Source organism: Pyrgilauda ruficollis, unplaced genomic scaffold (genome assembly GCF_017590135.1).
Source record: "Pyrgilauda ruficollis isolate IOZ18807 unplaced genomic scaffold, ASM1759013v1 scaffold29, whole genome shotgun sequence".
NCBI lineage: Eukaryota > Metazoa > Chordata > Aves > Passeriformes > Passeridae > Pyrgilauda > Pyrgilauda ruficollis.
The window spans coordinates 14,733,195-14,867,290 of record NW_024524266.1 but is presented as its reverse complement, the minus strand read 5'-3'; the positions used below and the strand labels follow the sequence as shown (position 1 = coordinate 14,867,290).

The 134,096-nt window shown below is 41.9% G+C and overlaps 1 protein-coding gene, 1 long non-coding RNA gene and 1 pseudogene across 8 annotated transcripts; 2 read left to right on the top strand and 1 right to left on the bottom strand.

Annotated features, from left to right (window-relative positions):
* Positions 1 to 64,798: 64,798 nt before the first annotated feature.
* On the bottom strand, positions 64,799 to 66,057 carry LOC121356154. Its single transcript, XR_005955516.1, has 2 exons — positions 65,907 to 66,057; positions 64,799 to 65,243 (listed from the first exon to the last, which is right to left on the bottom strand). It is a non-coding gene; the product is annotated as an uncharacterized LOC121356154 (long non-coding RNA).
* Positions 66,058 to 66,121: 64 nt separating this feature from the next.
* TAB3 (TGF-beta activated kinase 1 (MAP3K7) binding protein 3) lies at positions 66,122 to 109,527 on the top strand. 7 transcript variants are annotated; one of them, XM_041472270.1, is made up of 9 exons: positions 66,122 to 66,421; positions 91,196 to 91,384; positions 93,724 to 93,780; positions 94,298 to 95,429; positions 95,670 to 95,747; positions 98,774 to 98,934; positions 101,107 to 101,200; positions 102,708 to 102,791; positions 104,950 to 109,527. In XM_041472270.1, the coding sequence occupies exons 2-9, from the start codon at positions 91,283 to 91,285 to the stop codon at positions 105,096 to 105,098; spliced, it is 1,857 nt and encodes a 618-aa protein (XP_041328204.1). In that variant the 5' UTR covers positions 66,122 to 66,421; positions 91,196 to 91,282; the 3' UTR covers positions 105,099 to 109,527. The 7 variants fall into 7 exon arrangements, 6 of the variants coding, with proteins under 6 accessions (XP_041328204.1, XP_041328203.1, XP_041328202.1 ...); XM_041472269.1 differs by having other exon boundaries at positions 95,610 to 95,747; XM_041472268.1 differs by having other exon boundaries at positions 95,574 to 95,747.
* Positions 109,528 to 122,823: 13,296 nt separating this feature from the next.
* Positions 122,824 to 124,707, top strand: LOC121356166 (annotated as a pseudogene).
* The last annotated feature ends 9,389 nt before the right edge of the window (positions 124,708 to 134,096 follow it).

Below are 134,096 nucleotides of genomic sequence, written 5' to 3'. Positions count from 1 at the left end.
TTCCAGTGCAATTCATTTGCTTAACACTCCGTGTTGCCTTTCCTCCTGCTGAGGTTTTTATTCCCCTCCACTAATTTCCCTACTGAGTCTCATTTTTTCGTGCTTCATTAACATTTTCCTTTCTGCCACTTCTAATACATAGCTTTACTTACAGAGCAGCTCTGCCCCTCCGGTCCCCATCTCCCATTCCTGCTGGGCTCTCCCCTTGCCCTCTCTACACTTAGGAACATGTCAGCCTGGGGTGCCATTCCTCCCTCATAACCTTGGGCTTGATTTTCTGTCTTATCTTACTCTCAATGTCTCTAGCACTGAAGACTTCCAGTGAGAGATTCCTTCTTTTTTTAATGTGCTGATGCAGGTGACAACAGTCTCTGTAGGAAGGTATGCTGGTTTTCCTTTGATTGGATAGGTGGATTTTTTCCTTGTCTTGTGTCTTTGAGGAGTTTGGGAGGATTTTTTGTTGGTTGTTTTTTGGGGTTTTGGTTTTTTTGGTTTTTTTTTGGTTTTTTTTTTTTTGGTTTTTTGGGTTTTTTTTGTTTTTGTTTTTGTTTTTTGGGGTTTTTTTGGGTTTGTTTTTTTTTTTTGTGGGTTTTTTTATTGGGTTGTTTTTTTTTTTTTTAGACAGGGGTTGTCACCTTGCTTGCTTCTGGAATTTGTGTTGGCCCACATGACCAGTGAGGCTTCATAACCCCCTGTGAGCCGTGACTGCCAAAGGCAGCCCAAAGGACTCTGCTTCCAAAGGGGGCTGCAAACTGCACAGCTCGTGTCCTGTGCAGGCAATTCACTCAAATGGCCTATTTTATTTTTATTTTTAAGAGATAAACACACAAAGTCATTATCCACAGTGCTTGTGGATAGCTGCACCTCACAGAACAGCTTCCTGCAGACCTAGCAGCCAAACCCGAAGTATGTTACTGAGGAAATCAGGCACTAAACACATTTTGCTGCTTGCCCACACCCACCCCCAGCACTGAGGGGCTCAGGGAGGTGTGATCCCGGCAGGCAAAGCCCGTGGTGACAAGCCCAGCTGGGTAAATGTCAGGCAGCAGCAGCTCCCACGTGCTCAGGGTACCGGGGATGGCACTGGCTCTTGCTACGGGCACCAGAGCAGGGAATGATCATAATGCCAAGGCAGACTGAGGGGGAAAGGGCAACGCAGGATATCTCCATCTCACTTTGAATATGGCTCCAAATTAACTGCAGGGAGTAATTACCTGTGAAAAAGTAATAGTGATGGTTTCATAATTTAGGGGAAAACTCCTTTAGCAGTGGGCTGCAAGAGGCACTTCTGATTTCTCCTGCCATAAAAGGGCATTTTTTTGCTTTTGTATGAGAAAAGAAATCACAGCCATGAAGAAGCTCACATCAGTTATTGCTAAGGCAGCTGTTTCATTATTGCATGCACTACTGGGTATTGTATTTTCCAGACTGTTGACTGTTGTGCTCGGGTGGCCTTCCCACCCATTCCCCCCAACCCCAATGGAAGGATTCCATTTCCATGGAAAAGGTGACATTTTCTCAGCTCCCGTGCACAGAGTTTTTCTCCAGCTAGGCTCTGTGTATGATTCCAGAATTTTGATCCTTGCCTAGCACCTGCAGAATAACTTTTCTAACTTCCATCCCATTTATACAAATTATTTGACCTTTTTCCCTTTGCCTTCAGTCACAAAGCACTAAACTGCCAAGGAGAGCCAGCTGAGTGTGGCACAGCCTTCCAGCATCCCAAGAAGGAGCAGAGCATTGGGATGCCTGTTGAGGCAGGGTTTTCATTAACAAAGACACGCATTGTCCCCCAGCTTCCTGGCTGCCCAGGCCAGGTGACAGCATTGCTGGCTGGGATCCTGCCTTTAGTTCCCTTTCCTACAGCTTCTTTTCTGCCTGGGAGTCACCACGGTGACCTGGCTGCAGCTGCCACTCCCAGTGAGGGCCATACCCGTGCTTCATCCCTTGGGAATGTTACACCAGAGCAGCCTTTTGGAGGGGCCAGGGATGGTCAGGAGCCACCTTCTTCTCCCTCACCCTCTTCACACTGATTTATTTAAGAAGAGAACAGCACAGAACTGAGTCATCCCAAAAGATCCTGTGGACCAGGGGAGGCTCAGTGGAAAGGCCCTCACTTCCTTCCCATGCCACATTCCAGAGCCAAGACTTTCCATGTGCCTGGGGCTCTTCTGCCCTTCCCCACGACACTTTAAAGGATAGTCTGTGTGGGGTGATGGGGGGACCTTTAGCCTCTGTGCATTGTGAGGCTTCTGGCATTGAGAAACCTTGTCTCTTCTTTCTGGGGCAGGACTTTTGACCTAAGTTAATGATGCCACCTAAATTTGGCATTTCCAAAGTCTGGGCACCTCATAGTCTCACCAACAAAAGGAAAAGTATTGAAGTTAATGCTCCTGGTCTTACTCCTTTCCCTTTCCCCTCCCTCTCCATGATGTCTCCTTCACTCTGGAGCTGTGGGAACAGTGCCCCTGAGCTGGCAGCAGCAGCAGCACCCATGCCCCTGACCCCACCCTGGCTTTCTTGGTGCTGTCACAAGTGTTGTGTGACACCAGATCAGCTCAGCTCCATACTATTTCTTCTGTGAGGCACAAAGTGCCACCATGACCAAGCTGTGCCTCTGCCAGGTCACAGATGATGTCCCCAAGCACACAGGCAGACACCGCTCCAGTGCAGAGCAGAGCAGAGCAGTGGTGTCTGTCCATCTGTCCTGGTGACCTGCAGCTCCCATTTGTGATTGCACATGGCTCTGCTGAGCTCTTTAATGGGCTGTGTGGGTACAACAAGCACCGAGGGCAGTGCTCAGTGCTGTGAGCTGGATGGTCACTTAAAAAGCTGTCAGATCTAGAGACACAGAGAGCTGCATGCATTTTTTTGTGTCATTACTGCATAAGATACTGAGAAATCCTGCGGGTTGGACCCATTATGTGCAGCACATTATCCTGTGACATGGAGGAGAGACACGGGATCATTCCCAAAATATCCTTCCCCACTGATAAATTGCAGCAAGCAGGTTGGAAGCTGCACAGCGTGAAGGATAACCTACTTAGAGGAGCACGTGCATGATGCTATCAGAAATATTGATGCAGTTACAGCCCTCAGGACAGCTTTGGGGAAGGGGTTGTATCAAATCACAGTTTGCAGAAGTGCAAGGGAGACAGCAGCCTCGAAGCAAAGCCACCCCACATTTCCCCCACGCTGGGCTTTTCCCTCAGCAGCAGGATATTTGCTCACTGCAGTCTCCATCCTCCCATGCAGTGTGGATATAAGGGTAGGAAAGAGAAAACAGGTGAATACCATTGTGTTCCAGTGGATGCTGGGGGGGTGTGCCTGTGTGCCAGCACACATTTAACTTCAGGGAGCCCCCTGCAGAGGTGCCTCCAAATTATCAGGGACACCTCAGGGAGATGGCACAGAAGGGCTGGGGCCACTTCCTGAGAGGGATGAGAATTTGGGAATCCCTGGAGGCAGACCAGGCATTTGCACAGAGGAATCTAAATCCATTCTCCCTGATGGTGGAAGTGGAGGATAAGGAGGACACACAGGGGAAGCAAAGTGGCAAGAGGGCCACTCATTGGTTGAGCAGTTTTGGTTTACACATGGCTCCAGATGTTTCAGAAGATAATTTCGAGGTGGCACAGGCTGTGGGACACCTTGTTCAGCAGTATCCTTGCAGCAGAGGCCCTTTTAAGACAGAAATAGTTTAATTTATGAAAGGCTCACATGGACTTTTCCTGGCTGAGGCAGGAGCACAAGGCAACTAATGTTTTCCAAGGCAGTCATCCATTAACAGGCGATTTCCCCATCCTTCCCTGAACTCTACACCCTCTGCTAAGCTCTGCTGCACATCATTTCTGTAAGCACAAACCAGCATTTTAATTTTAAGCACTTGACAGTGTCATGGGTTTCACTTCAGTTGTTCTTACATGCAGAGGACCCCAGGTTTTATGCTGCACTCCAGTAAAGGCAGCAAATAGCAACACAAGGAGCAAATTACTTGGAGCTTGACATTTCTCTGGTAATTTAAAGGAAAGAAAGAGAAAAAGGGGGTGGGGAGTGGAGGGGGGCAAGGGGGGAGAGAGAGGGGGAAGAAGAGAAGCTCTAAAACTGTAGGAGCTAACAAAATAGCCATAAAATATTTCTGCTTCCCCCAGTTAATATTTAATATGATGTGTAGGTAGGATGCTGTACACCAGTCTGAAGTATGAGTCCCTGACTGAGCACACAAAATGCAACTGTACATGACTAAATGCAGCTATACATGGCAATCAAACCTGCCTGCACACAGGGAATATTCTCTTCAGTCACAGCTAAGCAAACAACAAATCTTTTCTCTTCAGCAGCCAGCCCCAGTGCCTCTGCTACCCTTTGGTGATTGCACTGCAGTGTGAAAAGCAGCTGGGGGCACAGATGTGTCTGCAAGCAGCAGGGGTTATATAGAAAGACATATATCTAATCAAACTTTTATTAACCCATGGCCTTCCAGCTCAAAAAAGGCACGGTCAAAGCAGCCATGATTTGTAATGGCTTCAGTCTCCTGACTGAGTGGAAAATCATTTGCAAACTACTTCTGCTTTTCTGTGAAGGGTTTCATTATGTTCCAGCATTTGCCAGGGGCCCTTGGGTGGCTCTGAGGCTGCTCATGGTTTGCTGACCCGCGGGGCTGCCCAGCAGTGGCACTGGGACCGGGTGCCCAGGGCTGTGCAGCACCTTCACTGCCCATACATGGGACCCTGCAGCAGGGCAGGAGAGTGTCTCTCACAGACAGGTGACACGAGGATGCTTCAGCTGGGAAGTCCTCAGTTTGGGTTGCTTGTGTGGCTTTTTGTTCCATTTCAGCTCAGTGAGGTGCCCAGCCATGGGGAGGGCAGCCCCTGACACCTTGCAGCCTGTGGCACCCTCACACCAGCTTGGAATGGGAGTGCCCTCTGGAGTTAGGGCTTATTGCTCCTGCTGCCAGGCTGGAATGCTGGATCCAACATCCCAGTGGGGAAAGCACACATGGAGAAGCCTTTTATTTCTTAAACAAGCAAGTAGTGAGGAGCTCTTTGCCCCAAATATTAGCCAGCTGTGCAAAAAATCCTGATATTCTCAGATTTCCAAAAAGTTTCTGTTCTTTATTCTTTACTAGTTCCTATAGGATCCCCTTAAGCTGTTCCAACTAATTTTCAAATGATCCCTCATTCACCCCATCCCAGCCCATTCCCTCCTGCTCCAGGGACTGCTTCTTATTCACCCCCCAGCTCCCCCTCTCTGTCCTGGGAGCTCTGGGGGTGTCCTCACTCCAGAACTTCTTTCCCCTCTGCCAGCACCACAAGGTGCCATTGGGGTGCCACAGGGACCTCCTCAGCCTCTCCTGAGGGGCATGGCACAGCAGCTCTGCTGCCAAAGGAATGGTGACTTCCCTGGGGACTGCAGGGACAGGGGCAGACATGAGCCACCGTGGCCACTGCAGCAGGGGATGAAGGAGCTGAGGACCAAAAGGGCCACAGGAAGGTTTATTCCAGTGGGGCAGAAGTGGAGGGAAGGGTGGAGCATCTGCAGGCAGGAAGACATTCTCAGCCATCCTGCTCAAAGCAGCAACAAGAGTCCTGTCTGTGAGGCAGCAAAACCGGGATGAAGGGGAAAGAGAAAATGAGAGCTTAATTCAATTTCAGCCCTGCATAGAGATGAGCTTGTGGCAGCTTGTGGCACGCTATTCCCTCAAAAGTGGTGGCCCACAGAGGAGCAGAAACCTTTCTGCTACAGTTTTCACTTCAGCTTCAGCCTGGCACTCCCGATCACCGCTGCTTGCCGCCCTTGGTGCCGTGCTCCTCCTTGGCTGCCTGCCTTCTCCAGAAGCTTTTACCCTGCTCTCCCCCTCTGGGTGCCCTATCCCCTCTCCATTTTCATAGCAAGTCTTCTGTTTCTTTGTCTTCCTAAAGGTTCTGGAGGCTCTGCCCCCTCCCCTGCCTCCTCCTGCTGTCCCCCAGGCCTTTCCTTTCGCTGGCACACACCGTACCTGGAGAGAGGAATCCACCCAGGCAGCCCTGCCAGCTCTCAGCCCCTCTGTCCCCAACACCCACAGCTGTCAAGCCCATGGGACAGCAGCTCCTGTTCTGCTTTCCACCCCGGAAACTCACCACGATGAGACCTGTCCTGCCGACCCAGTGGGCAGTGATGAGACACCACTGGCACAGCAGGAAGGGGTGGTGGGAAGCGGGAGGGGATGGTGGGAAGCAGGAAGGGATGGTGGGAAGCAGGAGGAGATGGTGGGAAGCAGGAGGGGATGGTGGGAAGCAGGAAGGGATGGTGGGAAGCAGGAGGAGATGGTGGGAAGCAGGAAGGGATGGTGGGAAGCAGGACTCTGTGCTGTTGGCACTGGCCTTGGGCTTTGAGGGCAGCGTAAGGTCCCACTGGCTCACAGGCCCTGGTGCAGCTCGTGCACCACCCAAATTTCCCAGCAAGCGGTCCCTCTAGACACACACAGGGTTGGATGAGCTGGTTCCAGCCTCTGCAGCTCAAAAAAGGAGGGGGCAGAAATGCCAGCCAGCGTTTGCCTTCTTCAGGCAGGCAGGCAGGCAGAGCACAGGTTGTTGGTGCTCAGCGGGGGGATGTATCAAACACAAACGTTGTTCTATTACCGCTGGGGGAAGGCAAGCACAAACAATCAGATGTCCTTTCCTATTTTCTGTGTCTCCCTCTGCGATGCTGATAGAGGGACTCCAAATGTTTCCAAGCAGGCAGTGCCTATCTGCAGCAGGCAGACAATTTCCAAATGTATTAGCGGCACAGAGTCAATAGAGAAATAGCAGTCCAGCATATCATCCAATTTTCAAATGTAAATAACTAGACCACTGTTAATTTGAGGGACTGCAGCAGGGAATAAAACGAGCCCTGGAAAACACACACAGCAATGACCGCTGGTCGTAATCCATTACCTTCAGGCGTGCCTGTTGTTTTCCCTGCTGGCTGCTGTGCCGCAGGGCAGAGGAGAGCCAGTGGTCTGGCATGTGAAGAGTGGGATGAGCCCCAAGAGCCCCACCAGGAGACAGGAAGGGCAGGCACGGAGCACCCTGCACAGGATGCAGCCCTGCCTCCCCTCTCCTGCTCTGGCACAGCGGGCAGGGACAGGACACCGGAGAGGGGCACTGGCAGTGGGTCGCCAGCAGCGAGGCTTGGCTGCGCTCTGGACACCCTGCTCCTCCCCTCCTCTGGCCTCAAGAGCAGCTGCAGTGGTACTTCAATGTCCCTTCTCAAAACCAGCACTGATAAGGCATTCTCTGGCAGAATTAAGGCATGAGATGAAGCATCTGCCTCCCTCCACAGAGACTGTGGGGAGAAGGGAAAGAGCGAGAAATCTTGAGGGGATCTTGGGAAGGAGGGAGGAGAGGGTGAGGAGGATGCTTTTAGCAAAAAGCCTCTTGGGGTTTGCCAGTGTAACTGAGAGTAAAACTGTCCCCTTGTCTACACCACTATTACACGACTGTTAAAGGGAGGCCCCTTAAATCCCATCTCTGAGGGCACACACCAGCTTGCAGAGAGCCCCCAGAGGAAGGAATGTGCTGCAAGTGCAGCCAGGATGCAGCGGAGGGGTGGCTGGTGAAGCTGGCCTTGCCTTTGCTGGTGAAGCTGTCCTTGCCCTTGCTGGAATGCTGGGGGCCAAGAAAATGGCTCTGACACAAAGAGAGCAGAGACAAAATCGGTCTGTTCAAAGGAGGAGACCAATCAGGCAGATGGTGCCTTGTGTCAATTTGCTGGTCTCCACTGAACACAGCAGGAATGGGCAGGTTTAGCTCAGTCCAGGGAGTTCAGCCCAGGGCTCCCTGTCCTACTTTGTGCTTTCCTCACTCCTTTTCTGAAGCACCAGTGGGTGTTTGTATGGTGCCCACAACGAGGGGTGCACTGGAGGTGCTAAACCTAAGGTAGCCAGATTGGAAATGTCACCATCGCACCTCTCACCATTAATAGGAAAACACTCTGAAAATGAAAGATGAACATCTGCTTCCAATGCCAACACTTTCCAGGCTCAGCAGATAGCAGGGGGGGTGGGATATTGCTGGGGAGGAGGTGCTGGTTTGGCAGGCCAGTGACAATGCCAGGAAGGCTGGCTGAGACCCTCCCAACATGAATGTCTGCAGCTGGGCTGGGTTTGCTTCTCTGCAAGAGCTGTGTCACAGCAGGTTGCACAGAGCAAGGCACGGCCCAGGGCTCACAGGGAAATGCAGAATCCTGCAGTGGTGAGACAACCTGTGGTGTGACAAGAGTGATGTAGCCAGGGTGATTCTAGCATGTGAGTGGATCAAGATTTGCAATCTCTCTCATTACAGCAGCTGATCTAGTTGGGGAAAAAAACAAAACAAACAAACAAAAAACCAAAACAAAAACAGAGAAGTATTCAGGCACACAGGACTTTTAGACTTGTTTGTCTAAAAGCTAGTCTATGCCTATTGCCACTGTTCATATTTTCCCCAAATCCATGAAAAATACACAGGAGGCAAAAAGTGAATAAGACAGAAATAATGGCTGCCCAGAGATTTCCCATTTCCCGGTGCTCGTGTGGAAGGGAGGTCCCATGTGCTTATGAGAAGTTTGATGCTGAGCCCTCAGATGCTGTTTCAGCCCCTCCAGGGCCCTTCAGCAGCCTCAGGTGCTGCAGTGGTGCAAAAGCATCATGAAGATGCAGACCTGGCACAGAATGGCAGGAAAGCTGGGGATGGGGATGGACCCCAGCCTGTGCACACTCATAAGATCTTTCTTGAGGGAAAAAAAAATTAAAACAAAGCAAAACAACACAAAACAGAGCAAAAAGAAGAGCTGTGGCCAGAACTGGGAGCTGTAAAGGGACTGCTTTTTTCCCAGATTTTAATCTCCAGTCTGGATCAGCCGGCGTTTGGCCCCGTGCGTCTCGACGTGAGTCACGATGCTCTTTGCTGAGGGCCGGCCAGGACTGGCTGCTTTCTACAGTGCTGCACTACCTTGAAGCTACTGATTCACTGCAGTAGAAATGATAGATTGTTTTACAGGAGGAAGAGAAAGGAGAAAAAACATTATGAAACCCACCGGTACTTAAAACAGTGGATGTGCTCCACCTACTGTCCATTGCAAACGGAGTGAACCGGGATAAGAGGCGGCTTCCTCACCGAGAGCTTCATGCTGCCGTCCTCTCAATTTTTACATTTGGAAAGGAGCCAGGGGAAAGAAGAAAGGAAAAATGGATGTGAAGAAGAAAGGAGAGTGAGAGAAGATCAGGGCTGTATGGGAGGCAAAAAAGAAATAAAAGCAGATAGAGCTCTTTCAATTTAAAAAAGAGATGCTTCAAGCATATGTAAGCTTGCAGCAAGCTTGGCCATGTAAAGTCATTTTGATTTATTTCAAAGCTCCCAAAAGAGGACAGTTCTGTGAATGCTACATGCTATCTCTGATTGATGACAATGGGGTTTGTACCTAAGACAACCAAGGTCAGATTCCCTTTGGCTGCTGACACCTTCATCTCCAAGGTTTTGGGCAGGGCAGAGGGACAAACTTCCCAGGGATCTTGCTTCCCCCTGTGTCCCCTGCACCCCCTCTCCCAATAACCAGAGCTGCTCCTGTCACTGCAGGCCCCCAGCCAGGTAATAATTAGCATTGACTCCATTATTCTCAAAAGGCTGATCAGTCACTTTATTGTACTACACTTATTAAGAAACCCATTGCCCTTCCAGGCAGTCATGATACAGGTGGGCCCATTGGTCCTTCAATCTAAAAACAATCACCACTGGCCAATTAATAAAGGGTTTACCACCCTTTGGTAAACAAATCTCCATAACACATTCCACAAGTTCACAACAACAGGTGCAGCAAGTGAAGGTAAGAATTATTTCTCATTCTTTTCTCTGATCTTCTCACAGCCTTCCCTAGGACAATGCCTGGGAAAGTTGTGCCTTGCTCTCTGTGGCCAGAGAGCTGCTGCCACAGCTCCTACTGCCACTGCAATGTGGAATGGACAGACGTGTGCCTCTTGCTCCTGGGCTTTTATAGACAACTAAACCTTGCTTCTATTAATCTCCTTCCCCAGCTTAGGACTCTTTTTCCATTCAGATCAGTGAAGCCTGTGAGCAGCTGTTGTCTACACAGGATGTATCTCACCTCATGGGATCTTCAGTCCCGACAATGTCTCCTGTGAAAGAGAGGAGGCTGGGACACAAAGCAAACTGAAGGTAACATGCTCAGGAGCACTCAGTGTCAGAGTCACCATGACAGCTTAACAGTAGATATGTAGACATTTAAGTCTCATTACGCTGATTGAAAATCCAATTCTCAGTATGATCTTCTGGGGATTTTTTCAATGTGAGAGCTGGGTCTGGTGTTTTGTCACATCCATGGTGGAGCTGCTGCTCAGAGAGGGACAGGAAAGCAAGACGCTGCTTGTGCCTCCATCAGCCAAAGGGTTTGTGCACAGGACACAGCCAGGGGAATAGAGAAAAGGTAAACTGCAAATATCACTCAAAATCCAAAAGGAAAAAACTATTAGCAAAATAGAACTTATGGAATGCTCTGAGGTGTGAAAGGGATAATTTACTCAGGGCTTGTTTCCTCATAAGAAAAAAACAAAACACACTGAACCTTTAAAAGATCTGTCCTGAAGAAGAATATTTTTGTGTGTGTCGAAATTTATACATCTTTATATGTAATAGTACATATATGCATGCATACACTGGTATATATGTACACACATATTTATTTATATTGTTTTTGTACACACTGATGCCCTCACACAGGGGTCAGGGAGATCACTTCTGCCCAGATCTATTTTTTAGGGTGTTTAAGCACACGGCTGTGATGCACATAGTCAGGTATGCCTGCCCTTACACATTGCACATTCCCTGTGCTACAGTGTCATGCTAATGAGAATACATGGCTCTGGGCTTTCTCTTTCTCTGCCCAAACAACTTTGAGCATGGCTGGAGTGAGCACAGGTCCATCTGTATCCAGCCATATAGGCCTGTCTGAAGCTGTGCAGATCCGTGCTGTCCTTGAAAGTCTTGTGCAATGCAATTGCCCAAGACAGTGCAGGGTGTTTGTGACAGAGCAGTAACTAGCCATAGGTTCATGCAATAACACTATCATTTAATATCTCACAGGACATCACCTGAGTATATTTCAGACCTGTCCTGAATACAGATATTGCCAGTGGGTTGTAATTTGTCTGTGCCTTTGTCTGCAGCTGCTTCTCTCTATTATTCTGGGAAAAATTGCAGAAATTCATAAAAGCCACAGAAGAGTAGTAGGCTTATGAAGTGTGCTCCTGTTACCATTTCCTTGTCCTCATTATTAATGCACTCTACTTTTTCATCATTCTGTATCAGGTCTGAATCCTACTGAAAAGAAGATGCTTCCTTTTTCACTTTGCAGTGATATGAGCCTTTAATCCAACCCTGTCTGCTGGCTTTGACAGAGATGCACTAATTTGTAATCAGATTGAGGCTATGCCACTGTTCAAGTGCACACAAAATATGAAGGATAAAGGAGAAAGAAGAAGGGAAGAGAGGAAGAGTGAGAGAAAGGGAAAGACTGTGTGTGTAAAGTCGCTATTTCTGATATGACATTCAGCTCCGTGCACAGAGGGGCCCAGGGAAAGAGACTTGCTTGGGAAGACACCAAACTTCCAGCCAAAAAACTGCTCTGCTATACCTCAGCCTGTTACCAAAAAAGGAGGTAGGGAGGATAAAGGGATGACAAGGTCAGCCAGGGAATGACAGGAGAGGTACCAGGGACCAAGGGCACAGCTGAGGGCAGAGAGACAATGAAGAGGCAAGTGACAAAGCAAGGGAGGGATGTAAAACAATGAGGTGGGGGAAAGAATGAAAACTTCAAGGCAATAAAAGGTATGGGAAGAAAAGAGCAAGAGTAGCACAGAGAGAGGAAGAGAAGGTGTCCTGAGACCTTGTGGCACACCTGTGACAAGCAGGCAGGCAGGAGCAAGTGGCCAGAATGACTCAGTCAGTGCCTGACCAAGCGTGTGTGGGGTCAGGAGCTATTGAAAATGAAGCTGCCACAGTCCAAATTCATCTTTCCTCCTGTAATCCGAGTAAAATTAGATACAGTTTCTGCTTTTCCTCTGGCACACTGTTCAGTTATAGCCTTCCTATCCTTCTTTATGGGGACCGGGGATAACCCATTCCCTGCCCTCCCCCAGGAGTCAGGCAGGTAGGAAGCCTAATAAAAGGTAGCTATCCCAACCATTTCCAACATGCCTTTTACTTCAGAGGGATTATTTCAAGTGCATTTAGGTTTATTTTCTCCTCACTTTATTGAAGGTGCACACTCTGGTGGCCTTTCTGCGTGACCAATCTCCTGGGCTCCAGGATATCTATTTCCTTTCAACTCCTTTGAGGAGAAATACCTCCCTGCTCTGCCATCCATATGGAATGGCTGGTTACATGTGAGTTACTACACCCAGCAACCTCACATGCTGTATTAAAATTGTAGTCCAAGGGCACAGACATTGACTATTATGAACTATTCATGAGTCTTTCTCAAGGCTTTGGTCCAAAATTGTGATCTTAGTTATTTGTCACAAAAAAGGACCTGGGCAGAAATAGAATTCAAAGCTATTGATTGCAAACACTTTTATCTACAAAGTCAATACAAAACACTGAGAAACAGTGGCCTGACTTGTGTTACAGCTTCTTCTCTTTTTATTCCTTTCTGAAGAGGCTTCCCTAGGGATTACACCTTTATGGTGCAGAACTATGTTTTCCAGGTGAGCTGAAGCAGGAGGGATTTGAAGTTCGACAGTCTGTATCAAAGTCTTCCTCCAGTTTAGACAGCACGAGCAGAGCTTTGAAGGCTGTCAGCATCAGCCCAGCTCTGCTCCCATCCCACCAGCAGATGCTCAGAGGGGACAGTCACAGCACTGCGCAGGGTCTGTGCAGCCCGGACCCACGCGGGGCTGCTGAGTGCCCTGGATCCAGCTGAGTGCTGCAGGCAGGCACGTGTGGGCATGTACAGACACACATGAGACCTCAGGGGACCTCCAGGCCCTGCATTCTGCCCAGTCCTTGGCTTGAGCCTCGTGCTCCCTCCATGGGGCAGATCCCCGTGTCTCTCCCTGCTGCCCAGAGCACTTGATTTACTCTCTGGGCAGCCCAGCCTGATGCTCACTGGTGGCACAGGCTGACACACACACACACACACCTACACACGCGCCTCTGGGTCCCACTCCAGCTGCTGCCACTGAGAGCCACCCACCCACCCACGCACAAATAGGCAGAAATGTTTTTTAATGAGAAAACAAGGACAGACAGCACTGGCCAGGTGCAGAGCAGGCCCGGATAAGCACAGTGACCAGCAGCTTATGTACACAACCATCTTCTTTTAACCTTTATTCCTTATGTTTTCCATTCTTGTTCCTCCCAAAAATGTCTTGAAATGCCTTTTCCATTTTGTGTTCCTTCCCCATCCTGAAACATCCTGCAAGTCACACACAGTTCCAAGATGCTCTGCCCTGCACCCCATAAAGTCCCATCCCCATGTGTTGGGGGGCAAGTCAAAGGCATCCAAGTGCCTTTTGCTGGTCCCAGTACAAAGTCCCCTGTGGCTGGTCACCTGCAGTGTCAGTCCTGGGAGGGGCAGGAGCAGGGCCATGTCCCGCTCCCCCAGCCTTGTGTCCCTGTTCCCCTTCCATGCATGAGAACACCAGTCCTTCCAGCACTACCACACTCCTGCCCTTCATCCTACACAACTCAACATGCCCAGTTGCTCTGAAGTTCATACGAGATTTTGGAAATGCCATCAGCAGCAAACGTAATGGTGCTCTAATGGAAGGGGGTGACATGTTGAGGTGAAGTGCCATCGCCTTCAGCAGCTGCCATCGCCTGCCACCAGCGTGTCCTGCAGGCAGGCACTCACACATACCTGCTTTAGATTTCTAAAGCACAAGAGGGGGGATGAAAGGGGAGTGAGGAGAGAGAATATAAGGCAGAGACAAGCTGGGAAGCAGGCTGGCCTCGATCTGCTGCTTGCAGAAAGGAGGCAGAGGATGAGGACAGGGCACAGAAGGGATAGTGAAACACTGCAGGAGCAGAACAAATCTTCTGACAAGGAGAACAACGTGGTCTGCAAGGCTAATTTTTCATCAGCAAATACATGGACACACGCAGTGAAGGAGAGTGTGGAAAATAAGAAAATGGAAAAAGAAATACATTTTAAATGAGCCGGTGCATTCAAATGTGAAAATGAGCCAGTGCAGAACTGAGAGGACCTGTGTCAAATAATCTGATTACACCAAAGTAAATTTTCCAGGATTTCAGAGACAGCTAGAAATGTACCTAAAGAGGCATAACTTATGAAAACCTCAGTGTGACTCTGCTTTGCTGAGTGTGAAGTGAAAAGTAACCTTTTTCTGTAAATCATCGTCTTGGTTCCAGCCATGACAGGGTAATATTGGCAGTAGGCAGGAGGGAGGTGGCTGGGACCCAGAGGTTATTCTATACCACCTGATGTAATTGTAGGGAGCAGGGAAAGGGAATGTCTTCTAGGAAGAAGGGGTTCCTTCTCCTAGAGTAAATGTGGTGGGGGCAGCTGTCAGGTAATGCCAGTTCTGAGCAATCACATGTGAATCATTTCTCTATCTCATGCGCTTTGTTATTAATATGGCTTCTGTTACTTTTCTCTTGCTTAACCCATCACTATTTTCATTAAATTGCTCTTACCTCAACCTGCTATTTTCACCATTTGTGCCTCCAGTTCTCTCTAGCCTGCCACAAAAGGAGGAGGGGAACTGAGGGAGCAGCACAAGGTTTGGAGAGTCTCAGTGGAAACATTAAACTGGGGCGTACCATTCCTAAACCACAACAGTCATGTAGGCAGAAAATTTTCTGCAAGAGGTTCAATATTATATCCACACTGCAGGGTTTCCTAGAAATAGCTGTAGAAATGCTTAAGGTTGTGCAGCCTGGAGCTCTGCCACCAGTGAGCAGGGCAAGGTACCCTCCCCTGGCTCTGCTCCTCCTGCAAAACAGGGACTGGTACAGGAAGGGGGCAGGTGGCTGGGAGGCTCCTGGGCCAGCCTGTGCCCTGCCTGCCTCTGCCACGGCACCATCACTGAGGCACTGAGATCATTTTAATTACCAACATGAAATACTTGCACGAGAATCCTGTAATTGTGGAGTCGCAGGATCTTTGGGTCAGAAAGGACCTTCAAATACCAGCTAGTTCCAGCCCCTCTGCCAGGAACAGGGATATCTTCAACATGAGGTTGCTCAAAGCCCCATCCAACCCGGCCTCAAACACTTCTGGGGATGGAGCATTGCTCTTTGTGCTCTGAAACTTCACTTGGTTACCCACTTTAATCTTTGGCAGCTATTAAAATGAAGAGCTGGTAATTAACCATTCTCTGCACTTCATAGCCTGGGTTCTAGCACTTAGGCTTTTCAATCAGTAACAGAAATTTTTTAGCTCTTTGCTTTTATTTTCATTCTTCCAGCTGTACTCTTGAAAATAATTCTCTCTCATCCTTCAGAGCTCACTAAAAAAAGGAGAGAAGCTCAACTTATGACTGAGTAATTTTCATAACAGACTTTGAGAGGTAAAAAGAAAAGCATGATAGACTAGGAGATGATACTCCTGCTGAGACAGAATTTAAGAGACCTATTAGAGAAATACTAACAGTTTTGTTACAAGAATACTACATTTTTAGGATAGACATTAAGAAGAGAAATAGATGCTAAAAGATCTGAGTTAGAAATTTAGTGAAGTGAGTGGAAAAGAGATTACACTCATAGAGAGAGATATCACTAATTAGAAGACTGATTTGTGTTAATTTCACCCCTGGAAGTTCAGAAAAAAAAAGTAAAAATTAGATGCTAGTGCTTATAGGCTGCAAAAAGTGTCTGCGACTAGGTAAAACTGTCTGAAGCCACTAAGATTACACTGAAGGCTAATGGAAGGATAACATTTTTTTTAAAGTAAGCAAAGAACGACAGTGCAATTCATCCTTAAAACACTTCAGGAAATGCTGCCATAATGGTTTCAATTCCCACACTTCATTTCTCCTGGGGAGCTGTTTGGAGCCACAGTCCCACTCAGTGTGATTTAAAGCCTCTCTCTGCACCATGTGTACACAGCTCTGCCTGTGCCTGGCTCCTGGCACCACGATTCCTCCACAAGCATGCCACCATTCCTCTAATCCATACATTTACCTGCTTTTTTTCTGGCACCTTTGGAATGTTTCCAGTGGCTTTAGGTCTTTTTCTTTGACTGGCTTTGTCATAAAACCTGTTTTTGAACTTGCCCTGGCATCAGCCCATCAGTTCATCTGCAGTCTGAAGCAAGCATTGTCTTTTTGTCTTTGGCAATTGCCACCTCAATGGCCTGACACAACTGGCTGCTTTGGGTGCTTCTGGGAGCTTTAGAAATCACTGATGTATTTTGCCTCAATAATATCCCAGAAGTAAGTCCAGAGCTGTTGAGAATGAATGAAGGATTTTGAGAAGGATCATGGTGACCACCTTCATGGTTCCAGATATGCAGGTACAGAAATGCCTTTGGTAATAGAGCAAAAACAAGAGAGACAGATGGGGTAACACTGGAAGGGCGTTAAGAGGTCTGGAGGAATAAAGCAGTTTATGGAAGAAGTGAGGTTCAGAATTAAACTGGAGAGGCTTTTGAAATAAAAATGGTGCTTGAGGAGAGGTTAGGACTTACTGGAGAAGATTTCTGAGTGGAGCATATAGCAGAATAATTAGCAGGATCAAGTGAAGGGGAACATAATGAGATTGGATGGTGAGAAGTGCTGTTTCATTGCTGTGACTGAAGGAGTTACAGGAGGCTTTTGGCTATGGAAAAACCAGTCTCATAGATAAATTATGCTCCCCCTCCCCAGCACAGACATGCTAATATGATTTTGTGGCTCAACAGTGTTCTCATATGGGCTGTAAAGCAATTGGTTCATAAATTCAGAAACTGCAATTCATGTACACTTTTCAACATCCTCTGAAGGCAGGTGTCACGGGAGCTTGATTTGGCTGTTTTGAACTGTATGTCCTCAAGCATCCTGAGCAGCTACGACTTCCACTGCCCCAACAGCACTTTTTTTCCCATCCAAAAATGTTAAAAAGACTTCTTGGGGCAGTCATTGATGATTTCAGGGTATCTGAGGACTCACCTGAGGCAGTGGCTCTGTCCGGGGGCCCCACAGATGCCGAGCCAGTGTTGGCATGCTGGGCAGCAAAGGTGCAGTGACTCCTGTGTGCTAAGCATCAGGTTGGGCTCTGTGTGCTCAGCAGCATTTCAGGATGCTCAGCAAAGCCCTGGGTGTCCAGAACACACTGGATTTTACTGTGCATGCACTGCATAAGTATATACACAGAAGTTTTCCAGGATTTCCCTGTGGAAATATGGAAATCCTTCTGCTGAAAGTAATTTTTCTTGCACAAGCTGTTCAGACTCTGGTTTTCTGTACATTAATTACATTTTAAGTGCATTTGCTGAAGTCTTGTTTTGCTGGGCATACAAAGTTATTGCCAGGAAGATGCTTTTTACAGGCAATGGAATGAAAAAATTATTGGAGTCCAGAATATGGTTTTGTTCATTCTTAGGCTATGTATTGGCTAGATAATACAAAACCCCAGGGTTTAAGCAATTGCAGAGCTAATATTTCTCAGGAATAGCACAATCTCTTTGTGAAACTGCTGCAGATGTGGAACTGTGCCGTTTGCCTTTGCTACTTATGTAGTACCTTCAGAGCACAGACACCATTTTCTGATTTCCCTGGTGTGCTTGGCTGATCCCCACCTGGGATGGAGCTCATATGGTGGCTAGGAGCAGATCCTTAGCCCCTGCCAGAGCTGCAATGACTCGAGTGCTGTGATCCAGGCCACCCCCTGCCATCTGCTCTGCGTTCTCTGGTTAACGCCCAGCCATGGGAAAATGGCACTGCTGGAGAAGGTTGGAGGTACAGAGCTCCTTTTCAGACCTTGCCCACATCAGCTCATGAAACACAGACAGAAATAAGTGGAGCCCTCTTACTGGGACCTGTCATGGTAAAGACTAACAGTGGCTAATTCTGTTTCTAGTACTTTCTTGATGTACGTCAGATGGAGAGACAGAGATTGGTATCATGCATTTGCTTGGAGAAAAATAATACATGGCACTCAAACAACATCAGTGCATTTGCACTTCCCAGTTCCCACAACTCAAGCTCACTGTTTCCTTCCACCATCACAACATAAGAGACTGATTTGCTACACACCCCTTCCACAGAACATGGGCACAGCAGGTGTCTGCAGGTTCCCAGGCATGTAGGTTAAGATCCAGCAAGCTGAACTCAGAAAGGAAAAAGAATGTTCATTCTGCCACACGTTTCTACATGTCTTTGTAACCTGTTACCCACGTACATATAAATTTTGGTGATGCCTGGTAGCTCTCAGTGTTTCCTAAGCAAGAACAGACAGTGCCATTTGCTACTGGCAAATAAGACCTAATGCTAATATGGCAAGTGATACTGGAACAGGATTTGACTGCACACTGCTCACTGGAAACTTTTGCTCAACAGAGGAAAAACTTATCACAGGTTCAGACATACAAGAGGCAAACATTTACTCTGTAATGATACCAGTTTGGCTTTTTCCTTAAGCCTTTGCTTTCTGTTGGCATCTCTGATTGGGACCAAATGCCACTTACCCAAAATTGTAGAATACTGCTCTGCTGACCTGTTATGCATGTTGCAATCTCACCACCTGTCCATTTGCATTGCCCTTGTTAAACTTCTAAAATGATAATTTAATAGAAGAAGGTGATATGAATCATCAAGGAATAATTTGAATTATCATCTGTAGATAATTCATTATGCACACATTTCTTGTGAGATCCTTAAATCAGCAGGGTTTCTTAATCAGACTTAAAAATTTTGTCTGTAACAGCTAGAGATTTGACCCATAAATCAGCAGCCAGGCCAACAGGTCCAATTCATGCTTCACATATTTTTCCCTGTGAGAAAGAGACACTTAATTACCACCAAGGTCAGAAAAAGGGGAAAAACCCTGTAACACAGAGTTGGTTTTGACAGCTCCAGTGCTGGCAGCATTTTCTGAAAGCAGAGTGATTTGCAAGCAGAAGAAATCATGGCCAGCAACACTGCTGCAGTACTGCCATCCTGACAGGGTGCTCCAAACGAGTGCTGGTGCCAGCAGAGTTAGCACAATTCATCTTCCTCTGTCAGTGGGAGACAATATTTGCTCAAGAGAGACAGTCACACTCTTTGTCTGATTTTATTAGCAAAAATAATTAGTGATTGTGATACAGCCTCCTTTTCTATTTTTCAGTGAAGAAAGCACATGGTTTGCATCCTTCCCTTTGTGGGAGAGAAAGTGTTTATGTAATTTATGGAGGGATCAGGTCATGGCTTGACCACGGCACCCAGCTGTGGCGCAGAGTGCCCCGGTATGGTTGTGTTCGAGGGTGCCAGGTTGAGGGAAGAGATGAGGATCTTGACTCTATGTTTCAGAAGGCTGATTTATTACATTATGATATATATTATATTAAAATGCTATACTAAAACTATACTAAAAAGAATAGACAGAAAAGGATCCATCAGAAGGCTAGAAAGGACAGGAAGGGAACGGTAACAAAATCTCGTGACTCTCAGAGCCTCGACGCAGGTGGCTGTGATCGGTCATCAAGTGAAAACAATCCACATGGACCTATCACAGATGCACCTGTTGGTAAACAATGTCCAGACCACATTCCACAGCCATCAGATAGTTATTGTTTGCATTTCTTTTCTGAGGCTTCTCAGCTAGAATGGGAGAAAAATCCTAGCAAAGGATTTTTCATAAAATATCATGGCTACACCCTGGGCCTGGGGAGGAGGGCTGCAGGGACATGCTGCACCCAGCCAGCACTGCTGCTGAGGAGGGAGGGAGGAAGATCTCAGTAAGACCCACAACCCTTCCTAAAATTAATTCACAAAGGAGTGAAGCCATCACCAGCAGGTCCATACACCTCTGTGAGTGATGTCTTCTTCTGCCCCACTGAGATAGATGGGCTGCATAAAGGGGGACCAGGACTGGCACAGCCAGGAGAAAAAGTGCTGAGCACAGCTCTCTGAAATACATTAGCCTATCTTATGATTTCATTCTTATATTTTCATGAAATGGCATTGATTTAGCAAGCATAAAAACCACTCCAAATTTGAAAAGGAAGTCTAGGTTTATAAATCCACACTTATCCAGCCAAGTAAATGCCCCTAATCTCAGAAGTGTCAAGTCACTGCCAGATTCTCCTGAGGTGAACAGCACTGAATATCTGGTGCCTCTGAAAGCCAGGTGATAAATTTCAGAGTTTTGCAAACTCTGGGCCAAGAGTTTTGCTAATCAATAGTCATTGTTCACACATAATGACCTGTCTAAGAGCAGCTGGTCTGGATGATGGATGCTTGTCTGATCCTGAAACATGTTTACTGGACTGGATTCAGCAAATCAAACCCAACTAATTACTTCTATTAATACTTATTTGACCAGATTTAGGGTTTTGGGCAGGGTTGCTTTTCACTTGCTTTTCTGTTTTTTTTTCATTCTGGCAGTGCAGATCATAAAGTTTATTGGGGTTGAGAAGTGCCTGAATTCTGGTCCAACTTTTGTTAACCAGTGCCTGAGCAAAGCAGACCCTCAAGGAGAGAGACGGAAATCAGCTCTGCACTCCAGGAAAAGGGGATTTCTATGAAGAGTGACTCCACTGAGATATCTTGGCAGCCATTCTATGCACTATCTCTGTGTCCAAAATTTTCAAGAGTTGAGCAGATTTGAGTGCTCTAGAACTGGAGGAGATGGTATTTCCTTTTATGTTTTATACAATAAAGAAAATATTTTTGTTTTTCCATGAGTAACAATTATTATTACTTGTATTTATAAGGATCATAAAATAAGTTCAGCTTGGAAATATGGCTGGCTTTTAAGCATGATCAGTTAAATATATTTTCTCCAGTGGCAAAGCTGTCTTTAAAACATTTGGCCTGCAGCATGTACGTAAAATCAACCTTTCCATGTAATTGATTCCTCTTTTCTACAGCTTGGGAGTCCATTACAGGTGGTTTTCCAAGGTACCCTTGGATAACATCTTTTTTATCAGAGAAAGGGTGCAGCAGAGAAAAGGAGACTGCAAGTGGGCTGTGCTCCACCACCAGAATGAAACAGCACCATGTTGCTATTTTAGCTTTTTCTTGGTTGCTATATGGTAATTCGATTGTGTTACTTTATTCCAGCATGTGATTCTGTCTATTCTTCCCAAACTCCAACACGGAGACATAAAGAGGTGAGAGATTTATTTCAGGACTCAGTCAGTTTTGATCGTGATGAATTCGGCAAATGAGCATATTCTTGGCCAGAATGCAGCAACCACGTCAGGAAGTAAGATTCGTCTCACTGTCAGATGACGGACAGAAGGTGTTTGATGTTTTGTAACACAGGGACAAGTGGCTCCAGCATTCACAGTGACAGAAGAAGGCATAAAGTTGTCAAGTTATCTTCCTTGCTGCTCTGGCTGCGGTCAGCAAGAAGCTGCCTGTCCAGAAGCGAGGGTTTGAAAGATTACATGCAGCACTGCAAACTGATGATGCCTGAATCTGAGCTCTTCCAGCTGAAGTAGCTACTTTGTACTAGCAAAGATGCATTTCCTGAAGACACTGCTGTATTTTCTTTCCTTAGCTGGCAGACCATGTCAAATGCGCCATGGAGTGTCTTGCATTAGGTAAAACAGTAAATTATTTTTTCTCTGCAAGTATGATCACAGAACCATAGAATGGCTTGAGTTGGAAGGGACACTAAAGATCATCTAATTCCAACCAGGTTGCTCAAAGCCCCGTCCAACCTGGCTCTGAACACTCCCAGGGATTATCCACATTGTAATATGTGATATAGGTAATTTGTGCTTATGTAGAATATGATATGAATATATGTTATGTTTAAAAGAAATATTCAAAAGTGTTTTCAAATCAACATGTGGGAGCTGAGGAATTGCCTCATACCACAAGACCGCTGCATGCCATTGCGAAACTGCCGACAGCAGCTAGGAGAGGCCTAATTTGCAAATGAAAGAGCCTAGCTCTGGAAGGAGATGGATCGTTACTCAAAGGCTATCTGGATGATGAACACTCGTCAAGCTCTGAGATCAAGATAGCAGAAGCTATCAGGGAACTTGCATCCCAATGCCAGGTTCCTGTAACCCCTGCCATCTACACTCATCGCTTGCCAGGAACCACATTGTCCAGGCCATCTCAGAGAAAGGGCACGACATGAATATGTTTAACTATGAAAAGAACAAGAGAGACTCTGCCTAGGGCAACAAAAAGAGTATAAAACATGACTGTACCAGATTGCCTTGGTGAACAGAGCAAGTCCAATGCAATAGAGGTCGGATCGCGGTTCACCCAGTGTCGATCCCAGGGTCGACGCTGTCCCTTTGATTGTGGCTGTCGAGACTGTATATCGGTCGCACAATAAATTCTATTTTTTTAATTATTATTATTAAATTGGCTCGATCAATTTTTATCTATGACAATTAAGTTGATTAAAGGAGTGGTTTCTAGGTATGTTTGAAAGGTAAAACCAGGTTGTGTTTGTTTGTGTTATTACTACAGATATGCGTTTCCCTTCAGGCAAGATGCTGGAAGTAAGGACATCCTTACCTGGAAGCTGTGGTACAAGAGCAGCATTGAAGCCCACGAAGCCCCGGTGTGAGACAGACAGGCTTTGCCTGAAGCATTGTGCGTCCCTCACTCACCCTTGCGAGGAGGGTGATAATCGGCTACAGGGAACATTTTCCATGCTACTCCGTCTTCGGCCTTTTGCAGTAAATCTGTACATTTTCCGGTCTTGGCATCTGTGAACACTTCCCCTAAACAGCCCCGGGGCATCTGCGAGCCCTGCGAGCCCAGAAAGAGACAAACTCCAGTGGCTTTGCTTATTTCACCTCATTTCAGGCTGTCTTCAGTCCCAGAGAGGTGTAATGATAAGCAGACCACAAAGTCAGCTATTTTTTGTAGGCAGCTTTTCAAACTAACATTTGAAGAAAAAGCAACACAAAATGCAATTTTAAAGGTAGAAATCAGCCGCTTTTCTGATTGCTTAACTTATCTGAACCAGAGGACTGTGAAATGAACAGCCTTGGGCACGTTTGACCAAGAGGGCTCGGGAGCAGGAATGGGACCGTGTGACTGATTCCAGGAGAGAGGGGCTCCCTCTCCCCTGCTGCCTTGTGTAAACCTGGCACTATTCCTTCTGCTCACTAAAGAACTGCCTTTCTGGAGCAAATAGCATTTGTCATTACCAGGAAGGGATGCTGACACTCCTTTTTCTTAAGGCTGGCATCATTCATGTATATGCAGTCAGGCTATCAGACCGAGCAGGCAGGCTGGCTTACAGAAGTAGAATCAGCATATTTGACTCAATAAAATTTTTTATCATTAAATAAATAAGTCTGCTAAAAATTCCCACTTCAGCCATCAGCAAAATATTTTACCTACTAACAAACAACCACATCCCACTGCTGTGCAGCATTCAGAAAGCATTAAGTCGGGCTATTAGAATTCATTAAATTGACTCAAAAAGCACAATGGGCATATTATCACACAGGCACACGCACTTACACATGCACATTGTTCTCTGTCCAGGGAACACTCCCTGTCACCTTTTTCAGCAGTCACGCACACCAGGAACTCCTTTGATTTTAATGAACTCAAGATTTTCCCGTAACTACCCGTCTCCAGGGCTCTGAGAAAACAAACACTCAGGAACGCGGCTCATTTGGCTGCATTGTCACAACTTGTATCGGCTATTTCAGTCTCTTACAATGCGCACTTGGCGTTGGAGAGCCTCGTTGCTATGTCGTGCACAGATCAAAAGAAGTCCAAAAGCCTTCCACGAGTTTCGAGGCTTAGTCCTGCTGGTAATAACATCAATGATGAAATTGCAATTGTATTTGATGCGAGCAACAGCAGGCACCTTGGGTCTCATCCTGGGAAGTACTGAGCTGCTGCAGCCCTCAGTAAATCCAAGGAGAATAGTTGAGCAAAAGCACATCTTATTTACTATCAATATATTTACCAGGTAGTCCAATTAAACTTGACAACCTGTTTATAGAGGCTTTCTGCCCAGTAGCAGCTGTACAGGTATCAGCCAACCAACTGTAACACAGCAGCAAACTGAGCAAAAGGTGCTGGTGCTGGTCTCTTCATCATTTGAGCTGTACATTGTTCATAAACATTGATATGAGTCAAATAAAGGTCACAGCACATCTATATCTAGCTTTAGGTGAAAGAACACCAAAGCCTTTTAATGCTGACAATGCTTCCCAAAATTTATTGTGACCTTCAAGAACCTGAAAATATTCTGCACCGTTATCATCTCAGGGTCAGCAGACATTCATTATTCATTAGAAAAAAGAACTGCTGGGGTGACAGAAATCTGGTGGTATAGATTAGCTGCTGAGATTTTTGATTTCCCAAATCATCCAACAGGAAAGCAGCCAGGGGAGAGGAGAGGAGGGAGCAGAGAGCTTTGGCAATTATCTTGTCTGAGTTAGTTATGCTTTAGCTTGCAATACACATATGGCCATGGGTACTTCAATAACCAGTTAGTTCTCATTTGATCTATTCCCTCCTCCCCAGCACCTCGTCTTTGAGATCACGACCTGATCAGACAAACTTCTCTGTCTTATCTCCTTGGATCATTCATTACTTCATTTAAACCTTCAGTCCTGATGCCTCTTTGACACCAGAAATTCCCCTGATGGGGTTTGTACCTGGCAAGGTGCTGAGTGACTCTGGCATGGTGCTTAGCAAAGAGAGAAACAAGGTTCCCCATGTACAGAGTTCCCCATCACCTTGCAGAAATGTGACCCAAAGCATGACAGTTTCAAAATGTTCCTTTCTAATCAGTTTTTTTGTGCCTTCACCCAGTAAACAGTACTAAGTTCCTCTTTCCATCACTTTCCTCCCTGTCATTTCCCCAGCAAGTTTTATGCCTAGCCATTTGATTTTTAAAGTCAGAGTAACTTCCCAATTACAGTGTCTGCTTGGGAAAACACAGATCTTGCCTGCTTCATTGTTTCACCAAAGCTAGGGTCCTGACAATGAATGTTAATTATACCAAAGGCAGTTGTTCATATTAACCTACAATGCTCTTAGCTGCTTGACTGGAGGTGGGGCTGTTTTTACTGTACATTTAGAAAACATGCTTATGCTAAGACTATTTAAATCAAGCAGATCCTGAGGTGAGACAAATATAGAAGGTTCTGGGCTGAACCAGAGTGATCAGGGATTGTGGTGCTTCTGGAATGGCACAAAACCACACCTGGAATGTCCTGTTCAGTATATTCCTTGTGCAATGTTTTTTGTAGTACTCAGTTCTTTTTAGTTTGTGCCTTTGTACTGGAGAATTAGTTAAATGCATCTCTCACTAGAGCTTTTTGATTGCAAGCCCAGTAAAGCCTATCTGCTTATTATCACATTGTGGATAATAAACATAACAAGGGTGTACAGTGGGTATAAACACTTAAATCACATCACTGGAAAGGTACACTGAGACATACAGAAAAGAGAGGAGTGAGAAGAGTGTAGCAGCATATTTTAAGAGAGGTAGCATGTAGCTAGGAAATTAATGAACTCCAATTATATTCCCTTTACTTTCTCTGCTATATATTTTCTTGTTTAGGTCATTGCATGGCTCATTCTGCACTGCTGTTTTTTTAATGATTTGAGTGCCTTTTCAAAACATTTTTTTCAGTAAATTTGCTTTCTGGAGTAATTACTTAGCTGTCTGTTATTGTTCATGAATTCTGATGTTACTTTGTCTTTTAGAATCAGTAAAATATAAAAAGAATTTACACTGCTGGAATAAGCAGGTTAAGGGGAAAAAAGTAACCTTTTTATGTATTCCACAATGTAGAAATGAGTTCTTGAAATATCAAACTAATTTAACTCATAAAAACTGCAGAATGAAGTTTCATTAGAACTGAGTTCATTGTAAGCATAGTTTTAAGAGCATTCTCCTGTTCCAGACTCAGTTTCCAGAAGTCTCTGGATGCAATTTATACAGCTCAGCGCTGTAATCAGTCCCTCAGCAGAAACCAGGAACTGCAGGTGAAAGCCTTAAGACATTGCATGGAGCCTGATTTAAGTGCCCTGGAGGCAGACATTGCAGGATGGACCTGCCAGGTCTCAGACTCCAGTGGCCTCTCCTACCTTCCCCAGGGAAAGCCTGAATCTCCTCTTGCTGCCTCTGGCCGATCCCCACTCTTGTGCCTGGCCACAGGTGACAGGTGACAGGCCCTGTCCTGCTTCCCATGCCAGGAGCATGGTCCTGCTGGGTGAAATGGACCTGGTAAAAGTGAATTCAGCCATCCTCTGCATCACCATTTGTTTGCAGCTGGATTATCAAATATGCTGAGGAAAAGCCAGTAAGGAAAAGTAAATGCCTAACAAACTGAATAATGCCTAACAAATAAATGAGCTGCTTGCACATGTTTTAAGGGACTAATGAATCAGGGACTAATGAATCAGGTATCTGAAGTCCATGAGAGGGCTGACAAACAGGAGCACTCTGGTGCTGTGTGGTGCAGACACAGCCTGGCACTTTCCAAAGGGGGAACTCCAGGCAGAGCAGTGTCCCCAGCCAAGAGCACACCCTGCACAGGGCTGACATACACAGACAGCCTCAGCTTGTGCAACAGGACACCAGGCTGCTGGATCCCAAATGTGCCACCACCTCCTGCTCCTGCTTATGAAGAGGTGTCTCCAGCAGAAAGCCAGGCTCTGTGCCCAAGGCTAAACTAAATGGACTTGGGCTGTAAAGTGCTGGGATGAGACAAACCAGAGCTGTTGGGTGCAGCCAGCGGTGAGTACCCTCATCCTGCAGTGCCAGTGCTGGGCCAGGGTCTCCTGACTACCCAGAATGGCTACTGCTGTCTGTCACTGCTACACCAGCACCCACTGATGTGAGTGCAGCCATTGGGAGAGCCAAGTCCTGGAAGAGGGCACCAAGACAACCTGCCCTCAGAAAAATGGAATTTAAATGGAATTTCGGCTCAAAAATGCTCAAACTTACCTGGGTCCAGCTTTTTCTAGTGGTCCTTTGAAGATTCATGAATTCAAAGCAATAAGCAAAGCAGCCAATGAACATTCTGGACATGGTTTTGACTTTACCCACGCTATTTTCTATCCCAGTATATTTCTAACTCATATTATATTAAAACTGTTTAGTGCTACGTTCATTATAGCGTCTTGCATTAGAATTTCTCTCTTGGGTATGAAGACATAAGCCACATGAATATTTTTTCCCATTATGAGCCACATTATTAAGTCCATTATTGTATTTTAATTGATGTTATTATAGCACATTAAGTACTTTGACATGGGTTAGCGATAGTTTGTTAATAACACTATTACTAAAATACTAAAAACTATGTTTCTATTCTGGTTGAAGTTGAAGCTTTCAAATTGCACTCATTCTGTCACTTAACTTGGGAACACAAATCCAGCATTATCCTACTGTCTTTTATAGTGCTTCTAACTTCCCTAATAATCTGCTGTTTCAACAATGCCCCTACATATCATTGAACCAGTGGTGACACAGAGCAATATATCACATCTGGTTACAGCCATTGGCTGTGTCAAACAAAGTTTTGTCCTATCTAAAAAGTCTGAATTACTTCAGCTTTGCTATTTACATGAATAATGACAGAATAACTGTCAGGATACTTCTAGAATTTACTCTTGGCAAATTTTGGGGCTTACTTACAGTCTGTTGTATTTTTTCCAGTATTTGTTTCAGATGTCTTTGTGCCTCACCCTCAGCAGAACTCCAAACAATTTTATCACAGCCACATCCTTTCTAGCAACCCCCTGCATGACTTAACAGACTGAATTTGTCAGCTACACTATCTCTGTTTCTATTCATCATGGACAAATTTACAGTCTTCTCTGCCATGTTCCAGGTTAAACAGAATTAAAGAATAGCAAAAAGCACAGGTGTCATGGATTGACTCTGGCACAGTGCCAGTGCCCCCATGAAAGGTGTATTGCTTACAGTAAAACAGAGTAAATGGGAAGCTTCTGATTAACATGTGGGCTGAGCTTTCTTTTAGGATAAGGCCTTACTTCAAAAGACTGTGAGGAAACATCTAGTAAGAATTTCCACTGGTATGAAGCTAAAAAAGGTAACCAATTAAGCCTGTATTCAATATTTATGCTTGGGTCTCAAGCAGAGATTATATCATTACTATTTGACACCATAAGACATTCCTGGGTATTGCATTTGAGCAGGAAGGCTTTTAAAATATGACAAAGGCCTCTGGGACAATTTTGGCCTTGGGTAACTCGTACTCTCCATACTCCATATCCTCACGACACATCTTGCATGTGACTACTCTGTTTGGGAGGCCAAGAAAGTCCAACAGTGTGGGTGTAGACCCTTCTGTCAAAGGACTTTGGTTCTCTGCACACTGAATTTACTCACAGAGACGTAGCCAGCTAGTCCCATTGAAATGATGGTCGTTTTTGCCTATAATTCCCTTAATGTTTTCTGCAGAAGCTCAGAGACAGCCTATTTTCTAGCCAGAATGTGGAAAGACCATTCCCATCAGCTTCAGTGAGAGACGAATCTGATCTTCTAGGCAGAAAACTGTGGACAAGTAAAGCAATGAGGAAAACCAGTCTTTTTTCTCTATGATACTACCAATCCAAGAGTTCTATTCATGAAACTCACACAGATCACGTAACCTTCTGAACATTTGGAGAGGGCTGTCTGAATTGGATTCCAGCCCTCACCCAAAATGCTGCAAACCAGAGTGATTCCCACCTCTGGAGTCACAGTCAAGCCAAAGGCAGCCCCTACACCCAGGGACTGCTTGGTGTAGGGGCTTGGGACTACTGGTGGGGCAGGGTGGACACTGGGACTGCCCTTGTCTTGGGAGAAAGCAAGCCAGTGGTGAAGGTTCATTTCAGCATGTTTTCCTGGAGTTCTGCTAAAAGCTTAACCCTTTCCCAGACAAGAGAGAAGTCTAATTCACACAGTGCTGGGAGCTTTCCTTCACTGCTTAAGGCACATAGTGTATTTTCACAGCTCCTTGCCACACGGCAAACTTGATATGCAATGACCATAGTGTATGTAAGCCCTTAATTGTCTGAAATAGATTAATTAAAGTTGTCATTTGTAGATAAAGCACGTCAACAGCTACCTGGTTGCAGTTTTATGAACTCTCTGTCACACAATTTGTACAGGCATAGGTATTTAAATCTTTAAGGGAAACATTACTCTCTCAGGCTTTGTTGGTTTTTTTGATTTTTTTTTTTCAGATGAATGTTTCTCCTGTTTTCCTGTATGATTTTTTCCCTTTTTCTTGGACTATTTACTCCTCCCAGGGAAGCCCGAAGGGTATGAGGGCAGCAGCCACTGTGAGTACTGATGCCAGTGCTGTCTGGGTTGGTTTGATTGCTTGGTTGTTTTTTTAACAAAAATAAAAATGATGGAAAACAACTCTCAAAAATCTTTTCTTGGCAATATGGTGTACAGTAGTCTACAGTCTACAACTGCATCAATGTGACCCACATGCATTTATGGCAAGCAAGAAGCAGTCTTCCCTTCTTTACCCAGGTTTCATATTTTTATGTGTGGAGGACAACTCCTTTTGACTTCTGGATAGACTGCATTTTGTATGCAGGTATTTTGCTAATCCAGCTGCTTTCACTTCCCTGCAGAGAATTTTTTTTTTTTTTTTTTTTTGGAACATCATGATGACCTTCTCAACACCTTCAGAGCTCTTTTTTCCTACATTGCAGCACTGGACTCCAAAAGCTTCTCAGTTTTAATTCTTGTTCTGCTAGAGGGGTCTTCTTTACTATCAGGAGGTCAATTAATACTCCAATGCTCCACTTCCCCACAAACATCAAGGGATATTGTGGTAATAACTGGAAGTTTTTGACAGAGCTCTCATTAGCAGCAGTTTCATTAAAATGTTATTTAAAAAAAAAAAAAGACTGCGCTGATATTAGCAAAAAGTATTTTATGCAGAGGAGACAACAATTCTGAAAGAAAAAAGTCCAAACGTGCTAGGTGCAATTTCCACTCTCCTCTAGACATAAAAGGCTGTTCTCTCTGTTTCAGTGTTCTGCTGACTTCCAAAAACCTTTTGTGCAACCCCAGAAAGCACCTGCTACATTGGTGTAACAAAGTCATTGAGTTCTCTCTTTTTGTGCGAAAGATATTTACATATATAAAAACCCCAGCCTCTGTTGCAATATGCATCCCTCCTCTCCTTTATCCACAGAGGGTGAGAAGCTATTACACACCCCCTCCAGGACCTATGGGACAGCTGCTGTGCTGGGAGAGACACGTGTGAAACACAGGGATCTCTGCTTCTTGAGCAGCAGCCCAACACCAGACTCTCAGTGGATCTAACACAGGACACAGGAGCTAGGGGGACAGATTGCTAATGTCCCCTGCAGCATGCACTGACTGCAAAACAGATTCAGCAGTTGCAGAAAGCTGAAAGGAACTGAGGAAGGAAGGAATTGAAATTAGAAGAACTGTGCTTTTTCCAGTCTTTTCCATGTACTTGAGTTGTGCTATGTATAACAATAGTACATAGCAAATCCCTGAGCAGAAATTAAAATGGCTGATGGAATCCTTGTCACGTCCGTGATGATCTTTAATACCCAAATTAATAGCTGGGAAGCATATCTTGGTAGACAGATACTTAAAAGCTGTCTCTCCCCAAAGAGGCATCCAGCCTCCTCGATGAGCTAATCCATTCCTGCTAATAGATTTGGCAAATGAGCCTTTATTTGCACCCCAAAAGGGCACTTTCATGGTCCTTCTAAAGACCCTGAAACTTGGTGCAGCTTGCACTTACTCACTTTCATTCCAAGTTTTTGGGACTAAGATCCCCACATCAGACACACAGTGTGAAAAGAGGCTGGCTTAAGGCAACATGGGCCAAGGAATATGTTAACAACAAACTGCTGCTCGTGTTGCTTTTGTTTGTGTTTCCTAAGGATCACAGATGGGTTTTGTTTATTTGTTAATAACACTCCTGATGGTGGAGCTCTGATGCATTTATACATCTAATGTGATTTGAGGGGGTTCCATCCCAGTGTGCCTGAAGCTGCAATGCAATATCCTCTCACTTTCACCTTCAAGGACTGCAGCATTGGTTTATGACCTCATCAGCTTCAGGTTCATCATCCTCTTGAGAAAAGCAAAGGGCAATTCTATCACAAAGAATCACTGCAAGAAGCAAGAGGAACAGCGTGGGGCTGACTGCACCCTGGGCTGTACAGTGAGAGCTTTCAGATATGGCTGGGAGCTGGACAGGGGAAGATTGCAGAGAGACCTCACAGCAGCCTTCCAGTACTTGAAAGGGCTTGTAAAAAAGATGGAGAGTGACTTTTTACATGGGTAGATAGTGATAGGACAAGGGGGAATGGTTTTAACTAAGGGCGGAGAGATTTAGATTAGATGTTTGGAAGAAATTCTTTACTCATAAGGTAGTGAAAGACTAGAACTTTTAAGCTTGCCCAGAAAAGATATGGCTGCCCCATCCCTGGAAGTGATTAAGGCCAGGCTGGATGGGGCTCTGAGCAACCTGGTCAGTGGAAGATGTCCTTGTCCATGGCAGGCAGTTTGGAACTGGATGATCTTTCAGATCCCTTCCAATACAAACCATCTGATGATTCTGTAATTCTCTGATTTTCTTTTCTCTCCCCCACCCACTTATTTGTTGTTCTTCCTCTTTCTGTGTTAGTGGGTCAGAGAGCCCTTCCAAGCACCATCAAGCTGGCCCATGAGTGTGACTGAGTGCAGGAGGACCAAGGAGCTGCAGTTGCACCAAAGGCAGCCCCATCATTTCCCCCTTTTCACACTCAGTACAGTGCTCTTTTAATTGAAAAAGGAGACCCGAATGGGTCTGGTCACCTGCTCAGAGCCTTCTTTTGAAAGTTAGTGAGCGCTGACTTAAAACCCCCAAATATTTTTGCATTCTCTGGCTTTTGATTGAGGCACCTCTGTGGTCCTCAGGAGCTGCTTGGGTTTTACCACCTCAGACTTTTAGGTACAATGCCCTGTCAGAAGTCAGTGTAGCAGCCAAGTAACAAGAGACATAAATATTATTTTCAGGCTTTGCAATCAGTTACCAGATTTTGTTTCTCATAACCAGTCAACAGGGGTATTGTTTTGAGCATTTTGAAGCGTCAACCATAGCCCTTGCTGATCAGCTTCTTGTTCTTCAACACTGGAAATGCATTGGGGCATCTAAAGAAAATCTCTGATTTTTTCTGCACAGCAGGAGAATATATTGGACTGTGAGGTGGTAGAATCTGATGAATGCAAAAAAGAAGAAAGTAATATTACATTTTAATGTGTTTAAAAGAGGTTTAAACTGTCAGTGCACACAGAAGCAGCAGGAATAAACTCTAACATTTCTGATTTCTGTGCTAGTCAGTTTTTGTGTGCATCAGCAGAAAAGCTTCCCAGGCATCTGATCATCTGATCAGGATGGGTCTTCACTAACCCTCCTGTTTATAAAGGGATCTTCCTTTCTTGCCTTCCTGCTCCCTTCCCATGCAAAAATTCACTTAGAAGATAAAATGGCTGGGCTGTCATTTTACTGTAACTGATTATGGACTTTCTTCAGGCCACTTCCTTCAAAACTTCCTTAAAATCCTCCTATTCAGAGGAACCATCTTCTGAGGTCATGTTGCCCTGACTTGCTTTGCTGTCCTGACCCAGCTACAGGGAGAATAAAATTAATTCCAGTATATTTATGGCATCTGTAGCAAATCCTGCAGAACAGCAAGAAAAATTTCTGATAAATATACATGCCATTCTAGCTTCTTGCTATATTCAGATATGTAATGACAGCTGAAAGATATTCTCTGACTGAGAATATTCTAACTGTACTGAGCCTCTTGGCAGCCAGGGGTGGGAAGCACCAATAAGAATCAGCACCAGGACAGACGCAGCTCCCCATCACTGTGCCACCCTAACAGAGCAGTAAAAGACAGAAGCCCTAATCAGCTGGATTGGTATGTCTAGGCAGCCTCTTGAGGGATGCCAGAGGCTGGTGGTGAGATCAGACATCACCAATATCTTCACAGATGCCTGCAATTTCTGACAATATGGGCTCTGAAGGCATTGCTTTGGGACATCAGCATGAATGAATGAATGAATCTTGTGGTTAAGCAGGAAAATATAACAAGATGTTTAAGAGCCTCTTTTCCTGCAGATATGCAGCAGCCTGCCTCAGAGTAATCACTTCTCAAAATCAACTGGTGATAGGAATTATTACATTTAGCTTTTGCTTTGTTTAAGCCTCATCCTGGGAAAGAGTAAGAGGATTTGGGTAAAGACCTAAGCCTAATTAATCTTTTAGGTTTTATGTTTCCTTAATTTGACTTTATTTTTAGTGTATTTTACAAATGAGATTCTTGTATCTAGGGAAGCCAAGGTTACATTATTTTGCTATCCCAATTTGCAAGAATTGTCAAGACTGGATGAAGCAGTCCCCAGGTCTGTAATGCCATTCAGTTGTAGCAGGTTTTACAGTATTCACCCTGAAGCACACACTACTCATGGCATTTGACTACTCTAAAGTATCACACTTGGAATTGCCCAAAAGAGAGCACTTTGACTTTAAAAAGAGCTCTGTAACAATTCTCTCTGCCTCAGATCTTTGCTGAATGGGTTCTTTTCTTTCTCATATGGTGAAGACAATGTTTAGCAGTTGAAGTAACTCACCATGCACCACGTTTGGATGCAATATTCACTAAATCCTGAGGTGAACAAATTCCCAGGTAAGGAATAGAACATTTCTTAAACACCTACATACACAAGGGTACTGATACTTTTCCAAAGATCTAAAACCAAGCCAGGATACAACAGAAGGGCACAAAACCACGGCAAAATTGCTAAAATACAGTAGCAAGAGCACACGGTCCCTGCTGACACCCTGTCTGTGCTTGTGACTGGTAATGCCTGTGGACACGAGGCTGCCTCACCTCCACCACGTTCATTAGCATAGGCACACTCACATATATTACATTTTAATGTGTTTAAAAGTAGGCTCGTATAATTTTATCCTATTCAGCACAAATGGTCCTTCTGTTCCCCTGTACCCTTGTGTGCATGGAGGCGTCACCACAGAGCTGGCAAGAGGCAGGTCCAGAGCCTGTGCCAGCCATTTCTCTGCTGCTGGTGGGCAATGGGCAGGAAAAAAAGTAATACACTGAAGGAAAGGAATAACAATGGGTACACGCACCATCACGGTTTCTAGTAGCAAGAAGCATTTGTTTTTCAGTTTGTTTTCTAGTTGTTTACAGCAAATACAGCATCACATGCACCCTTTCCTCCTCTGCTGCTATTTGCAGCAATGGAAGCCTTCAGATGCTCTGCAGCACCTTGCACTCATCTTGATTAAGGATTTGCTCTCGCTGTAGAGGGCCCATCACTAGCTCATTCAACACAAGTTGTCTCAGACTTCAATTAATTTAATTGAATACATTTTATTTTATCTTACTGCCTCCTGTGATTCTTAATCAAAAGACAGCTTCTCTGCTTTCTGAGGTGGTGCATACCTTCAAAACTAGCATTTAGGAAAAAAAACCACAACACTTTCAGATGGTTGCATTGCATTTTACTGAAAATCATCAGAGATGTGTTTCAGTCCTTCTAAACTGGCCTGCTGCTGGACCAGCTCTGCAGACATTCTGTATCTGTGCATACCCTGTTACAAGAATACCAGCCATCAGCTGACACTGTTTTCATTAAGAAGTTTGAAAAGCTGCCGTTTTTTCTCTCTGCTTCAAAGAGAACTCAGATGAGCAGAAGCCAAGCAGTAAATCTCAAAAAAGGGCTTTGTCTTAACAAAGTAACCCCTGTGCTAACAGTGAATACCTGATGGAGGTAGTTAATTCCCAGAGGAGCCCAAATCAATAAGTCAAGGATGAGATTTGTGAGCATCAACAGTCTCCTTCCACCAGTGGCTGCAGCACAGGAGGGGGCAGGAGGAGGGCTCTGAGCAGGGCTGGTCTGGAATACGCTTCCTAAATTTCATCCTTATCTATGCCTCTCACTGCAGCAGGAACACTCATAGCATGGAGCAGCTGAAACAGAAAGCACAAAGAAAACAGAATCTTTCCCTAAGCAATGGGTCTGCATCCTCCCTCAGCAGCCTGTGGCTATGGAAATTGTGAGAACTGTGACAATGGTTTTTTAGAAATATTTTTCTCTAGAGCCAGCACTGAAAAAACCTGATACTCAGTTTTCCACAAAACTTCCATTGATTTCAATGGTCCAGATTCAACAAAGTGCCTACGTATGCCCTTAATTTTGGCCTATTCTGTACCCTAGTAAAATAAACAGGGAGGAAATACTTCTGCCCCACAGAAATCAAACCTTTCCCAACCTTGCTCTGCAGATGGCTGTGTTTGTGGGCAGTTTGACTGGCCAGAGTCTGAACACAAGGAAAGCACAGAGCATTTTCAGCTGGAGCCAGCAGCTGAACAACACAGGGATAGATGATGGGGTGCTGAATAATGTATGCTGAAAGAAGAATGGAAGTGAAATATTTGGTGCTCAGCACTTATTTAAATTTTAAAAAAAATCTTATTTAAAAGCAGGCAAAGAATGTGGAAAAGATATAGAGAAAATAGGAGTCCACATTTTTATGTCAACATCAATATTTCTTAAGCTATTTATAGTGATGTTTAAGACTAAAACTCCTTGACATTACTTCAAACAAGCAGACAGGCTAATCAAACTGACAACAGGAGCTATAGCAGCAGTTTGCTAGGAAAAAACCCACACATTATACGTCTTTGTATAAACACAATCCAGTTATATGAACTTAATACAGGGAGAAAACCTTTAGAAAGAAACCATTTTAATCTGAAAAGCAACTGTGTCACTTAAGTCCCACTTCCAAATGACTGTAAGTGCCCTTCTGTCAAGATTTATAATTTTCAAGGATTTTTAGTACTATTAGATTTGTTCTTCATCCAGACAAGTGATCCCCTTCATGAGAGGGCACAAGCAGAAATCAGCCAAAGATCTTGCTGTTAAAAAGGAGAGTAGTTTTGATAAGGTTCAGCACCATTTCAATTAACACTGGTTTTCTGAAAAGGGCCCTGAATGTGAGCACTCTGTGCAGAACGAGTGGCCCAGCACCAGGCATTTAAATGTTGCCATCCACCTGATACTCACACACCGACCTGAGCATTCCTTTGTGGCTCCCCTTCTGCACCTGTGATGACACACTAATTGGGGAAGGTATAACATCAAAATATGTGAGCTGCACATCAAATCTTGATGCTTAAAGCACCAAAATAATGGTTTCCTTTTCAAGCAGGGACACCAAAGTCCTGCTGAACCACTGCAGTGTTGGAGGAGGTAAGAGCGCGGCAGAGCTTCCATCCTTTTCCACACAGCAGCTCTGCAGTTGGTCTACTCAGATGCTTTGAGATTAAGAAGGAACTTGTGTAAGGAGAATTGGGAGGGGGGACTGCAGGCACTTGGATTTAATCTGACTTTTGGTATGCAACACTAAAATGTAAAGATAATAGAGTTTGTGCATTTTTTTTCTCTCTAAAATTCAGGTAAGTTGCCTTGCCTTCACATTTTTTCTCATTCAGCCTGGTTCTTCACTGTGAGGTAAGAAGTCGACTTGACTCTGTGAATTGGAAGGCTGGAATTTCTTTCTCTCTGTAAGTGCATGTCTCACCAGTTGCAAAACCAGGTGAAGGCCATGGCAGCCCCCCGAGGGAATGGCAGGACTGCCAGCACTGCAAGGAGGTGCAGCACTGAACTCACAGGTGACTCTGCTGTGACACACACAGCTGTCCAAGCACTTGACATTGATGGGGGAACCTGTGAATAAAATTCGCAAAATTCATAATTGTCAAGTATTATGAATTTTGTGAATTTAGGCCCTGTTTACTCAACTTGTTCTTAAATCAAGTTTCAGATTGGAAAAACCTGCCAAATACTGTTACTTTTGTAATTTAACACATTGCGACTTAAGAACATTGAAAAATCCCCAAGGCACATGTCATGCCAATTAAGTGCTTTCAACAGTTGAATACATCAGAATAATAAGTTCATTTACAACCTCCATGTGTGTTTTGGAAATAGGATGACATGAGGCTGTACTGATGTTTATTTATACACTTTATGTAAGAAAAAAACCCAACTTTTCCCACAGCAAAGTCCAGCCATGCCCATTTCTTGCACATGCTTGAAGGAACTGAAAGTCTCTTAGAAAGATTAACTGGTTTGTGATAAACTTTTGTTCAAAACTCTAATGTAGAAAAGACAGACATGTTGTGAATTACAACGTCCTCTTTCTAATTTGAATTAACCTGTGCTCCTTTATTTTAGTTTCTGCTTTTTTTTTTTTTTTTGTTTTCACTGAAAAGCCATAGGAAAAGACCAATATTTAATAAAACTTGTGATGATTTGTTATTTATACTATATAAATATATTAATGTTTGTTGAAATCACTTTCTCTGCAGATAAATGAGTCCAACAACTGTATTTATTCTTGGCTCAGAACAGTACAGTATTCCTTTACACATGTATACACAGTGATAAGATGAACATTTTTCCTACATTATTCCTACAAATATTGTTTCCCCAATATTTGACAATTCTGAAGGCATGAAAATAAAACTTTGAGCACTGGACTCACAGACTAAGTAAATAAAGCATAGGGGAAATCTTGACTCCCTTACATTTGTTGTGTTATAACCCCTCCTGACTGACCTGATCACTCTTTGTCATAAACTTATATTTAATTATGAGCCAAATAATTACTTTGCACTAAGCATTGCATAAACTTAATATTAACCAATTTAGGGCATTAGAAGCAATTCCTGTTGAATCCCTATTTATCAAAGTTACCATAAGTAAAAAGCACCTTAAAACACTGGCAGAAATGAAGGAAGCCTGGAGGCAGTGCTGCTCTGCAGCTGTCCGTGCAGCCCTGCTGGTTTATGCCAGCTCTGAGGTGTCCCCTGGTGGTTATAACAGTAACCAGACACTAACTGGCCAAATCTATCCTGAGAGATCAGATCAAATGCCCCAAAATGCAGAAAATGGATCAGTTTAGATTAGGTAAAACGTAAGAGATTTCAATTAAACAACAACAACAAAACTGAAAAAGCTTTTATATGACGATTTTTTTTTTCTTTGTTGCATGGGGAGTTGCCCACCCCTGTGGGTTTTCTGTGTCATCTAACACATCCCTTGCCATGTCAGTGTGACAACCTCCTCCTTTTCTGAGTCATATTACACCTGCTTTGGTTATACTTTACTTCTGTATAGGAAGTACTGGCAAATACTCCGTGCCCTGCAACGTTTAGGTGTTTGCAGTATAATGCAAACCCCATTCACACCACACAATGAGCACTCCCTGGAATAGTTTGCAAGAGTTATGGTGCTCCCTTCTGAACCTGTGTTCCTCAAAATATTTCCTTGCAGAAGATAAAATTTATGATCTTGCCTTTTGGCACATCCTGTGCAAAGCTATGTTTATTCAAATACAAACTTTTTACTGCGCTATTGATGCTCAAAACAATAAGAACAAACATAATATAACCCTTCGTGCAGCAGGGGAATTGCAGGTCAGAGATGTGAAGCCCAGTCTCACTGATACTTATTACAGAGAAAATCTCTGTAGGGTAAACATTGTCTGGGTTAAAAGCAGAGATGGAATATGAACAGAAAGACAGAATTAATCAGCATCTTAGGAATACTTGACAATGTGACCCTTGCTCTGTCTATTCTGTTGACACTTAGTTCCTCACCTCTAACTGCAAATATGCATCTGAGGCTTGAACGGATAATAGGATATAAAGTTTTTATTTGACCTCACATGGTATGGCATGCCAAAGGAAATACAGCACTCAGGTCATCCGTCTCAAATTAGTGCCAATAAAACTTTTATATACTTAGATTTATATGATGCTCTCATGTCAGTGCTAGTGAAGAACCATATAGCATCAACTGCCTACATCACACTGACATGATTCTGTCTGTTTCAGATATTTTGGGTACTACTGCCCTGGAAGCCACAAAAAGGATGTACCAAATCAAAATGCATGGAGCTATGAATATTTTGAAGTTATTATTGAAGCCATTTTTTTTTTTTTATCTCTGTGCTTAAAAACCAAATATTTTTATTTGTCCCAGGCTATGTTGTCCCAATCATGCAAAACACCAAAGAGGGTCTCCAATAAAAGAAATCTCTATTTTCCAGTGGTGGAAAGCAAAACATGCAGTGGTGCTTTACTACATTGTTGTGAGTGGCACTGGGACAGACTGACATCGAGGTGCAGCCTTACCTCAGCCCACCTGCAAACCCAAGGCACCAGTTCTGCCCTGCTGCTGTTCAGAGATGCCTGACCAGGAGCAGGGAGTCTGGGGAGGCCACAGGCAGCAGTGGCTATTCAGGCATAATCCTAACAACCCTTTATTAGCCTTAAAGGGATAGATTTGAGCATGAGAACATACTGACTTTAACAGCTACACAGACATTTTTAGAATTAAAAATAAATGCTATATATTACATAGAGAAACTGAAAATAGCTCTGGTAGTTATACTTGAAACTTTGTGCATTTTAAAACTTTTTTTCAATAGCAACAGACTGAATATTTCATTTTTAAATTTGGGGAAAGTGATAGGAGAGAAAGAGAAAAAAAAAGTAAAATCAGTAATGAAAAGAGGCTGTTTCAATGTGCTGAGTCCTTGAAAATTAGAGTTAATTCCAGAGAAAAGGAGTCACAGGTAAAGTGCAGGTGCATAAATCATTAGCACATTAATCTATGCAATAACTTCATATTTACTGTAGCTGTCTAAGGAAGCTTAATTTATTCTCCTTTTGTTCACAGAATAACAACCATTTCAGCCAGAGGTCTTTCTAATCAGCTATCTGCATTTGGTTTAGCTTATCCAGGAATACACTCCTTGATACAAAATGGCCAACCCCATTTCTCCTCCATTTTTAATAAAATGGAGGAGAAATGGTGTTGGCCATTTTTTCCAAAGGAAACTTGTCTCTGTGAAAAGATCACCCAGCAGGGATCCAAAACAACGACAAATACTACTGAGCTGTCAGGCTGAACACCCTCCTTTGGTCTTTCCCATTTCATCCTCCCCCAGCTGTTTTCCCTAGCGGTGTAATGAATAGGCCAATTGATTTTGCTTTTAGTACAAGTTCCTTGCGACTGCTGTTTTTAAGTATGAATTGGTCACTGAAACCAAAGGTCATCATTGTGCCTAGTAGTCCTTCCTCTAGCTAATGTTGCAAGACTTAAATGTCTTTTTCAGATGCATTTAGTAAGTTTACCATTTGAACAAAAAATTTCAAGACTCGAGGCTTGCTTTGAGTAGTTGATTTTAAGCTTAAGTCACTGTGATCCAGCTGTTTCAGGGAATTAAGGGAAAGTGTTGGTTGTAAAAAAAAAAAAAATTAAGTATGACAGAAAGGGTCATGCTTGTATCAGCAGCGTGTCCTGATCACTGTCAGGAAAATTTACCCACTCAAGTGTTGTTAAGTGGTGAGCATTAAAACAGCAGAGTTTGTTTATAGCTGATAAAGACTCATTAGGGGGTTGACAGTGAATTTTCCAAACATGATTTAAACATTTCTGAACAGTCCATGGCAATAACTAATTAAACTTTTAAGAAGTGGAAGAAGGCAAGAAGGAAAGTTAGAAAAACAGAGGTAAAGAAGAAAGATCCGGGTCACTACCAGGGTTCCAATGCTGTCTCTGGTCCAGTTCCTCTGGATGGTGGGTACACACACAGCCCCCTCAGTTCTGCTACTTGTAGCATATGCACATTTTGATTTTCTTGAACCTGGAAGGGGGTTGGGAGCTGTTGTGGTTTAAATTCCCCTCTTCCCTGTCGGAGAGGCAAATGCAATGCTGTCTCAGACTTGTTTTTAAAGATAGTTGCCAAGGAAGTTGTTCCCCAAAAGATGCAATCCTACCTCCACAAGACCCTCTTTTCTAACCCCACTTTGTCTCATTGGTATGGTAACATTCCCTTTCTCTTCTGTGAAGTGTTTGAGACATTAATTCCTTCAAGTTTATGTTAAGTCTTTCAGGTTTTCAGTCTCTCACAAATAGCACAAATAGCCATGATGACCAGTATGCCCAGTTTCTCTTGACACCATACAGCTGAGAACTCCTGAGTCTCACTCTACTATCAGATTTTCTTTTATTGAAGAGAAACTATTTTTTGCAAGGAGTCAGAAACATCAAGTAAAACATCAAAGAGAAATAAAACACAGGAGAGAATTGGGGAACATACAGACTGCATAAATGCTTTATATCTTGCCTCGGATTCCACTTCAATTCATGGGAAACTGTGCTACAGCCTCAAGGTGTCAGGGAAAAGGGAACTCTGCAACTACATGTATGATTCCTCATAGAAGGAAGAATTCTTGCTCCAGAAGCTGATCCAGCATACTGATGTGGTCCAGCAGGACGAGGCAGCCAGACAGCACTGGCAGCTTACAAAGCTTTTCAGAGTTTGGCACTCTGGTTTCTGTCAAGAGACTGCTTAAATTAGGGGTGAGCACACATGAAGCTCTTCAGAGATGCACAGCACAAAAAGCATTGCCAGCACCTTTTCACAGAAAAACACAGACAGCACATTAGGACTGGGGAATGATCCTCTTGTCTGGCTCAGGAAATCCAGACTGTACTCTCACTGATTGCTCTCTGCCCTCAGTGGCTTCTCACCTGTGAAACTGAGGCAATGCTGCCTTTTGGCAATGTGCTTTCCACGTTAAACTGCTGCCAAACAGCAAGTGATTATGATTTAGTGCTACTCACAGTTGATACACCTAAATTGTGGAATCTGAGAAATGAACACACGGATGTGTGGCCAAGGAGAAAGCTAAACTGCACCCTGTTTGGACCTCCACTCCTGATATGGGGCTTGGGAGACGTGGCCAAACACACTCATCCTGCAGTTTCAGAAGAGTCTGTGTAGCAACTGGCCTCAGCCTTCCTCCCTGATAACTGAGACGTTTTTCAGAACTGAATTTCTGTAAATGAATGGAACTTCTCCAAGAGTACCAATCTGTCTCCAAATGCTTAGAATTGGATACATACTAGAAATGCAAGTTTTGTTTACTTTCCACTGCTAACATAGACAAATCAGAAGCTCAAAGTAAAAATGCTTTCCCATGTTAGGCTTTTTCCTTAATCTTGTTCTGAAAGAACAGATATATGAATGATTTTACACACCTCTATTGAAAATGTTTGAAAAATGTCATTGCATGCTGCCATTTCTGTCAGAAGCACCCAGGTAGCAGAGGATGGGTGATTTATGTGATGCTGCACTGTACTGATACAGATTGCAAAATACTCAGCACAAACATCAGTTAAACAAAGGATGTTAAAACTATCTTCTAATACAGTCTTCAGGTGAGACCATGTATAAGACAGCTAAATAGAAAAAAAAAATTAAAAAAAACACGGCAAAGTGAAGGCAGATAACAGGCAAAATTCTTTTTTTACTTAATGTTTTTCATTTGGTAATTCAAGACCCATGTGCTTCTTAAAACACAATATAAAATCTATAAAAGCAGCTAAAGCAGTCATCCAAACTCTGTTTTCACATCTACAGCACACAGACAGTGCTGAAGGTCACTGCAGGCTTGCAGCCACTGCCACTGAGAGGGGGATTTGGTTAATGAGACCAACTACTGGACTATCCATTGATTCTAATGCTTTTCAGTTCATGACTCCTTTCACTAAAATGAACTTTCTCAAGATAGGGTGAGGATATTCTTTTTCAAGATCTGACATTTACTCTTCTCCTCTTGCAATCACTGAAGTAATCTCTCAGTGGAGATCACAACAATACACGACTGGAGAGCCCAGCACTTCCTGCCGCCTTCTTCCTTTTCTAATTTGTTTTTGCACACATCTGAACTCAAAAAGGTCAGCTCATGAACACTGCACACTCCTTTTGCTCTTCAGAGCTAGGCAGGTTTGGAGCGCTGAGCACAGGCTGAAAATCGGCAAATGAGAGCTGCATTGCAGCTGCGTGGGGCAGCTGGGCACTTGTCCCCTCTGATGTCACCACAGCCCCCCAGTGACAGCTTGTGCTCTGGATGGAACTCGGGTGGAACTCACATAGAACCAGAGAGCTCATAACCTTGGGAAGAAAGGACAGCCACTTGGGAAGACTGCACTGCCTTTGTGGTGTTGGTCAGAGAGGAAATCAGAAGGGTCAACGTCTAACTGGAAGTTAATTTGGCCAGTGCCCTAAAAAAGACAATAAAAAAAGACTGTTTCCATAACTACATTAACAACAAAAGGAGGGCTCAGGAGAACCTTCAGCCTTTACTGGATGGGGGAAAAGTGACAGTGACAAAAGAGGAGGAGGAAAGCAGTGAGGTACTTAATGTAAGGCCTGCTACAGTGCCCTGATCTCCTCCCAGGACAAGAGGACCCACTCAGCAGATGAGAAAAAGGCTGAGAGTCTCGATTCCCTGGAGTTTAGTCAAGCCTTTAACACTGTTTTTAACAGCAACCTCCTGGAGAAACTGGCTGCTCATGGTGTGCTCTTTGCTGGGTGAAACACTGGCTGTGGGGCCAGGCCCAGAGAGGGATGGGGAATGGAGTCACATCCAGCTGGGGACAGACACCAGCGGTGTTCCCCAGGGCTCAGCATCAGGGCTGTTTTATGAGGAGTGACTGAGGCAGCATGAGGGGTTTAATCTGGAGAAGAACAAGCTCAGGGGTGATCTCACTGATCTTTACTTCTTGCTGAGCAGGTGAGGTGCAGAGGGAGGTGCTGATCTCTTTTCCCTGGGACCCAGGATGCATGGGAACACTCCACCTGTTCCTCTCTGCTGCTCCATCCTCATCATACTTGTCCCATGGTCTGGCATGGGCCCCTTTCCAAGGGCTGTAGTGCTTCAGGATAAACCTGCTAACTCAGGGGCACTGCATGGGCCACACGTTCTTCACTAAATGTCCGTGTGCTCCAGCATGGGAGCTCTGTGACAGATGCACAGATCCCTACTCTGGTGCTGGGAGCACCTAATCTTCCTCCTCCTCCTGCTCCTCCTCCTCATCCTGCTCTCAGGTTGCTGTTGTCCCTCACAGCTCTTTCCTCCCTCCTCACTCCCCCTTGCAGCATTTTCCCTCTTCTCCCAGGCCTCCCCTGCAGCCCCACCTCTGCCAGGCTTGGACACCTGGGCCAAAGACACAGCTCTGCCTGTGCCAAGAGGGACTTCTCAGCAGCCTGGGACACACAGGCAGTGCTCCCACTTTGGAAGGGGAGTGCAGGGGGAAAGGCAGGAGGTCTGTGTGCACAAGGCTCTGTCCCAGCACCCATCAAACTGTGTCCAGAGGTGGCTGAGGCTTCAGCTGTGCGTCAAGATCTGAAGATCAGAAATAGGTGATGCAATGGTTCCTGCAGGCCTTTGGGTGTTCCAGTTTATGGGACCACCCTCCTAAAAGGAGCAGCCTGAAGGGAAACAGGGGATCCCCATGTTGGAACTGCTGATTTCAGCAGCACATGCTGGAGCATATACAGAGAAGGGCATCCAGGTTGGTGAAGGGCCTAGAACACAAGTCCTATAAGGAGCAGCTGAGGGAGCTGGGGGTGTTCAGCCAGCATTTTCCCTCTTCTCCCAGGCCTCCCCTGCAGCCCCACCTCTGCCAGGCTTGGACACCTGGGCCAAAGACACAGCTCTGCCTGTGCCAAGAGGGACTTCTCAGCAGCCTGGGACACACAGGCAGTGCTCCCACTTTGGAAGGGGAGTGCAGGGGGAAAGGCAGGAGGTCTGTGTGCACAAGGCTCTGTCCCAGCACCCATCAAACTGTGTCCAGAGGTGGCTGAGGCTTCAGCTGTGCGTCAAGATCTGAAGATCAGAAATAGGTGATGCAATGGTTCCTGCAGGCCTTTGGGTGTTCCAGTTTATGGGACCACCCTCCTAAAAGGAGCAGCCTGAAGGGAAACAGGGGATCCCCATGTTGGAACTGCTGATTTCAGCAGCACATGCTGGAGCATATACAGAGAAGGGCATCCAGGTTGGTGAAGGGCCTAGAACACAAGTCCTATAAGGAGCAGCTGAGGGAGCTGGGGGTGTTCAGCCTGGAGAAAAGGAGGCTCAGGGGAAATCTTATCATACTCTACTTCATTTTCCTCCTCCTCCTCCTGTTCCTCCCCCTCGTCCTGCTCCCAGGTTGCTGTTGGCAGGGCTGTTCCTCACACTTCTTTCCCTGAAAGGAGGGTGTAGCCAGGTGGGGGTCAGTCTCTTCTCCCAGGCCACCACCGACAGGACAAGAGGACATATTCCTAAGGTGCCCCAGGGGAGGTTTAGGCTGGATATTAGGAAAAAGTTCTTCACAGAAACAGTCAATGGGCATTGGGATAGGCTGCCCAGGGAGGTGGGGAGCCACCATCCCAGAAGGTGTTTAAGAAAAGACTGGATGTGGCAATTAGTGCCATGGTCTAGTCGAGAAGGTGGTGCTAGGTTAGACAATCTTTGTCTGACTTCTACTCTGTCAACAAGGAGTTAATTTTCTGCTGAGTCTCGAGGACCAATTAAAAATGGACAAATTAGAACAAAATGTGGCTGGAGAGAGGGGGTATGCAGGGGGCAGCATTTTTCTCTGAGGGCAGGAAAGGAAGGAAAGCAGCTGAATTATTACTGTTATTGAGGCAGGAGCAGAAACAGTTACAGGAAGAAAACGAGAAAAAACAAAAATTGGGAAAAAAGGTAGAGATGAAGCAGACTGCTAATCTCCCAGCACTGTCCAGATTAAAAAATTAATTACATCTCCTGAAGGAAATGGAAATGGAAATACAGAGAGTGATGCCTGTGATAAGGAACTAGGGGAAGATGATCCTATATCTCTTTCAAATGCCCCCTGCCACATGCATTAAGCCAGATCCAATACAAAATCTTGGAGTGGATGGGGATGCCAGAAAATTACCCAGTTCAAGCCAATTCAGGTGGCTGACTTGCAGGAGCCCTAAGCCAGGCAGGAGTGAAATCCAGCAAATGGAATCCTATCAATGCAGACATAATAACAGCCCATACATTCAGAGTCCGGTTGGTTCCTGTCAACAATAAAATTTCTAATAACAGATACAGGAGAACAACACTCAATATTAATGCAGCAGGATGCTGAGAAGTTGAGTATATGACCCAGATAGCAAAGAGTTAAAATCACTGGAGTAAATGGAGCAGGTGTTACCTGCTGAACTGCAAACTTAGGGCTCCTGGGTGAGAGTAGATGTCTGCCACCCACTTTGCACTTCAAGATCACAATGAAAACACTTTGGATTTTAATGTTCTGAACTGTGGAACCTGGCAGCTGCTGGACAGCAGTGTGTGGTCCTTCAGTTCAATGTTAATTCTGATCCTAAAAGAAATCCAGAGGCTGCAGTCCACCTGCTCCATGGGGTGCCTGTACTCCCTGGTTCAAGGACTGCTGGAGTATCACAGTGCTGGACTTTGTTGTAGTGCAAGATAGAATTCCTAAACCTGACTTGGCCCCACTAACAGCTGCAGTACCAGCACTGCAAACCTAACAGGCACAACAAAAGCAGCCGAGTTCTGGAGCATTGATGGGGTGGTACCAGACTGCAATACAAGCTGTAAAAAATGCCTTGTCTCTGAGAATTCCATGTTAAACCTGAGATGACAGACAGAAGCAGTCACTAGAGGGAGACAGTGCAATTTCATAGAACAACTCCAGGAAACTTTTCAGTTGGAAAATTATTGAAAAGCTGGAAAATCCATGCCTGTGGGTCTCACGGGTTAATTCACTGGTATTACCTTGCCTAGTGAACTCAGAACTACAGGATCAACAGCAATATTTGCCCATGTTGGAAAAAGATAATAGATATTATGGAAAAAAAGTACTAGCCTGTCCATTTTTCTGTCACAAATAGTATTCACTTTTAAAATGCTTTTTCTGAGAAGCTAAGAGAAGAGATTGTCATAGTCTTTGTACCTGTGTATCTATTGCATGACTAAAAATTCTTCCACCTCAAGTGACTATTCCTTTTAGTTTGCTTTTTTAGCCTCTGAATTCATTACTGTTCATTTAACCATAAAGAAATTAAAGGCCCTGGTATACATTTTCCTAACCCCTACTGACTTCAGATCTATGAAGTACTTAGTGACGTACAAATTTATTTGAAAGTGAGAGACAAGCTTCTTCAGGAACAAAACTTTGTGACCTACTAGGAATTAAGGAAACGTGATGAGGCAGTGATAGAAATATATTTGTTATGTATTGGATTTAAAATACATTCAATTTTAAGTTTTAAGGTTGAGGCAGGGAAGTTTACAAATTCACAAATTGCAGTTGCTCCTCTTCTTCATTCTTAATTCTTCCCTGTAGCTCTCTGTTTCATCCCTTTCCCCTCTCTTCTTTGCCTTACGTTGCCTGTGTCAGCATTACTGATGACCTAAGATTTACCTTGTGCACATGTTCAGTTACAGACTGATCAGATGAGTCAAATCAAAAATGCTAAGATAGGGGCAGCACAAATGATGACCATTTCACAAACAGCTTCATTAAGACTAAGACCTGGATAAAGCAAATTTCTTGCTGGATTCTTTGTCAAGAGTTCCTGGGTCAGTGAAGTCAACAGTAATGAGGAAATTCTGACAAAGCACTCACTGAGTGAGGATTGGCAGTAAAATACAGTCCATGATAGGGACTATAAAAGGATTGAAGATACATTTTTCTCCAGGACCTCCTCACGCTTCTCAAAGGTTTTTCTAATACAGAAAATTCCTATTAGTTTAGCTGTGCTGACTTAACAATATCCTTCCATGAGATAATTGTTTATGCTAATCTAATCACCATTATTCATTTACAGCAGTATTTACACCAGGGGCTACCTAGCATGGCTATTTCAGTTTCTATTAAAATATTAACTAAAACCTGATTTTAGATGGACCTAGAAGTATGCAAAATCAGCACTAGATGCACAAGGTGCTAGTCCAATACAAGACATTTATAAGATTCTTTACCAATATCTATGATGAGTGTCATTTATGGAGCAAATGCTGCTGCCCAAGGCCTGCTTTCTATTTGTCTTTCAGATCCTTTTGAGAAAAAAACTAAAGCATAATCAGCTTTAAACTATTTTGTGTTCTGAGTCTTCAGGGGAGATAATAATTCTACATGCTTCTCCTTCTGCCACTCATGACAGCACTGAAAACATCATCCTTGCTAGCTCTGCTTGCAGCCTCCAAGGGCTGCCCTTGAGTGTGACAAAGAATGTCTGTTGTCTTCCTTTACTAAAATCACAGGTTTACTTTTATTGTTAAAACTTTAAGAAAAAAACCCCTATCCTCTCTTCAACCTTTTCATCTGCTTAAACCTTATCCAAATGACAAAGGCAATTACATAAATTACAGACAGTGAAAAGTGGTGTGTTCATTTACTCAGGGCTGAAAATGAAGGGAATGAATATTCAAAACAGTGTGATGTACCACTGTGTCAGGAAAAAAACACATCAGCAAACTGAATTAACTGTTTCTTGGCAGCCTTTTTGAACTGCATCTGGCTTTTATGAGAAATAATGTCACTTGCCACCTAGTTCTCACTGATGTGAGCAATCAGATGGAAGAGTGGACTGCCAGCTTCTGCCTTTCACCAGAAGCAAAATCTCACACAGAGGAGTCTCCCTCCTGAATTCACAGGATCTGGATAGATTCTATAAGAATGAACAACATTTCTTGTGGAAATACAGTTTCTGCTAAATTGGGTTTAGATGTAATTCTGTCTCAACCCCACGCATTACACATTCTAAATATATTTTTCAAAATTCAAAGAAAAAGAACAATTCTGAAACCCTACAGACTTAGTGGGGTTTTTTTCCCCCTCAAATCCTTGCCCCTTGTCACAATATTCTGCATTTTTCTTAGTTTGGGAGACCACAGTGGTGTTGCCTTGGATGTAGAGGTGAATTCACCTGCCTGATCCAACACAAAGAGCATGAAGGCTCTGTGATGATTGATGTGATTTATAAAAGAAACAAGGTCAGCTAAACCACAAGTGAGTGGTTTACTGAAGCAGTAAGGATTGGAAACCCTCTGCAAAACAGACCTTTCTTGTCTCCAGGGAAGGATCTCTTGCTTTTTTCTCCTTGAGCTCTGATTTGTGGTTTTGCTTGAGGGAAGAAGTGAAGAGAGGCTGTTTGAATCATTTCAACTAACTGGTTTCCATGCCTTTAGAGCTGCCAGAACAGGCTTCTGTGCCATTTCCAGGACTCTGCCTGTACATATTATACACCAAAAATTCTTCAGATGGGAAAGCAGATCAGATTTGGGTGAGAATTTGCATGAAGTTCCTAAAGCAGATGAACTAGCTGTCCAGATTAGTGTAAAATCCACAGATTATTCAGACATTTGGCTCTGCTCCTGTTTCCATCCTTTTAAAGCCCTCTCCTCGCGGGTGCTTCTTTGGCACAGTAATAAAATTTTACGCACATAAATACTTTCAATGTTTATTTCAGAGCAACCTTACTGGATTTACTTACTTTTGGACCATTACTTCAGGCACTTCAAAATGTTCTTAATAACTCAGATAAGTAGCAAAAAAATTGCATCATTTATTTATATTCACTTGCTACTCCCAACTTAATTCAAGGTGTCATCTGCAGATAAGAACTATTGTCACTAATATCATGCCTCTGTGTGACACAGTAGACATTTGGAGAGATCATTAGGCTGCCAGTCGCTGTATCCCATGTTAATCCTAGCTTTTTATTGTTTCTGACTGCCATTAATTTATTACTGTGGATGCAATTTCTGGAAATGCATTAGTGTTGGAAATCCCTAGATTGTTGTAAATTAGGACATAATCCTTTTGTTTTCCAACAGGTGTTATTTGAATGTCACTACAAACCTCTATATCCCTGCTGCAAACTGTAACATATTTTTCTCCTTGTTATTTGAAGGTATTCATCCAAAATTCCATGCTTCCAAACATTAATTTGTTACAAAACCAGTCTGGTTTTCTTCTACCACAACGTTTTGTTTAGTCATTGTAATGACTATTCATATCCTTGCACTAATTACCATTATACTAACATGACCTCATATCCTCACTGCTAATGCTCCAAGTACCACATGCAGAATAGCTGCTCTCACCAACAGGTAGTTACACTGCTTTGCTGGAAATTGTTGCGCTCAGAATTGCACTAGACCACTTCAAAGCTATTAAAATGAGGCATCAATCTAGCTTTTACCAGAAGTGCTTCTGAAGTGTTTCTTTTTCTAAATTGTTTCTTTTCTCTTCTGGTTCTTCCTGACTGCGAAATTAAAAGCAACAGAAGCAGCATCTGTTCTGCAGTATCTGCTGCCCTCTGATGGGTGCAGTGATAGAGCAGCTTTGGGAACTCACTGATTTTACTGTGTTGAGTGTGTTCAACATGAAGGATTTAAACCCCTTTTTCTGCTCCTCGTGTGAATACTAAGCAAGTACAAGCGAATACATGAGTTGCTGTTTATGCCCTCTCTCAGGTGGTAATTTATATTTGTGTAAAGGAAAGGAAAAGAAAATATAGCTATTCATTTCTTTAAGAGGAAAAAAAGAAAAAAATAGGGGATTTTAGGTTTCAGTTTTGGCATGGTTCTTACTCATACTTCAGCTTAAGTGTGTGGCCTCTCTGAAATCAGTCTAAACATGTGCACCATAAGATTAAACACTGTATGCTTGCTCTCCATCATAGAGTAACTTAGCAGTTTCAAGCTGCCCTTATTAGGTTTGAAGCCTCCCAAAGAAACTCTTTTTGCCACACCTTGTCAGATGGATGGATCTTCCTTAAATATTTCCCATGCAAAACCATGATATTCCTGCTTTAAAGTCCTTCTCCTCCTAATTGCATGTGTGGTAGGAGCCAAACTCCTGTCTGCAACACGAGCCTTGCACCAAGTGTTGATTCACTGAAGGCTCCCACTCCTGCCCAAATATTTCCCTCCCCCTGAAAGGGCTGAGAACTCCACTCATGCCCCCTTCTGCACCATATCGACAGTTACTGCCCTTAAAAACCAATATTTTTTTTCAAAAGCTACAGACATTTTGCTGCATCCTTGACCAAGTCATGTATATAAACTCCTTCATTAAATGACTGGGTGCCAAAACCAAAAAAAAAAAAGCTGTAACACTAGTGGCAAATTTCATAAGCATCAGCAAAGACAACAGTACGTTAAACATGATCTTAATTTGTGACATGCCTTTGAAGCTATGCTACATGCTGAGAATGCTGACACCATATACAAGGCATGTTCTATGCCCTCATCTGCACTGCCCTGCATACAACATCAACGGGCAATCTCGCTCAGAACTGAGAGAACCCAAATCTAAACCAAGTCAGATACACATATTTACTCATATCACTGATGGAAATTATCAGGGTAAGAAAGTTTAGAACAGCAAGATGTTTTCCTTCAAAATAAATAAAGCAAACTTCCATGGTTTATTTTTAACGTATTTTCGTTCTCTTGAAGGACTTCAAATAAGGATTTCCAGTGATATCTCCTGTTTACTCTTATGTCACACACACACTTGACAAAATGAAGTCCAGACTTCTCTCTGTGACTCATTAAAGTAGCCAAGCCTTGGTTCTAATTATGACAGGTACAGTATTTGCTGCTGAGAGCTCTTCTGGATTTCTGTTAAGGCCATTGGCAAGGTTTTATTTAATTAACTTTCTGGACACCACTTTCAATGACACAACTGTAATTACTCCAATCTAGACAAACACTTTACTACAGAATGTACTAAAATATTATTTCTGTCTGATAAATTTTCCTCATCTCAATCAGCTTTAGCCTGTAATCTGTATATAGTTGTTTACCATGCTGAATTTTTTCTTTCTTCTTGCTTTTAAAATTCCATTGTTATGCTTGGGATGTGTTGAAGGCTTCAAAGTAAAATGGTCTGGCCTCCAGTGAACTCCTTTCAAATTTGATGGCTATATAAAGAGAAGAGAGGATACAATGAGAGCCAGACAGTTATTAATACAAGTTGGGTTTGGTTTTTTTCTATTTCCACCACTGAAAACAAAATCTAATCAAGGATATTTGTATAGCCCAAGCAATCCTGTATGTTGCCCACATTTTGACCATAAAAAGAATCACCATGTTCACAGAAGCAGAAAAAAATTAAGAAAGGATGAAGGCTTTTTGATTTGCAGTTAGAAACCTTACATTACAAAGCGGTAAATGAAAACTGAAGTGAGCTACTTTCTATGTAGAAAGAAGATGAGATGGTGCCAAATGTGGAAAGATTCTAGCAGTGAAGAGTCCAGGTTTAACACCAAAAGAGCCAAATAAAGCAATTAAAAGCAACATTTTCAGTACTTCTAGAAAACTTTAGAAATCAAAACCATACAAAACAGGTGAAAGATTCTTAGTAGCCTTCGGAAAATGAAGCAGCTACTGAAGGACACCACAACACAAACACAACCCTCTTTAAAAAGGCCTGGGGTGGAGCTAGGAAATTATAGACCAGTTTGACCTTGGTGATAGTCAAGATCCTAAAGATATTAATAAGAGATGAGATCACAAGGAACACAGACTGGGCAAAGTGATTAATGGGCATAATCTACTTGGATTTCAAAAAAGTGTTTGACATAAAACTGTAAAGTAGATTAATGTACAATGGCAGCAAGCACAACATAGAAGGTGTCATCTTTGAGCGACTAACGAGAAGCACAGGTATACACTACATCTACCCATGCTATCTGCACTCTTGGAGGAAGTATGATAAAACATCCTTTATTTAACATATAGACTGAGGCTAATTTGCTGTTCCAAGGCTGCTGGTCTCTTAAAGATACAGGGGACACATTTTGCTCTCAGTGCAAAGTGTAGTCAGTAGAGATTTCCTACAGTGGGTGCTGGAGGCTATATATATGTTCTGTGTTAGGTATCATAGTTTCCTTTCAAACTAAATTATTTTGATTTGTTGGTATGAGTTTGGGTTTACAGCAGTGGAGATAAGTATTTAGCCCTTCTTCCACAGCACTGAGTTACTTGATGGTCACTTTTAGGAACCTGATTTGGTATCCTTTATTTATATCAATATAAATCCTGTACAAACCCAAGAAAGCTGTTAAATGCATTAAAATAATTTAAAAACCTAGCACTGAAAGCATTAAATGTGGGCCTGGTTGTCTGAAAAGTCAATTGCATCAATTACAAGAGACAAATTGACTTATGTAGCTTCTTTACTGCTGATCCCTTGTAATGCCAAAAGGAAGTTCCAACCATTTACAAGCTGACGTATATAAAATGTGAATCCACTGGGATGCCGTAAGTCTCCTTTGGAAACCCTGTCACCATCAACAGCTCAGGCTAATATCAGCAACTGCTGTGATAGTTGTTCAGAACAGTCATTCCTTTTCCAAAGTGTAAAGTTGAAATGGCAAGATAAAGTTGCTGCTTGCCCTCGTGTTGTTGCTTCAGCCGGTTATATTTATCCCATTACTACTGGAGAGCTTGGCAGGCTGCTGAAGCATCGTGATGAACCGAAGTTAATGATAGCAGGGAAGCCAGCTCTGTTCCAGATTTGTCATGTGGATGTGATGCCATGTGCAGTGGACTGCACTATCAATGAAAGGATCAGAAAGGAGTCAGCTGATCACTACAGATTCAGTCCCTGAAAACCCCCCCACACCCACATCCTGAGTCTCCCTAGGGCAAGAGGCAATCCCAATGTGTACTTCTGGAAGTATGAGGGACTGCCAGCAGGAACCGGCCCAGAAGGGTGTGTGTCCAAGTGGTGATGGATCTCTAAGTTCAGCTGGGTAACTGAGCATGAAATTTGACTCAAATCTGCTGACAGCCATTCGTATGCAAGTCACAGTGCCACTCAGATGCATTCCCTTGGAAGTTTAGGTTATTTTGGTGGTGGTGATGTTGTATCAGAACATGTTCTGAATTTGGTCTTGGACTCTATCAGAAGTATTATCAGCACTTGAAAGTAAAAAAATTCTAATAGCTCTCTCTACATCATAGACCTCACACAAACTCAGTCCTCTGACTTAGCAAAGTTGCACAACCTGAGCTGGGAAATGAAGGCTCCAGCTATATACATTTACCTTTTTTCTAACGATGCTCACCTTTTGGATATCTACCAGGTGAGAATTTCACACATCCCTTGCCAAAAGGAAAAGAAAGCCACAGAAACAATGTATTCAATTTGCTTCTTGTCCATGCCACAGATTTCTTACACAACTTGTTATAGGGTGCCCTAGGATGTACAATCCATGGCACCCTTTCTTGTGAAAAAAATATACTGTAAAAAAAGAACCTTATATTTTTTTTCTTTATTATGTCTTCGGTCTTCGTCAGAATTGTCATGAACCGTTATAAATTAAAAGAAGGAAGTCTAGTTGCCAAGAGACTTTTGGAGATGACAGGTAAAATAATCCAGTCTTTGCACCCTGCAAACATTAAAAAAGTCCAAGAGAAATGTCTCTCTATACTGAAGGCTGGTGTTTCAGTCTCTTCACTGGAAGCCTGGCTAATTTCTTGGCTACAGTTCCTCTTAATCCTCCTCAGCATCTCCTTCATTGATACTTTGAGCTTTGATCATTCTGATAGGGTGGATTAGAAATAACATGAAAAGAAACATGTGTGTGTAGCAACTAATGTGACAAAGAAACTTTTAAAAATGTAATTATGATACTTAAGAAATATCCAAATGCGTCACTAATGGAAAAGAAAAACCAAATTCACTGATTTTTTTAAAGCAGAGAGAAAATAACCACTGGACAAACATTTATCCACTATGATACATCCCAACACAGAAAAATCAAATAAAGTCAGAAGGAAAAAAGTTTACTGAAATGATTCATGAGTCTCAAAGGCCCGGGGAATGAAGGATCTGGCACAGAATATGAGACTTTTCTGAAGCGTCATGGCTGGAACAATTTATTTTCCCATGCACAAATAGACTTTTCTCCTCTTTGGGCAACACAGTTCATCACAAAGAGTTATCAAAAATATAATCAAAAGTGACTTTTGACCCCATGACAAAAGCATTGTACATTAGTGCTAAGTTTTATTTTTCTTACATGGATTTTGAATTTGATACAGCTATGACTTTAAACCCTTGAGCTTTGTGGCCTAGAGCAAGGAGACCCAGTCCAGCCCAGAACTCAGAGAGCACAGCAACAACATGGAAATACTTCTGTCCACCTTATTCTCTGCTGGAGCCTTGTGCCAAGCCAAATAAAGAACGTGGTCCATTGTTCTATATGATTTGCATTAGAATTGTAACCAAACTGACAGTCACTTAGGAAATATGTTCTTATTAAGAGTATTTCTGTTAAAACATTTAGACAGCAACAATGTAGATAGGTTAGCAAATTAAATACTTCTCATCTGCATTTACTTAGCAATTTTATCAGAAAAAAGGTGCTAATCTCTAAACAGCTTACTCATAAAACATTTTATTAAATGAAAATGATCAAACTGCATCTTTTCATGTAACACATTAGAATACAGCTGTTACTTAGAAGTCAGTTCTGCTGAGCCAAACCTGCAGTTTCACATTCCTGCAGCACCGTGGCCATAAAATTCCCACGGCTTACCAGGTGTAGTGAGAGGCTGGGCTTTTCCAGAGAACACAGAGAAGCCCGTGATGGGGAGAACAGGGATGTCAATATCCTGAGCCTTCTGTAAAGCTGTGGAAAAAGAATCACATGGCTAACAGATCCCTCCATCTTCACGGATGCTTGCCTCCTTTTGCTGGAAAGTAATGACCATGGAATTGCTCCCTTTTGGTGTGCTATCTATAAACTGTGTTGCTGCACTGGAGGTTTAGCCCTAAGGATACCGTGCTTTCTAAGTCCTATAAAGGATTTCAGTGAGCAAGGGGTACTCCAAACTGTGAGTCTGCCTGAATCTGTCTGTTCAAACTTGTGACTAATTGAGCATCTCACAAAATGAAGGAAACCAAAGGAAGGCGGTACCAACCAGGCATGCAAATTAAATTGTTCCAAAGATATGTGTTGAACAACTTCAGATAAAATGAATCACATTACTATGAAAAATTACAGGCTGTACAATTACAGAGACTGAAGATACTTTTAATTACCCAGTGTTAATGATCTACTTAAAATACTTTGGCAAGGAAGAATAGGAGATCTGTTAGGAAGTACATTTCTGCTGTTTATTGTTTAGGAAGCAATCGTTGTATATAAGCTAAACTGTCTGCTTTAAATGAACACTTGGAGAACAAAAAAAAAAAGGTGTTTTGTATTTTGGAAAGAAAATATCTCAATAAAACTATTTAACTTTACTGACAAAATCACAAGCAAGAAAAAAAAATAAACTTCCTCACAATTTCTAAGCCAATTTCAGGATTTGCTGACATGTATTACAAATGCTATGGTGGAACTGATGCAGGTACTTTTCACCCTATTTAAGGAAAAAACATCCTGTGTATTCTTTTTTTGCCAGCATTAAATGTCTATTTTCTATTCCAGCCACATACACACTTTGACCCTGCTCTTCCCTCTTCAACTTGGTTTCAGGGGTATTAGCCTGCCATAGTAAAATCTAGATAAGACTCTCAGCTTACAATGACAACTGAGAGGGCTGAAATGGAAATACAAATTGACATTACAAGTTTCTCTGGTGTCTATGGCTCCTGTCATTAACAACCAAAACTCACACAGCAAGAAAAAGCTGCACATGTTCATAACTCACAGAGAAGAAAGACCAGAAAAAAATTACCTTGAGGAAGAAAGATTTTGCATGCTTAATTCTCTTTCAACTGAGTATATCTTTCTCTTGATTATCTTCTCAGATACTAAGGGTCTGAGTCCGTGCACATCAAATCAGTGGAAAATCTTCTAGCTGTGTTAGACTTAAATGTGCTCCTTAAAAAAAATCTAAAAATAAAACCAGCTGTGATGGGTTTGAGTTAATTTCTGTACACAATGTAATTTTTCTACAGTTACTTGAAAAACAATTAATGCTGGTCCCATTTGAATATTGTCCTAAAACCTGCCTCATCCTTCCACAAAACCAAACCAAACAGCAAATCACAGAGCTTTTGCAAATCCTTGCAAGCTTATTGTCTTTGGTAACATTTTTATCTGGGTGAAGCTGCAGTGCTGACAGAATTCAATAGCACAAACTCACTCCTGGAACTACACCAGCTCCCTCTATGTACACCTTGGCAGACACATCTTCTGGCTGAAAGACTGCAATGAGATAGGAAATAGAAGCAGTAAAGCCCAGCCTCCCCTATGCTGATGGCTTCCAGAAGATTGATGGCGTTGCTAAGAAAGGCGCAGGGCCAGGCGTCCTGCAAGCCCTCGCTCCGGGGATACTCGCGGAGTTTTGTCTGCGCTTGGGGCTGGCTGCCTTCCCATGCAAACGATGCATGAGGATTAGCTTCTGTGCCAAAGGAAGCACAGATAATTTCGCCTTGACTTGAATGTTAACAAGTAGCAGACCCTGTGTTAGTGAGGTTGGAGAAGTCGTTTTTAAAAGCAGCTGTTTCTTTAAACTTCACTGTACTTTTCAATTAGTGGAAAACTGAATGGCTTTCACTTGAAACCACATGCAATGTAGCCAGGTAACTTTGGGTAAGTTTTGGAGTGGAATCCTTGAATCCAAGGATGAGTAACACCATTCCAGCTCTTATATTGCTGAAGGTACATGTTCAAAGGCATGTGAAGACTCTGAAACAAAACATTTCCTTGGGAAGAAGACAGACAAAAAAGTAAGTTTTTAAACCTGCAATAGCAGTGGCTGTCAGCTGCTGTCTGATATGAAAAAATCAAGAACATGCTTTGTGTTTTACTGCAATAAAGGATTGTCTGGCAACATAAATTAAAAATACAGTTATCTGTCTTTGGAAATGAGCAGCTGCCTTGTTTCACATATAATTGGAAGTGTTTGTTAAGAAAACAATTCTCGCAGATGTTGAAAAATATGATTTTTTAAAGTCACGTTATTATTATTGAATAGTGAAATACTTACCCTGATTCATTTCCTGCTTCACTTTGTTCCCTGATATTATTTGACTGAAATATGAAGTATTTACTTTCTCTTCACCATTAATTTCACTGTAGTAATGAAGACTTTCATTCTTTTTAAATTGCATTCACTGTGTTTACTATTGTGTTGGCACAGATTTGACACGAAGGAAAATACATTGCTTGGAAATGATGCTCACTTTCTGTGGTGGAAAGCTACATGTCCAGTTAAAGGCTCATTTAAAAGGTGTTAGTTCCCTGAGGTATTTCTCTCTGAAAGTCAGCATTCATATTGTGGTTTGGTTTTGGTATTTTTTTTCTGGTTGATTTTTTTATCTCTGCCCCCTGTTAACTTTGCCTGTCTTTTCAAACTACTGGCTTGAAGAAAACCCACCCATCCAGATTTTGTCAGGTCACATAACTCAGGAGAATTGCTGGAATTTTCTATCATTTTTTTGTTTGTTCTTATTCTTGCAGTACCTGACAGAAGGTTAATCAGAACTCGTTTTCATGCTCTGATAACCTGTGTAGAAAAAAATACATAAGGCTGGACTATGAATGTCTTGATTAGTACAGGAAAAATGTATCTTAAGCTATATATGTTAGAATAGTTGCCCAATTTTGTAAAACTTAAGTATTCCATACATAACCAGCAGCAGGAAGTTCTTCCTTGTCTTCAGATAATTTACTTTTATTCATTAAGGAGAAAAATGGTGGAATGAATTTCAGGAGTGTGTATTTTCAAAGAGAGCAGAAGGTGTTGAATCTTTATTATGTGTCTCAGGGAAAACCTCTCTGCAGACCATCTGGAATTTCCGAAAAAGGAAACATTAATCTAATTTCACCTGATGACAGCAGGATTTGTTTTCTGTTTTCATATGCTTTATATTAGGTCCTGTAACTGGGAAAAGCCAATGGTCTGTGGATCAAAAGACAATCATAGTATTGATACTGTGTGGCTTAATACTTAATGGATTTAAAGTTACTACCAAGGAATCCATGGCAGCTAGCAAAAGCACCTCAGCAAAAAGACAGATGTAAGAAGATTTTTTTTTCATCAGTTGACTATCCATTCCACTTCAATTATGGTTCACCACACCAGAAGTGTTGGAAGCACATGCTACTATTGACCCCAGCACCTCACAGAAAGAAGGGCCAGTGCTTTTCAGCTGGCTGGAGACAAGAGAAGTCCCTTGCTTACCAGCTAGTGCCCCCAGCAAGCAAGTTAACTAACAGCAAAAACCCCACATGTGACCTGGTGTCACTGTTTGTCCCCAGCGCTCCCATGAGAAATGTCTGAGAGTGACTGTGCAAACTCTCCTTGCTGCACACACCAGTCCATGGTGTCCCAGCTGCAAAATCACTGAGGTCATGCTGTGCACAGTCCTTGTGCACCACCAACAGTCTTGTGCTCTGCCCTGGCCTTACACTATCCTTACACCTGCAAAATAGTCACATATGGCCCAGGCTGCTGGGAGTTCAGTTCTTTACTGATTATTGTCCTGGGATGAGAGTTTGGAACAGGAGTCACAGATGCCTTCTCATGGGAGAATTAGGTGTTAGTTTCTCAAGAATTGAGGGGAACTGTTTCAATAAAGCGTCGCAGCACAAGCTGTGTTTTAGAAAACTTCTTGGCCCCAACTCTCCCTGAAGTACCAGCGTTCTTCAATCACGCCAGTCTTCCTCCAAAAGTGGTGCTGCTGAGTTATAGAACTGCTGTAGGCTGTTCTGCAGTACTGCAAGATGTCATAAACTGCAAATAAACAGCCAAGACACTTTTAAATATTTAATTATAGGGCTCTACCTTAAAGCTTCCTTTCCAAGAAGTTACATGCTTTGCCCAGTGATTTGAGACAAAATTCTCCATTACTATTTAAGAACACATGTAGGTCATAAATTACATTAATCTCTGTCTACTAACCCAGTCTGTACTATGACACCACTGCAGCCTCTCTGCAGATGTCCCTGCCACAAGAGCTGGTTCTGGTGTAGTGGGCACACTCACATTAACTTTCATCTAGCTAGAAACAGGAGTAATATAAACTTAGCAGCACACACTTCATCACTGACTCTACAAACCTGCAGAAAACCCTACACATATGTATATATATATATATTTTATATATGTATATATGTGTATATGTGTATATATGTATATATGTATGTATGTATATTCACAGTTTGTGAACCCTCACTAGAACCTACAATGCTATATTTGTATGACTATAAAACTGCATGCTAGCTGGATTAAACTTGGTGTGGTTATGACCCATCATTTACTGAGTAAAGACACTGCAAGTGCTGACTCAATAGACTGATCCTGAAAGTGTTTCCCACACAACTTACACTCTTACTGCTGGCCCAAAATATTTCAGCATGGCTGAAATGAACTTTCCATAGCAGGCTATAAAATACAATCAAAACATTCACAGAATGAAATCGGTTGTATTTTATATAATAAATAGGAACCTTGCCCAAACCTCATGTAAGTAGTTGGTTTTCACTCATATCCCGCAGCAGGGTTGCCTCTGTGTGGTATTACAGAGTGTGGTTTGAAAATCATTTTCTATTACACTTGTGCATCTTTCCAGGAATGTAACAACAGAGAAAAAAAGAAGTATTCACTTCACAGTCAAAACACACTGCTCCTTCCCTCTGGGACAACTCACAGGGCTGTAGCACTCCTTGTATCTCTTACCCAACAAATGTGTAGGAAAGCAAGAAAGAGTGTAAAGAGCACTTGATCCTTAGGCAGTAATGCTTTCTAGCAGAATTGTCTTGCACTCCCATAAGGATGAGTTGTTTCTACAGACTGGGTTTTTCTGCCCCGATCATTCTGACTGCTTTCACTATGTGATGTGATGTATCTGATGCGATGTGGTGACCTGCTATCTGCCCCTGTTCCTGTTCACAGGATCAGCCAGCACTGAGCAATGGCTGGGCCACTGACAGTATGTCATGATGAGTTTGGACAAGCAGTCAGTACAACTCAAAAGCATTATCTCCTTTTCAAATGTCACACTTCAGTGAAAAATCTGGGAACTGGAAAAAACACCCTGCTACTATTAGATCTGATTACAAGAATTGAGGTGAAAATGTTACTCTCATCCTAAGGGAACTGCAAACACCAAATCATCCTAAGTTAAGGAACACATGCAAAGTCTTCTATTGTGGTAATTTGCAATTGTGTTTCTTTTATTCTCAAGAATTTAAAAATCCTTAAAAGCAATTTTACAAATCAGACTCCCCAGTCTAGGTGCATCTATGCAAGACAGAAATGGCACAATGGCCTCAAAGCAGGGGCATTGTGTGCACTGCGGAAGGACAGCCACACCTAAGACAGAACCGGAAGCTCATTTCGTAGAATACAGTAGTCCCACACAATAGCACTGGCACAGAAGGAGTAAATGACATCATTCATTTAAATTTCTGCTACCACAGGGGAAATCTAGGTATTCAGAAACTACATCTGACCAGGCACCAAAATTAATAGCGATGAAAAACACCCCCAAGTGAATCAATCATATTTATATATATAATCCAAAAGAGAAACACAGTCTTCATGTCACTTCAGGAAAAAAAAAATCACAAATTCTTTCTGAATTATTACTAAAGCTTTTGAACCCTAACAACAAAAATGCATGTTCATAAAAGGCATACACACAAGGATCTTTTCCCTTTCCTCGCAATACATATCCCATCCAAACACTGAGAAAACACTTACGCCCCAATCCCTTGTATGACTGATTTAATTCATCAGTCTTTCAGCACCAACGTAACAGCTCTAGTGACAACAACTATGCCAGGACTGCAGTTGTTAAGGAGATTCTGCAAAGGAACACCTGAAATTTTTATAAGTTTTAAAGCATGCTTTTGAAGAATCTGTTCTTCAAAAAGTCTAATTCTTCCAAGTCACAGACTAATCTGTAAAGCAGCAAACTTAATTACAGAAATTGCAAAATGAAAATGATGATTGCAAGCCACAAAGAGGTGGGGGGTGGCATACTGGGGGAGCAGCTCTACAGCTCTTCCCAGCGTCTGCCTTGTTCTCCACGTTGGAAGATCATTCCCAAAGAGCAGCAGAATTCTGTCCCTGCCTTCTGGAGTCACTCACAGAACTTCAGAGTAAAAAGGCATACCTTAAAAATGTCCTGTTACAAAAAGGGATGTGACCAGAGTGTTTTATGTCTGAAGTGGAGAATAAGGGAAAAAGGGAAAAGGGAATAGTGGGGGATAATGCTTTATCCCTTCCTGGACAAACATGCACACTTAAACATACTCCAGCACGTTCCCCAAACTGTGTCAGGTGACCTTTCTTAGGGTCTAACAATATGCAGTTATTTAGATCTCCACTTCATAAGGCAGCAAAGATTCTACCTTGGGATAAAGCAATAACATTTTTGACTGCTCTTGGGAATATTTTCCATTTTCTCAGAGGTTTATTTTGACTTCTCAGTTTCACTACTGTAGTTTACTAGAAAGTTCCAAGATATCTTCTTTGAGCTCAACTTCTTGATCCATGAACCCTGTTAAAACAAACACTTTCTAATGCTACCTCAGTGACATGGCTGACACCAATTTGAAATGAAAAAATAACCAGGGTATCTAGCAGAGTCAAAACAGCCTTACAACAGCTTTGCAAACAGCTTTAGCAGAAGGAAAAGCACAAAGGATTATGTGTAATTCCAAACAGTTTTGATTAAATTTGGAATCTAGTAGATGAATTATGTTCCAGAAATTTTTAGGGCATAGAATTCACCTCAAGGTGAGGAAAGGCCAAGGATATATTCTTTCAATGTAATGAAACACAGAGAATTGAGGCACGCTTACAAACCAATGGCACAAGACTTGTTAAAGAATAAGCAGGCAGAATTAAAATTATCATAGAAAGGATATCCTTGACTGTGAGCTCCAGTTCCATAGGCTTCCACCTAAATAATCCTGCTTAGACCCTGAATTCTGCAATTTCTTCAATACAAACTACCACAGGGGTCAGCAGGACCTGACACTAACACAATGTACTACCACAGACCTATATATGACTGCTTAGATTTTATCCCAAGGTAATTTCCTTCCATAAAGAAAATAGTATGAAAAAATTATACCTTCTTACTCTAGGCACACATTCCTGTTTTTTTGGGTTTTTTTCATGATAGTGTTAAATACTTGAAGTACTTTAGGAACAAAAAATATAACTTTTTTTTTACCAAAACTCTGACAAATGGATGCACTCCATTCCCACATAGTGGGATTGTATTCCCCTTTAGGCATCACCAAATAAACTTATTTAGTGCATTTCAGTGACAGAACACCGACCACGGTGTAACAGGGCAATTCAAGACTCAGTTTACAGTGTTACGTTGAAAATTATGATTTTGATTTGTAAATGGAGCTAAGTGAGTATAGGGACTATTCAGACACAAAACCTATGGAAGGTCCATTTTGCCAAGACCTTTTTCTGACTGCAACTCCTAGGCACAAACATGCATAAAATTGCTTTCTTCCAAAATAGGAAAATGGGTCTCTTGGATTGTTGCTCATAAAGAGAAAAGGGGAGCAGAAATAGCTACATTTTTGTTCTGCTTAAAAATTAATGAAGCATGGAATTCAAATCCAAACCTGAGGCCTTTCAAAAATGGGCAGTAGTAACTGCCATAAGGATTAAATAAAAAAAAAAAAAATCACACAGAGCCCCTTTCAAAAATGGGCAATAGTAACTTCCATAAGGATTAAATACTAAAAAAAAAATCACACAGAGCCCAGGGGCATTTTCATCTAGAAGTTATTAAAGAACTGGATTTAACAATGAATTCCATTTGACTTTGAGTTAACTGTCTGAGCTGCAAGTATTGAGAGCCAGCAAGTATTGAGAGCCAACTTCTTCCTTGCATATATTGCATATTTTAAAATACAGGAAAAAAAATGGTGATTTATTTCAGAGCCCTGATACTCTGGTTCCCACACAGCTGTCTAAGAACAGCCCTGATTACTCACTGCCAGCTCTCCTTGTTTCCAGCTGCTAAATCCCATTAGAAGCAGCTAAAAATGCATTAAGCGCTTTCCTAACATTACTTTTCAGTATAATCAATTTTTGTAGTTGTCATATGGCTAAGAGACAGAAAAGCTGGATCAGCAATAAAATTAACTGCTTTCAGAGATGTGTTCAGCAAAGTTAGAACATATACAATCTTTGATTTCTGGGGTAATCAGGCACCTAATACCCATAAGGATTTTTTCTTAAGTTCTTGAGCACAGCCCTTTCTGTGCTCTGATTAATTGTGAAGTTTCAAGACCGATTAATTTCCCAGTCTCACAATCCTGCTCTCCAGCCTACAACTAGCTAAGGGTGGAAGAAAAATTCTGAGCGTCTGCAATTTCTGTTGGAACACTCCTGCTTTGAAAGTGGGATAAAAGTCAGGCAATTGGTGGATTACAGTCCTCCGTTAGTCTGTTGCAGAGAATTGCAGAGGAAAAGCATCATTTCCAAACAAAAACAAAGCACCGGCTGCTTCTGAAGTGAAAAGGAGCCATGAAACCCACTTGTATGAAGCTACAGTGGTTTGCCAGGACTCACTGGAGTTGTAGTACAAGGACTTTACAGAGGGGCAGTGACAAAGTGACTCAGATGTTGATTTGAAAAATCTGGACCAACAATGACAGGATGAATTAAGACAGTAGCTGAAAAACTCAAAAAATGCTGAAGAAGCCAGGGCACAGAGACTGTCATGTGCACAACATCAGCAGCTGTACCAAGGGCTGTTTCTTACATTTTAAGTGAGACTACATATAGCTATGGGATCTATTTATTGGCATTAACAGCAGACACTTATATTTGGAAATTATGGATTTTTGCTGAGGAATATGCACTTTAGCATCTTGATAATAGTTCCAATCAGAGGATAAGAATCAAACTCTTTCAGATAAATGTATTGTTCCACCGAGATCCTGTTTACTTCCAGTTTTGCATCTTGCCTCTCCAGAAATGTTAGTCAGGCTCGGCGTGTTTCCGAGGTGGGGATTAGAATACAGGAATTCCTTAATTAACTTCACAGAACCTCTGACCCAGGAGCCGAGGCCTCTGCACAGGGAAGATGACGTGGAGTCAGCAATGGCAATACAAGACACGTCCCCCCTGCACTCCCAGTCCTCTAGCAGAGACACAGAAGGTGGTTACAGGGCTCTGCATCTGCTCTCATCGGTATCAGTGCAAGGGCGTTTCTGTGGCTCTGAAACTGTAAAAAAGACAAAAAAAGTATAAAAGACAAAAAAATCTACACAAGACAGATGCTGTTTAAACAAAGAAAAATATCTAAACACACACACACACAAACCCTGAAGAACACAAATAACAGTCTTTATGATTTGTGAAAAGATGCTTTAAACCAGTTTATGCTGGCATACAGATCAGTGTGTAGATGAAAAATCAGTGTACACCCACTAAACCATCTGCAAGGCTCTGCCTCAACAGAAAGATTTCAGCCTCCACAGATGTCAATTAAAAGTTCACACTGGATCAATCAATTCATATTAATCACAACAGCCCAGAGTCCATCCTGCAATCAGAGGGACCAAAAAATATTACTTGGACTGGATCATGAGACATTTGTGTAGGAGCACAGCACACCAGCGTTTTTCTGCTCGTAGTTATCCTGCGCTATGTACGAGCACGCACTGGAACAGATCGTCCATGGAGAGCATGGAGCCCCTTCGCTGGAGACATTCCAGCACCGTCCGGACACAGCCCCGAGCCATGCGCTCAGGGATGGCCCTGCCTGACCGAGGGGCCGGGCCAGATGACCCACTGTGGTCACCCTGACACACTGTGTGCCCCACTGTGGTCACCCTGACACACTGTGTGCCCCGGCCAGCTGCGCCTGGCTGCGGTGTGCACGCACCTTACCGCTGCTGGCAGCACTCAGAGAGTAACACCTCAGCTCCAGCCACTGCCCAGCCACGCTCAGGCTTCTCTAGAGCGGGAAGCCCAGGACGAGGGTCCAGCACGCAGCACTGTGCCCTGCCCCGGCGAGGGGGGAGCTTCGTTTAAAGGCGCTGAGGCCCCCCCGCCGCTGCTTCCTCCGCCAAGTCTCGCGAGAGCCGTGCGGGCCGGCGCGCGCGGGCCGCGCCATGTCGGATGCCGTTGGGCGCAGCCGGGGCCCCGCCCCGCCCGGCGGCCCCAGCGCCCCGCACTGAGCCCGGAAGCGCTTCCCGGCCGCGCTCTGCCCCGGGACCCCGCTCCCTGCTCCAGCCGCCGCTCCCCGCGCCCTCCCGCCGGGCCACTCGCATCTCCCTCTACCTTTCCTCAGGAGGAGCGGGGGGGCCCCCGCAGCGGGGCCCGGGGCAGAGCCGGGGGGCGGGAATGCAGCCGCCGGAGCCGCAGCCGCAGCCGGAGCCGAGCCCCCAGCGCAGCACGGTGAGGGGGGGCGGCGGCGAGGGAGAGGTGTGGGGGGTGAATGTGGGGGCGGGCAGGGCCGCCCCGCTGCCGGGGGTCAGTGAGGGAGGCTCGGGTGGCACCCCCCGCTCCCCCGTCCCGCCGGGCTGTGGGTGTCCCCCCTCCCCGTGTGGGGCGGGCTGCAGCCGTGCCGGGGGACACAGATGGGCTGCCCCGGGAGCAGGGCTGTCCTGCCCTGCGTGGGCCCGGGTGTGGTGACGGGAGGCGGCTCGTGTTGATCCTGGCTCCTGTTTTGCTGCCGCACTCCCACGCACCGAGCAGGGAAAACTTTGGTCTTTGTTTTTGGAGCCCTTTGCGGAGCGAGGCGGGCGGACTGCCCGGGGATCCCGTGCGGGTGTCCCCTGAGCGGGGGCTGTGCTGTCTGCTGGGCCACTGATGCTGCTCTTGCTGCGCAAAAATAAATTAATTAATAAAAAGCAAATGGATTCACAGGTAAACGCTGCCACTGCCCCTTGGACGTGACTGCAGCGCGATGCTGCTGCTGCTGCTGAGCCTTGGCTCTGGAAATAGGAGGCCCCCAAAGGTAGCAAGGCCTTGGCTGTGCTCTGTCCTGAGTCTTGGCTTCAGGTCGGGTTTGAGATCTTATCGACTGCTTCTATTGGCTCTGAGGAAGATTAACTCGATTTTCATTTTAGTTGTTTTTTTTAATGTAAGTGGATATGGTGGATGGATGCAGCTCTTATTTATACTGTTCAGTGTTAGTGTAGAACTGTGCAGTCGCTGTGCTTTTGCCCTTGTTCAAACATAACTTGTAACATGATATTGGCCGTTGTTTCCCTGGCTTTGGCAAGGAGAAAACAAGGAGAGGAAAGACAATTGCTTAGATGGTTTGGGAGTATCTGTACTTCAGATTTTGGTAGAGATTCCCTGTGTCCAAAAAAATGGAATGGCTTAGATATGCCACGCTTGGAAAGTAATGGAAAAACTTAAAGTGAGACACTGTGTTCAGGTAAACATGCATATGACTGTTATGGAAGGTCTCAATGCTAACAGGTTTGAAGATGCTATTCTTCAATCTAAGTAAGTCTTGAGAGTGGTCAGGTCAACCTATCCAGCTGATGTGTCAATTTGTGTTTGTTATTTTTAGTGCTGTCGTTTAAAGGCGCTGAGGATCTCCCGGGCGCCGGGACGGGAGCCCCGGGACGGGAGCCCCGGCACGGACACCCCTCACGCCGGCCTGGCCTGGCCTGGCCCCGCCCCCGGCCCCGCCTGTAAACATGCATATGACTGTTATGGAAGGTCTCAATGCTAACAGGTTTGAAGATGCTATTCTTCAATCTAAGTAAGTCTTGAGAGTGGTCAGGTCAACCTATCCAGCTGATGTGTCAATTTGTGTTTGTTATTTTTAGTGCTAGTGCTAGTGCTACTGTGACAAAATTGAGTAGTATTTCTTTATGGGCTTATGTTCTCTAGCAGGTCCACCTGATCACTAATATTTCCAGAGGACTTAGTATAACAGAGCTCTTAAAACTTACAGGTAAAGCTTGCCTGGTCAAAGGCCAGTCACTGTTCTGGTAACTTTAATTTTGTTTTCAAGCTCTGCAAGAAAAGCAATACTTTCTTGTGCCCCTCCTTAAGTATATGTGCAGTTAACATATTTCATGTAAAAAGAAGAAATGTTAAATTCATTTCCTCTTTGTAGAGAGAGGAACAGGATTCTTAAAAATAAAGTATTTCACAACATTTGTTAAAGCTTGCACTTTGTCCTGCCTTGTGAATGGTGTCTGTTGACAGCAGCAATCTGAAGAGTGCCTTAACAACCTGTATTAATGTACATATAGACTGTGTCTGTTTGTTCATGAAATTACCAACATACCAAATTTAGCACACATTAGTAAAGAATAATAAAATCGGCATTTAAGCTTTCCTTTAATCTTGAATCATTTGGTTTAAACACAGGTAGCCAGATAAGTATGATGTATTCTTCTTATGAAATTATACTTTTATGGTGTATTTTTTTCATCTTGTGTCATAACCTTTGCATATAATGATGGCAGGTAAATGTAGTGAGGGTATTGTGAGATCTGTGTCAATTCTTGTTCCCTGAATCTCATTGAGGATCCTTTTTTTTCCCATGACTTTTCATCTTGAGGAAGACTAGATCAGTTGAATAGGTATTGTGAAAACGTATCTGACTTTCAGCCGGCTTTGGTGATGTCTGTGCTGGTGTCTCTCTGTTGAGTTGCAGAGTAAAAGGAAATCCTAATGGAAAAAGACTCCTTTGAAGTCATCCAGCAGAGTACATTGATGTGATTCTTTGGGTTATCCGAAGGTAACTCTCCTCTGTCCCCTCTCAGGAATTATGCTTAATGAAGTTTTTGGTTGCAGTGGTCTGTAGAGGCTTTCTCCCGATTTCAAACCTGTGATGATTCATTTTATATGTATTTGTAAACAGCATAAGTAGCCTCAAAGTATGACCTGCAAAAGTGTTCTTGATTAGGGCAAGAGTTACATTGATATGTACTGCAGTTCATAATAAATAGGAAACCTAAGATGTTTTATTGAATTCTTTTTCAAAACATTTTGTCTTCAACTGGGATGATTTTCAAATCCCTACTTTCACAGCTTCAGTGTTTCAACAAAATCACCAACACAAGGAAAAGCCTTTGATTTACCTTTTTGACACCAAAGGTATTTTAGTGATGATCGAGTCATTGAGTAAATGAACAAATCTAGTAAATTTTTGGTAACGTCAAGTCTAAGTGTGTGCTTAGTCATCCAACTCAACTATGCTATGACACATTCTGCTCTGGGAGCATCTATGATGCTGCTGTTCCCTCTGCTGTGAGCTGAAGTAGGTGCAGTGCCTGTGTGCTCACATGTAAGCACAAGTAAAGTGTAACTGAAGGTGTTTGCAGTGGAAGTTATTTTTGTTACATGGTATGGGTAAAAGGCAGGTGAAAAACAGCGTGAAACTGAGAGGCTTCATTCACAGCCCGAAACACTACCATAAGCACCTTTTGGGCTACTTTTGACTGCATGATAGGTGGTGGAAATATCTATGACTTGTGGTTTTGCAATATCTTTTCCTGTCCCTGTCTTTGCTCCAACAGAAAAATGAAGCCAAACTGAAAAATGTTGGTGCTACCTAGTACAATAAACTGATACTAGGGATTTACTTTCAAATCTCTGGCAAGTTTGCTATTGTTGTAGATTGTTTTGGTTTTTTTCCAGGTTGGAACTCTTGGTTTTCTCTGTAGTACAATTTTTCTCTAGGCTTATTTCTGTATGGGCATAGTAGACTAAAATACTGTCCAAAACGTAATATTGACATTTTTGTGAGAGACTGAGAACCGCTTTGCGGAAGTTGAATGTGTGGTGATATCATGGTGCCAGTTCTCACGTGTGAAACTCTCTCCGTAAATGGAAAGATGAGTTTTGAAGTACTTGTTTAGACTCGCATGTGCAAATGTTGAAGGTGTTGGTTGAAAACACTGCTACAATGGGTTCTTGTAGTCCGCCAAACCTTCAAGTGTCAAAGTTGTCCTTTGAAAGGCTTTCAAACTGGCAGTGTGCTCCTAATACTTAAGCGAAATGCTCTCTCCAGCTCCAGGCAAATGGTGATAGTGTAGGTGGTTCTGTGGTACTGAATATCCATGCTGGGTGTCTCCTGCTCTGTGTGAGGAGGGTGGTTGGTCAGCAACTTCTGTGCTCTATCAGTCATTGTTTAAGAAGTGGCACTGTGGTATTGGTATCCAGGAGACTCACATGCACAACTTCCAGAAAAAACATCACTAGGGCGTTTTCATTGACTTGAGAAGCTGAAATACATGTCACAAAATTCAGTATGTAATACGGTGAGACAATGCCATAGCATTGCTGCTGCAATTCAAGTTGTGCAGCATGTTCTTATTGTTTGGTATTTTTCTTGTTATTTTCTTCTTTTCAAAGATTAATTGTACCAGGTAGATCACAATGTCTGTCTCAGCTTAATGTCACAGTGGAAGTAACATTTCAATATTCTTACACCCCATTGATTACTATGTTGAATGTTTCTCCCTTTTCCAGTATTGTTTTAAAATAGCCAGCCAGCGTAGCACTACAGAGTAAAAATGAAAAATGCCATCTCTGCTGAGGTTATATACAGTTTTGTGTTTTTAAGAAGCATTAGTCCTTCAGTTTCTGGTGGGCTTTATTTTATTAAGGGCCTGAGTTCAAAGCAGTGGTATTTTAAAAACAGTGAATTACCAGGTTTTGTCCTGATCTGGCTCTTTTGTAAGGAAAATTACAGCTCTTTTCAGAGAGTTGTGTAAAGCAGGAGGCTTTGTAAGCAAATAGCCAAGTCACTAAGAGAGAGAGAGGAGGGAGGTCATTCTGCTATGGTAGTATTGAGCAGCCTGGCTGTCACAGCTTGCTGGTGGATCATTAAGAGTGTTTTCTGGAAAACACCTTTCAGCAGATTCTGTTCAGTCTTGTTACATACTCCAAATGAAATACTTTCTTTCAAATGAAATTGCATATCTGCTACAGTGTCCATTAATTGAAAAGTGGACCAATTTATGTGAAATCATGGTTGATCTGGGGACACACGGAGAGTTCTTAGAAAAAGAAATCCTGTTACTATCAGTATTTGTCTTGGATGTTGTGGCAGCAGAAACTTGAACAATTTAATAAAGTGCGTTCAGTATTGAGTGTTTCTTACCAGATTTGGTAAAAAGAGCCACAGCAGTGCTGGTATTTTAATCTTGTTGCAGCTTTATGCTAAAGCATTTTTCCATTCCCTGGTTATATTCTGAGGTGGTTTGCCCCCAAGTCTCATCTGTTTGAACAACTCTTCCTGGTTTACAGTGTCACAGCTACATTAGAAATTGGCTGGCAAAAGGCTTTGCTCGTTCTGTGTATGTTATTTGTCACATTGGTATAAATCCTCAAGTGTAATTTTGTGCCTTCAGTGGGGAGTTTGTATACTTTGGCTTGACTCAAGATGTGGGCATTTTTTCCTAGCACTTGAAAGAGTTACAGATTTGTTTTGTTCTTTCATGTTGGGCATTGGATCAATAATAGTTGATGAATAGGAGATAGTTGGGTTTTGTTGCCTTTTTTGTTTTTTTTTTTTAACCTAAATGTTGTGCAAGTTATGAAAGAAATATGGACCTTGGCTTTCATGTGGTTGTTCTTAAAGATCAGCTTGCAGAAATAGTAAGCCAGGTACTAGGCTGTTGCAGAGCATTGCATTTTTTTTCTTGAAATTCTTATGTTTATCTTGAAGGAATAGTAATTCTCGCTGTAATCCTGCTAATGTTGGATCAGAAACTACGTGTCTAGGTAAGACAAAGTGTTAATTTGATGCAATTTCTCTGTTGCTTCATATTTGCTAAAAAAAAAAAAAACATGAATAGGTTAAATTTCTAGTAGCAAGCATTACATCAAGTATCTTCTCACTGCTCATTTGAATGTGTTAAAAATTTTAAGTTATTTTCTGGGTATTCTGCTAAAAAGTCACTTTATGTTCTTTCCTGGTAAAAATCAAATTTTAGCTGCTGGTTGACCTGGACATTTGCAAATGTGACTTCAGTAATTGCTGAATAAGTGTTGTAGCTGAGTTCAGAACACTTACACAAAATTATATTTTAGAACTTTTGTCAGTGCTTTTGTACATTAGCATGGATTTTTTTCATCTCATTGGTAAGTTTCAGATGGACAGCACAGGGGAACAGGTATTTTAGTCTTTTATCTATGCTTTGTTTCCTGCTGTTTGGGCAGCATAATGAAAGTGTGGTTATAAAAATTTGTGTGTTGTTACAACTTCATGGGCATCAATGTTTATACAGGTGTTTTACAACAAATCTCACTGTTGGGCTGAATGCTTCATGCATTGTGAGTAAGAACTTTTTCAGTAATTGCTCAGGAATATGTTTGCAGTTTTGTACTTTCTCCTGCTCTTACACTGAAGCTGTTACTTTTCAATGTGTACTGGTTTTAGTGACAGTAAGAATTACCCTTGTTCACATCCAGCTTCCTTCTGTGTTGGTTTGAGTTCATTGGCATTTTCTGGAAGAAACATTTTTTAATTATTGTTTTCTTGGAATATCCAATTTAAAGGAAGAGTGGTCAGACAGGGAAGAGAGAGTTTGTACCACATCTGTTGCAGCTGAATTAAGTTCATAATTGCAGAATGCAGGTTCTCTTAAATGAAATCTGCCTCTTTGCTTTTGAAACCCAGCCTCTAAATGCTTTAAATGCTTCTTTTGCTTTAAAGAAAGTTCCAAGTCAAATAAATGTTCTACCTGCCAATCCCTTTCAAGATTTGGGAGTTGAGGTAAATGAGGCTGAAGGTGGCCTTAGGCCTAAGAGAGACCTGAGTAAGATCAGCTATTTTTGTCTGTCTTTAGAAATTATGATTTACCGTTAAAAAAAAAAGAGGAAAAAAAAAAAAGAGAGAGAGAGTCAAAAATCACTTAAGTGTTGAAATAAAGTTCCTTGATCTAGGAGTAAGGGATCTGTAAGAGGGAAGTGGCTTCTGCAGAGGACAACTTGAAGGTTTTCAAAGAGTAGAATCCTCTCAGCAACTCTGTGCAGCAGGTCTTGATGGTCTTAGTTCTATCAGGTGAGTGACATCTTTCTGTAGTAATGTGGACACTGAGACATCTTCAGTGATCTCTGTAGTTGTTACTCATGGAGGCACTAGTACCAACAACACAGACGTTTGGTACTGTGATAAACAGTACTTCTATTTCTGTAGGAACACTCAGTCACTTGAAAGCTGCTTTGCCTTAACTGAGACATTTTTTCTGTAAAAGTTGTAGCAAAAATTTATGACACTTCTCCTAAGAGCATATGTTACCCAAGATGTGATCAAGGCATGGAGGCTTGTGCTGCTTGGTTCTTATCTGTACCGTTCGGTTCTTGGGTTTTGTTTTCAGAAATCCCAGTGGAGTTTGTTCTCGTGTCTGTCTGTTATGGAGAGGTTGAAACACAGCAGTGGTGGACTGGTGTGTCCAGTCTGATAGAGGATTCCTGTCCTGGAAACACAGAGGAGATGGAAGAAGAGCTCCTGCTTCTCTTAGCTTTTAAGAAATCCATATCTTCTGAAAGAGATTCTGTTCACTCTCCTGGTGGTTGGATGAGGTGGAGAATACTTCTTGTTGCCATTCTTGGGCTCAGTGAAGCTGTGGTCCCTGTGGGGTGTCAGTTTATGCATTTGATGGCTCAGAGAACTAGCTGAAGGGGGAATGGTGTTGGGGAGCTGGCAGGAAAGGATCAAAAGAAGTCTGACTCTCTTTTGTGAATTGAGTTTTAGAAAGACCCCCCAAAACAAGCAGTTCTTATGGGCTTTCCCCCCCACCACTGAATCCTGTTAAAATCTATACCGTTGTTTCGTCCTGCTTCCTGTAAAGAAGTTTAAAGAATGAGATTCTAAAGTCTCTAAATGTGTTGTCTTTTGGAAAGTTTTGAAAGGTAAGGCTTTTGTGATCTCTGGAAGAAGAGGATAAGAAATAAATAGGTTTAAGTGTTAGAATTTCTATGATTCAGGTGAAAGTAGTTATGGCATTGACATTTTGATATGCTTCTTCTTATGTTTTGATTATGTGCTAGAACACAGATTGCAGAAAGAATAGATGTGTTTTACCAGAGAACTTGTGTCCTTGTGACAGTAGCAAGTTTCTGCTTTGGGGTTACTCTGAATAACTTCTCTTGAGCATAATCCTTGGATTACTCTATCCACTTGACAATTCATGGAGTTTAAGCTTTGCCAGTAGCCTTACTTAGTCAGCCTCGGCATAAGGACTATAGGTATTTTTAATTAGTTCCTAAGTGCTACTTTCTGAACTTTTTTGCCACTGTTGGTTGTAGTGCCATGGGTAAAAATGGTTGACTGCCACAGGCTTATGTAAGCTGCACTCATTTTTTAAGTTAAACTATTTATGGTACAGGCTTGTTAGTCTTGTCAGAAAATGAACACTCTACATACTTAAGGGGAATGCATTTAGACTTGCTTAGGGCTTTCCTTGTCTGCTTTTCTGAGTTTAGTTTTGTTTTGTTTTTTTTTCGCTGTAGTTGGTTTTATGGGGGTTGAGGGTGGTGTTTGTTTTGTTTTCCCAGCAAGTCTATGGTGTACTTAGACTTGTAGGGCAAGTTATTTCTGTGTATAGTAGAATTTGAGAATTATGTAAGCATATTGCATAATCATAAATAGTCTTAATTTTTATTAAAATATAATAGAAGTCAAGCAAGGAGAAAAACTTGATGCTTGGGGTAATTTGCTCAGTACGACTAATGATCCCATATTCTGTACTATGAGCATCTTAGTTCTTTGGTTACCTGATAGCATGTAAAGTGTGGCAGAATGCCACTAGAAGACTACCCATTAGACAAATACTCTACCAAAAAAAATGGAATTTTTTTTAATATTCAGAAAGTATTTTGGTGATTATTTGAATAATGCATTCTAAAAAACAGCAGTTTAACAGCTGTATTACATTTGTAGTAAGCAGTATTTAATTTGGGTTTCTTTAATGGTTAATGATTTTACTAGCTATGAAAAAAGACTGCTTAAACATTGAATGAGTTTTGCTAAGGTGCAAACCTCAAGGTTGAATTGTAATAGGTTTTTATTATACATATATTCAAGTGCATCAAATTTGTGTTAGTTTTATTAAATACTCAAAGATGAGTAACTTCTATTACTGTGATTGTAAGCCTTTCTGCAGAATAACTTTTCAGGAGGGATCTGTGAGGATTGCAAACTTGTCTTTAGATGTGCTTTAATTCTTTTATGATACTGGATTAAAATATCAGTTCTATGTATCTCAAAATTCTAACATTTTTCAATCACAATGTTCGTATTTTGTATAGCTTGCCCTGGCTTTTGGATTATTTTCTCTGTTCTCGAAGGTATTTGCTAACCCTGAAATTCATAACTAATCTGGTTTGATAGCTTTGTTTTTCCTGTGGTCAAGGCTAAGAACTTTTCCCAGTTCTTCCAAATCAAAAAGAAAATGAAGATTCAGGAAGGCAGGTTTTCAGGAAATTGAGAACAATCAACTACTCCAAGGCTTAGGTTTCTGGCTTGCTTGAATATAGATCATCTGGATTTCAAGGAGATGCTGTTTTTTCTATCATTTAACATGGAAAATAAGACTTCTACAAATCTTACATGTTTTCAGTGTCTAAATCACTGGGTAAAGTGTGACCAACCAGATATATTGTTGGTTGCAACCAGAACTGTTGGTTGCATAGTTACTTGCAACTATGAGGTTCCTGTGAGTAACAGGAAAACTGCTAAATGGAATCAAAGAGTTATGCTTTGGACTGTGACTTGGACTGCTTTCTTTATGAAAAAGTCTAATTTCTAATAAGTTTTTTTGCCTTACCTGAAGTAAGAGTCTGCTCTGAGGTCTTCGTGGTCAGATCTGATCCTGACACTTTGGTCTAACACTTCTTTCTCTCTCACCCTGGCTGTCTGCTTCTGTCTCAGAGTTTTGTGTCTGTCTATGACACAAGATATTGGGGGGTTTTGAGGGGAGTCAGGGAGCTGATCCAGTTTGTGAGTATTTAGTGTTTGTAAATCAAAGTTTAGCATTAGAGATGTCCATGTCACTATTTGCTTTTTGTAATATATAATGCAGATTGAGAATTTCTAATAGAATTTTGTCGTGCTTATATGATTTTTTCATGATGTCATTGAAGGTTTCAATAAAATTAATAATAAGTAGAAGATCACTACTACAGTGTTTGAACCTGTGGCTTAATTGTACGCCTGTTTGGGATTTTTTATGTGTTTCTATTTATTCTGGACTTGATTCAGTTGAATTGAGCATGTATAACTACATAAGGAATGTCATTACTCTTACACATACTTGGAAATATGTTATTATAAAGGCACTTTCTCGTTCAGCTGTTTTGTCTGTGTACTGTGTGCAGTTCATTAACTTTTCAAATATGTAGAAAGTTACTCTTATAACTCTGACAAATAAAGTAATAGAGATTGTGTACTTGAGGAAGTATGTATGTTGAATGTGTGCTGTCTTCTGCAAATGTTTAAATTTGTGTGAAATTTACCTTTAATCCATTTGAAAATTAGACAAAATAGTAAGATATTTGAATTAAAAGTAACTCCATAGGCTAAACTGTGCAGACAGTAATGGAGAATTAGTGAGTGTTGAGTATCCAAAGTCTTGTGTGTTCCCTGACTGGAGCCCTTCTTGGAAGGTGGCTAAAACAGAGAATCGGTAAGGTTGGATGAGTTGGTATTATAATGTAAATCTGGTAACTGGAGGTTCTTTTGATTGTGGTTCTCAGGTAAATATTGTTAAAAAAGAAAAGAATATGCTTCTCTGAGGTACCTAATTACTTAATTTGCATATTTCTCCAGCATTTAGAAGGAACAGAAAATCTGCATATGATTTATAGTCAGACTTAACAGGTCTGTTGTGGTATTGCTCAGCTCATCTGGCCATTCACGTACTGAATGTGTAGCATTGCTTTCCATCCTGTGGGGGAGGAATGACTCAGAACAAAATCAAATAAGGCTTGTGCTTAAACAGCACTAAAAATGTCAAAGGTTTTCATCTCCTTACTTCTCCTCTCTCTCCTTTCAAAGCAGAGACAACACAAAGCTTACACTAGAGTCTGGGTCGTGTAAATGCTTAGAGCTGAGTTTGTTTGCAGTAATGTTGTGAGAGTTCTGAAGGAGTCATTGGGCTGTTTGGTGAAGCAGAGGGTGTGACTACTTGTGCTATGATTTTGGAATCAAGGCATCAGATTACAATATTATTTTAATATATTTTTGCTTTCAGCTGGTTAGGTTTTTTTGGTTTTTTTTTTTAATTCAGAAATGTACAAATCTCTGACTTTATGCTCCTTTGTCCCGGGCTGGCATTTTGTGTCACTGGCCTCAGGGGAATGCTCCGGTGGCAGTTGTGCTTGGCTGGCCAGGGGGAGACAGCAAGTTATTTTTCTACTGTCTAGCCTCCTGTTGTATATAAGACTGCATTGTATTTGTGGGAAGATATGACCTTGATAGTTTTTCTTATTTTTCCCCTCTGGGTTTTCTGTATATGATGCCCCTCTAAGATTCAAGGGAGTTAAACGAGAAGACTGGTTTGAAAAGGTTGAAATTCTTAGTTTCTAATTGAAGAGCTGGGCATGCTCCACATTGTTGCTTTCTGCAAACCATATGGACGCTCCTACTTCTTAACAGTAAAGAGGCTGGGAGATTGGTTAAAGAACTAAATACCACGTCTCTTCTTTTACTTCAGTATCTAAGCAAAGGAAACCACTGTGGCATATCAGGTAAAATAAAGGTTTTTGTGTTTTGTAGTGCATCTGAGACACTCAAATTGTTGGGTGGGTGTCAGTTCCAGTCTTCTGTTCTGATGGAGGTGAAGAGCCCTGAGCACAGCACAAGTACCAGATCAAGCTCAGTGTAGTGTAGAGAATATTTCAATAGTTCTTTACCTATTCCTTTACTGAGTTACCCACAAAACTCCATATATCCTAAAAGAAGAGAGAGGTCTATTAAAACAAAGAAGGACATGGATTTTGGAGGCTGCACCTACCTTGAGCTGCTGGACAGCATCTTTTTGGTTTTGAGAAGTGAAATAATCCAAACCTCTTTAAGAGTAGAATGAGTTAGTAACTATTTTAGGTTGAAGCTGTCTTTGAGCCCTAATGGTTTTTTCTTCTTCTTCTAAAGCAGGATTATGAGGATAGCTTCCTAAAAGGGAAATGAAATCAGTGCAGTTCATCCTACCAACCTTAATGGAGTACAGTAAGGCAGATCAGTGTGGAAATGATTTGGCTTTAGAGAGATGCTGATTGCTCAAAGTGTTTAACTTGCATGTGTAACTTATATTTGGAAGGATATTTGTCATGTAGAATAAAAATAAGGTATTGTAAAAATACGTTGAAATGATACTCTTGAAATTGTGAATAGGAACTTTTGGGTGAAATGCTTTGAAGAGTCAAGTAGTACTTATTCCTGAAAGTTCCAGAAGGTGGGCCTCATTCATTTTGTCTCATATTCAGAGATATATTTGTACCTTTTTTTTTCAGTATCTCTGCCTGATGAAAGTGACATTTAGTTGTAACTTCACCATCAGCGAGCGGTGCAGTGTCAGCTGTGGAAAGACTGCCTGAGTAGTCAAGGACCTCTTTCCCTCTACTTCATATACCACAAAGCTGATTCTATCAAGCCATAGGGTTGTTCAGCATGTTCTTTCTATAGGTTGCAGTCACAGGCTCTGTGAAAGAGCATCCAGCTCTATCATCACAAAATTGGTAATTTATGCTTAGCTCTATGTAAAAAGTTGCATATGCTCCAGCCAGGAATTGTGTTAATCTCATCACTTGGATTTGAAATTTTCTGGCCTGGTGTCAGACCAACAAAAATAAACAAATGTTATGACTGATGACCTGAATTACTGCCAAACTGCTTTTGCAGGCAGTGTCATTGAGTTGAGTAACCATGGTGTCCAGACTGCAAACACAGCTTTGGTTAACCTGCCAAAGTCATGGCCTAGCCTTGGAGAGAGAGCTAATATGTGGGTTTTAGGAGGAATTTGTGCTTCTATGTACTATAGCTGACCTATGAGTGATAATTCATTAATCTTCCTATTTAATTTTAGAACAATAACAAAATTAGAATAAATGTTAGAAAAAAGTCAGTTTAAAATTGTACCCAGAGTGCACAGAAGAGCATGAAAGTTATTTGATCGTACAAAGACTGCTGTATTATTAGAACATAATTTTCTAGTCATAAGTATTGATTGTTTTTTCAAATATACAGCGTTTGGATACTACATTGAGTTGGGAACAGAAGAATTTACCAAGTAGCTATTAGATTTTGAATTTGGCAGAAGCAATAAATACAAGAAAAATAAATAATAAAAATACATTAACAAGCATATATACATACGCACACGCGCGCACACACACACGTATAAATATAGTGAAAAGGTGTCACTGCCCATAGCAGTAGATTTGGATTTAGGTAATCTTTAAAATCCCTTCTGACCCAACCAGTTCTGTGCCTCTACCAGAAATTAATTTTGTTCATGAAAAGGTTTAATGTAGCTGGCTGCAGTTTTTCAGCTGTTATCTGTAGTTTCTGAGGTGTTAAACCCACCTGGTTTGGAGCTCTGTAGGAAGAGGATACTCTAAAGCTTTCATTAAGTAAAGATACTGGATATTCTTCAAGGTCTGAAGCTGTACAAGAATTTTGGCAGGATTGCATTTTAGGATGAACAACTGTATTCATATTGTAGTCTTTCCATTATCTCTTTTGGCTTATCCCATTTCTGGCCAAGATGATAGAACAAATGAATCTGAAATAATATTGAGACTTCCTTATAGAGATTTGCTATTCAAGCAATTCCATAGGCAGGACAGCTACAGCTTTATCTGAGTGTTGATTGTTTAAATACAACCTTACATACCAATGCTTCTTCCTGCAACAAATGTAACATATGGAAAGAGGGGGAGAGGGGAAACAGCTTTCCTTTCACCGGACCTTTTTTTTTTTTTTTTTTTTTTATTACCCCATTAGTATTTTTTAATAGACAGTGCTGAAGTTAGCATAGAAAGAAAGCATTTAAAAATGTCTGCATCGTGTGGTATCTAAGGCACATCTCCCCAGAAAGTCCATTTGGGGCTAAGATGAGATAATGTTACTAGAAGATGATTGCGGTTTGATGTTGCAGAAACACTTATGTTAGAAACAACAGTCTAATTTTAAGGCATTCTTCCCTCTCTGCCCCAAAAGCAAAAAGAAAAAAAAAAAGATGTAAAAAGCATAATCTAGGGTGTATATGATATCTGTATGTATACATATATAGCTCATACACATACATGTCTGTATGTATTTATGTTGTTGGCTGATAATTTTTTATTTTACAGTGTGTCCTGCTTTGCCCAACGATATTGGGCACAGCAGTTCCTGACTATGGCACATGGTCGAGCACCTCTACATGTACGGGTGTGGTCATGGATAACCTCAATGTGTCAATATGTTATGTTGCAGTAAACCTAAGCAGCATTAATATAATGTGGTGTGTAACCTCTTTATGCGACTGTCTTGCAACACTCCCATGAGCAGCTATTCGTGCAAAGACTTGTCAGAAGATACCACAGAATCAGCAAGGTCCATGTTAGATCTCCTTATGTTAACAAGTTCTTCTGGAACGGTAGAAAAGACAGGCATGCTGCGTAACTTGTTAATCGTATTTTATAGCAATTATTCATGTCAAAGAAATTTACATAGTCAGGCCACCAAAGTTTAATTCTGAACTTTAAAAATGGAAGTTGATGTTTTCTGCTGTAGTGAGTATGGTTCATATTTTTCTATATTGTTCTGTATTGACTCCTGTCTGTTCGTTGCTTTTTCTCTGTCCGCTTTCTCCCTTTTTGTTTCTTACTTTTTGTTCCTGTTTATATGTGCTTGTCTCCTTCCCTCCTCAGTTTCATGTGTGAAGAGTCATATCCTCCATCAGTTTGTGTTTGCTGGGGATCCTGAAAGGTGGTTCTGTCATCCTCTCACTCCACTTGTTTCCAATCTAGGGTTTTTCCTCTAGTTTCCATGGCTGAAGGGAGGAGAGGCTGGTGGTCTTCATGCCAGAGAGTGTTGAATGTTGTGCTTCCCAATATAATTTTCTCCTTTCTGAACTGGCCATATTGGGTGTAGAAATGTAGGGAATCAAGTGTGCAGGCAGTCTGTTGATGTTGATTTTTGCAGAGTTGTCACTTATATGGGCTGCTAATAAACTTACACAGATCACTTCACTTGAAATTAGTGGTGATTACAGTATCTCCTGTTTCTGCAGGAAAAGGAATACTTTTACTTTATGGTGTAAATATGCTTTGTGATCATTTTCTCAATGATGCAAAAAAATATAAATGTTTAAGACAAGGTGTGTTACAGAAATTGTTTGCATCCTGTAAAGCTTTTCCATATATGCAGTTATCAACAAAGTAGAAAGCTTTGATTCAGTGTATTGGATATAAAGTGTTTTCAAGATTTGTTGTAGAAAAACTAATCAGAGACTTAACAGAGAAACTGTACTGGTGTGCTTATTTTGAACTGTTGTTTGCAACACTACTATGGCGAGCCATCACAAAAGTCTTACGGATCTTTCAGAAGCAGGAAACGTGATATTTAAACAGTTGATTTAGAATTTTTGTCCTCTTCTTTATGCCTTGATAGTTGTTTAATTCTAATACTTCAAGTTTTAATTCAAATAGATGAAATTTTCTGTGGTAGCATAAGAGATTAGATTTTATTTTTCAGGTTTTGTTATTACAACTCATCCTATTGCTGGATCGCAGCATGATTGACTAAGTGAATTTAAATTTTGTAGTTATTGCACAGCTTCAGCTCATTCTGAGAGGATGGCCAAGCTTTTTTCATAAAATTGTTTTCTAAACCTCCCAAGTAAAAACTGGTTAAAAATTCAAATAGTATAGCCCTGAATGTGTGAAGTGCATTGGTGTGCCTTTTATAGAAGTATCTGCAGGCTTAGACAATCAGCGTGATTGTGTTGCTTTTTACTCTGCAAAAGGAGCCTCTTTCAGATTTATTGATAATAATTCATTTGTGTAGAGCAGTCGTTTTTAATAGGGAGAAGCCCAAATCAAAGTGAAAAAGTAAAGAAGAGTGAGGGACACATTTAGGTGAATTTTGTGACTAGCCATTGAAACATGTAACAGCTGATTTATGAGTGTAGATAACACCATAATTTTACAAGTTCAGTGTGAGTAATCCAAGTTTGGTGGATTGCTTGTTTGGGTTTTTTAAAAATGATTTCTCTCTTCAGACTTTCTGCAACTTCTGGCTTTAGTGAATTCTTACTGATCTGAAGTCCTGCAAAAGTACTTGCAGTGTTTCATTTTGTAGAAGCATCTTGTGGAAAGACTTGTGTTTTGACTTGTAAATATACCTTAGGAACAAAGCCTGTTACGAATGTTTCACAGGTAAATTCAGTACGTGGCAATAAATTTGTCATGTAGGAGTAGGAGTTAATGCTGTGAATCACCTTGTGTAGGAGCTACTAAACATCTCAGCCTGGAACTGGGAATATTGAATTCCTGTTGTGCTGGTCAAGATTCAGACTGGTGCCCTGCAGATGACTCAGTGTCCATAGCAATATTTGGAGACATTGCTTCTTTGAGAAGTGTTAATCTCAAACTTCTGAGAAGGAAGCTCACTTTCTCAAACAGATTGTGTATGAAACAATAGTCCAGTACTTTTGCACTTTGTTAGCTCAGTTCTCTCCTGTATAAACCTCAGCTTCTAGTAGTTGCTAAACTTGGAAATATGAATAGCAGACTGTACTTAAAAATGAAGAAAAAACTGAAGTTTGTGATCCATGGATTTATCGTAGACCTTCTCCAATGATTTATATTATATACTCAGTTTCACATTTTCTTGTATCCTTGCTGGCTCATTTTGATTCCCAGAATAGGATATCACTACCAAAAACTTTTTGCATCATCATAAAACTGCTTTTATCAGGGCCAACACAGAAGTTGATGAATTAGGAAATCTGACAGTGTACTGTTCCCTGCAGGATTTTTCCCAGCCAGAGCCTCATTTCAAATGTTCCGTCAGAAATCATAGATCATATGTTCTCGTAAGAAAGGCAGTTCATTGTTCTCACAGCTTTGGGTATAGTCATGATACTTGTGCTAACCTCAGGATTATCTGTGAGCTGTACAAACTCATCTGCATTTGCAACTTGTAGTTGTGCCTCATGTTCTACAGAGCCCTTCTGGAAGCTGGTATTTGTGGCATAGTAGCATCATTCCTGCGTTGGAAACTTTCTCTTTTGTAACTTTGCTCTGTAGTGAGAACTGCTTCTGCTCATTCACTGGAGTGAGAGAACCCATCAGTTCCTTCAAAGTACTTACTGCTATGTGATGTGGCCTTTCAGTGTATGAGAGGCTTAGAGGAAATATTAGGGGAGACTTCTTACCAAGGTCTGTCATAACAGGATGAGGGGCAATGGTTTTAATGAAGTGGGTTTAGATCGGACATAAGGAAGACATTTCTGATGAGGGTGGTGAGACGCTGGAACAGTGTGCTCAGACAGATGATGCTCCATTGTTAGCAGTGTTCTGGGTCATGCTGGACAGGGCTTTGAGCAGCCTGGTCTAGTGCCCCCTCAGCAGGGCTTTGGAACTGGGGTGACCTTTGAGGGTCTCATCCCAACCGTGCTGCAACTTACTTAGCAGAGGAATTACTGGCCAAGATCTTCTTAGCTACTTGCTGAAAGGAGTATCATTGTTCCAGTTAAGTAGTCTTCTAATTATCATTCAGTTTTTACTATCTCCCGGTGTAATGTAGTTATTAAAAAGTTAATTCTTTAGTTATTAAAAGTAAATTCTACTTTGTGGAGGTTTGACTTCTGTATGGGATAGGGATGAGTTTTACCCCTTTTACTTCCAAAGTAATGGAATAAATAATGTCTCTATATAAATGTTTAGTTGGAAAATCCAAGTTTTGGATTCCTTATTGCAAAGACTTTGAGGTGCTGGAGCATGTCCAGAGAAGGGCAATGGAGATGATGAAGGGTCTGGAACACAGTTCTCTTCAGGAGCAGCTGTGGGAGCCATGTTTAGCTTGGAGAGAAGGAGGCTTTAGGGGTGACCTTATTGCTTGCTTCACCTGTGTGTAAAGAGGTTGTAACCACGTGGGGGTCTGTCTCTTCTTCCAGATAAGTAGAGGTAGAACAAAGAGAACTGGCTTTGAGTTGTGTCAGGGGAGGTTCAAGTTGGATATCAGGAAAAATTTCTTCTCTGAAAGAGTGGTTAAACATGGGAACAGGCTGCCCAGGGAAGGGTGGAGTCACCATCCCTGAAGTGTTCAGAAAATGAGTAGATGTGGCACTAGGTGATATGGTTTAGTGGGCATGGTGGTATTCAGTCAGAGGTTACACTCGATGATCTTGGAAGTCTTTTCCAACCTTAATGATTCTGTGATGTAGATGGAAGAGAGAAAACAGTAACTGTTTTCTGTTTCCACCCCCTACATTACATCTCTGCTGACACACTGGTTAAGTGTTTCCAAAGGCCGGGACACTCTCCAGATACTCAACACTAGTTCATTTCAATGTTGATGGCCCATAAGGATGGCAGAGCGCACTTAAAGGGGGAAAAGCAAAGCAAATACTAAAGCACACAAAACAACATAAAACACATGCTTAAGAAGGAACAGTGATTGCTAATGATTTTTTGAATTTTGTAACAACCTGTGTAATTAACATGCTTGTGCACAGTTACAGACTAAACCTTTTTTGCTTCAGTCATGTTTCTAGGCAGTGTCACTGTTCAGCCAGAAATGGTTTTGCTCTGTCCAGGTTTCTGTTACCTCAGAGTTATATATTATTTTTGTGTGATACAGACACACCACACTGTATCACAATATTACTCATTTATAGAGTCTGTGGGAAGAGTTTCAAACATGGATAAAATTGATCACTGCTTAAGTTTAAGCTACTGGGAAAAAAAACCCCAAACAAGTGAAGGAATGATTTTGATGCTCTACACTCATTTTTCATCTGAGATGATAGTGTTCTAATCATGCTGACTTTAATGATTAACGTTCCATTTCAGTACTCTGAGCTGTTCTAGGCCATCATGTGACACATCTGGGTAACTGTTGCATAGATAAATGGGCAGGGATATGGAATTGTCAGGAGAGCTTGTGTAACTACCATAAGAGATCAATTGGTCAAGAGTGATAGCTTGTCAGCTTTATTTTCACTTTCATTCTGCTGTATACCTCTTTTTTGTGCTTCACATTGCCTTCCTACCATCCAGGGGTTTTATGATCTTTTACACAAGTGAACTACTGTTCATCAGAAGACAGTCTGCCAAACCATGAAGCTGTGGTTTTACTGATATAGCCAGTCATTCAGAACAGTGTCAGCAGCATGCTGAGCTCAGCTTTAAACATTGACTGCTTGTATTTTGCTTTGTTGAACTTTATTAAGTCTGTGTGAACTGACAAAATGTCTTTTAAGTTCTGTTGTGTCTTTCCTACTGTGTGAAGCAATACAGTCTCAAAGAGGTGGGATGTATTACCCTGCAAATAAAGAAAACTTCTCTTAACAAATAGGCATTCTAATTTCTGAGGTGGAAAAGCTAGGTTGTGCCTAGCTATATATAATCCTAAAAATTATTTTAGCTGCACAGTTGCAGGGAAAATAATCTTTGAGGTTTCTCTTATATCATGTTTATACAGTGAGGGTATGACTGAAGATGGGTGTGAGGAAAAATTGCTCTTGGCACTGTTAAAACACTTTAGTTTCTTGTATTTCTGAGATTTTAAGATCTTCTAGCTAGCAAGTCTTTGTGAAGGTGTCACATTACCATAAAATCATTTGCCTGCCTTTGCTGCAAGAGCAATCCAATGTTTTAGCTGGATTGATGTAAGTGTTGTGATATTAATGGGATGAGTTAATTGTTTTTGCTTATTTGTATGGTTAAATAAAAGCAGACTTAGTGTACAAATCTGTTGTCTTCATTTTCAACATTAGAATTAATAGATTGTGATTATTTTTAACGACTACAGCCAATGTGATTTTCTACTGCAGGCAGGCACCTTTGAATTTGAGGTAGCAGTGGTTCTAGAGGCTGCTCAAGGATTAGAGGTGGGATTACATGATTGCATCTGCAGCCAGGTCATATGCTGGGCATGTTTACAAGGCTATAATTGATACCTACTAAACAATAGGTATGTGTGGGATGGGATGTTAAAAAACACGTTTTTGCATAGTTAATCCTTTGTGTGAAGCAACTCAGTTTGAATTTTTATATTTTATCTTAAATGCCATGGTTCTGTACAAGCTGATTTACAAAAATGTTGCTCTTCAACAGCTTTTCTATTTGCAGTCACTGTAGGAAGTACCACGATAATTATACACCTGAACATCTACTTGAGTACTGAAATACAGAAGTGGAATTAGAATGTGATGATGCAGTAATGGCTGAAATCATATTTTATTTGTTAAAATGACAGTAGCAGCTAAAGTCCCAAATATACTAATACTCAGTCTAATAAAGTGCTTTCTAAATATGTTGTCTGAGCTAATTAGTCTCTTGTCTTCTCATGTGTTACTGTTGGCAAGCAGTATATGGACAGTATCCTGGCCTTTGGAAATGTTTAACCGTGTGTCAGCAGAGATGTAGGGACTGTAATCATTCCGGTGATAAAGAGCTGCTGCCTGTAATCAGTTGGTCTGCCACATTGTTCAGAAAGAGTTTTTGTAGAGGATAGTGTTAGTATTGCTTGGATGGTGAGCAAGTGATGGGGAGTTTGAAGTGTGGTTTCAGTTTTGACCTGGTATCTGGTGGTAGCGTTGGGGCTCAGCTGACAGGCAGCTTTCTTGCAGTGCCACAGCATGGTCTTTGTCTAACTCCAGTATTGACAGCACTTGGTAAATCCCCATCCTGATTTACTGCTGTTTATACAAGAACAGCTTTTGCTTTTGTTACAAATCTGCTTCAGGTGAAGGTGTTCTCTTGTTACAGCTTTAACAGATCGGATGACTGGCATGTGCTGAAAAGAGGGAGGCGGTGTGGTCTTCTTGGTCCTGTATCCTTTTCCTCTTTTTACCTTTTCATCTTCCTTTACACAGTGGTGTGATGTTCAGTGGGTATGCATTCTGCAGAAAAAGCTTGTTAAACTAATAAGAAGTGTTTGGTTTTTAAATTGTTTTAGCAGGTCGAGTTAGTACAGTTGAGTTGACTGAGGTGAGAAGAAAGATGGAGAAAGCTGTTCAGTTTTATGTGAGTTGTAACTACCAAGGAGATTGTGAAGGTGGCGAAGGGTGTGGAGGAGCAACTGAGGGCACTGGGCTTGCTTAGCCTGGAGGAGACACCTCTCTGCAGTCACAACTTCCTCATGAGGGGAACAGGAGGGGCAGGCACTGATCTCTGCTCTGTGACCAGTGACAGGACCCAAGGGAATGGCCTGAAACTGTGTCAGGGAGGTTTAGGGTGGGTATCAGGAAAAGATTCTTCACCCAGAGGGTGGTTGGCCACTGGAACAAGAAAGTGGTCACAGCGCCAAGCCTGACAGAGCTCAAGAAGTGTTTGGACAGTGCTCTCAGGCACAATATGATTCTTGGGGCTGTCCTGTACAGGGCAAGGAGCTGGACTTTGATATTTCTTGTGGGTAGCTTCTGACCCCAGTATATTTATGATTCTGTAAGCTGATTTTTATTTTTGTGTTCTGCCTCTTATTTTTTTCTTCATACACTTCAATGCCCAACTATTGTTATAAAACTCTTAACAATTAAATTTAAATTATTAAGCCTAAGAAACTGTCTTCCATGTAGCCTGTTTTCTGGAAATTCACTCAATAATTACTTAATTGTTCCATATATGGTAATTATATAAGTGCACATCAGTACATAATATATACATTTTCAGACAGTATTGATTGACATAATTAGTATTTATTGACATAATTTAGTTTCAGTTGGATCTTTGTCCTGGTGATTTAAGTGTCTTTATTTAAATTGATTTACTGCTTCAAAAATGACAGTAGCAGAATAGATTTCCTTCTCTATATATTTGAACAGATCTTGGGGAGGATCAAGATTGTAGTAGTTCTACTTTTTTATTTACTCTTTCAGGAAAGAGGCATCAGTTGATTGATGGAACTGTTGGTTGTTTTCTTAACTCATAATATACACAAATGCCTTAAGGAAAAGATTAAATGTAAAGATACTGTTTTCATGTACATATCATTTGGGCATTTAAAAGGTGTGAAAGGCAAATTATTGTATTTCTTTAGGACTTGAGTCATGGTTTGCTTAATCCCTGAGATTCACTGAGTGGCTCCTGAAGTCAGCTCTGTGTGTTAACACAGCGGGACCAATTCTGTGACAGTATGCTGTGGTTTTGCCATTAGAACTGCCATGTATTTAGCACTCTTAATTTATTCCATCTTCTTGAAATACTTTTCATCTAGAGTTTGAGTACTCTCAACTCCTTCCTGAAAGCTACAGATGTTTCATACTGTTTTCATTTTGGGTTGGTGTTTGGTGCATTGAACTTTCAGTAATTACAAGGCTGGTCATGTAAGGCTCAGTGTGTCCCTTAGCCTGTGAATGCTGTGGAAGAAAGTCTTTGAAGGATTGCTTTCCTAGCGTGTTGTGGCTCAGCAGGAGTTCTTGTCTAAGCATCTCAGCTGTGTAGTCTTTGCTGTAAGCCCTTGGCTCACTGAATAACTTGGTTCTCTGCCTGCCATGTGCTGTGCAGCAACATGGGAAGTGGCTATTGTGTTCCAGCCAGTTTGTTCCTGCTTAGAGTGGAAAATGTGCAGTCAGTTGTACTCAGGTCAAGTAAAATAAGCTGAACAAAATGCTAGATAATGGGTAGGACAAAAGGCTGGGCTTGTACATAATGACAATGGTAAATTTTGTGGTATTGGCTAGGGGGAAAAAAACCCCAAGAAACTTACGCAGTAGCTTAGCAATGTAATCCAAGGACTTCAGAATGACTGTGTGTTTGTTCATGCTTCCCAACAGTTATTTTGGGTTTCTCGTAGGCTTTTTAAGGCTATTTGTGTAAGTGTAAAGGCTGGAAGCTTCAACTCCTCAAAATAAAAATGAAACTTTGTTATCCATTGTGTTTAGAAGTTTGATAAAATTCGTAGTTGGCCAGTAACTGCCAATTATTTTGCGTTATACCTCTATTCACCACACATATTTGGGAAATGTTAGAAGACAAAAAGTTAATTTCTGTTATTTTAAAACTGTAGTAGGAAAACACTGAATGTATTGATGACGGATTTTCAGTCTGCATCTTACATTTTTACAGCCACCCATGTTACATTCAAACTTTTATTTTAAGAGAGAAATGATGCAGAGGCTCTTGCCCGTGCAAATGAAATTTTTATAATTATTAACTTCTGTTTCAGATGCCATCATTTGTTATTCCTCAGAAGTTTTAACCGCAATTTATTATGGTAGGGTACTCCTTCATTACTGCATTTCAGCCTTTGCCTCCTGGGATAAGGAGAGCTGTCTAGAAACACATAGAGCTTGATTGCTGTCAGGTTTTCTTTGAGTATTCTTGTGATGCTCTGCCTTTCAGAGTATAATGTTTGTTCGTCATTTACAGAAAAAAGTTAGGTTTATAAAAGATCCCGTATTGTGAGTGTAGACAGGAATTTTCTGCTGGAAGCTGCATTTCCTTTTAAAAATAGTGTTACTGCAGTGGACAGAAATGATTTGTGATGTACAATATAAGTTTATTGTCATATTTCCTAGGTCACAGCAAGATAACTTGCATATCTCACTGTTCTTTAGACTTGTCTCATTTATCTTGAAAAAGTGTGTGACGTGGCAGATGTGATACTGAGTACTGGAATATATGAGATGGGACAGAGAGGGACCCTTCCTGTGAGCAAAGGTGGTGTTCAGTGAATGCTGAGGGCAGCTGAGAGCTGTCCGCATGCAGAGCCACGCATCGTGGACTGGACTTGACTCCTGCTTTTTTTACCCCTAAAACTTTAAGCTAAGTGGGTTTTTTTTTTACCTTAAACCTGACATTTACTTTTCTTTGTAGATACATATTCTTTTATCTTGCCTATGAAAATAAACTTTCAGAGGAAACTGTTGGAATTTTAGTGCCTAGAGGTACGTGTGCCAGGCTTTTGCTGGTCTGTTTTGCTGCTGGAGGCTGCTGCTGGAAGTTGAACTAACAAATGAAAAGCTGACTGAACACCTGTGCCATGTGCCACCCACAGTTGCACTGAGGTCAAGATAAGCATGATTTAAACTTGGGACTTTGGGTAGCAATATATTATTAAACACCAGCTCTGCTGGTATCTGATTTTCATTTCCTTTTTGAACACAGCAGTGCATTCTCCGCAGTTACAAATTCCACTGCACAGTACTGTTGGAAAGGCTTTTGAAGCTTAGCAGTGATAGATGTGTAACAGGCTGTGCCATGCAGCACTTCATGCAAAGTTTTTGTGAATCTTTGCTTGGACATCAGCTGCTTTTCGGTTACTGCTGTGATTGTGAGCCACAAGCACAAAAAGCGTTGGTTGACTCAGACCGTATTTGCCTTCCAGTAGTCCTTGGGTATTGAAGCTCAGATAGAATATTTTTGCTGTTGAATACAAGAATTTTGAAATGGAAGGAGGTTTAGGGGATTTTGTTTGGTTTGGTTTTTGTCACTCATTATGTTAGTATGAATGTAACAGGTACTTCACAATAATCTTCTGTAGTTGCTTATCTAATCCTGGAAAGGGCTCTTTAAATTCTATGTAATTCTTGTTCAGTTTCCCAAAAATTGCTTCCAACTTCTTGGGTTTGTAGTGACGTAAAGACAAAAGAGTTTGAACCCTGTTAATAGAACAGTATTTTTTTGATAGCTATGCTACTTAGTTTTCTAGCCTATTATTTCTAGCATGTTGTAAATAAAACATCTGTACTTGATGATAACTTCATTCTTCTCTGCAGACTGTTCATAATTTTACTAGGAGTATGTAACAGTTCTATTTTATGCAAGTCACAATAATTAAAGTTACACACAGTGCCACAGTGGGACTGAATATAGACCTGAGCTAGCACATTCCAGTGCAATGCCATATAGGCATACCTGTGGTATTTTAAGTGTTTTAACATTACTATTTGAGACATGATTATTCCCATCCTTATGTTTAATCTGTTGTCTCTCTTGGTAGTTAAAAAGCATTACAGTAGTTTTTCTACACAAGCAGTTTGGGAAGGACAAAAAGTTGTGATGGCCTAAAATATTGTGTTTTCTTTCTTACAGAAAATGCCAGAAGCCTCAGAAGACCACAATCATTGGAAGGCCTGTTGACTTCTGTTCTCTGGTAATCTGGAACATCATCCATCTGGCATGGCGCAGGGCAGCCAACAGCTTGATGTGCAGGTACTCCATGATCTCCGGCAGCGTTTCCCTGAGATACCTGAAGGGGTGGTATCTCAGTGCATGCTTCAGGTATGGTGAAGAGTCTGTGTATTTTATTTTGGCATGATCTATGAGTTCAGTATGAACCTTATATACCCTTCCTAGTAGTACATGTGGAGCATAGATTTTCATTCTCCTGGTTTTATTTTAAAAAGTTGGAAGACTCCAGTACTTGCATTTCTGTCTTGTCTTTTAGGTACAAAAATTCTGTCATTCTTCACTTAGGTTCGTGGAGGTTATTTTGCACTGATGTTTTTTCATTGTCTGTGTGACCTGTGACTGTATGCATATGGATAATAAAGTGGCTAATGGAATGTTAATTGGTGATGGCTACATAAATAACATACATATACTGGAGGAGGTTTTAGTAAACAGTTACTCATCCTTCCAAGATAAGGAGCTGGACTTAGGTAGCAATCTGGCAGTTTTCCCTCTTCATGGTATCTTTTTCTCATGGCTCTCCAGAGGTTTAGTTGTACTTCTCTCTTTCTAGGTCAGGTGGTGGCTCTTCTTTCTGTACTCATTTTCCTTTCCATTTCATCCTTCCACCTTCATCTCAAATCAGAAGTTGGAAGTGATAATAAGTTACCACATGTAATAAGTAGTGGTCTTCTGGGAATACCCTCAGTTAATGGGAGGAATCAGGAATGGAATAGAAACATGCAAGATCTGGTTTGGCCTTGTATGGCCATGGCTGAGGTTGGAAAGCTGTACTTGCATCCTGCCTGTCCCTAGCAGATGAGTGGGTTTACTTAGAATAGAGGTTGTAATTTTTGCATTGTCTTCTAAATCATACAAATAAAAGTTAATTGCTTTCAGACAAATGAAAGCAGGGAAAGTCCTTCAATTTAAAGCTTTAGTTATCCTGATAGTCATATCTTCTGTACTGTTAAGTACACAAACCTTTTGATGAACTGTGTTTGTCATAGACATTTTTAAACTGATAAAATTAAAGAACCCATAATCCTGCAGAAGCATATGTTGTTCTGTCTATTATATGGCATTCTGGATAGCTAGTTAACTTTGCACGTACTTATGTTTTTAAGTATAGATTTTGTCTCCAAACTAACTTTATATTTTAAAGATGTGTGTGCTGATTTCCAGTAACCATTTGCAATAAATACTCTAGATTTAAATAGAGTTTTAGTTTGGAGTTTTAGGCCAGTCAAAAATTGAGGGTCCTTTGAAATGACAAATATATTCCATACCCTGATAAAATCAGATCAGAGCCTGTCCTGTATACGCTCTCTTTACCTGCACCCTGACCAAGTGACCTAAGGAAACTGAAGGCTCTGTTCATGAAGATCTGTTTAGATGGCAAGTGGCTGATGGTAGTGGTTCACATTTTTGAGACTGCTGTCTTGGCATTGTGGTGCTGGTTGTTATTACAAGGTCTGATTCCCACATATTTTGGTCTTAAATTTTTAGTGATATGTCTGGACATTCCCAGTGATCACTGATGTCTGGAAGGAGAGCTCAGCACAAAGGGAGGTTGTCAGGGAGAAGTGTCTGTAGAGTGAGAGCTCCTATTTAAGTGCCGCACTCTTCTGTCCTGTTTAGTAGTAACTCTACATATGAGAAAATACAGAATATGTGAGTTCATCTCAGAGTGAAATCATATGAAATTATGGGAGAATCACCTTCACTCTGATATTAAGACTGACTAGGTATAGTCCATGAGAAAAGAAATGTAACATGATTTTTCAGCCAGTGGCTGTTGAAAATTGTATTGCAAGGCCATATGTGTATATATGTAATATATGCATACAAATTTATATAGATAGTGATAGTGTTTTAAATAGAAGTGCAGCCATTATTAATGTCCATTCCTTAGAATGGTAATTTTAGCACGCTGAGGAAGGCAGGGGTGTGTGTGCATATATAAATATGTACACACTTGCCGTGGAAGGCGGTGCTCTCTGTCACAGAGGGTACCAGTCTTGGGTCATGTTTAACAAAGTTAGGGTGCTGAGGGCCATATTTAGTTGAACTTAAAGTGAAATTTGTTTTCTTTAGCTACTCAGCTGATGGAGGCTGTTACATGATAAAGTGGGGAGAAAAATAAATCCACCATCTGGAACGCTTTCTAGTGATTTTACTCATTTGGAAAAGCTATCATTTGTGTTGTTCTTTTAACAGACTACATTAAGCTAAAATTAGTGGAGAGGGGCAAGAAGGGAAAAGGAATTCCCCATTATATTTCTCATTTGATTCATAATTTATTGTCTGTATTGTTTCAACTGCCAGCACCACAGAACAAATCAAACATTTAAAAGGGTTATTTGGTTTCTCACTGATCTATGAATAAACGTTTTTTAGCCTTAAGCTTGAAATTCTTAAAAGTGGTTTAAATTTGGTTGGAATTGCAGTGTTCTTTATGGAATCCCCAGGACTTCTTCAAGCAATACTTTGACTTCATTGTTAAGGTATTAAATACTGTTCTACCAATAAAAGCTGGTTTAAAATATTGAGTTTTTAAACTTCTGGGTTAAGAGAAATAGTCAGGTAAACAGTAAACTGAAAGTGAAAGCAGTAAATACTCAGATAAACATTGAAATGTTATCTGCATTTTTGTTTTGCTTTTTCAGAGTTTGCAATTTTGATCTAGTTTAATTTGATTTGTGTTGTAGAAGTAATTAATTGTACAGACTTGTTCCGTGAAGAACATGCATAGAGCTGTAACCATTGCTTTCCCGAAACTGGATGTGGGGGTTTTTTTTGATATGTCATAGTGTAACTAGTATTACCAGAGCATTTTGCCAGATGCAATGTGATCTATGTGTTACTTGCATACCATCTTTATTTCACAATACCTGTGTATGAAACGTTACCCCTAGCTGTGTCCAGGCTAGGCCTGGTTGTGGCCTCAGCTGAATGTTGAACACAGAGTGCTGGCTCTTTCCTGTGCTCTGTGACAGTAATGGTGCCTGTTCTTGCTCCTAGAACAACAACAACCTCGATGCCTGTTGTCGAGCCCTCGCACAGGAGAGCAGCAAGTATTTGTACATGGAGTACCACAGCCCTGATGACACCAGAATGAATAGAAATAGCCTTTTGCACATTAATCTGGGTATTCATCCTCATACCAGCTATCACGCGGGGGATGGAGCTCAACTTAATGGTGGTCGTACACTGGTACACAGCTCAAGCGATGGACACATTGACCCGCAGCGCACGGCAGGTAAACAGCTCATTTGCTTAGTTCAAGAACCACATTCTGCTCCCGCCGTTGTGGCAGCTTCTCCTAGTTACAATCCATTTTTCGTGAATGACCAGAATAGAAATGCAGCTACTCCTCCTCCACAGCCACCTCCACAGCCATCTTCCATACAACCAGGAATGAACACGTCTGCTATGCAAGGCCCTCCCACGTATATGCACATACCTCGGTACAGTACAAATCCCATTACTGTTACAGTATCACAAAACCTCCCCTCTGGACAGAGTGTACCCAGAGCTCTACAAATTCTTCCACAGATTCCAAGCAATCTTTATGGGACTCCTGGCTCTATTTATATTAGACAAACATCTCAAAGTTCTTCAGGACGACAGACTCCTCAGAATACACAGTGGCATTCATCGCCACAGGGCCCAGTTCCACATTATACTCCTCGTCCTCTACCTGTATATCCACATCAACAGAACTACCAACCCTCTCAGTATTCTCCAAAACAACCCCAGATCCCTCAGTCGGCTTTTCGATCACCACCGGCGTCCCAGTGTCCCTCTCCCTTCGGCTCTCCTCAACACCAAGTTCAACCTCCTCAGCTGAGTCACCAGAGTTCACATGTTTTCATGCCTCCTAGTCCTTCTACTGTCCCACCCCATCCATATCAGCAAGCATCCCAGACTTTTCAAAAGCAAGGTGGTCACTCTGTATCGTACCTTCCTCCTTTTGCTGGACCTAGTTTATCCAAAGGTTCCATGAATAAAATAGAAATTACAGTTGAGCCACCGCAAAGACCTGGGACTGCAATGAACAGAAGCCCTTCACCTATAAGTAATCAACCATCTCAACGAAACCAGCACCCGCTGTATGCAGCCACTACTCCTCCTTCAAGCTCTCCATCCAGAGGTATGTCGGGACAACCCAAACCTCCATTTAGTGTTAATCCAGTATATATTACCTACACTCAGCCAGCTGGACCTGCAGGTGCACCAACACAGTCTCCTCGGGTAATGGTATCTCAGCCAAACCCAACCATTTTTAAAATCACAGTAGGTCGAGCACCGACTGAGAATCTTTTAAATTTAGTGGACCAAGAAGAGCGTTCTGCAGCACCAGAACCTATTCAGCCTATTTCTGTAATCCCAGGATCTGGAGGAGAAAAAGGAAGCCATAAGTATCAGAGAAGTTCTAGTTCTGGATCAGACGACTATGCTTACACTCAAGGTAAATGTTTCACCCTGCAAATAGTGGTGTTGTAAAATGCATTTTCAGTTTGGTTTTGCTGCTTAGTGAGAATTTTTGAACCTGTACAGAGAAAAATAGAAACTGTCAAAAATCAGACTGTTTTTGCTGATATTTTTTTTTTAATACTACCAAATTTCAGTCTAATACATAAAGAATTTCTAAGGGTCTTAATGTTGCTGTACTTTTCATGTTAGGGGGCTTTCTTAAAACACTGCAATTAACAAAGATACGTAGTTTGTTCATGTACTGTGTGTCAATTTTGTCAATTCTGCATTGAAGAACTGGGTCATAAATCTACATGTGAATTTTTACAATGTTTTTCAAGTGTTTTAGAACACCTGAAATGTTTCTGCATTTGGTTTAGATTGAAGAATATTAAGTGAAAGAGAAGAGAGAGATAAGAATGCAGCTAAAAAAACTTTGTCAATAAAGGTAATAAAACAATTATTTTGAAGAACTTAAATCAAAAGTTCACTTCTTCCACTCTGAGTTTTCAAAGAGGAAGAGGAGATTAGCAGACAAATTTTAGGATGTGTGTTCTGCTGCACAGGGATGAAACATAGTTTTAATTTATTGAATTTCAAATTCTGTAAATGAAGAATTTGGTAATTCAGTAAAGAAAAAAAAATGTGGAGTTAATCCTGAGATGAAAACTACTTTTCTTGGAGTAATCTGCTGTGTAGATTTGAAGCATTTAAAATTGAGCAAGTGAATCAATCTGCAAGCATTCAAACCAGTCATTTGGGTAATGACAGAATGATAACCTGCAACAGGTATTTTCTGGATTTGTGTTTGGAAAGAGGAGTCTATTCCTCTGTTGTTCCTTCTAGCCTTTGTTTTACTTCAGAGAACTGAAGGGAGAGCTTATAGTGCTGCTCTGTAGTTCTTGATTTCTTATTTCACTTATACTGCCTTTTGAGCTCTTCTAACTCCTCAACAAAGCTGTTTTGTACCTCGTAGACCCAATTAGAAATTCTGTAGACCCAATTCTTCAGTAAGAATGAATGCCAGTAGGTCTGTAACTGAGACCTCGTGCTTTGTTTGGTAGTGTTACTATTACAGCTTCAGTAGAGGTTGTCATTTATGTGAGAAAGATACAAGTAGCTTCACATAGCTGTGAAAAATATGTTCTGAAATGTAAGACCTGGTTTTGCCTTTGTGCCTTCCACTAGATTTGTGTCTCTGAAAAGCAAAGCAAATAAAACTAATTAGTATATGCTTTTTGGGGTGATTACATTTGTGGCAATACCTACCAGAGCTTTTTTTTATTGCTGCACTCTGAACTCTTGATAGAAATAAATTGTAAAAGAATAAACATTTTATTCTTTACTACCACAAAGGAGAAAAGAGTGTATTTAACAGCTTAATTTAGGGAACAAGTTTGTTTAATTTTCGCTGGAATTTGAGCCATTGTAAAAAGTGTAACCAGAAATTCATTCTGGTTTCTGTACTTTGCTTCTTTGTAATATGAGTCATAGCTGATGAGTTGTACTAGAGTATAATGTGAAGCTCTGAAATGTAGTCACACCATGTTAAGTTGAAGGAATCACACAGAGACAGGGTTTGGTAACAATAGTGGAAAATCATTCTGATATCTGTACTTTTTTTCTTAATTCTGCTTGCATGACTTATGCTACTTGAAAAAGTAGAGAGCAGTTCTGTTCAGTAATTCTGGTGCCTGTAGTATAAAAACACCTGATGTTATTCTTGGCTAGGCTCTTTGGTGTTTATTTGTTGGCCATGAATTGGTGCATCCATACAAAATCCAAATTACAGTGCTACATTTTTGTGTGGAATGCTGATATCTGCTTCTGACAGGTTGGGGTGTTCTTTTGCAGTAAGTTGTCATGTTGTTACTTATTTTTCTAATTCTTTTTAGCTCATATGTTAATATTCTTGGATGTTATGTGCTTTGCCTTTGTTGGATGGGATGAAGAAAAGGGCAAGTTCTGGATGGGACTTCTCATGAATTAGCATTTTGCAGGTTCTACAGCGTCCTTGCCTTGAACAGTTTGCTGGAATATTGTTACATGAGCAGCATGTTTGTCTGAATACCCACATCAAATGTCTTCTTTTTCTCTGTCCTAGCAGACTTCAATCAGGTAAAACCAGCCTGATCAGAAAGGATTAAGCATCACACTGACTTGGCCAGCTTTGCATCGTGATGAAATACTGAGAAATACTCTTCTTTAGGAAACTGAATACTATCTTCTAGCTAGTCAGAATTCTTTTCTTAGGTTCTCTGGGACCCCAGCATCAGTTTGTGACTGAAAGTCATAAATTTCAGTACCATGATGAAAATGAGGGAGTGAATTAATGGCAGAGAGAGGTTGGAGAAATCGATCTGTCATAAAATTAAGATCTGAAACGCCTGAGCTGACTCAACTTTTTATTTTTTGGATTCTCTAGTTTATTTTGTTGAAGCTCTGTAGTTTTCCCTCTGAACCCTGAGGAACTTACAGTATTGAGGATTACAATATTTCCTGAAAAGCTAAAACTTCTTAAAAGTTATACCACAGTTTATAATAGCAGTGAAAAAAACAAATTTGGGACTGACATTTGGCTAATATCTCAGGGCTGGTGTGTCAGCTGCTGTTGAGCAGCACGTATGAAGTGTGTGTTACTGTCTGATCTTACCTCTGGTATTTTTTTTTGTCAGTAGAGTATTAGTATAACTAGGTTGCTGTTTCGTCCTGAGAAGCTGTCTCCTTGTACAGGTGCCTTTGTATTTTTGAGACGAGAAAGACCAAATGCAAAAAAAGAAGCTTTGACCAAAATGGTAATAACAACTTCAAGTTACTGTATGAAATGTGTTTTTATTCTGGAAGAACTTCTAAATTGTAGTTCATTTGGCATGAAAGCATCTTCACACTGATATTTGGCTGCATGTCTACGATCACCTTTTTTTTTCCAGAAGGGTCACTCATGAATCTTATGCATAAGTTAAGAATTCAGTGTTCAGATTTTTATGTGCTAGTAACTATTTTTTCTGTGTAAAACATTAGCCTTGCTGTTACATCAACGGGCAAGGATGGAGAGATTAGCAAAGGAACTGAAGCTTGAGAAAGAAGAGCTTGAACGCCTGAAGACTGAAGTCAATGGCATGGAGCATGATCTGATGCAGAGGCGGCTTCGGAGAGTCAGCTGTACAACTGCAATTCCCACAGTAAGCAATTTGTTAGTATTTTAATTCAACATACACATTTATTTTTTGTGTTTTGATGAAACTGCGGTACTGTTCAAAAATACTTATAAGTATAAAATCGTCAGTCTTTGGGGACGTTTTAAGTACTGGACTTGTCATAAGCTAATTCTTGTAGTTGATGAAATGGACAGGTATGCAGTTTTCGTGGTGTTCCCAGCAAAACTTCAGAAGGTTGTATGCATGTGCTTTTGTGAACCACAGAACTAATATACTTGGTTTCTTAACAACCAGTAAAGGTATGTCCAAGTCTATTCAGTAGGCCTTAGCTATATAGAGCTTGGTGTTCATGCAGGAAGGTTTAACTTCTGTTTTTAAAAAGCTGTTTTATTGTTTGAGTCATTGCTTCTCATAGACAGTATTTCTCTTTTGGTATGTGCAGGATGTGCCAAATAACTTTTCAGTGGCAGTGTTGCCTGAAATAGTTGGAATTCTCCTTTTTTCCTTGTTGATTTTTCTTATCTGTGTGACTTCCACCTGCAAGTAACTCTAGCCCAAACATGTGTGTGGTTCTGATAAGGGAATTCATCTGGCTGAAAAATACCTTCCACTGTATGTAGTTGTTAAGCAAATCAGCTCAGACTTACTGGCTGTATTGACACAATACTTCCAGGTGTAGGCTGGAAGGCACAGAAGGGCTGTTGGCTGCTTTGCTACTGTGGCTGTTCTGTGTCTCACCTGTTTCAGGGCAGCATTTGGCACAGATGTACCTGGGAGAAGTACAGAGGCACTGAGTGTGCCAGGATGAGGTTAGGAAAGCCAGAGACCAGCTGGAGGTGAATCTGGCACAGGATTTCAAAGACCAAAATAAAGGCTTCTGTTACTGCCTAGGTGACAGCAGGAGGACCAGTGAAAATTTGGGCTCAGCAAATTGGAGGGCATGGTTATGTAGGACATGGAAAAGGCTTGAGATACTGAATGAAGTTCTTGGTTCAATCTTTACAGTCCTTCAGGAATCCCAGGTCCCAGAGACCCTGGGAAAAGTGTGAAGCAAGGAAGGTACACCCTTAATGGAAGAGAATCAGGTCAGGGAATGCTTAGGCAAAGTAGTCATACACGAGGTCATAATCCTGGATGAGATGCACCTGTGAGTGCTGAGGGAGCTGGCAGGTGTCATTGCAAGGCCACTCCAAATAATCTTTGGTTCACTAATGGTGTGTGGGAAAGTTCCCAAAGGCTAGAGGAGAGCAAATATCACTGATGTCTGCAAGAAAGGGAGGACCCAGGGAACTACAGGCTGGTCAGCCTCACTTCGATCCTTGGGAAAGTGATTGAGCAGCTAATGCTGCTGACCATTTCCAGGCACATGAAGGACAAGAATGTGGTCAGCAGTAGTCACATAGATTCACCAAGGGGAAGCCAAGCTTAGCCAATCTGGTAAACTTCTAGGATACAAAGTCCTAGATGACCTCCAGAGGTTCCTTGTGACTTTGAATATTCTGTGATTTGTGACTGTGATGCTGAAATGTATCCTAGGATTAAATGTGTTAGTGATGGATGCTGCTAGCATTAAGACAGCTTTGCATTCCAGTAACTTAGGGATTTTAATGATATGCAAATATATGCACTTAAATAACTGATTCTGCTGTTAAGAATAATTGCAATCTTTCATCACTGAATGATTTAAATATACTGAGCTAAAAGGTTTGGCTTCTTGGAGATCCTTGGGTTGCTGCAAATGAACAAACTTTTGACCTCATTCAGTTATAAGCAAGTAATAGTTAATGTGGGCTGCAGTTTGTGTTCTATTTTTGATGATCTTGATGCAAACTCGGGTAGCAAGTAATCCATTTATACAGAATTTAGAAACATGTCTGGTTTTATAAACCTGAGCTCAGCTGTGTCGTCTTACTAATGAATTTTAATATTGAGTAACTTCTCTGTTTTCCTACTCACATACCAATAGAAGAATGATTTTGAGGGCAAGTGAGTTAGGGGTAGTAGGCCAGACAGTTGGACTTCTTTGAGTGTCTTATCTATTCTCAGTTTTTAGTAAAGCTGTTAACAAATACAATGTTAACAATATGTTAACAAATAACAAATTTGTTAAAAATATTAACAAATAACAATGTTATTTCTGTTTCAAATAAGATGCTGACTTTCCCACAATTACTATTTTGGGATATTTCTTTCTAGCCTGAGGAAATGACCAGATTGAGAAGCCTCAACAGACAACTCCAGATAAATGTTGACTGTACGCTGAAAGAAGTTGATCTCCTTCAATCTAGAGGTATTGAATTGATACTTTTTAAGAAACATCATTTGGATATGGTCACAAATGTTAGTCTGCTGGAGGTAGGAAGGCTCTGCAGAGGGCTCTGGACAGGCTGGATCAATGGGGTTCAAAAAGTGTCAGAGCTACAGGCTGGGGGAAGAGTGGCTGGAAAGGTGCCTGGAGGAAAAGGACCTGGGAGTGCTGGTCAACAGCAGCTGGACATGAGCCAGGTGTGCCCAGGGGGCCAGGGAGGCCAAAGGCCCCTGGCCTGGATCAGCAATAGTGTGGCAGCAGGACCAGGACAGGGATTGTCCCCTGTGCTCAGCACTGGTGAGGCCACACCTCAAATCCTGTGTCCAGTTTTGGGCCTCTCATTGCAGGAAGGGCATTGAGGGGCTGGAGTGAGTCCAGAGAAGGGCAGCAGAGCTGGGGAAGCGTTGGGAGAGTCAGTCCTGTGAGAAATGGCTGAGGAAGCTCTGAGTGTTCAGCCTGGAGAAAAGGAGGCTCAGGGGGACCTCACTGCCCTTTACAATAATGTGAAAGGAGGCTGTGATGAGGTGGAGTCTCTTCTGCCAGGTAACAAGTGACAGATGAGAGGAAACAGCCTCAAGTTGCACCAGAGCAGGTTTAGATTGGGTATTAGGGACATGTCTTCAGGGCAAGGGTTGTCAAGCATTGGAGCAGGCTGCCTAGGGAAGTGGTGGAGTTGCCATCCCTGTAGGTATTTATAAAACCTATAGATGCAGCTCCTGAGGACAGGAGTGTTTGACTTGGCAGTGCTGGGGTAGCAGTTGGAGTAAATGATCTTTGAGGTCTTCTCTAACCTAAATGATCCTATGGTTCTAATATGACGTGCTTAAATGTGAGTATTTGGAGTTTTTAGAGTTCAATTTATATTAGCAGTGACAACTTACCTCTAAAGGGTGGGTGTTTTTTCAGTTGCAACCTAATAAATTTGGCTTGCTAATACTTCTGTTCGCCAAGTTAAATTCCATTAGCAAGAAAGTGGTGATATAAATGACTTTGCCAAGAGCATATTAAAAAAAAATTGCTCCTTTGTGAAGATCCTTCACTTAAAATTTTAACTTTTTGCTGATAAAGGCTGTGGCCAAGTAATACAGAACTGAGCAATGAGTTGCAACCAAGAGGCTGGCAAACAGAAATTTACTAGGGTTTTTAAAAGGCTTTTTTTTTGTACCAGAAACTTGTCTTAAATAGAATCAAACAGATTAGGATATGCAGTCCCTTTTTATTAAGGAAGTATCCTGTAGGAAGACATACATTTCACATGTTTTCACGGCAATGCAAAATGTTGAGCTGGAGTTGATTTTTCAATATGGGATTGCCCTGCTAAAAATTACTGTGATTGACAGAAGACTAAAAGTGTGTGACAAAACTTGTGAAAAAGCTAAGATACAATGTCATAATAGGATGTATAAAATAAGAAGCCTTTGGATGTTCATGTCACTGGCATAGCATTTAAATAATCTTCAACTTACACTTTCTTTTTCTTTTCTGACAGGAAACTTTGATCCGAAAGCCACATGTAACTTCTATGATAACATAGAGCCTGGTCCTGTTGTGCCACCAAAGCCATATAAAAAAGGTAGGTCAACAAACAGGCATTATCACCAAATAGGCATTGAGTGAGGTATTTTTTCTTTTTTAAACAATCCCTATGGTGACAGGAAGTAGCTCTAGTTATTTAACTTTTCTGTCTGTAATTCAAACCAGAACATTTTTCTATAAGTGCAGTAATCCTGGCTTGAATTTGTTTTCCTCAGGCAGCTTGTTGTGTATGAATGTTCTGTTAATAACACCTTGATTATAAATAGTTATTCACTATTAGAAAAAAGAGCTGAAATAGCCAATGTGGGATCCTATGCTCTGATACTGAAAAAAACAGCTATCTTTTCCCTGAAAATGTTATGTGTGATAAGATTTACAATATTGTGTCTCCTCTTGCTGTAACTAGCATGTACTGCACTTGTTAGTGGAAAGGAAGCAGCTCTTCTGGATCAGTAATCCTACAGTCTCCCTAACTCTCCAAAGTTTGTAAATCGGTTCTGGTTGCTGATTACACTCCACAAAGGTTTCTGTAGGTGAATTTTGAATTCATATTAAGAAATTTTCCCCCTCCTTTGAAGCAAGTGTTTTATCCCTCAATGTAATGAAATTATTACTGTGTGGAAATTTAAAAGAAAGAGAAGGCTTAGAACTGCTGCTTGTGGCTCAAAGAAAAGATAATACTGGGAGGAGTTCCCTGCATCAGGTGGTAGTGTCCAGGAAAGCAGTAGCATCAGGTGAGCCATGGTGTGCCTGGCTGGAGTCACCTTAAATTGCAGTGATCATGCGGTTGATTAAGGAATTGTTAACCTTGTGGTGCTTGAAGACATTCTCTTAATTACACTACCATATTTAATGTATTAAAGCAAAATAATGTGCAAAACTCATGCAAAATAAGTTGTTTTATTTGGTAGTTAGGAAGATAGTGCCTTGTAAGGATTTGTACAATGAGCTTCCAGGTTTTGTCTGCCAGCTTATCAGAGATCACTTGTAGGGCTGCTGTACTGTATTCAGAGCTTGGATTGTTACATGGAGACATCAATTTATTTTTTTTCTTAAATAACAAATATTGTTTAATATTGAGCTGTTGGAGGTGTGGGCAGACAGACGGGTGTGGGCAGACAAGGGTGTGCTCTGTGCTGCCATCTGGCCAGTCAATGGCACGCAATCGAGTGCCCACACTGCCTGGCTTAGGAGGAATTTGTTGAGGTCAAGCACTGCTGATGTGACTGTGCAGCTTCTGGCCTGGACACTGCATCTAAGCAAAGAGGTTACTTTTATTTCCTTTGTTTGTCTCCGAAGACTTAAGTACTATCTGCACCAAGGTGGTTGTCAAGGTCTGCTGCATTTCTTAGCAGGTGGGGCAAATTACTTTGTGTGCAGTTACAAACTGCAGGCCTTTGTTAGACATGAGTTCACAGATATTTAGCAGTTGGGTATCCTAGGCATACCTTGTAGGTATGTGTTAATGTTAATAAATATTAACGTTTTCTAATGTGTTTCCACATCCTGGGAGTATTCCTTACTTAGAGTAGATAACCTAAGGTGTTGAGGTGGTGTCAGGAGACATAGAAAACTGAGTGCTTCTGTGGGTTAAAGCCTATTGTGTGATTTGCATACATACTGATTTTATGAGTGAAAACAGACTTAAATGCTGATTCATGTACATATATCCCTGCTTCAGAGGCATGAGGAAGAATTGTCTTGTATTGAAATAGGCCTGTCATTTTATTTTTAGATTGTATTCTTTTTCAGCCTGAATTAATGCTAGAAATAATATGTCTTTTGTTAGATTGCTTGAAGCAGCTAAGATGGAAGTAGTTTTCCCCTTCAGGTGAAGCAGGGTTATTGTAGTTAAGTATTTGGAAATAGACTGCTGTGTGTAAACCTTAACAGGATGGCACTGCAGTTCCTGTAACAAACTTACATGCTTTAAGCTATTAAACCTTTAGCAGTATCAGTGACCTTACAGGGATGAGTTCTCTTCTTGGTTTTAAGGTGTTACAGTTAAGTGCCTCTTTACAGAAGTGAAATATTCAAATATTCAGATTTCACAAACTGAATTATAAGTGCTTTAGGAGAAGGTTTCCATGTTTATTTTAAGGTAGACTGTTTGATTAGGTGACCTTTCAGTAGTGTGATCTTGATATTAATCCTTCTCTTCTGAAATAAAATGTTTTCTTTTGGCTTTTCTCTAGAGCATCAAAACAGCTCCAAACAGACTCCACGGACTCAACCAAGAGATGAAGACTTTGAAGGGGCCCCATGGAATTGTGGTAGCTGCACCTTTCTAAATCACCCAGCACTAAATCGCTGTGAGCAGTGTGAAATGCCACGATACACCTGAAATTCAGGAAAGGGCTGCACTGGGTTGAACACAGGCTCTCAAGCCAACAGCTGTAAGAGAAGGAAACATGGGGAACCTTTCAGTCCACCTGCCCGGCCTTTGCCAGTCAACAATCTTCATACTGCACGGGGTGGGAGTAATGTGTTGGGATGTTTCTGCTTCTGCTGCACTAGAAAATAAATGAATTAAGGGTTAAATTCCTTCCCATTGTAGTGAGCAAAGCAGAAAACGAAACCTGAAAATGTAAAGGATTAATTTTGAGAAGAATGTATGCAGGAAAGCAAATAACTACTGGTATTTATTCCTGTGGTTATAGTTACTGCTTAGTGGCTCTAAAAACAACCAACCCAAAACTACTGGTTTTTTAAAGAAAATTATAGGACTCTTAGTAACGGTGTGAAGTGTTACACTTAACCAGAAAAACTGAAGAGCCAGAGCTGACTTAACCTGGCCACAGCTAGCTGGAAAACAAAGGCTCCCTGTGCTTCTAGATTGTAAGCTACTGAAAAAGAAGACAGGTAAATGCAATGATAAATTTTGAAATGTATAAAAAAAACAAGGAGAAGGGTATTTGTAATTGCTGCTTTTTTTCAGGGTAACTTATGTCTACAAAAAATTGCTGTTTGAAATAGTGACCTGAGGTGACTAAATGAGGAACCGTGTGAGTGTTACAGAGAGTGTAATCAGAGGTAATTTTTTACAATTGCGTTTGCTTGTACAGTGCCCACCTGGCTGTGTCAACACTGGTAATAAACCGAGAATGAATTCTACCGCGTTGCGGATGAAAATCCTGCTGCATGCTTTCATTGGGCCGTCGTGTTTCCAAGCTCAAAGGATGCTTTTCTATACAGCCTTCTGAGCCTGTGCTGTGCAGCAGCACAGTGAGATATGCCATACGCAGGCTACTCCAGATTCCATTTGGAAGACTTGGGCTCAGCCATGGTTGTGTTTGAGAAGAGTTTGTACCCAGTTCCTTAGGCCTTTTCAGCTTCCAATTTGTGAAGAATTCGTGGTGTTTACAGCACAGAAGGTACTTTGTGGCCCAGATCAAAGTTAGCTGAAAAATTATTAATCAGCTCTTCAGTAAAGGTTTATTTGCACATTATTAATAAACCAGCCTGTACAAAATAGCAGATGCCAGATCCTGAAGAATTACACACTGCATTCTTTCTATTTTGGTCAGGAAATATTTGTCATAGGTTAAAGAACACAAGACTTGCAATTGAAAATCCTACTGGTACTTATCTGCCTATGATACACTGTATTCTAAAGGTGATGTTCAATCTGTCTGAATGCTTCAGGCTGCTGGAATAAAGCACCCGATACTTTGAGGTCAAACTTGGGTTTGGGCAGCTGAATGATTTTGTGACACAACTGTGTGACTGAGCAGGGTGTTCTGTGTACTGGTCAGGGGCTGGTACAGTGCATTTGAGTTTTTATGGTATAACTTCATCACAATTCAGAGATGCAGCCAAGCATTTCAGCTGAATTATGGTAATTGACTTGCTAAAGGAAAATTTGCTATTAACTTTACCATGAGAGTTTGAAACTGCTTCATTTTAAGCTGTTCTTAGCTCATGGCAGCCACATCCATATTGTCAATTACCACAGTTCACTCGATGTGTGATAACATGCTAAGCTGTGGTAGAACAATCATATGTCTGAATCCTTATTTAAAATAAAGCAGCATTTGCAAGGGGTGGGTGGAGAAAAACTCATCTTTACTGCATTGCTCAATCTGGTGTCTTCTTTCCCCACAGTTTATAAAGACAACAGTAAGAACCAAACTGTTGATCTTAGATGAGGAACCAATATTTTATCTGGCATTTTTCAATATGTTCTTGCACTAAATCTTCAGGATAATTTAAAATAAGCTAAGAGATCTCCAGCAATCAGTGTGCACCACTAATGAGCAAAACTAAGTCAAAGGCATCAGAGATACTTTTCCTTCCTTCCTAGTGATTTACACTGCTGTGAGGGGAACTCATCACATGTGGAAGGGGGTAAGAAAGTTACTGTCAGTTACTGTCAGCTGAAATTAAAAGCCAGGTATTAATTTTGTGCATGTCAGTGGACAGTTTGACAAAACTGAGAACTAGGAAACAGATGAGCAGAAGCATTGCTGCTATCAGCTGTATAACAAATGACTCCAAACAATACCAGTAACTTCATGACTTTTCTATCCTGATGCCTTTGCCATTGTATTATTTCAATTTTCTGTTCCTTTGTACTTCTGGTGAAATTCTAGAAGCATTTGTTTTTGCTGGAATTACAAAAAAGATAGCAACTGAAGTGACAGTCAGCAAATGAGAGTAGGGGTGTCATGCAAAAATACAGTTGTGCCATTTTTAGACAGAATAGATGCTACTTCAAAGGAGGAGGTGCAAATATGCATTCAGTCCAAACATGCCCTGAACTGCAATAACCTTACATGGAGACTTGCAAATCTTAGTCCCAGCTTCACCAGAGGAAGAGAAGGAGGGCTGCCACCACAGCAAGATACTCATTGGAAGAGTGAGTGAGCGCCATTAAATTGAAAAATAAGTCCTTTGTACCAATAACTTTACTCGTTTTTATAATTACTCTCATTTGTTGCTTGTACAAACAAACAAAGAAAACCCCACACCCTTCTGTTGTATTCTTTTACTTGTAAATGCCCATACTCAGACGTTAATAGTAAAGACTTGACATGGTGCTTGAAGATTTCTAGTTTGTTAGAATGTAATTGTATTTAAATATTGGAAGATCCATTTTCCTTCTGAAAGCAGGTGATGCCATCCAAACCCCAACTGAATTGTAGATTATACCAAAAAGATTGGTTTATGGAATATTTATTGAATGCACATAAAACCCTAATGTCAGCTGGCAACAAAATGCACTGTATTGTATAAAACTTGTGTGTGTGTGTGAGAGAGAGAGAAAGAATGTTGGGATGCTGATGCTGTTGTATTGAGTTAATGCACTACTTGTGTTTTCTTTCTTCCTTAATGACTCAGCTTTCCCTCAACCATGCTACTAGATTGGTAGAGTTTGTAACTGACTTGGACATTCAGTTTTTCAAAATTATCTCACTGTTCATTGAAATTTTATAAAGCTTATTTTATATTTACTGTGCTATTAAGATGAATTCCCTTTAATTATAGGATACTGCTGTAGTTCTTTAAAAGTTTATTTAGAGTGGGACTTGTGGAAAATTGTTCAGAACATAGTAAACCAAAAGAAATCCTGGACTTTGGATCTACTTTTAATTTGATGTAATTATTAGTCTTGTTTGGGTGAAGAGGAAGGGGGCGGGAAAGGAAAATGAAAGGAAGTACATTTACATTTGTAAAATGTAGTCTTAGATTGAATTGTGTATCTGTGTGTCTGTGGTATGTGTGTGTTTCCCTTGAAAAATGGGAGGTGTGGTAAAAAGGTGTAATAATTCTTAAAAGAGCTGGTCTCAGTACTTTCTGATTATGATATGCTACTGAATCATGTTTGTTTTTATTTTTAAACCCAGCTTTTCTCTCAGTTACTTTATCTCTCCCAGCTATACATCTCTCACTTTGATTTCTAAACACTTTTTCAATTTCTAAATACTTCTACATTTAATATTGATTGTAAAATCCCTTGAAACTGAAATAGAAATACTTGAGTTGAAATGGGGACAAGATAAAAACAATAAAGAATGTTTTAAAAAAGAATGTGAGAATATTAAATATGTTAAAAACAAGCTTGTCATCAGGATGATAGTTCTTTTAAAATCCAGTGTACCCTAGAATGTGAACATGACTATCCTGATGAGAAGTGGATAGTTGGAAATAAAGAATTCAACAGCCAATTTGGTACCACAGAATTGATGTGTTCTGTACTGCAGTGACTCCAAATTCCCCAAGGAAGGAGGACATGCACAGGTATCACATCTCACAGTCAGTACTGTCTCTGTGTGCAGCTGCATTTGTTTTCATTTCAAAAAGTCAATCTACATGAACCCAGACATGACTGAGTTTTGCCACATTTCTTCAGTTGGGGCTTTCATTGCTGTATATGTCCATAAATGCAAATATTTTTCTTGGAATAATCAGAAATCAATGGAGTTAATGCAATATTATAATCCTGGATTTCCAGTATCTTTGAAACCAATTTTAAAAAACTGTGTTCTTGAAACTTATTTATTTAAGGTGGCACCAGTGTATCTAATCCATACTTCCTGCTGTGTGAAACCCTGTTAAATTTTTTCATTAAAAAAAGAAGACACGATCTTGTTTAATCCTGTATATATGGTGTCTACATTCTAGATTTGTGTATGCTGTGAATGAACTTATTACTAAGAGATGAAATTGTATAAAAGCATTCAGAGGCTATGCATGCATGGTACCTCCAGAAAGTGCATACTCCAAGTTGCAGATTCCTGCAAAAATAAATTAATAAAACTAAGCAAACATCACATCCTGCATTTGTTCTTGTATGTAGTAGGAAACATTTTTAAAGTACAGCCTTTTTAGGCCTTCATAGCCTGATTGTTTCTGGTCTCCCACTTGGACCTGTAGCTGTAGCAAGTTTGTTTCAGTGCTTTTGGGGTTTTTGTTTTGGTGATCATTAGGCAATTGCTGAATATTGACCTGGGTCCAAATCCTGTTCCTATGAATGTGAATGAGCAGGAATCCCATGTAGATGACGGATGTTCTGTGCAGTTTCTGGTTTGGAAACAGGTCGTAGCATGTTCAGGGCGTGAGGTTGGCCTCAGCACTCCTCCCTTACGTGTGACAGAAGGTTGTTCTAGAGCAGCTTTACCTGCTGTAGCCTGGGTGATGGGCTGCAGTGCAGGAGTCCCTCTGCTGCTTTAACCTCTTGGAAAGGCACTGCTCTGGGAGAGGGGGAGAGGTGGAAGTGCACAGATGTGAGTGCAGGCAGGTGCTAGGGCAGTGTTTCCATGGCCTCCATGGCATCAGCTCTCCACAGCTGAGGAGCTCTGGAGCTGTGCCCCTGCTGGGTTCTGGTCACACACACTGAAGGTCCTTCAGCGCCTTTCCGCTCAAACCTGCCGCACTCCCGTCAGGAAACACAGGTAAGAACTTCATTCCGCATTCCTTTTGCTAAGTTGACTTTATCACAGTTTCAGGAGCCGTTTATATTTTAATTAAGCATTTGAATTTTTTTTTCACTTTAGATCATTGCAGTTGAAATGGATTTGGAAAAAAAAAAAACCAAAAAACACCAACTTACCAAAGTTGAGATGCCTGTAAAGTATGTTGTGCTAATGGAAACCATGCAGAGCCAAAAGACACAAGCCTAACAAGTGGTCACCATTTTTTGATGTTTCCCTGAAGTCATGAGGAGGCAGGTCTGCCTGAATTACATAAAACTGGTTGATTAATTCTTCAGAATAACTTGGTTTTGGCAGCAGTGAACCATGTCTTAAACCTGTGGCTCTTTGAAAGATAGTTTGTCCTGTGGTCTGGTAAATATTCCTGGAATGTAGTGCTGCTGCCTCTAGTGAGTGTAGTCCATGCTGTGATGGGTAGGTGCTGTGCATTCTTTATTGCACCATCTCTGGTTGTAAGTGCACTTTTTTGAAGGAGGTGGTTGATTCCTGGTTTTGTCTTAACAACTGGACTCAAAGTGTAATGTACTCAGTGGACTACCTGAATTTTTATGGAAACCTTTTAGAGTCGTTAAAGAAGGGGCTTTGTTAATTTTATCTGGAAGGGTCTGTGATTATGACATGATCTAGTTTGACAGCAGAGCCAGGCCAGACCTGCAAAAACCTTTTTCAGGGGCACCACTCTGCTTCAGAAAATATTCTGTTTCTCTAGAAAACAGTAATGTATTGAGTTAAACAAAACCCAAAAAAACAAACAAAAAAACTCTGCAGGTAATTTTCCAGATAGGCAAGACTTATAACCTTGCACATATTTGCTGCTTTTGCAAGCTCCATTTTGAAAATACAGAGTCATTGTTCCTTCTTCCTTCTTGAAGTTAACAAAATGTCTCTTGCCAGGTTAGCTTAAAAATTAAGTCAACATGGTTCCATTACTGCTTTAGAAACTAAGCCACAAAGCCTGGGAATTAAAGATGTGCAATGCAGGTGCTGCTTTGCTTTTGACTAAAGACTTCTTATTTTTTTAGAAGAATTTTAGGAAAAGAAGTTTAGGGAAAATATGGAATACTTCAGGAAAAAAGCTGCTAGGTGGGAAAAGTTTTCATGGGTTTGAATGTGGTATTCTGATTCCAGACTGGTGCAGCCCCACAGCGTGTTCTGCAGTTGGTGCCAAGCTCTGGTGTTGGTTGCAGTGACAGAATAGTCGCAGCTCAGGTATTTATCCCAAACTCTCAGTGGCTCTCTGCTGGATTGGTCTAAAGTATCCTGAACCAGTCTTGCACATGGCTTGGGGGATTATGTTTTATTTCCCCTGAAATCATTACCCTGTACTTTTGAACCATTGAGTTAAATCCTATGATTTTGCAAGACAGAGGTTGCTTTTGGCAGTACCCTGTGTGCTGGGGAGTGCCTGGTGCCACTGCCCACAGTCAGGTCCACGTGGGGGTGACACAAACACACTTTCCAGGTGGGTGATGGGAGTAAGCAGGGTCTGAGAAAACTTTGTAGAGAAGAACTTGTGCTTTATGAGAGCTGGTGAATCCTTCCTTCTAATTAAGTTTCTGTATGTGCCTTGCTTTGCTTGGCACATACAGAAACATGGTGAGATCTGTTGTGGTGGAGAGCCTTGGGTGACTTCCATCACCACAGATCCTGAAGCCTCATGTCTTGGTTGCTGTTCCAAGTAACTGATTTTACATTTCCCCCAGCCTCCATTTGTCTCAAAACTGATTGTTCATAAACCAGACATCCTTTTATCTTTTTTGATGCCGGGCATCCTCGCTGGCTGTGATTGTGTGCTCCCACCTGTGCGGGATCCACTGAGAGGATCATCCCATGGCAGCACAGCAATAACAGGGAGTTACACTAAATATGGCTGCACTATTTCAGTATTCTGGGTGAGACTGAAATCATCTGTGCACCAAGGAGGGAAATGCAGATGTTTTCATGAGCTATAAAAACCACCAAGTGTGTGGAATTCCCATGTGGTGGTGCCTGGCTTTAAAAATGAAAGCGAGTTTATTGCAGCAATGAATGCAGAGTGTGTAAATGTTTCCCAGTAGTTTTCAAAACTGTTCCTTAAAACTGGAAGTGAAAGATAACCACTTTGCTCTTTTTCCAGCTTGCAAATTCTACTGGCATCACATTTGTTCTAGAAAGGAAATTGTTTTGAAAGAAATTCTCTGCCCTGACAAATGAGGGAACCTTTTCCATATCCAGAGGAATAACTTACTGTCTCCCAGATACTAACTCTGTCTTGTCTGGGTTTTTCTAGCTTGTGTAGAAGTTCACGTTGTTGAAAGCTCATGTTCTTTCTCAGCTATCACATTTTTCCACCTGCCTTTGCCAGTTGCAGGCAAAGGCCTCTCCAGGCTCCTGTGTGTCACTGCCCCTGTCACTGCCCTGTGACATACACACACACACACGTGTGTCACCTGGATGTTGTGATTCCCCTGTCATGCCACTTGCTTATGGGAAGAGGTCAATAGCTGTGCTGTGTCATTAGGATTCAGAAATCCCAGCACCCTCAAACATGGGCTCTTCTCATGGTCCTGGTCACTTCTCAGAGCATCTGCTTCTCTGTCTCTGATACTAGGGCAGCCAGTCTGAACTACTCCTTTTGAAACTGTGCAGATTAAGAGTTTAGTGACAGAATTCGTGAAGAACTACAGCCAGTTGCTATTTTTATTGATAATATTGATAGTATTGAGGTGTGAGAAGAGTAAGGTGATAGTTAGGAATATCAAAAGAAAGATGTGTTGATACTTTGGTGTTGTTATTTACATTAAATATTGTAATGTTCAAGACATTGGGATTAACTTCTGGTAGTGGTTATCTTTCCAGGTGGCTGTTATGAAAGCAGAGTAGAGGGAGACAGTCTGTTCCCTGGACCTGCTGGCCTCTCCTCTTTTATACAGCCCAGGACACCATTTGTTTTCTGGGCTATAAGTGCCCAGGCCAGCTCAAGGCCAGCCTCTGGTCCAGCAGCTCTCCCAAGTCCTTTTCTGCAGCACTGCTCACAGTGAGCTCTTCCCCCAGCCTGTGCTGCTGCCTGGGATTGCCCAGGCCAGGTGCAGCACCAGCCCTTGTTAAACTGCATGAGATTCCCATGGTCCCATTGCTTAAGCTTGTCCAGGTCCCTCTGTCTGCTCTACTGTCCAGGTTTGTCACCTGCATCACTCAGCCTGGTGTCATCTGCAACATGCTGTGGGGGCACTTGATCACCAAGTTTGCCATTACTGTCACTGTGCCCTTATTGCCCTCATCCCAAAAGCCATGAAAAACGGTCAGATAAAATATAAATTATACTTTCATTATTTTGTAATAAAGAAATGGTGACTAAAGAGCCTAATTTTCTATCTGATTTCCTCTTTCCTACTCAAGGGGGTGCACAGCACAGTGCAGTTCGTTAGCTCAGGGATGAGTCTCAGGAATGTGCCAACATAAACATCATACAAGTAGCATGTTCAGTTTGCCACCATTTCAAATATCAGGAGTGAAAAGTCTGCAGCAGATTAAGCCCCTTCGTGTGCTGTAGGAAGAGATACAATCTAGATTAAGGCTCTAAATGTCACAACTTCACTGAATAAACTTTTTACTTTTTTTCTTTTTCCTTATTTTTTGATTTTTTTTTTTTTTTAGGTAAGGCTGCCCGATGTGCTGCAGTAATTCTGAAAGTTGCGCTAGTAGCACTAAATCTATATGATTTGGTTTTGCTCATCAGCTTTGACAGGAGAAGATGCTGGTAAAATCTAAAACTCCTTCAAGACAAACTTGTTCGTCTTCAGGTCACATTTATTCCCACACTGCAATAGTTCAGGATTTCTAACAGGTTAATCCCAAAGCCCTTTTCTAAAATTTCAGACATTCCCTACAAAGAGCAACAATATCACTTGAGCGCTGAAACAGTGCCCTGTTCCTCCCAGGAGGAGGAATGGGAGGAGTCGGAGGTAAGATCTCCAGCTCTGTGTCCATGGGAGCAGTTAAAACCTGATCTGCTTCCATCACTTTTATCATCCCTGACAGATTTTGAAAGCAAAACCAATATGAATTAGTCTCAATTTACATTGGTGTCATGCACGGGCCTCTCCAAGGTAATTGGTTCTTTTGTTTCTCACTTTCCAATATACAGAGTTTTGCAGTTGCTGTGGTGCTGTTCAGTGAAAGACAAAGCCTCCTAATACCCAGTGTAAATCTCTCCTAGTGCAGTTTTGAACCACTTCCACTGACACATCAGTGTCCACAGTGAGCTGCAGGACCTAAGAACTATCAGTAAAAGATTTCTTGAATTGGAAAGGGCTTGCAGCTGTCCAGAGATTTACCTGGGCAAAGTAATTTAAAGGAATTGAAGCCCTAGAGATGAACTCATACAATTGCTCTGCAGCATCTCCTGGGTCCTGAAGGTGTCTAAAACCAATCAGCACTTCTACTGTGCCCAAACACTTGATCCTGCATCCAAATAAACCAGAATGGCCTGGAAAAATAGGTAAAGAGTGGTGTCAGTGTCTAGTGAAACCTGATCATTGCAATATTTGTGTAACAGCCTGAAAGTCAGGGAAAGGAGGATACAGCAACTGTGCTTCTTAACTTCTTGTTCAGTTCTACCTGCAGAGAAATCAACTTTTTGCCTTCTGGGAATTGACTTCTGGTGCTTATAGTGTGTATAATGTTTGTGTTCTCAGCATCTGAGACTGCAGTGGGCATTAATCTGTGAGCCAAGCCCAGCTGCTTCTAAGGCAGTTACCAATATTTGCTTGTAACACCAAGGCTGCCACTCAGCCAAAGCTATCCATTCCAAATCCTGGCAAAACCACACATTACAAGGGTAAATTTCTGGAATATGACAAAGTGCACCTTGATAATGTCATGGAATAAATTTAGATTCAGAGACAGGCATCGTGTCTGTAGGTATGAGGCTCTCAGGGTGGTGTCTTGTCTTTCTAGGGGATTAGTGGTCAGTTTTACTGAATTTCATGGAGATCCACATGCACAGCCCCTGTGCAGAGCAAACCTGCTGATATCATCAGTCCTTTGCTAGAGGCAGTAAAATTACCAAGTACAAAAATGCTGAGCACCCTTCTCTGGAGGTCAGCCCTGCTGCTGTGTCACTTGTTAAAGCTGAGATAAGCCATAAGCCAAAAGAATGCCTGGAAAGCTTTCCTATCCCTCTCTCCCAAGCAGACTCATCACACAGTTCCATTAATCCTGAGCTGGGATAATGAAGTACTTTCCTGACAGAACAAGGGAAGGAAGCTATTTTTGAGCAGTTCAGCAGCTGACCTTCAAGAGGACAGCATCAAAGCCAACACATTCCCACAATATCCTCTGCCAGCAGCAGAGTGTTGCTGCTGCCCCCCGGAAGGGGTGAACCACAGGAACAAACCCTGCACTGGCCCAGTGTCACTCACCAGGAGCTGAGCCCAAACCTGCCACAATCCTGGTGTGACCCCAGCCATGGCATTGGGCACCCTGCCAGAAAACACCCTCACTGCTTCCCTGATCAGTCCTATGCACCAAAATTAATTCTGTACAATCTTCATCTCAGTGCAAACCATTGGGCAGCTGCTGGAGGAAATCATTGGCAACAAGTCATAGTTCATTGTTAAAAACACCTACATCAACTTCTAGGTGCTATTAGAAAAATCCACTTTAACGAATGCCAATATAATGTGAATTAACTTCTTTATAGAATTACACAATCATAGAATATCCTGAGTTGGAAGGGACCTACAAGGGTCATCCAAGACCAGTTCCTTATGATTTACATATACTGGTTAAAGAAAAGGTTCAGTATGTATAACACAAGCCTTGAAAATAAAGGAAATCAGCCTTTCCTACATCAAAACTAGAAATGAACAAATTATCATCATTAATGTACTGAGGTAAAAGAAAACATGACCCCCCCTCTGTGGACAGATAAAATATGCCTAACTGGTCATTACCATTTATCATGAAATTAAAATAGGTAAATGGAAAGTCTTATTAAATACAGAAGATCAAGGTAAAAGATGTTTGCCTTCAGTCCATTCAAATTGAATTATACCCCACACTGGATATGCATCAGCTCAGCCAAAAACAGCTGTGAAATTGCTGGGACTGAGCCTGTGCAGAGCAGCCCCAATTTAACTATTACTTTATTATGGCATGAGTTTATGCTCACAAGAAATCATGTCTTCAGTATCAAGCCTGCAGTGGCATTTTTCACACTGAAACAGAGCCTCCTGCACAAAACTGATTTCATTAAAATTCTTAGGGTAAGGTACAAGGAGAAGATTTCAAAACCAAGCTACAAAGGGAAATTAAAAAATCTGCCTCCCTCCAAAACTTCTGCAAGCATCAAGTTTGTCACAGGCATGCTGTCTGTATTACTGCCCCAAATTAGAGCCTTGGGGTAAATAAAACAGCAGTCTCACAGGTTTTAACAGTATTTTGTCTTATCTGAAGATATCTGAATTTAGGATATTCATGTAATTCTGCCTGAAACAACTTGGAACACAAGCAAAACATTTACTGAGAGCTGCCTAGTGCTGATTTGGATGTGTGACAACTCCTAAGGTTCTTTACAGGAATATTTACGAGAATGCAAGTTGCAGAGTGGCCAGCAGTCAATGTTCTGTGTGCATTCCTGGAATATCTGAACTGCAGCACTTACAGAGATTACAACACAGAGTAAAAGGGTATTAGCCTGGAACACGCAGGTCTATTTATAGAAGCCAATTTTATTTAGCAGGAAAATATGGAATAAATCAGCTCTAATGCAAGTTCTGATTTTCAGCACTAAAGCACATTTTCAATAATGGAAAATTAAGGGAAGAGTATTAATGGAAAAAGTCTCTTTGGTTCATGTGCTCAGTTCTCTTTTCAATGAGAAAAATAGTTTTTTGTCCATGTCTTCTACAGATCTCAGTACTTCCTTTTCATTCTATTTGTTACTTGCTTTGTCAGCTTGCACTGTGTACATTAAGAAAGGCAGCAAATGTTGGTGCCAAAACACAGAGGTTACTTCATCTTGTAAACACAATGACAAGACATTTAGAGCAAGGTTGAATGTCATCAATGGAAATAGCAAATACCTACAAGTCCATTTTTTCTCCCTTTCATCCTGACAGGAATAATTACTGTTTAAAGTTCTCTACCTGAAGACCTATAATCTTCAGAAGAAATCAACAGAATAATCACATCTTTCAAAACTGAGAAGAAATTAAACTGTACAACCTAAATTTTCCCACGTTGTCTGGCAAAACCTGTCAATAATATAAGAGGAAGCAGTTGTCTGATTAAAAGAGCAAAAGAAGCATTTTTTCACAAAGAGAAAATATCTTCAGAGCAGATTCTGTGTAAATTACACGCCTTAGACACTGGAAGAATATAAAAGATGCTAGGGTTGAGTTTCAGGTTCACTGTAACTCTCTTTTACTGCCGCTCACAGAATTATTAAAGCAGACATTCATCTCAAAGCCCTTGTCAAATAATTCCTATCTGCAGGGAAAGTTTGAAATTATTTTTTTCAAAGAAAGCCTGAATACCATCTCTATTAACTGGGGCACCAAAACCTGAAATAAAAACAACTGAATAAATTATAGACACCATACTATTTTTAACATCCCGATCATCTTTTACCAGCAAAAAAGAAGAACCAGAAGGGGCAGGGGTTTTGGGGCATTGGGGTTTTATTTATTTTGTTTTTTCTGACCTTCACAACTCACCAAAACAACACAGAATTAATTTAACCAGTTTAGTCTTGCTTTACTCACAGGATTCAGGTGGAGCCAAGCAGAGTTGGGGGTCTGACCCACTCTGGTGCTGCTCAGCCCTTCACAGCACATTCCCCTTAATCTCATTCACAGAGTCAGTTTTTCCAGGAAATTTATTATGAATTGTCATGGTGTTAATTTATCATTCCCTAAACAATTCCTGTTTTTTACCACAATACAATCATTTCATCTCTATTGAGGGAAAGGGTTATCTGGAGCAGTTTGTCATAATCTTGGTAGGCTATTAGAGGAAAAACTGAAATGAAGTTGTAAAGCATAAGGAGATAGAAGGCTTAACTTGGAGATTTCCTTGTTCTTTATGTCCTACTGTCTGTTTAATATTCAAAGAATATATTGTCTTCCTCATGAAGCAATAGAAGAAAAAAAAAGGGCTAAGAAAAAGTACTCATAAAGCAGAGAGGGTACTGAAATGAGATACTGAAAAGGGATAGAGTTGTTTGTTTTTTTCCAAGCACTTAAGTTTAAACTGTAATTAAACAGAAGGCAGGCTGGCAAGCTAATAAAGAGAAGTTGTAAAATAAACATTGCACAACGGGCATTTTGGCTACTGCTGCTACAACAGGGCTGCACGTTGTCCTCTGGCAGGAGGATCCATGTGGGAAACCCAGGAGTGAACAGCCCAAGCCCTGAAACCCTCACACAAATGCAGAGCTTGTCCGGTTTCCTCAGGGGAGGGGGAAATTTTTAACCATTGGGACAGTATTTGTTTTCTTTTACAGAGCCTCTGGTTAGTCCAGGGTTTATTTATACAAAGTCCAACATGTAAATGCCATGGGTTTTGCATAAAATTGTAATAAAGAGGGTCACAAACCTGCTAATGGTGCAATGCTGGGTAATGATTAACTGAAAACTCAAAGTAAATTAAATTATTTGTTAGGCTAGAAAAATAATCTTCTTTTCAAACAGAAAGGATGATGTATGAACCCTCACAGACAGCAACAGAAACATCAGGCTTGTTGTCTGACAGCCGGGACTGTTCTCCCTTGCATACTACGAGGAACTAATGGTTTTCCAAAAATAAATGTTCACTGTGATCTTGAGTGACAAATATGTAGCTTTTGAGGGTGATAAAAGTCCTCAGCTTTTCAGGGCTCTTCTCTTTGATTCAGTAATGACCTGCTTGTGCCTTTCAAAGGATAAATATAGCATAAAAATCAATACTGAGATACAGAAATTTTTGGTACCTTTCCCATTATTGATTAAACTCTTTTCACAATTTAAGGCAATGTAACATTTATTACTTGTTCAAACTTCTTTTTGGTTTTTTTTTTTACCCCTTAAAAATTCTTACTCCAGTTTTGCCATCCTGTCCTTACATTTACTGGTTTCACTTTGCTTCAGGCGCTCTGTATTTCAAAGAGCCAGTGATGTGAGATACACGCTGAGATTTCCCCTCCTTCTATTTGATCTGTCTATTTTTACCAGGTCTCCTGGAAGGACTTAAGAGGCTGGTACTGGATCTGCATATTCATTGTTCTCATTCATCAAGGAGCTCAGAGCTCCTGCCCCTCCTGGGGAGAAGGACTAAGCATGCAAATTGTTCAAAGCTGATTTTTTATTCTGGAAACACACACCTACTTCTTTCTCACTAAAGCTGATGATAATGTTAAAATACAGTTAAAATCCTTTTCTGAACGAAGACATTTCCCTGGATCAGAGCTATTATATCCAGCACTTTGTCCTGGGTATTATTTTTTTTTTTTTCATTTGCCTGTCCTTAAAGAAAAAAATGCACTGTGAGGGAAAACTGAAATCCTTTGCTGTCCTTCAGCTAAAAGATGGGAAAAGCACAAGATGAAGTACAACAAAAGTAATGACTAGACATCTTTTGATTTACAGATATTTATCTTAAATAATGATTAAATTATAAATAAAATAAATTATTCCTTTATGGATTTTTTATGAGGTTCTTAAGCTATCAAATGGCGTCAATAATTTTAGTTGCAAAATCAAATTTCAAAGAGAGATGCAGCAGCAGATACCAACAAACAGATGCCTTTGCTTTAAACTCCAGCTTCATTCCATGGAAAAGATGCATCAGTGTTTCAGTGCTGGAGAAAAGGAGTTTATCAATTGTCAGGAAATCTTTGGTGTATCTTGTAGAATTTCAAGTCATGGAATCATAGAATGGTTTAGGTTGGAAAGGGTCTTAAAGGTCATCCACTTCCAGCTCCCCTGCCCGGGGCAGAGATGCCACTCACTACCCCAGGGTGCTCAGGGCCCCATCCAGCCTGGCCTTGGACACTTCCAGGGATGTGGCACCCACAGCTTCTCTGGGCAACCTGTGCCTCACCACCCTCCCAGTGAAGAATGTCTTCGTAACCTCTGCTCTAAATCTGCCTTTTTTCACTTTAAAACCATTGCCCTTTTTCCTGTTGCTCTGTCCCCATATAAAAAGTTCCTCCCCCTCCTTTTGATAAGCCCACTTAAGATACTGGAATGTCACACTGAAGTCTCCCTGATCCTTTTCTTCTCCAGGCTGAAAAGCTAATAACTTTCTTCCTCTTAAAATCAAAGTAAAACTCTTCCTGAGTTGCATTTACTAAGAGCACAAGGAGAAAAAAAATCCCTAAGCAAATTAATATAAGAACAGAACAGTAAATGCAGAATCTGTAGCACTGTTTGAGGCTCGTGCTTGGGCAGGAGCAGGGTAAATCCTCTGTGCACCACTGCTGTGGGAGGTCCATGTCAGGCCAAAAGGGTGACGGGGGTGAGGGATTGACAGCTTCTTCTTCCTTTCAGGCACCAGACCATCATCATCCTCACACCAGCAGCCCTCAACTCTGCTTTGCCGAGACACCTGAAGCCAAGGTGGAATGGGGTGTACACACACCCTCACCAGGGACACTCCCAGCCTGCTGAAGCCTGTGGGATGACTGGTGATGCCCGGCAGTGGGAAGTGCCGCCAGGCTCAGCCCTGCCCAGCAGTTCCCCACTCTTGGCAGCCAGGAGCGACCCCAGGGCTGCACAGAAGCCACAGAGCAGGTCTTGTGCCTGTGGCCATGCACAGGATTTTCTGGGAACAGAGCTACTAAAGCTTCCATTGGATTAATCTTATCACTTCTACTTCCACTCTCTCCACTTCATCTTTAGTTTCGGGGTGTAACCAAACTGTGGCTCCTGCCCTCTCTGCATTATCCCTGATGGCTCCCAGTGGTGTTTCCAGCAGCTGCCCAGGCTGCAAGCAGGGTGTCAGGTAAGGGAAAGGTGAGATACACACTGAGATAAGAGAAAGGGGCAAACCCTGGTTTGTTTATCTTCACAAATGGATTCAACGCTGACAGCTACAGCCAGCCTAAGGGGCTTATCCCTGCCAATGGCCCCAGTGGGCAGCTGTAACCACCGAGGCCACCAGGGAGTCCCCAGAATATCCTGTGACTCACAGGATTCCATTGTGACCTTCCCTGCCCTGGGGGAGATACTGAACCTTCCTGCCTGAATTTGACCTGTATAATCTGGGCACTTTGGGGACTTGGAACAGCCACCGCTGGACAGATCCAGAGGAGGCCCAGACCTTCCACAAGAGCACCACTGCTTCTGACAAGAGTGCAGCCATTGCAGCCACCACTGAGCACCATTTCTCCTGCTGGCTTACCTTCAAACCAGCCAAGCCAGAGGGAAAAGGGGAAAAAAAGCAACAGGCACCACATCCACACAATCCATCACTGAGCCAGGACAGCCTGAGCTGGCAGCAGTCACCCCTGTTCTGAGGAGGAAACCCAAGGCCAGACCGGCCTGCACAGGGACTGAGGAGGAGGAGGAGGAGGAGGCAGAAGGTGGCATGGCCCCTCACGGAGGGGGAGCAGAGTCTGGAGCTGCTGTGAGCGGGGCTGGCCAGCACCCACCTCATAGAATGGTTTAGGTTGGAAAGGGTCTTAAAGGTCATCCACTTCCAGCTCCCCTGCCCGGGGCAGAGATGCCACTCACTACCCCAGGGTGCTCAGGGCCCCATCCAGCCTGGCCTTGGACACTTCCAGGGATGTGGCACCCACAGCTTCTCTGGGCAACCTGTGCCTCACCACCCTCACAGTGAAGAATGTCTTCCTAACCTCTGCTCTAAATCTGCCTTTTTTCACTTTAAAACCATTGCCCTTTTTCCTGTTGCTCTGTCCCCATATAAAAAGTTCCTCCCCCTCCTTTTGATAAGCCCACTTAAGATACTGGAATGCCACACTGAAGTCTCCCTGATCCTTTTCTTCTCCAGGCTGAAAAGCTAATAACTTTCTTCCTCTTAAAATCAAAGTAAAACTCTTCCTGAGTTGCATTACAAAGAGCACAAGAAGAAAAAAATCCCTAAGCAAATTAATATAAGAACAGAACAGTAAATGCAGAATCTGTAGCACTGTTTGAGGCTCGTGCTTGGGCAGGAGCAGGGTAAATCCTCTGTGCACCACTGCTGTGGGAGGTCCATGTCAGGCCAAAAGGGTGACGGGGGTGAGGGATTGACAGCTTCTTCTTCCTTTCAGGCACCAGACCATCATCATCCTCACACCAGCAGCCCTCAACTCTGCTTTGCCGAGACACCTGAAGCCAAGGTGGAATGGGGTGTACACACACCCTCACCAGGGACACTCCCAGCCTGCTGAAGCCTGTGGGATGACTGGTGATGCCCGGCAGTGGGAAGTGCCGCCAGGCTCAGCCCTGCCCAGCAGTTCCCCACTCTTGGCAGCCAGGAGCGACCCCAGGGCTGCACAGGAGCCACAGAGCAGGTCTTGTGCCTGTGGCCATGCACAGGATTTTCTGGGAACAGAGCTACTAAAGCTTCCATTGGATTAATCTTATCACTTCTACTTCCACTCTCTCCACTTCATCTTTAGTTTCGGGGTGTAACCAAACTGTGGCTCCTGCCCTCTCTGCATTATCCCTGATGGCTCCCAGTGGTGTTTCCAGCAGCTGCCCAGGCTGCAAGCAGGGTGTCAGGTAAGGGAAAGGTGAGATACACACTGAGATAAGAGAAAGGGGCAAACCCTGGTTTGTTTATCTTCACAAATGGATTCAACGCTGACAGCTACAGCCAGCCTAAGGGGCTTATCCCTGCCAATGGCCCCAGTGGGCAGCTGTAACCACCGAGGCCACCAGGGAGTCCCCAGAATATCCTGTGACTCACAGGATTCCATTGTGACCTTCCCTGCCCTGGGGGAGATACTGAACCTTCCTGCCTGAATTTGACCTGTATAATCTGGGCACTTTGGGGACTTGGAACAGCCACCGCTGGACAGATCCAGAGGAGGCCCAGACCTTCCACAAGAGCACCACTGCTTCTGACAAGAGTGCAGCCATTGCAGCCACCACTGAGCACCATTTCTCCTGCTGGCTTACCTTCAAACCAGCCAAGCCAGAGGGAAAAGGGGAAAAAAAGCAACAGGCACCACATCCACACAATCCATCACTGAGCCAGGACAGCCTGAGCTGGCAGCAGTCACCCCTGTTCTGAGGAGGAAACCCAAGGCCAGACCGGCCTGCACAGGGACTGAGGAGGAGGAGGAGGAGGCAGAAGGTGGCATGGCCCCTCACGGAGGGGGAGCAGAGTCTGGAGCTGCTGTGAGCGGGGCTGGCCAGCACCCACCACGGCCAGCCCACGGTGAAGGACACACACAGCATCCACAGCACCAGCCCACAGCACCTGGTGGGGAAGATCATCCACAGCCACACCTACGGGTCCAAGCACTGGAAGGAGCAGAGTTTTGGCCTCAGGGCCGAGCTGGTGCTGGACAAGGCCATGGAGGTGAATCAGGGGTGGGTGTCTGTGGAAGGAACATTAAACCCACGCCCTTCTTGTGCCTGATGCTGAAGGTGCTGCAGATCCAGCCCGAGAAGGGCATCACTATGGAGTTCATAAAGAACGAGGACTTCAAGTACGTCCAAGTGCTTGGAGCACTGAACATGAGGCTGACAGGCACTGCCATCAGCTGCTACAGGTACCTGGAACCACTGAACAATGACACTGGAGAATAAAACATCAGAACAGAATGGGGAATGTGAGCTCATGCACATGGAGCAATTTACTGATGAGCTGCCCATGAGGAACGTGTGTGTGATATCATCCTGCCTCAGCTGCAGGAATGGTACATTCTGGAAGGAGCTGAGCAGCTCCAGCCTCATGGTAGTGCTCTGCAAGAAGACATGGGTTGTCACCGTGGTGCTCAATAAAGGATGCAGAACACCCTTCATGGTGCAAAAAAGAAAAGGATCAGTGCTGGTTTTTTTCATGCATCTCTTTTTACAGGGTTTTTAAAGAACATGCCCTGTCCATCCCCAGTTGGTCAGTAACAAGTTGTTACCCTGTGTCAATTGGTCACTAAAAACCCAGTGTGTACATGCAGGAAAAGTTGTTTGTGAGAGATAGAAAAACGCAAACTATCTAATGGTGTAAAAACAGTTTATACTGGTGGCTAGTGCTTATCACAGTCCTAGAGCTCTTTCTCAGGGAAAACAAGTTGCTTTCTCCTGCTGCAGAGGTCTGGTCTTTTAAAGAGCTGTCAGCTTTCTCATGGCTTTGGTTTGTACGCCTTTGGCTGCTGCTCCACCACCACAATGGATGATGCAGAATCTAGTGAGGAGGAGGAAGATGAAAAGCCGGAATGAATCGCATCTCCAGATCACTGCAGGAGAGGGTGGAGACCTGGGCAAACCCAGCAGATCTGCAGTGGGGCAGTGCAGGTGGAGCTGGAGCAGATCCCGGGAGAGGCAGCACAGACCAAGATCTGAATCTCCAGCACATCACCGTAGTCACAGACACGTTCCATTGTGACATTCCCTGCCCAGGGGGAGATACTGAACCTTCCTGCCTGAATCTGACCATGTAAAATCCGGCTGCTTTGGGCACTGGGAAAAGCCACCGCTGGCCAGATCCAGAGGAGGACCCAATCTCACACAGGAGGACCAGTCCTTCCACAGGACACAGCTTTCACCAAGACTGCTTAATTGCACTGTGACCACCACAGAGCTCACCCTGCTCAACAGGGGGCCAAGCTGTACTCTGACTTCGTGGGTTTAAGCCAGCTTTTCTGCATCATTGCATTTATTGTAACTCTATTATATTGTAACTCTGACCTGAAATCTCTGTCAAGGTGTTTGTGTGGAGTCCACTTCTCCCACTGGTTTATTTTCGAACCAGCACATTTAGTTATGGGAAGGAGAAAAAAAATGTTTTTGGGCACTGCCAAAGTGCTCTTACTACTGAGGAAAATAAGGAGAAAGCATCCTGTCTTGATCTCAGTTCATAGTCTTGGTAACTACTGGGTCAAACATTTCATTAGATCTACTCATAGCCCAGTCAAAACCTAGGCATGTGCCCACATCCCAGAAACTTCCTCGCTTATTTCCACATTCTCTAATGAAGCTTCAGTATTTGAAAATGAGCAGAGAAGTTATTCAGATGTAAATTCGGTTATTCATGAGCAAAGAAGACCTGAGCAAACCCCAAAGACATTTAGGGACCCAACCAACAGCCCAGTAAAAAATATTTATCCCTAAGGAGTTAAGTAAACATCACTTGGGTGATTTTAAATGACTATTCAGGGCTTGGAGTAGAAGTGTTCTCAGCAAAAGTTTTTTCTAATCAGCAATTAAATTCTGGGGTTTTAACTGCATTTGGGGTATTTCAGACAAGCTTTGCTCATTAGCCCCATCAGGAGCAGCAGGAGGAGAATTAAGGTTATTTTGAAACCAAAATGATCATGCAAGGAAAAGCATGCTGGCTCAAAACTTAATCTGGAGCTGACAGCTCATCACAATTAGTAGGTAATAGATCTGTGACAGAATATAAATAATACAAGTCCCACCATGCAGTCTGGAAAGCACAATAATTGCCAGGAGTTTGTGTATTCATCCACCTACTCACATTTTGATTTTAGAATAATTTGTGAACTTCTTGCATTCTAATAAAGAACTGCTGTATTCACTTTCCTGTGCCCTCACCAGAAAAAAAAAAAAATCAAACTACAATTTTTCAATGATTCATTGTTATAGATGAAATCCCAAAAAGCAAAAAGTACAATTTAATTTTATAAGGAAGTAGAAAATAAAAAAACACCTAATTGACATATTACAACTGTATGAAGCACTGTAACTGTAAGATATTCTTTCAACACTTCACAAAGGGAAGAAATGGAAAAAACAATAAACTTCAAGTAGAATAATGCTGACCTACTCACACTACATCACAGAGAAAAAGAAAAGTTACGTAAAGAGAAGATAATTCCTCGATACCCAACAGACTTTCTCTCTGAGAGTTGTCTTCCAAAGTCCAATTAGAGGACAAAAATATGCTGCCAAGTCCAACAACACAAACACTACATGACTTGAAAAATATATTTATCTTCTCCTTGAAAAGAGGTGAAAAGGAGAAACTATAAAATACATACATATACACATAAATATCCCTGCAACTGATACCTTTAATCCAGAACTCTAAGCACTGAGGAACTAGTATTAAAATAATTAACGTTAACAAGGGTAATCCCCTTAAGTGGAAAAGTGATCCCTAGGGAAGGAGAAAGTAGAAAAGCAAAACCTCAGTGGCTGAGAAGCCGGTTGTAGTCCCCTGGAGGAAGGGAACAAACACTTTATCCTGCCTGTGTTCCTTGGATATGCACCTACCTCATTTGTAAATGCTCCATCCCTGGGGCACTGGTGAGACCTCATGACTTTCCTCACCGGTTAAAGGCTGGCAGTAACAGAGGAGCTGGTGGCAGTGAAGAACATCCATCCCCGTGGGATGAGCAGTTCATTAATTAAGAGCTTTACCTTCCACCACAGCTGCATCACTGAAACCTGTTTGGGGCACAGGTGTAAATAATTAAACACCACAGGTTGTGACTCATTTATTGATCATCCAGGAGTGCCACCAGGGCTTTTCCTAATACATAAAACAAAGGGCAGCAGGGTCTCCTATTGCCAAAGGAATGAGCAGTAATCAGGAGAAAAGCATGTATCAGGGGAGGAGTATGGGAGAACAGGGAAGTTCATCTTTAATATAACATTGGGTACAGTAATATCCAGATAGCAATGGATCCTGGCCATAGGAGAGAACAAATAGACACAGGCTGACAATTCTTCTGTTTTGTGACCTTTTCCAGACATATCCTTAATGATGGCATTTTGTCTCTGACTGGAGCTAACCCTGCAAAATCTGGTCTTCAGCTATTGGACTGCCCCAAAGAAATTCCTCTTTTCTTGACAACAACTCCTTTCTTGGGAGAGCAACAAGCAGCAGCTGAACAGATTAAGAGGAGGAAAATGTCCCCTTGGATGTGCAGCACACAGCCTGTCTTGTGCTCCAGCTGTGGCTTTGGGGCAGGGCAAGGGGAGAGCAAGGGCTCCCCAGAGCAGAATGCATAGGGGGCTGCAGCCACCACTGTGGAGGCAAGAGTCACTGATGGAAAAGGAGGGAACATAATAAAAGTCTGTCCTTTTGATGTCAAAGCTCCACTTGTGGAGGAGTCAGGAGTGAGGGGGTTTGAGCACACGTGATGTGGAAGAGATTCTCTCGCATTTTTTGTGAGGTGGTTCACACTACAAAAGAAACTTAACCCAGAAGAAAAGCACCAGTGCCTTGCTTGACAAGATATAGAAGGAAACCTCCAAAAACCCAGCTTCATTTTGCCAGAAAGCTGTAACTGGGAGTCAGTTGAGTGAGAATGGGGAAAATAAAGCTATAGCTCTGAAAAGGAGGCAGAAAGGAGGAGGAAGTGAAATGGAAGTGCTGAAAGCACCACCTCCACTTTCAAGCCATTAATGACACCCAGCTGTTTTTCACCACTGAGAATATTACTTTCCTCCCTCTGAAAGTTAAGCTAATGCCTTCTATTAAACAGGAAAGAATTTGGAGTGACTAATATCCACTCCTGTGTAGAGAGGTTTTGGCATGGTGTTTTCATCCTTCTTCCTACTCTATCAGCAAAGCAGCAGAGAAAGCCATATTGAGTAGCTTTACACAATTAATGCAAGTTGTGCGCTGGCATTTTCATCAAAATCCTTTTGCCAAGATTTAATTATAAAAGTTGGTGGTTTCCTTTTATGCACAAACAAATTTTAATTAAAACTTTTGTAGTGCTTTCAGTCCACTTCCTTCACATAATTTATTTGATCAATTTGATAAACCTAAGCAATTGCAGTACTCTGGATTTTGAAATGGGCTTTATTTTTGTCAAAGACCCTGGCAGGTTTCTAAATGCCACCTGGGCAAAGCTGACATGATGTGAATGGCTGAGTGGGAGCTGCCTGTGGCTGCCATCCTGGCTAAGGACTTGGTCTTTGATCAGACTACACCTATCTCTTTAGGTCCTTCTGTTTGAGAGTGACAGCCCTGAATCCTGGTGTGACCCCAGGTGAATTATTCAGTCCTATTGCAAGCCCAGAGCCTTGCTGCCTTTGAGGGTCCAAAATCATTCCTCAGAGATGATGAAGTCCTCCCCAAGTACCAGCTTGTGGTGCACATTGGGCACGAGTTTAGGGCCAGCTGCTGGTCCTGCTGCTGTTGGTCTCATTTTGAGTGATTTAAACAGGGTGTGCCCAAAGCAGAACAGTCAGTGAATGAGGAGAGGAGAGGAGAGGAGAGGAGAGGAGAGGAGTGGAGAGGAGAGGAGAGGAGAGGAGGATGAAAGGAGGATGAAAGGAGGATGAAGATGAAGGAAGGTGAGTGGATGGGATCCAGGATGGTGCCAGGCTGTTGCCTGACAGATCCAGCCACAGGGTACTGACACAAAGCCAGTGGTGTTTGCCCGCCCACTGCCGATGGTGTTAAACACTCCTCCATATTCATCCAAAAGGACCTACACAGGGACAAACTGTAATCTCACCACACAACTTCTGCCCAAAAAGATGGCCCAGATTTAATTGGCAGCAAGAATCTCCTTGGGTATGTGACACACGAGGGTAAGAGAGCAAGAGTTAGTGTGCTGCCTGCACATGGCTGGCTTTGTGAGTGAACAAAGGACTTCTGTTCACCAAACTGCCAAGTGAGCGCCCTTAATTATAAGTGAATTGAGCTTTCTTGAGAAATTAACAGTCAACAAGTGTCTTTTCTTAAATTATAAACAGATGGTACTTTTCAGCAAAAGCAAAATGTGATTAAGAAAGCTCCTCTGTTCAGAAAATACAACCTGTGCTTTAAATTTTAATCAATGAAAAGCTTCAGACTCAAAGCAGAACTTACCATAATCATGTGGACATGTTTTGTTTTGTTTATATTGCAGTTTATAAATTGCACAACTATTTACTATTTCAAGTCACTTGTGTCATTAATTGAATGTTAACCCAGGTGGCACTAGCAAATGATGAAAATGTCAAAGAAGCAAAATGAATCTAGGCTTGTTGAAAATGAACATAATAACATAATAAATATGTATGCTAATTACTTCTGTGTAAGAAATATGCATTGCTAAATGATAAGCCCCACACATGGGGCCAGGAATGTAGTTATCTGACTGATCAAACAGTATTTTCATATTTAAGTCAGGACCACATTTCCTTAACATCTGCTCTGGTAAGAAAATGACAGTGGTGACAAATCTATTTTTTGCTCTTTGGAAAATTTCCACCATGGGGGATGCTACTTAAGCTGAATAGGATAAAGGGGACTGAGGAATTGATTGATCTTACCTGTGCACACACCCAAATTGAAGGGATTCTGTCACTGGGGGCTTTTGTAAATTCTCTCTCAGAAAATTAATTATTTTCTTGCATGATTTGTAAGTTTGTCTTTACTGAGGAAAGATTTTCAAAGTTTTGAATAGACTCTATTTGTTCTTATTTGTTTAAATTAGAAGTATTATGTGCCTTGCCCTGAAAAACCAGCTGTTGAAATTGCTCTGATAACAGCCTGGTTTAGTTCAGGCCCAAGATGCCAAGGGCAGCTCTGCACGAGCCTTTCTGAAAGCAGAGAAACAAGGCAGCAGTAGAGCAGTTTTGTGGTGCTGATACAGAGGTTTAGACCGGTGCCCACAAAGGCACTGAGAGCACAGCAGTGCCACCCTGTGTGGGTGTGCAGGCACCGTGACAGCAGCCCAGCAGAGCATCCTTCTGGCCATGGCAGCACAGCTCTGCTGGCCAGGGGCTACTGTGGGAGCCTGGCTTCAGCATCAGCCTGGGAAAGAGAGGGGGTGTCTGAATTTATACAAATGCAGTGCATCAAACACTTATTTTTTCACTCCCAAATGCTGTTTTCCACAAACACTTATTTTTTCACTCCCAAATGCTGTTTTCCAGAAGCACTACTCTGTTCTTGACATGATGTAAGCCAGACCTGTCAAAAAATCCTTAAGATACTACCCTGAACCCCAACAAACACTCAGCGTGTGGACTTTGGGAGAACTCTTGTTTAGCTCATCCCTCTTTCTAGCTGGAGCTACATGGATGTCCAGCAAGAGAAGGGATATGTGATAGAGGTGGAAAAAGGAGTACATGGTCTGAAAATGTGCTGTGGAAGTAGGATGTTACCTGGCATCTGTGTGTGATTCCATATGCCCTAAGAATGCCACACATTATGTCAATACAGAGCAGGGTGAGGGGACAGATGGAGAAACCCCAGCTCCTTGATCCTGCTCTGAAACAGAAATGTTTTTACTGACACCAAGTCCAGACAGAGTGATGGAGTAGATAAGCAAACCCAAAATAACAAACCAACAACTGCTAGCAGCCTTCTGAACGTGTCCGTGTTGTTTACAGTGCCAGAAGAGAGCAAGAGAGAGAGGTACCTTGGAGGTGTGTCTGCAAAGGTCCGGCTCAGCGTCATTTCAGCCCCATGCCTTATGCTCTACAAAACCTCTAACTTCAAAATAAAAGAGAAGCAAGAGATCCATGGGTCTCACTTACATCCATTTTCTCCATTATGGAACATCAGTCTAGGCAGTGTCCAAAATGAAATATCCATTGAGAGAAAGAAATTGCTAATTATACTTCAATGGACATGGACTACTAGGTCTGTGTGTAGCCTTGGTGCTGGAACTTCCTGACTTTTAGGTGGAAATTCATAATATGAACAATCTTAAAGGAATAGCTGTAAACAAGAATTACCACACCACTTATTTTTAAAATTTTTTATTATGAAAGACTTCACTGTCTTTCCTCATAAGTGTTTAGTACCACATGTTTAGTGCAAACGAGTTTGGCAGTGCTGATCTAGAGTGTGTAAGTGAGCTGCCCGCATGCTGATGTTATCTTTGTTTCTATTGTAAGGTAGTACAGCTGTGACTCATGTTTCTGCATAAATATTTAAAACATGATTTCAACATTTTCATTTTGACAATACTGTGCCAAATGCTGCTGTGATAGTTTCAACAGATTTTGAAAAGCAAGTGGGAATAACTGATTGGCTTTCTTTAATGAAGCTGCAATGAACTTTTCCAGCAATTTCAGATATATCAAGGATATTCTGTAAACCAGTGTCATCGTACTGTGATGACCTTTAACCATCCTGTTGCTTGTTATATTGATCTACTATTGTGTTACACTGTGTTCTGAACTGCTAAAATTCAGGTATGTTTTTTCTACCTTTCCTAAGTGCTTACCTCACACACTGAATAATAAAAGCCCATCTGCATATTCCAATGTACGGCGTAGCTCATCTGCACATCAGTTGTGACTCAGTATTTCACATCCTCATGAATAAGCAACTAACCTATTTCAAGATTAGTAAATAAAATCTTTCAGCACAGTTATGTTTCATTTAATTTAATCATTAATTATATTAACATGGATTGTGCTTAGCATTGCTGAACATTGCTTAACATTTTGAAGTTCGATAAACCCTGCCTGGCCTGCACTTCTTTGTTGGTGTGATATCAGAAATCAAACAAAAAGTCTGGTAAGAATCAAAGTAATGATGGCATGGTCCAAAATGTGTCCCTGGGAATGGCAGACCCTGACTTGAACTGAAAATTCATCAGTGAGCTGAAATCCAAAGCAGGACAAGGTGCAATTTTTTTTCTTTAAGGTTTATGTATTAGTCACAGGATAGAGGCACCATGTTGCACTTGAAGTGGTCTGCACCTTTTAAAGGACTAGAGTCCACATAAAAATAGCTTGTGTCGGTGATACATACCCATTTCCTGGTGGAGAGACTTAAAAATACATGTCTTGAAGTTTGGCTGAGAACAATATTGTAGTTATCATCTTGTATTTTGTTTCACAGTGACACGTTTCTTGCACGTTCCAGATTCCCCCCTTTTCTTCTTTTTCCTTAGAAAAACTCCCAAAAATGGAAAATATCTGATGCCTCAGTATTTCTACTGTGAGATCTCTAATACCATTTTGTTTTGTTAAAGCACTTTCTTCTGCTGAAGAGTCAGAACTGATTCTTCAGAACTGGACAACTGAAGAATCAATTGCCCTTGAGAAATCAAGGTTGACAAGCTGTAATGGTACATTCATTTCCCAAAAATGTTGTCCACAGAAGACTTGGAGTTATAAGCTGATTGTTTGAAGCAGCTTACATAGTTTTGCAAATAACCTTCCTTCATACTGAAGCAGCACCCCACTTTAGTGTTTATGGAAGAAAGTGATTTTAATACTGAAACATCACGTAAGGAAGGATATTAATATTTGTGTTATGTATCCTCTCAACTGCCTTCTGGTGTTGCAGAGTGAGTAGTAATAACAAAGGGATTTCTGTGCTCATAAAAGCTAGAGGCAAAGAGTTCGTGAATCTGTATCAAACAATAAGCTCTGTGACAAATTTTTTAGCAGTGGCTCCACCTGCAAGACAACCTATGCAAGAAGGAAGGATAGGACTGAAAGCTTAGCAAAAATAAGTAGCTGAACTGATGTACCCGGCCCCCAACTCCTGAAGCTGTTTGTGAAGTAGCAGAGGAATTGTGGGGGCTGTTGAGCACACTAACTCATCCTCTTGCCAAAACAAACAATACAACTGCAACTGGCTGCAGTGGTGGGAGGGAAAATGCTTGTTCTAGATAGTGACAACTGATGGCCAGTGCCATCCTGTCTGTTTTCTAGTTGCACAAGACCCAGGGGGTGTGTCAGGAGATCAGGAAGCTAGAGCTGTTGGAGCCTCAGTTCTCAGCAAGCTCCAGAAGAACTGCAAAGGAGCAGTGTGGGAGATAGCTCCAGATGAAGTGGATGTACTTTGAAGGATAGTCAGAGAAGGATCTCCTAGACCAGCAGCCCATAGATTTGAAGAAAAAAACACTACAGAAAAAGAATTAATTACTCCCATACTGATGTCTTCCCATTACAAAAACTTAAGGAACCCATACTTTGAGGTTTTGCTAAGTGCAATTTAACTGTGATGTCTTTGGAAACACATTATCCCATGCTTGCCTTCTAGGCTCCTCTGAACCACCTGGTGGTGCATTTCCCTATGAAAAATAGGGTGTTATATTAAAGCAATCAGAGATCTGAAAAAGTAATTTTACTTAAACTCCCACTACAACTGCTTAAGAGGACGTCTCTCAGGACTAAACCAAGCAAGATAACCAGCCCACACAGTCGGGCTGACTGTTCCAAAGCAAGTACACACACAGGGAACACAGTAAGGGTGCCAGCTGAAGAATGTTGAAACACAGCAGTGGGTGACAGCTGGTTCATACAAACCGAACTGGTTTTGTCCAAATAAACCATCATGGACTTTCCCCTAGCTTTTGTTCTGAGCTGGCTCAAGGCTTCAGCCTGTGCTGGGGCTGAGTTGTGGCTGATGTAACCAGCCCCACAGATGGACCAAGGCAGGAGGGCACCTCTGTCTGGGCCAACCCTCTGCTCAGAGCAGTGTCAATGAGGTCAGGGCTGTGTCCCATCAGGTTTTGAATATCTTGGATGAGATCCTACTTTTCTGAACAACCTACTCCCTTGTGTGACTCACCCTCAGAGTAAAACATTGCTTTCTTTTGTTTGAATGAGATTTCCTGTGCTCACTTGTGTCCTTTGTCTCTTGTTCTGTCACTGGGTGCCACTGAGAAGGGTCTGGCTTTCAGTCCTTGTGTCAGGAATTTATATCTGAGCTCTCTCCAAGTTGAATATGCCCAGGTGTCTCCACTTCTCACCCATGACAAATGCTCTGACACCTCATCCATCTTTGTGGCCTGTCACAGGTCTCCCTCTGTTATGTCTGTGTCTCTCTCACCCTGGAAATCCCAGAGCAGGATGCAGCACTCCAGGTACCACAGAATCATGGAATGCTTTGAG

Excerpts from the sequence above, each read along its gene's own strand:
- TAB3 (XM_041472266.1), top strand. The coding sequence starts at position 91,283 with ATGGCGCAGGGCAGCCAACAGCTTGATGTGCAGGTACTCCATGATCTC. Across the intron at positions 93,781-94,297 it reads ACTTTGACTTCATTGTTAAG|AACAACAACAACCTCGATGC; the intron begins GTATTAAATACT and ends TCTTGCTCCTAG. Across the intron at positions 98,935-101,106 it reads GTACAACTGCAATTCCCACA|CCTGAGGAAATGACCAGATT; the intron begins GTAAGCAATTTG and ends ATTTCTTTCTAG.